The following is a 140851-nucleotide window of genomic DNA, read 5'->3' as shown; positions in this document are numbered from 1 at the left end:
TCTCTGTACACGAGGACACAGCCTCTGTACATGAGGACACAGCCTCTGTACACGAGGACACAGTCTGTACATGAGGACACAGTCTGTACATGAGGACACAGTCTCTGTACATGAGGACACAGCCTCTGTACATAAGGACACAGTCTCTGTACATGAGGACACAGCCTCTGTTCATGAGGACACAGTCTCTGTTCATGAGGACACAGTCTCTGTACACGAGGACACAGTCTCTGTACACGAGGACACAGTCTCTGTACATGAGGACACAGTCTGTATATGAGGACACAGTCTCTGTACATGAGGACACAGTCTCTGTACATGAGGACACAGCCTCTGTACATAAGGACACAGTCTGTACATGAGGACACAGTCTCTGTACATGAGGACACAGCCTCTGTACATGAGGACACAGTCTCTGTACATGAGGACACAGCCTCTGTTCATGAGGACACAGTCTCTGTTCATGAGGACACAGTCTCTGTACACGAGGACACAGTCTCTGTACATGAGGACACAGCCTGTACATGAGGACACAGTCTCTGTACACGAGGACACAGTCTCTGTACACGAGGACACAGTCTGTACATGAGGACACAGTCTGTATATGAGGACACAGTCTCTGTACACGAGGACACAGTCTCTGTCCATGAGGACACAGCCTCTGTTCATGAGGACACAGCCTCTGTACATGAGGACACAGTCTGTCCATGAGGACACAGCCTCTGTACATGAGGACACAGCCTCTGTCCTCCCTGTCTTCCTGTTAATCACAGATGTGTTGTGTTCCAGGCGATGGCTCTGTCCTGTCGGACCAACAAACCCATCATGTCTCACTTCGGGGACGCCTGCACAGGTTTGTTCTCAGAGACAAACACTGAATGTACGATGTCCTCACGATGTCTCGTCTCACCTTCATCTTTCTCTCGCTTCAGCCGATCAGCCGAAGTTCAGAGGCTCCATAGATGAAGGCACAGGACTGGTCCGGCTCTTCATGCCCGGCACTGGGAGCACTGGAGGAGGTGTGGAGGAGTTGCTGGTGTGTCGGGAGCTGTGGGACACGGCTGCTGCTAACGTGGCCTGCAGGGCGGAGGGACACCTGCTGTGAGAGGACACACGTGCACATGTCAGGACACTGTCTGAAACTCTAGACTGTTTCTAAAGGAGTGATAATTATTTGTGTCCAGTGGTGCAGCGTCTGCAGGAGCCACGTCACACGGTCTCCTGAAGAGCGTCGACAACAACCAGCTGCTGCCCAGCAACTGTGTGAGCGTCCGTTGCCAAGGTTACGAGAACTCCCTGGCAGAGTGTGTGATCTACGACAAGAGGAGCGCCGACGACAGGGACGTCGCCACGGCAACCTGCATACAGCCACCAGGTCAGCGACTGAAGTCCACTTTGTTCAGTTTGATCCAACTCTGTCATCGGTACTGACGTGTGTGTGTGTGTGTGTGTGTGTGTGTGTGTGTGTCAGATGAGCGGTGTGAGTTCAGGTGTGTGAACAGGAAGTGTGTGTCTTTCAGTCAGACGTGTGACGGTGTCGACGACTGTGGCGACCGCAGTGATGAGATGTGCTGCAAGAGTAAGACGCAGACACACAGAGTGGATCACACAACATCACCAGACTGCCTTAACAAATGTGGTGATTTTAAGAGTTGTTGAGTGAAAACAAACTTTATAACGTAGTGAAACTCTGTCTCTGACAGATTCTGAATCATTGTCTCCTTCTTGTAAATTCAGCATTAAATGAAAACAGTAAGTTGTGTGTTTCCTTGTAAAAAGTGTCAGTTTGTGGCAGCATGGCTGCACCAGCCTGTCTGCTTCTGTGTCTAAAGTGCTAAAGTCTGACCTGCCAACATTTAGCAGCTGTTTGAACACACTGTTTACACTGATTTCACCATTTACACTCAATTTATGACAGAAGAAACATTTTATTGATCTAAACATGTCACATTTTACAGATACACTGAACAGTCACCAGTATAGGCGACTTCTTTGTCCCCAGACTCCCTTAACAAATGTGTCAGTTTAGTGAGTTGTTGAGTTGGAGACACTTTATAAACTGTGTGAAACTCTGTCTCTGACTGATTCTGACTTATTTGTTCCTTCTTGTAAATTCAGCAAATGTTCTACATTCAGTTAAAAAGTGTGTAAATCTGTCACGTGTTCGTCAGAGTGCAGGAACGGAGCTTTCCGCTGCAGCACAGGTGTGTGTTTGCATAAAGAAGCTGTCGGCGACGGACAGATCGACTGTCTGGATGGAGAGGACGAATCCAAGAAACACAGACGTACTGACCACACACACACACACACACACACACACACACACACACACACACACACACACACACACACACACACACACACATCTGCAAAATATAACCAATCCAGCTATAAAACCTAAAACCTGCTTGTTTACCAGCGACTCCTCACTGATCAGTACCAAATGTTATGGTGATCTGTCCACCAGCTGTTGAACCAAAAGTAAAGACGACTTCTGTCAAAAAGTAGCCTCCTGATAATAAAGTGTGCACTGTTAATATACCGGCTCCATTCAAACAGTAACGACGCCTCTGCACTAGAGGGCAGCGTGGAGCAACAGAGGAAAAACAAACTGAGATTTTAAAGTCCTCAGAAACTACAGAAGAGGATTAGCGACACTTTTTCTCAGAAATCTGACTTTAATCTCAACAGTGTCAGGTTTTTTTCTCATGAATGTATTTTTATCTTCCCGACAGAGCCGGAGACGTCACTTCCTGTTCTCGCCAACACAGGTAACCAACACTTCCTGTTTCTAGGGTCACATGGTTACTGCTGCGGCTTCAATAATGTCCTGTTGTTTCTGTGACGATGACAATAATATATTTGTTCTGTTTCTTTGTTTTTCAGAGTACATCTCTCCTAAAATTGGTATGTAGTTTAAATGAGTTTTAAATATGATGGTATGGTTAGTGGTCATAACTACAGTAAGAAGGAAACTAAATCAAAACATATACAATAGAATAATATGGGTAATAAATTCAAGTTGGGAGTGGTAAAAACAACATTAGCATAATAAGATGATGTTAAAAAAGATATAATCAATTACAAGCAAGATACAAAAAAGTGGGCCTGAGCTTTTTCTTATAACTATAACCAATAAATGGTGTATAACACAGTATAATGTATGTATGTGTTATTGTGGATGGCAATATAGTAAAACAGATAGGATAACAAAAACTTATCCAAAAACACTTCAGCTACAACAAAATGACAAGTCATAAAACATGTTAATATACTTTTTGAGAAAACCACATGATTTAGACCTGAAAAAGCTGAAAAATAGTTTTGTAATATTAGCGATTATAAGCTATTTTTGTATTTAAATGGTGTTTTTGTGTAGAAACGAGGGCCACCAGAGAGCAGCTGGAGTCCAAGCTGAAATGTGGGGTTCCTAAAACAACCGAAGTGATTGATGAGGATGTGGAGGTGCGAGGAAGAGGAGGCCGCGTCAAGAGAGTGGTGGGAGGACTGCGGACAGCACCGGTCAGTCCGTCCATCTCATATTCTTTTGTTATCTTCATTACCTGTAAAATCACATGCTAATAATTAGACCAGCAGGCAGCAGGGTGCAGATGTTATCTACCCACATCTGGCCTGAAAACTGTGTTTACAGTAAAATCCTGTTCTGCGTGCAGACTCAGATCCAGTGGCAGGTTGCTATAGAAGAGGCCGGAAGGTTTCGCTGTGGAGGAACGTATATCGGAGGCTGCTGGGTCATCACTGCTGCTCACTGCATGAGGTAGGAGGCATTAATGGTTATTAATACCGTTATAGAGTAGACAGTTTGTCTTTATAATCAGTTAATGGTTCCAGTGTGATGATTTGCATCAGAACCGCAAGCAATGTACCAGAGCGCTGCTGAGCACAATCAGGGTTGACTCAAAGTGTTGACGAGACAACTGTGTTGTTGTTTCAAAGACCCTGATTGGTCAGAAGCTGAAGAGACACGAAGTTGAGAAGTCTACAGTTGCCAGTCGGCAGTAAAAGTCATTGACATTAACAGTGTCTTGCCTCTCTGACTCAGTGGTAGTCACATGTCTCTCGTCTTCTCTTCCAGGGCAGACGGAGTTTCTGGCCAAAGGTGATTATTTCTCTATTTTACTAATGAGCTGTTTAATTTGCGAGTCTTTTTGTTGAAGCCTGTTTTCTCTCTCACACACTGATTGTCATAGTCTCTTGCCCATCTCTCTCCTGCAGGCTGAACCTTGCTGCGTTGAGAGTGAAGTTTTCTCTCTGGAGAAGGAACAAAGCTCAGGCCTCAACAGATATTGCTGCTGTTCAGGATGTCCACATCCACCCTCGGTATGCACACCAGAGGTTTCTGACTGCAATCATCTGAACCTGTAACCAATCAAATAACAAACCATCCATCTCTAATGTCTCAATCACCCACTCACTCAAATAAAGGTTCGACAACACCAACGGAGAGAATGACATCGCCCTGGTGCAGCTGATGAAATTTCCATACTCAGAGGAGTGTTTGCCGGACAATCCTGCGATCAGCCCAATCTGCGTTCCCTGGACCTCCAGACTCTTCCGTCCCAACCACACCTGCAGCATCTCTGGATGGGGACGCACCGGAGGTACAGTTACTAATTTAGTAGTAAGTAGAATGAATGTATTAGTTAGTAGAAGGTAAAGTTTGTTAATTTATCGTCAAGATTATACAAGGAGCTCATTCTGTGGCACATTCAAGAACATGAAGTCTTTCAGGATGCTTGACTTCAAGCAAGATATTTACTAGGTACTATCATTTCAGCAGAGCCTCGATGGGATTGACCAATAGCAAAGCCTGTACGAGGGCTATTCTTGTACTCATAGAACTGGAGTTACATCTAATAACTACTGTTAGCTACAAGATTTTACTCACCAGACAGAAAATCTATCATCGTTTGTGGCTGGCAGTGTACTATGGAGCCACTTTGTGCATGATGTATCTGGCAATATGGGCACTTGTGGTCTACTTCAGGATTAGTTGTGTGTGTCGCTGGACTCCTTCAGCCGTATCTCTCTTTGCCAGAGTCGGTCCATTACTATCCACACTGTTCTCGGTCCAGGGCCGTACCTCAAGAGAAAGGAACGCTTGTCAGAAGTCAAAACACGACAAAAAGGTTTATAATACTCTGAGATTTAATTTTACACAACATATCAACTTATTTTCTTTCTTGTGTCTCAAAGACAGAAGTGGCCTCGAGGCAGAACCACAGCCACACGGGATTCTTGTAGTTTTTCAGGGTGACAGAGGAGGTTGAGTTACATGTTTGGAGACACAAGAAGGCGAAACTGGTTGGGCAGCATGTCTGTTGATGCACCATCATTTACATATTTAGTTTCTTGGTTGTTTTCAAGCTTGTAACTCACTCAAACAGCTCAGTGAACAGATGCATGGAGTAGTATGGGCACATTTAGCATGATAGTGTGGCATGCTACATTTAGAAATTAAGCTACTTTTGCATTCATGGCTCAAGACTAATGGCGTCCTGTGTTCTGGGAGATGATAGAAAATATCTGGAGGGTGAACGGAGATCTTATTCTAGAAAGAACCGAGTCCAACTGATGCTGATGTGTGTTCAGTCATTAGCTTTAAAAGTATCCCGTCATGAATTTATTAAAAATTGTAGTGACAGAAAACTAATAGTGGCCCGGTCTTTTATTTGAAACATGTCTAGACTTATGTTTTATTTAATCAGAATCATCCGTGTTTTCTGCTTGTGCTTTTTAATGTTTTATTGTTGTGAGACCTTGCTGTACACATTATTTACTGTTCTGATATCCTGATACTGATGACCAACCTCTCTGCAGATGGTAGACTACCTCAGTACCTTCAGTCGGTCAACGTTTCCCTCATCGAAGACTGTCAGAGATTTTACAAAGACAACTTTAAACCCGGCATGATGTGTGCAGGTAGGCATGCTCATATCTTAATGTCATGAGGTTTACTGTGTTTATAAAAACAATATGTTTGAGGTTTGTTTATTATGTGTGCAGGTGATCTAACAGGCGAAGTGGACTCCTGTCAGGGGGACAGTGGAGGTCCTCTGGTTTGTGAGGATGAACTCGGTGTTTCTTACCTGTGGGGCATCGTCAGCTGGGGAAGAAGGTGTGGTCAGCCAGGATCTCCTGGAGTTTATACGCAGGTAAAACATTTACCATCAAATTACTTGTTTATTCTGAGGCTAATATGATTATATAGTTCTGACTTCTGGTATCTACTGAAGAGAACTAGATCTACTAAAGTGGAAATCTAGTAATCTAACGCGAAGATTACTACGATATTTACTTCCCAGATGGTGAACCCTTTTACTCGGGGCTCCTCTTGCTTCATCCTCAGACAAAATGTCAGTTTAGCACCAAAATGACTCATAAGCAAACCTAATGACAAACATTAGCATGGATAGCTTTGAGATTTGCTATCATGTAGGCTGATTTATCAGCACGGGATGGCAATTTTGGTCGGTCCATTGACATTTGTGTTCCCAGAAGATGATGCGATTGACATATTAGATGGATTACCATGAAATGTGGTTCACAAATTCATGTCCCCCCCAGGATGAATTGTGATTACTTTATATTTTAGGGTGTAGTAAATCACATCTTATTTTGTAAAGAATGAAAGTAAACCTATCGATAACAATACTCTTTTTATGTCTCCCTCTTTCAGGTTGCTCATTTCTTTGAGTGGATCAGACGTCACACAGGTTGGCCTGCTGTGACTAAGTTTAACTCCTGATAAGACTCTCAAACAACCCACCACATCAGGATTAAACATATTTACCCTTGTCTGTAGCTGAAACTGTAATTGTAAATTTCTTTATTTTCAATGAGTTATAAAAATGTATTAGAAAGTAAAAAGTAAAAAAAAAAACTGTTGATTTATTGTTGCGTAATAAAATACTGTTGGAATCTGTCTTATCACTTAGTTGATACTTGTTGTTACTGTTACTTGTTATTCATGTTGATTAAAGAGCACTTTTCCATCAAACTGAACAAACTAACAATGTCATCAGACAATGTGGACAAACACTTTGACACAAACACAGTCAGCAGCTCAAATTGATTCATCTTACTGATCATGTGGGTTGCGGGTAGATTTGTTTGTGGTTGTGTGTAATGTACTAAAGCTCCAGCCGAGAATACTGCCTGACTCACAGATAAATACACAGTGATTTTGTAACACTCTTTTATTGATACAATGTTGAACCTTAGCTTATTTGTTCTTCCATCCATCCATTTATTCTGTCCAGGGTCGCCTGTCCCAGCAGAAGTGTTGACTTGTTATATTATAATAATATATTATATTATTTAATGATGGCTCCACTCAGTGTGTCTGTTAACCATGAAAGTGTGATATCATTATATTGTGATATTGTATGAGCGTCTTTTCCTGGTTTTAAAAGCTGCATTACAGTAAAGTGATGTCATTTTCTGAACTTACCAGACTGTTCATTTGTTCTAATACTTGTCTTTACACACTGATTCATCATCATGTCCACATTACTGATGTTTATTGATCCGAAATGATTAATGTTTAAGAAATGTAATCCTGAGGCAGCTGAATAGATTTCTGCCATGACTGATTTTATATTCACACCTGTTTTTCCTACTGTGACATGTCAAAATCTGAAAAACTGTTGCTCACAGAAGGCAACGAACTCCCCCGAGTCGGGTTCAAACCACGACCTTCAGCACTGCACCATCGTGCTGCACAGATGTTTGTGTTTGTGTGATTACTGGAATCTGGGTTTTCCCACATGTATCTATACACCCCTCCCCCGACTCTTTGGTTACCACAGTACATGATGCTGTGTGTGCACAATGATCTGCAGTGTGTGTGTGTTTGTGTTTGTGTGTGTGTGTGTGTGTGTGTGTGTGTGTGTGTGTGTGTGTGTGTGTGTGTGTGTGTCCACATTGACAGGACAAGCTAATGATTTATCGATGGCATCATCAGTGGACAGTCAGTCCCCGTCAGTCAGAGTAACTGTCTCTCTGGCTGCAGCTGATTTATTATCGAGTCAGAGTCATTTTGTTGCTCCTTGAAAAGAGGAAAACTTTTTTTGAAGAAGCTGAGCTGTCGAGGAAACCAACCTGTTTGCGTTCGTCAAGATGAGATCAGCAGGAGTTTCTCTTTTCTTGCTGTTTCTTCTCATTGTTGACTCTGAAACGGTGAGTTAAGTCATTTTGTCTTATTTTTCAGAGTTAAAACATTCTCTCACTTTCCTGTTCTGTGTGGGACCTTTCTGTGTTTTATCGCTTGTATTGAGTCGGATATCCCACCATGTATTTCTGTTCTGCAGGACAAAGGTCATATGTTGATAGTACTGCATTGTTATAGTTCAGCTTTGCTGTTGAACTTGTTAAGCGTTTTGTGTTCAAGAATGTAGTATTTTATTGTAAAGCGGAGCATGAAGAGATACTATTGTTCTAACTGTGATGGAGTATAGTTTGTGTGACGACACGACTTTTGTGTGAGTCTCTCTATTTTTGACCCGCTGTGCTTCAAGCATGGATACATTTCTTTCCAGAGCATTGGGTCACAGGACAAGAAAGACTTGATTATGGATATTGCCTGTAGTTTTAGGGAATTGGATCTAACCACTGACTTGATTTGCTTATCAAAACTGAGATTAGAACAAAGACTGTATACTTTGGCCGAGGATTTAACGTAGGCCTGCTCAGCCAACTTGCCAAGACGTTTATGGAGGAGTCATGGCAGCCATGACGGGTTTGAACTTTGCTTCATTTAGCTGGAGAAAGTTTAGAACCATCCAATCATTGATATCATTAAGAAAGTCCTGAAATGACCATAAATCAGCCTGGTTATTTGGTTATGGTTTGTTGACACTACACAAGAAATGAATGTATTGAGTTTCTAATTGAAACTTAAACAACACAATAATTTAGTAAATGTTTCAACTGAAATGTCATTTATGAAAAACAAGTGCTGAATTTAGGAAGCAAGAAGTACAACAATGGATATAAAGATGTGTATCATCTGCATAAAACATCAGGTGGAGACAACCAGAGCTGCTTACTTAAACATGCTCTGTTTCATCCTCTTTTATTGATTTTTAACTCTTTGGTATGGTAACTAATTCAAACTTATGTGACACAATCAACAAATAAAATCAATGTGTTAACACTTACTTTTTTATATTAACTGTATTGCATTTTAATGGCTCTAGGAGCGGTCAAGTAATCAGGGTGGATCACACCAGGTGGAACAAAAGCATGTGTCTGACGACCAACTGCAACAGGTAACTAATTGAAACTTTCATGACACAATTGATAAATAACATCAAATGTGTCAAGTTATACTTTCATTTTGTTATTCTCTCGTAGTAATTGAAAAAATTTGAAAAAACAACTGCTGAATTTAACAAGCAACGATTACTAAAGGAGATATAAAGATGTGTATCATGTGCATAGAACTATACATGATGAGCTTTACCATGTTCTGGTATATTTATATCCTGTTCTTTAGATTTGTAACCTCATTACATGTTAATTGCTCCTTCAGTGGCCAGGTAATAGTGATACAACATTAACAGACAAGCAGGGAACAGAGCCAACAATCAAACCTTCCACCCCTCAGGTAACTGATTCAAACCAACATGATGCAATCAAATTTATATGATACAATCAATAAATAAGACAAGATATAAAGTTATGTATCATCTGTGTAAAACTTAAACAGGACATAGCTGTGCATGATGTGCATGTGCTGTTCATCCTGTTCTATTGATTTGTAACTGTAATGATGGTAACAAATTCAAACTTGTGTGACACAATCAATCAATAAAATTTAATGTGTCAATCCTGTAAATCATGAAAAACAACTGCTTAACCATGTTGTGTTTGATCCTGTTCTTTCTTTTCTACATTTTGATTACTCCACAGGAACAAGAGTCAACAGCCAGACCCTCCAGCCTTCAGGTAACTAATTTAAACTTACATGAAACAATCACTGAAGAAAATTAATGTGTCAATTACATTTTATTTTTCTGTCATGAAGTAATTTATCAAAAGAACTAAAGTACTAAGAGATATGAAGTTGTTAATCATCTGTGTAGCACTTTAACAGGAGACCACCAGAGTTACGGATGATGATTAACTATATTCTTTTCTATCCTCTTCTATTCATTTTGTAAATTACATTTCAAATGCTCCAGCCGTCGTTTGGTAATGAGGATGGATTATTTCCGGATGATAAGGAAACCCAGCCAACATCCCAGCCCACCACCCCTACGGTCAGCAGCTCTGCTCCCACAACCCCTGGAACACTTACAGATGAGTATTTGGGTCCACAGGAGTGTTTGGACAAGAAGTAAGTGTATTACACTTGGCTGGGCTTTTGACTTTTTCTATGGTCTGTTATGTTTGTATTTCCCTTTTTGTATTCTTCCATTCTTTTTAACTTACTATTGCCACTGGTCTGTCGGTAACCAACAATTAGACTACCTTCTTTGAAATAAACAATGAAATAGGTTTCTGTTCACTATAATCTGACGACTAAGATAGTGAAGATGCTACTGTTCATTCCCTGAGCAACAGACTGAATTCCTAACCAACCAGTAGTATCCATTATGGCTTTTTTTCCAGTTGACACAGAAACTCGGGTTGTGTTTGCGTGGAGCAGTTAACTTTTGACATGACAATCAAAGGAAGTTTATTTAAGAGTTGTTTTTAGGGGGTTATGACGACCTACTGACTTTCAACCACTAGGTGGTGGGAAAAACTATGGCAACCCCTGTGTTTACTTTGTCAATTAAGGAACTCACAAATTGAAATAAGCATAAAAGAACTTGTCAAGGAGAAAATGCTGTAAAAAGGTTAAATGCTGAGAAGTTCCCAACTAATCAATTGACCCAAAGAAGACGTCTAAGTCTTACAGTCTCTAAAGTTCATGTATTTTCTTTGCTCATCGTAATGATCTGTGTTAGTTATTTGTGTGCTCTGTCTTTTAACATTTATCAGGTTTACTCGTGCATCGTGTGATCTGGTGTTTTGTCCTCCATGGGAGCGTTGCATTGGAGGACTTTGCTCCTGTAAAACACCCTACCTGTGTCCTGCTGTTGAGAATGGGGCTGCAGTTTGTGGACGGGACAATAGAGAGTACCGCTCCTACTGCCAGGTAACACATGTATGAGGTTGGGTATCGAGAGCGGGTCTTGAATTGGAACCAGTTACAGAAATAGGAATCGGGAATATGTTGTAGATTTATAGTTTTCTAAGCTGTTGCAGAAAAATGAAGGGCTTTCTGATTTTTAATCTATATCTCCCATCAATAATCACAACCATTGAAAAAATAAATGAATAAAAGACTGAATTTGAATCAGAATTTGAAAAACCTTAGTGAGACTTCTAGACCTGGCTGATTTCAATAGTAAAACCCTATCACGAGAGTACAATAGTGAATGTAAATGGTTTGGGATATTAAAATTGCATCAAGAAGGCATCACATTTTTGAAATCTATTTTCTAGGTGATGGCTGTTTCATGTCGGACCAGGAAACCTGTCATGTCCCACTTTGGGAATTGCGGAGGTTCGCTCTCTCAGACACATTCAGTGCCTTGTATTGTCACTGAGTTATTCCCTCATGTAGTTACCTTCATCTCTCTCTCATTACAGTCAGTCAACCAAAGTTCAGTAGTTCAATAGACCTAGAAACAAGAGTGGTGAAGGTCTTCGTTCCTGATGCTCGTGGTGGGGAGGAGTTCCTGGTGTGTCAGAAGACTTGGAACATGGCAGCTGCTAACGTGGCCTGCAAGGAGGACGGGAATCCACTGTGAGAGATGATATATTTACCTAATGCATGTTTAAAACATGGTGTACTGGCATGTACAATAAACATGTTTTGTGTGTGTGTGTGTGTGTGTGTGTGTGTGTGTGTGTGTGTGTGTGTGTGTGTGTGTGTGTGTGTGTGTGTGTGTGCCTACAGTGGTGCAATGGCTACTCATTCCATTCAATTCAAAGACCTGCCAAACGATCAATATGCGTCGTTCCCACGCAGCTGTGTTAACGTCCGTTGCCAAGGCTATGAGACTTCTCTTGCTGAGTGTGTAATCTACGACAACGTCTTGATTGGCACTAAGAAGATCGCTACAGCAACCTGTTATGAGGCACCGAATGGTTAGTATGAAGTGATTCTCCTCTATTCTCAATCTGGCCCAAGAGTTTGTCAGTGAAGCAGATTTTTAGCCCAAAGTGGCCCAAGCCACGGCCACAATATCTAGCTACATCTGGCAACATATCTGTGATTGGCCAACCTGAGTTGGCTACCTGAGCGCACTAACCCCTCTACTATGAATGGGTAGATCTTGAGAACTTTTGTGTTTTGCTCTACTTCACTCCAGTATTGTGGCATTTTTGTCTGTTTTTCAGAAACAGCGTGTCGCTTCAAATGTGTAAATGGCAAGTGTGTGTCTCTGGAGCAGACTTGTGATGGAGTTGACGACTGTGGCGACCGCAGTGACGAGATGTGCTGCAAAGGTAAACCAAACACACATAAACAGATTTGATACCCTTGTATGTCCCATGTTTCACAATGTAAATATTGTGTGTTCATCAGCATGCAGGAAAAGAGCTTTCCGCTGCAAGACCGGTGTGTGTGTGCCTCAAGATGCACTCGGTGACAAACAGATTGACTGTCTGGATGGCGAGGATGAAGCACGGAAACACACTTTGGGCACTAGACTGAACTACAGTGAGCGAGACACCAGTTTACCCCAACATAATTTACTTCCATTCAATTTTGTAATTCCCTGACACTAACTTTTATGAGGATTTCTGTGCTCTGTACAATTTCAGTTTCTTGCCCCTAAAAATACCCCAGATGCAAACTCTGCCATCTTAAGTTTGTGAAGCCCAAACCTATGCAATAGTGTTTGGGAGCTGGAGTCAACTAAGTTAATCCAGACAAGGAAAAAATCTCCAAAGGCAGACTTGATAGTAAAAGTGACTAAATGACTTCAGTTTGTCATATTTCCATTTTCCACAGGGCGAGAGCCGGTGCCCCGACATCTCAGAAATTCAGGTATGTGAGTGAGTGGGTTCAACCTCTAAACGTAAATTCCCAGATGCTGAGCCCGATCCAGCCCACCAGAATAGACATGAACTGTGGCCCAAGTTTAGGCCAGTCCTGGTTTATTGCATGTGGTATGTGGGCGGGCCATATCTGGGCCACACCAATTTTTTGGCGGTGTTATTGTTGTTTTTGCCAATAATGACATGTTTTTTCTTTATTTCAGATTACATCTCCCCGAAAGAGGGTATGTGGCCTCACTTAAAGCATAGTAGATTCAGAAGTGGTACGGCAAGAAGCATGTGGACACCCTGGACCACATACTACTTTTTCTTTAGTTCCAGTGATGGACAAAACTGTTCTTCCAAATTGGCAGAATGGTTTGTGTTCGTCTATTTCCTGTTTCCATATAACAAATCTGCCCTCCTCCGTACACAAAACCACCTCCATAAAGAAATGTTCTTCCAAGTGCAAGACCTCTTGAAGCAGTATCTCCTCCTCCCATGATGATGGAAAGTCAAGTAAAGTCTCGTAGTCCACAGAACATTTCTGGAGCTTCACAGTAAAACAGAGTTGCAGCGTTCTGCTAAACAACTGAAGCAGCTGGAGACTTGAAGAAATGGCTCAATTGTCATTTTTGGGTGAACTGTTCATTTGACGCCAATGATTTTGGAATTACATATTCACTTGTCACATGGGTGAAATGGTTGGGTGTCCACAAACTTTTGGCCATTTAGTGTACAAGTATTTGCAGTGTTGCAGTCAAGTTACTTGAAATTACTGCAAGTAACTTTACATTTTTCTTGTTTCTGGCACCTCCCTGAGGTGACTACAGGGCAGCTTCTTTCCTCAATACATCTTTAACACTCCACCTTAAAAAAGTTTTAGTTTTATGACTTATCTAACCCAGATAAGTTAGAGTCTGACCTATAACTAAACAGAAATATCCAATCTTCTCTCTAACGGTCGTGTTAACAACAGGTCATATAGAGGCATCTGTATTAAATTCAAACTGTGTCATAACCAGTTTAAAGTTCCTTGTCAGGTCATGTCGTCCGGTCACCTCACTAAATCTCATCAACAACTCTGTGCATGTGTGCGTAGAAACGACCAAAACCAGAGAGTATTTGGAGTCCAAGTTTGAGTGTGGGATTGCTAATATGAGCATCGTTGATGATGAGGATGTGGAAGAGCGAGGACGGGGCGGCCGATTCAAGAGAGTGGTGGGGGGAATCCCAGCAAAACCGGTTAGTTCTCATATCAATATATCTAGAAAATATTGGGAAAGCAGTGGTTTCTGTGATTTGCCTTAACACCATTCCTGTTTGTGTGTCTCCAGACTCAGATCCAGTGGCAAATCGCTCTAGAGGACAACAGGAAGATCGACTGTGGAGGAGCTTATATCGGAGGATGTTGGGTACTCACTGCTGCTCACTGCGTCAGGTGGGCTGAGTGTCGTGAGGCAAAAATAATCGGCCTAAATTTAATTTTACTTTTAACAATATCAATAAAAATGAACACTTAACACTTGTTTTTCTAATTAAACAAATTTCTATTTCTACAGGCCCAACCCATCTGCATTCATGGTGAAGTTTTCTTTGTGGAAGAAGTCCTCCGCTCAGGACACGACTGACATTGTTCCTGTTAAAAACATCCAGATCCACCCCAAGTATCTATCTATCCATTTATTTGTCTGAGTGAAAACCCTCATGGCTCTATCATTTCACATGAACGTCCGACAGAACTGAATGGCAACAGACTGTCACCTGTCCTGCAGGTACAACGCCAGCAGTTATGAGAACGACATCGCTCTGGTGCAGCTGGAGAAGCTTCCCTTCAGGGAGAAATGTTTGGAGGACAACCCGGCCGTCAGACCCGTCTGTGTTCCCTGGTCCACTGAGCTCTTTAAACCCAACCACACCTGCAGCATCTCTGGATGGGGAAGAACCGCAGGTATGTGAAGCTTTGTATGTTCATTTTTTGTCATTCTGAGCTGAATAAAACCAAAATTATACGTATATTTACACATATGTAATATATGGGTCGACCAATTATTGGACTAAGTGATCAAAACTTGTTTTGGTTAATCTGATTAAAGTAGCTAGTAACTTAAGTTAACAAATAAATGTAGTGAACTGAACAAAGTATATATATTTGACGTTAAAATGTTGTGTAGTGGAAATATAAAGTGGCAAAAAAAAATATTTTTAAAGTATTTCAAAATCGTACTGAAGTAATTATACATTACATTCATCACTGATCATGTCAATGAGCTTGAAGGTAAGAAAAAGGATGAATGGATGTCAGTGTAAACATATTGACGACTCTGTTCACAGAGGGCAAAGCCTCTCCGGTGTTGCTCTGGGCCAATGTTTCCCTCATCAGCAACTGTGTGAACTTCTACAGAGAGCGCTTCAAGGAGGACGGCATGCTTTGTGCAGGTGGGTGTGTACTGTATGTGGTTCATGAGCTATATAAACAGTATATGCTAATGTGTGTGTGTGTGTGTGTGTGTGTGTGTGTGTGTGTGTGTGCAGGTGATCTGGAAGGCAAAGTGGACTCCTGTCAGGGGGACAGTGGAGGTCCTCTGGTCTGTGAGGATGAACTCGGTGTTTCTTACCTGTGGGGCATCGTCAGCTGGGGAGAGAAGTGTGGTCAGCCAGGATTCCCCGGGGTTTATACACAGGTAACATATACACTATTATCTATTAGATACATACATACACAGAGAAAATGCATATATATACAAGAAAAATACAGTAGGGTTAGGGTTATACATTAGTATATATATACAATATATAAAAAATACACATATACATATGTACATGGATAAATACATATATAACATATTTTATGTGTCCTAACATTCATTTCCTCTGTGCATATATATGTGTGCTATATGTATGTATATATATATATATATATATATATATATATGTATATATATATATATATATATATATATATATATATATATGTATATATATATATATATATATATATATATATATATATTTGCACACACACAAAATGCATGTATACAACCATAAACAGGAAAATACACAGCTATGCATATGAAAATGAGGAAAATGCATATTCAATCAGGCAAAGTACACACACGTACAGAGAAAAAGAGAAAATATGTAGGAAAGAAATACAGCATAACACAGGAAAATACATCGTAATGAGTAAAATACTTCTTTTTGAAAATGTATCGATGTATTTATTTATTTATTTCACACTTTTTGCCTAAAATATGAACATATTTCATCCAGAAGTGATTTATTTTTCTCCCTGAACATGAACGGAGACAGAAGACACAGCTTTCTTTCAAATGATCAGATTTGATTGAACCACTTGAATGTTTCTCTGACATCAGTCTCGCATCATAAACAGTTTCATGTTTGATACATAATGTCACCATGAAACAATATTATTGTTTGACTCTGATCTCTTCTCTCTCACAGGTTGCTCATTACTTTGAGTGGATCAGACTTCATACAGGTTGGCCTGCAGTCACCAAGTTCAACTCCTGATGAGGCGAACACACGTCAGAGAGCTGAACGTTTTCATTGAAAAAGATGACAAACTTTAAATAGCCTGTTATTTGTTTACTGATCTGTATTAAAATATCACTTTGTGTCCAATACAAATTCAATAAAACATATTTTCTTTGACACCTGAAGCAGTCCCATTATCTGGTATCTTTTTATCTGAGGGTCACAATCGACATTATTTATATTTGACTGATAAGATATCAAAAGATAATTCAGTACATTGTGTGTAGACACATGAAAATCCTGTCTGTTAGACATGAGCACATTCTCACACCGTAACCTATTAATCACGTTTTATCTTAACATCGAATGAATATGCTTAAAAATACATTTTGGTTTTTAAATATACTTGACAAACAGAAAATACAGAGAGATGATGCAGAGACGCAGGATGACAACTTGGAAAGGTTTTTTTATTTTATTGAAAAGACAAAAAAATGTGCAAAAATTACATTTAGTGTCGCAAAAAGAAACAAACTTAGATCTCAGGTGGGTCTTTGGACCACCGGCAGCTGAATGGCGCTCCTCAACCTCCTGAGCTCGTCGTCAACCTGTGCAAACACAACAGCACCTGGGTTAATGAAGGCGACGTGATGCTGAATATAAACTCAACGCTCACTGAAGTGTTTCTGTTCCTCACCTGTGACAGCTCGTCTTTGAGCTTGTTGTATTTCTGAACGTTGAATTTCTGTTGAGATGCCTTCTTGTGGAAGAAATGAAGAAACTGACGATCCCTCGCGTCCGGAAGGATTAAATCCTACACACACATAAATCCTTGTTTTAATCACTGTTAGGACTTTACAGAGGCTTTAATCTCCTGCAGTCTTCACCCTAAAATTTAACCGTTTACTGTTGGACACCACATCACGAGTGGGCTTCTGGTTTTGAGACCCCACAAATGTAGAAAAACAAGACACATATATTCAAATATTTATCTAAAACAAACCAAACTCTAACCTTCAGTCTACACACCATGAGGACCACACAGGACTCTCTACAAACCTAAAATATAAACCATTCCTCACAAAGACCGACGACACACCCACCTGTTTGGTGAGCATGTAGTAGCCGAAGAAGATCATGCTGCTGGTGCAGGAGATGAAGAAGGTGACCGGCTCCATGACGTCCCAGGCAAACACATACCTGCCAACACATCAACACACACATCAACACACACATGACCACAGGATACCTGAGTGCAGTGACCTGTGTGTGTCAGGTTTGTGTGTGTTAATTACCAGGTGAGGTAACCCAGGAAGCCTCCCTGCAGAGACAGGTAGGCAAGCCCCGCCCACCCCAGGGCCGACGCCCTTTTCTCCGCATCCATCACCATCTTGATTCTCACCTGCACAAAAACACACAAAAACACACAAACATTCATATTTAATGCTGTTGGACACATTGTATGTCAAGTGTCCACTTGATATCTGTATGAATCTGTATGAACCAACCAGAGACAAGCAACCAACCAGAAACAAGCAACCAACCAGAGACAAGCAACCAACCAGAGACAAGCAACCAACCAGAGACAAGAAGCCAACCAGAGACAAGCAACCAACCAGAAACAAGCAACCAACCAGAGACAAGCAACCAACCAGAGACAAGCAACCAACCAGAGACAAGCAACCAACCAGAGACAAGAAGCCAACCAGAGACAAGCAACCAACCAGAAACAAGCAACCAACCAGAGACAAGCAACCAACCAGAGACAAGCAACCAACCAGAGACAAGCAACCAACCAGAGACAAGAAGCCAACCAGAGACAAGCAACCAACCAGAGACAAGCAACCAACCAGAGACAAGCAGCCAACCAGAGACAAGCAGCCAACCAGACACAAGCAACCAACCAGAGACAAGCAGCCAACCAGAGACAAACAACCAACCAGAGACAAACAACCAGAGACAAGCAACCAACCAGAGACAAGCAACCAACCAGAGACAAGCAACCAACCAGAGACAAGCAACCAACCAGAGACAAGAAGCCAACCAGAGACAAGCAACCAACCAGAGACAAACAACCAACCAGAGACAAACAACCAGAGACAAGCAACCAACCAGAGACAAACAACCAACCAGAGACAAACAACCAACCAGAGACAAACAACCAGAGACAAACAACCAACCAGAGACAAGCAACCAACCAGAGACAAGCAACCAACCGGAGACAAACAACCAACCGGAGACAAACAACCAACCGGAGACAAACAACCAACCAGAGACAAGCAACCAACCGGAGACAAGCAGCCAACCAGAGACAACCAACCAGAGACAAGCAACCAACCAGAGACAAACAACCAACCAGAGACAAACAACCAACCGGAGACAAACAACCAACCAGAGACAAACAACCAACCGTCTCCAGTGGTTCCAGCTGCTGTCTGAGCTGCTCCTGTCGGATCATCAGCTCGGTGTGTTTGAGGTGCTGCTGCTGAGGAAGAGTCAGAGCCGAGTGAAGAAGGTGGACCACGTACTTCATGTCATCCAGACCTAACACATGTTCGTGAGACGAGCCTGACGGACACAGAATGACATGTCGGTGACGGAATGTTCCTTTAAATTGTTTAACGTTAAACACGTGATTGTGTTGTTACCTCTAAAGTTTAATAAAAGACATAAAGTTACATTCAGAATGACCCGGCTAGTTGTTGTACCTTGTCCAAGAGAAACGACGTTGTGTGTGACGTCATTGATGACCAGTTGAAAGTCTTTATTTAAGACAGTTTCCATGAAGGTGCATGAAGAGATTCTCTGTCCGTCTGAGAAAGAAAGAAAGTTCAGTTTAATGGAAAGGTTTTAGGGTTCGGGTCAGAATATGGTTCCAGTTCTGGTGTGGGCTGAAGAATGTGGTCCTCACAAGTGAAGCAGTTCATGTATGTGTGTTTGTGTGTTACCTTCATTGAGCAGGGTGGCGGTTTGCACCCCGGGGTCTTTGGCTGTGATGTCACTCAGGAGGTCGCCCACCGTGGTCAACATGGGCGTCAGAGTGAAACGACTCTGCTGACCTGAAGGGAGGCGCACAGAGAGGACCGGGCGACCGAAACTGTAGTGAATAGACACATCTGAGAGAGAGAGAGAGGAATAACACATAAGTTATCATGCTCTCTGTATAATGACACTCACTTTAGACGGGCTGGTGCAGCCATGCTGCCACAAACTGACACTTTTTACAAGGAAACAAACAACTTACTGTTTTCATTTAATGCTGAATTTACAAGAAGGAGACAATGATTCAGAGTTTCACTACGTTATAAAGTTTGTTTTAACTCAACAATCTTAAAATCACTACATTTGTTAATGGAGTCTGGTGATGTTGAGGTGACTGGTTCAACGTTTGGTTCAGTTGATCAAACATATTAAAAATAGACGTTTGAAACAGTTTACCTTTAGATGGAGGTCGACTGCTGAAACTGGACACGACACAGGTTGACCAGACTGAACTCGACTGAGAGAGAAGAATAAATGATTATCGTGTGTTTCCTGTCACCATCTTTGATTTTGTACCAAAACATTCAACAACAAGAACAAACCGCTCAGCTGGCTTTTGTTCGTGAATGCACAATTGTGTATTGTGTAATTATCTGTGTTGAAAAGGTGTGGTTGGTGAGAGAGAGGATGTGTGTTGTGCAGCTACATGTCATAACAGATCACACACACACACACACACACACACACACACACACACACACACACACACACACACACACACACACACTTGGCTCATACTCACAGTAGTACCGCTCGTAACAGAACCAGAACTAGCAGTAAAACTATGGAGGACCAAAACTGCCCAAAAAACATTTTTATTCTTGAGACAAAACTGGTGAAGAATCAGTTTTTTTGTCTGCTGTGATGTCACAAGTTCACAACATAGATTTTAATTAAATAAACAAAATGAACGTGGATGTAAACTGTGAAAGAGGCAGCTCCCATGTTTTCACTCAGAGCTCCACACTTCAGGTCCAGATGTCTGAAAGCTGTTTCACACATGCTAACAAACTTTCACATGTTAAACTCACCGTGTAGATTCGGAGTCTCGCGGGTCGAGAGCAGCAGAAACTGATCCTGCAGAGAAATCTGGAGGCGAACATGGTGAGACGGTCGACTGACGGAGAGACGAGCTGAAGCTGCTTTTAGGGAGGAATGTGTGAAATGTGTGAGGCGAGCAGAAACAGGTTTGAAGGCAGGAAGAGGGGCAGAGACATTAACCCTCTCCTGACTGACTGAGCTCACATTTCAGCTGAAAACAGTTTGTTCTCGAGCAGGAAGTCCTTCACCACACAGGAAGTGATGATTCACACGAGCCTTGAAGTGTTTCAGAACAAGTTGCAGGATATTAAAGACAAAATGCTAATAAAATAAAAATAGGTTTTATCTGTTCATTTCCACGGCACAAATGTAAGTTTGAGCATTTTTCCTGTTTTTGTTTTGGGTTTTAACTAAATCCTGAAACATTTCATTCAAAGATGTATAAAAAAAAGTTGCATTTCCTGTTTGTTTCCTGCTGGTGTCATTCTTCTCTCTGAACTCTTGTAAATAAAGAAGTAAAACCGTAACGTTCAGGGTCTGTTCTGGGAATAAGAAACCTGATTTAGAATACGTCAACATTTTTAACAATAACTAAAAATGCAGCTTTTCTCAACGGTTGTGTTCTGGTCACCTCTGTATGTTTCGTTAAGGATGATGAATTTACAAAAAACAATCTAACAATGACATTTTTATATTTAATATTTCTATTTTTTAAAGCTTTAATAAGCCACACCCACTTTAATCAATCATTACCAAATTCATGCATCGACTGAGTCATGGGTGCCTGTTCCCAAATACGGCCTGAGGAGACCTACCAAGGTTTATGATGATTGGACATCCTTAATAAACATTCCTGCTAAGCCCCGCCCATTCACAGGTGATTGGTGCTTGTTTGCTGCTCGCTCCTGTTGGCTAGTTAGCTCAGTTAGCAGTGCATCTAGTGGTCCAGACCAGGAGCTCAGAGTCCCAGAGGAGATGTTGTTCACACCGTAAGCACAGAAGCCTTGGACCAGGACGGACATTTCTGCATCACAATACACAGACTGCATTCAGACAAAACTGTTATTTCTTCACAATCTGTTAAAATCTTCGTTAATTTTTGAATGTTTTCAACTGAAATTGAGAGCTAAAATACAAAAGATGTCACTTTACTGTTTTTTAAATTTAAGCCATTAGCAAAAGTTCCATCAAGCAGACTTTCATGGTCCAGAGCACATTGAGCTGGATTTGTTTCCAATTTCACATCAATCGAACGTATGATTTCAGGGGCGTGGCCGTTCAAAAATTGGATTTTTGAGCCTTGATTACAGCGCCACCATCTGGCCAATTACACTCATATTTTTTCAGAAGCATTTGCACATAATTTCCAGTTACTCTGCTGAGCTTAATATTTTCTAGCTCATTCAGCAATTTGAGCTGCGGCATAAAGAAAAAAAAGAATTAAAAGATTAAATAAAAATAGGAATAATAAAAAACAAAGACAAAAATTAAGGGTTCTGCCCTCAAAGTTTCTGTTGTCAAACTTTGTAAAAATCGTGACATTTCAGTTTCTAATATCCACGGCTGTAGTGGAGCCGATATGTCTTGGATTTTAATTTTTTTCTCTTGAGATTTTAAGACTCTCTGATGCTGTACTTGCACACAGCAGTGCTTTGCAAATGTCGACCTCATGGTGGCGCTAGAGGAAAACTCACAGTAGCAGTCATTAAAGTCTGAGGGATCCATCCTGAGGGGACCATGAATGTCTGAACCAGGTTTCATGACAATCCATTGATTGGTTGTTGAGATATTTCAGTCTGAAGTTCGACAGATGTATCATCACTACTATCACCTCATATTCAACATTTTTTAAGTGTTCAAGGACAGAGCATGTTCCAGTTTGTTTCTTTATGGTCTAAAAACACACAGATACATTCATTATGAAAGATATTACTATAAACATAAGCCATATCATGCACAAAGTACAATGGAAGTCTAATGCTTGCTTAAATCAAAGTATGTTGACCTTTCTCATAAGTCCAGAGTCCAAACCAGTCATATTGCTTGATTTTATTCACAATCCACATGTTAAGATGAACCAGGCGGACTGAAGGCTCCAAAATGTGTCCTTCTTTTGCCCGAAGATTCAGGAAGTATCTGATGTGTCCTTTACAGTCTTTACTTCTCCACATACAAACTGCTTTTCAATCATCTGTTCAATGTCTTTATTTTTAAAACTTTTTCAGAAGCTGACACAGAAATGGGACTCTCAGAGGATTGTCAGGGTCTCCAGTCTCCAGTGTGGACTCTTACGATCAGCAGACAGCAGCTTCACTCCTGATTTCTGCAGCTTCAGAAAATACAGAAAGTCATTAGCGTGGACAGCACAAAGCTGTAATTTGCAATAATATGGATAGATCGAGAGCGTGTTAGAATAGTTGACAGATTTGAATATGATAGCATCTCAAATTTAGGATCAAATTGTCACAATGTGACTTCTGCTTCAACCCACATCTACAAAGCAAAAAATGTGACCTGAAATGACGCGCACACTGGCCTGTGCCATCTTTGATCATTGTTTGTGGAACGTGCAGTTCCCATGATGCTTTGGTGGATGGATGAGTTATGCTGTTGTGTTTTTTCTTAACTCAATATTTGTTTATGTTTTGCCAAATTGTCCCCAGCAGCACTTCCTGTTTACAATGTACCGAGGGGTCTACAGACAACTATCACTGGATTACTTCGATACTGAAGAGAACTTAAAAATATTATAATTCTGAAGTAAGTTCTTAAGTGTCTTTTTGAAGACTCTCTAAGTTGATTTATGGACGAGTTGACAGGGTAAAGGACTGAGAGCTCGATACTCACATCTTGAAAAGCTGTTAACTGCATTTATTTCACCCTGTAAAGATCAGCACAACAAGAAATTATCACGAGAAACATCTACACAATCTGTCGGTCACCTTTGACCACAGTGATAAAAACTTGAACATGGATATTGACCACTGACCTGAGGTTCTCCAGTCTAAAGTATGGACTCTCCAGTCCAGCAAATAGCAGTTTCACTCCTGAGTCATCCAGATTGTTGCTCCTCAGGTCCAGCTCTCTCAGATGGGAGGGGTTGGCCTTCAGCGCTGAGGCCAAAAAACCACAGCTGCCCTCTGACAAACTGCAGAAACTCAGTCTGAACAAAGAACAAAACATGTGGTTAGAGGAGACAGACTTTTATAAAATATCTCACAATTGACAATTCAGTAATATAAAAACACAATTTAACAATATTAACCTTTTTATAACGAATAATGTTGACATTTTTAATTATAAGAACACATTCGGAACATGATGGGTGGCTTAAGTGGATTAGGTAGCAACTAGTAAAGTCACTGCCTCCTTTGATCTCAGAATTAAACATTCCTTCATCGTAACTAATATGAAATTATCACAAACTACAAGTAAAAGAGCAGGTATATGTCTCGTGTCTGACCTCAGTGTCTCCAATCTACAGTGTGGACCCCTCAAGCCAGCAGACAGCAGCTTCACTCCTGAGTTCTGCAGCTTGTTATAACTCAGGTCCAGCTCTCTCAGATAGGACGGGTTGGACTTCAGAACCGGGGCCAGAGAAGAACAGCTGATCTTTGACAAACTGCAGTACCTCAAACTAAGTGCAAAAAACAAACAAACAGTTTTTGGTCACTAAAATAAGAAATTAAGAAGATGTTTTAACCTTAGTGAAGGTGTCCTCTGTCTTATATGTTCTCTAAGTACAACATGCAGCATAATCTTCTTGATATTTGTTCACAAAATTAGAATTTCTGACCTGAGAGTCTCCAGTCTACAGTTTGGACTCTTCATACCAACAGACAGCAGCTCCACTCCTGAGTCCTGCAGTTTGTTGTTACTCAGGTCGAGCTCTCTCAAATTGGAGGTCTTGGATTTCAGAGCTGAGCCCAGAGAAGAACAGCAGCTCTCTGACAGCCAGCAGTCACTTAACCTGAAAGATGGACAAAAGAAAATGATGTAGCTAACAAGTCTGGAAAAGCTTTATTCAACAAGAATGCAGAGAGACTCTACCAAGAACAGGAGAGTTTGACACTGAACTGTCTCTACAATCTCATTTCTGAGCGTCCGTGAGGCATAAATATTTTCAGGTTTTACTGCAATCCCATCCGTCCTTAAACTGGTGTTAGAATGCAAAATGTTGCACAGTTTGGACTGAGTGGTCCGAATCAGACACTAAATGGCAGTCACCACAACTGAAGCAAATGTGGAAGCATTTCAAGCTGAGCCCCCCGTAAAGGGCACTATGAAATTAATGAAATCCAGAAGCACTAAGTCGAAAGCAATTGGACCAGGTCTAGATTCTTGATTACAAGAATTGCCGCACAGATGTATTTATATAAACTTCATAAATACATTAAGATAAGCATTACACATAACACAGAACTAATGAAATGATGCTGTCTGACCTGAGAGTCTCCAGTCTACAATGTGGACTCTCCAGTCCAGCAGCCAGCAGCCTCACTCCTGAGTCCTGCAGCTTGTTGTTACTCAGGTCCAGGTCTCTCAGATGGGAGGGGTTGGATTTCAGAGTCAAGGCCAAGACTTGACAGTGAGTCTCAAGAAGTCGACCACAGGAAAGCCTGCAGATTTAATGGAAAATTTGGGATTGAGTGTTAGTGTACCAATTTATTTTGTTAAGAACTAAAATAATTGGTATAATTCCTATAGTAGCAGAGCACTCTTTTATTAGAAGTATAACTAAGTTGTTGTGGAGTAATGCACCTGCCAGCGGTGACTTTCAGATTTGGTAGATGGACACCAAAGAACAACTTTACATGCTGCGTTTTTAAAATATCAAACGAGTGATTAACCTTATTTATTTGAGACTCAACTACCTGGAAAAAAATGTTGATCAATAACAAGCGGTTAAAAATGTTAAAATACTAAGTGCACAGTATAAGTGCAGATGTACTCCAGCAGGGGGCATTAATAATATACAGTCTGACCTGCTGCTGTCGGTAAATTAGACTATTACTGTCCTTTTTGCAAAGACAAAGTGAAGAAAACTAATCAGTGGATAATTATGACAGATAACCATCTGACAAATAATACAAGGAAATGTTTTGGATCTGAGAGTGCAGATGGAAAACATGGTTGATAATGGATTACTTGTCTTTTCAGTGACATAGTAGAGACAGCAAATTAACAAAGCAACCACAAATCTATAGCACAGTTTAGGATACGACTGGCTGCATGAGAATTAATTTTAATGAATTAAATGTTGGCTCGAATTTGTTCAAACTTAAATCCCACTCAAAAAGTCTTCAGTACTTCCACAGACTGGAAGGTAGAGAAAGGCTAGAACTCCTGATCTGTTATTGGAACTGATGAAACCTCTTGGATCAGTAGCAAATCATCTTCAAGACTATGGAAGTAAATCCAGTTGCCTTTGACTCGGTACTACTAAATGTCATCATTAATTGTGCTTTTTTAAGAGGGGTTCCAAACCTTTGTTGCACCAAGGACTGACTATTTTGTAGTGGGCCTGTTCAAAAAATCCAGTTAGCACTGTATTTTATTGTGGTTACTTCCTAAATTTAAAAACATTGACTAGATCTCTCAGTATTGCTCAGAGTGTGCCCAAACATGTCATGGACTGCTGAATGCTGAAAGTCCTTGTTTAATTTTTCAGCACTACTCTCGGGATTAGATGTTTGTTGAATACTGTCCCTGGACTTACCAAGCCTTTCTGCAGCTCCTGACAGCTGGGATCAGTCTCAGTCGTCCCTCCTCTGATGTCTGGTACGCCTTCATGTCCAGCTCATCATGGACCTCCTCTGACATCTGTAGCATGTAGGCCAGAGCTGAGCAGTGGATCTCAGAGAGTTTCTTCTCTGATCTGTTCTCTGACTTCAGGAACTCTTGGATCTCCTGATGGACTGAGTGGTCGTTCATCTCCGTCAGACAGTGGAAGATGTTGATGCTTCTGTCAGGGGAGATGTTGTAGGTGCTCATCTGCTTTAGATTGTGGATTGCTTTCTCGTTGCTTTCTGGACTGTTTTCTGTATGACCTAAAAGCCCTCTTAAGATTCTCTGATTAGACTCAAGTGAAAGGCCATGAAGGAAGCGGACAAACAAGTCCAGATGGCCATTGTCGCTCTTCAGGGATTCATTCATGGCTTTACTCAGTAACATATTCAAAGATGGGTCACAGATACGATACCTTCCCCAAGCATTCCCCAGAAAAGTCTCCAGTGTCTTAAAGTCTCTGTTTGCATGACAGTGAAAAATATAAACCGCAGCCAGAAACTCCTGAACGCTCAGATGAACAAAGCAGTAGACTGTTTTCTGGAAGATCACACTCTCTCTTCTGAAGATCTCTGTACAAACTCCTGAGTACACCGAGGCCTCTGTGACATTAAGACCACACCGCTCCAGGTCTTCTTGGTAGAGCATGATGTTTCCTGTCTCCAGATGTTCAAACGCCAGCCTCCCCAGCTTCAGAAGAACTTCCCTGTCAGCCTCCGTCAGCTCCTGTGGACTCGTCTCATGTCCCTCATCGTACTTCTGCTTCTTCCTCTTTGTCTGAACCAGCAGGAAGTGTGAGTACATGTCAGTCAGGGTCTTGGGCAGCTCTCCTCTCTGGTCTGTAGTCAACATGTGGTCCAGAACTGTAGCAGTGATCCAGCAGAAGACTGGGATCAGACACATGATGTGGAGGCTCCTGGAGGTCTTGATGTGTGAGATGACTCTGCTGGACAGATCTTCATCACTGAACCTCCTCCTGAAGTACTCGTCCTTCTGGGCGTCAGTGAAGCCTCGTACTTCTGTTACCCTGTCAACACATGAAGGAGGGATCCGATTGGCTGCTGCAGGTCGGGAAGTTATCCAGACGAGAGCCGAGGGAAGCAGCTTCCCCTCGATGAGGTTTGTCAGCAGCACGCTGACTGATGACTCCTGTGTGACATCAGACACGACCTCATGGTTCTTGAAATCCAGTGACAGTCTGCTTTCATCCAGGCCGTCAAAGATGAACAGAAGTTTACAGACAGCGAGCTTCTCTGCTGTCACCTTCTGTAATGTTGGATGGAAAACATGGAGCAGCCTGAGAAGACTGTACTGCTCATCTCTGATCAGGTTCAGCTCCCTGAACGAGAGCAGAACCAGCAGACGGACATCTTGGTTTTCGGAGCCCTCTGCCCAGTCCAGAGTGAACTTCAGCACTGAGAAGGTTTTTCCAACGCCAGCGACGCCGTTGGTCAGAACCACTCTGATGGGTCTCTGTTGGTCAGGTGAGGCTTTAAAGATGTCGCTGTGCTTGATTAAAGTTTCACTGAAGGTTTTCTTCTTGGAAACTGTCTCCAGCTGCCTCACCTCATGTTGGGTATTAACCTCTTCACTCTGTCCCTCTGTGATGTAGAGCTCAGTGAAGATCCTGTTGAAGAGGGTTCCACTTCCTGTTTCATCACTTCCTGTTTCACTTCCTTCAGTCACACGTTCACATCTCCTCCTCTGACTGATCTTATGTTTATGAAAATCTTCACATGAAACTGCATTCCACAAAGAACCAAAACAATTAAGGATTAATAAACATACATTTGCACATTAACTTAAGCTGACTGCAATTCATTCATTCAGTACATCACCACAGTGACCCGCAACTGCTGTTCGTCGCTAGCTATCTTTGATAATAGCTAGCTACCATTAGCTAATAAGCTCATGGCTTAGTTAGCCATGGAGCACAAGGCCCAAGAGTTTGCCTGGGCTTTGGACCAAACCAGAGGTGATTGCGGGAAGAATGTTTTAAACTAATATTGGCCATATCTTGCAAATTAAATAAAAAAACTTTGTTGTTTTGCTGAAGCAATAGGGTACAAATGGGCGGGGTCTCTCAATCAAAACAGAACAAGAGATGTAAATAGTGTGGGATCATGGGAGTTTAAAGCCTCAAAGTTTGTTCACCAACTTCCCTTTCCTGGAAGTAGGGACTTGGCAACCAAATGAAACACTGTTACCTTGAATGAAATTAGGATTTCTCGGGTTTGTTGGAAAATGTAAGTACACAATTTAACAAAATACACAACAAAGTACTGCAGACATGTTACAAAGTATATCTTAAAATAGGACATCCAGTGCTTTTAAGAATAACTTTAAAAAGTCATGCTGTCTGATAAAATGTGATGACAACAGCAGTTTATATCCAGTCTTACTTTCTACAGTGCTGGTTTGACTGGATGTCTGCAGCTCCTCCTCAGCACGTCCAAACCTCGTCCTCCCTCTGTGGAAATGACGACAACTCTTTCTCACTAACCACTTCAATCATTTTAACAAAATATCAAGATTTTACACATATAATATGATAGGATAGATGAAGATGTAGCGTTAGCGACAGAAAGACGTTCCTTAAAACTCAACATTGCATAGTTACATAGTTATTTTTCTCATAGATATCTTTCCTTGACATCTACACTAAAGGTCTCAGTATGCTTCAAACACAGCGCTCGTCGATTGTCTAACAGAATCTGAAACAACCTTTCCAACTGCAAAACTGAAGAGAAATGTTGATCAGACATTCAGGTTCCCCTCTGGATGAACCAATGACTTTGACGATCCACCTAGCGCCACCATCAGGTCAAAATGTAATGTGTCCAAATCCCTTAAAAAACTAATTACGTTCTCATCAGCCTCCACGCTACTTTGTTTACTGCTAATTAGCTAATGTTAGCAACACTTGTTCATGGTTTTCATCTTTTTCTGATTTGAGACAGTTTCACATTTACTTCCAGTAAAACGTAAGAGGAGAGGACATGGTTCATGGTTCATCTGAAGCATACTGAGACATTAAAGTTCTGTATAATTAAACACTATCTTACTTTGTAGTTGAGGGTTCAGCTTCACTTCTGAAGCCTGGACGTGAAACATCGCAGCCGTCACCTGTCGCTTTGGTAGAAATCTCTGAAGAAAAAAATTTAATTTAGGAAACAAACAAAACATCTGTAGACTCATATTTCAGTGTAACAAAGTGTGAGCAGTCGTCTTACTGTCTGTGTGCCAGAGGTTCAGTGGTGAACAGGAGAGGATGTCCCATGGAGCGGTCGCTCTTCAAAGACAGACAGCTGAATCCTGGAGACTCGGCTCGGTCCGCCTCTTTTTCTCTCATCTCCATGGCTGCTGATAGTCTGAGAAGGAAACTAGACACACAAACACAATAATCAGAGTTAATAACTTCATAATGCCTCATATTCACTGACACAGCACCAGGATTTAAAACAACATGTTTGTAGCTGTGAGAAGATGGTGGCATCGTCTGGCAACAACCACTTTTCAACATTTCCATCCCACTAAGTTAGACAAACACATAAAAACTACACAGATCAATTAGTAAATAATCAAATCAGAAAAATAAACTCTTCATGGTGGAGTGTTGAAGAGTTCAGCAGTCTCACAGCCGGAGGAAGAAGCTGCTCTGTAGCCTGGTGGTCTGGATCTCTTTCTTCCTGTTCACCTGTGTTTCATGTGCTGATGAGTCCCTGATTATTTAAGCCTTTAAGTCTTTGTTGGTCTGTCTGTTGTTGTCATGCGTCTCCTGGTTTCCTGTTGTTTTTCCCCACATCAGTCCCGTGTCTCCTGTGATCCAGGAGCGTCTTTGGTTTTTAATTTACTTTGTCTTTTCATACTTCTTTAGTTGTCTGATTTCTCGACCTGCGTTTTGTGTTTTGTTGCCGTTGTCATCTTTAAGAGAAAGAGAGATTCTGGTTTTAACTGAGTTTTGATCAGATGTAAGATAATTACTGTGTTTTAGCGTCGAGGGAAGTGTTGGACATTTACAAATCCATCGTTAGAGCCAAAACTTTTACAGCAATATTTCACAATGACTTCAACTAATGTGATCATTCGAAGTCTGACTTGTACTTATTCATTGTCAAACGGTGCCAGAGCTGCTCAACCTGGACTGAACATTTACTAAACCACCGCTGTCACTGAACTATTCCCCTCATGGTGACGAAGAGCAGCGCCGGATCATCTGACTGCTCGTTTCCTGACTCATTGTTGTAACATCCTTCACGTTACGTTGATGCTTTTAGTAACAGTGTGTGTAATTTTAAGTTCTCAATGCTTTTACCTAAAGTTCTTTCAGAAGACATTTACTGCAGCTTCACTCCTGTTTACAGTAAATTAAACTCAAAGACCCACCTCTCATGTTAAACTCCAGACCACCGTGTCGTTTCAACACCACAGCTGCTTCTCTTCTCTTCTCCCTCGTCACACTCGGTTGCTCAGTCTGAAACTGAAACTTTATGTGGTTTCCTTTTCAGAAGAGACTCAGCCCCGTCCTGTTTCGACCCCCACATCTTCCGGTGGAGACGAGGGTCGAAGTGGTTTCAACACAACGACATCCTGAGTGGTTAGAGACAGTTTAATATACAGTCGTTTACTGTTTCTACTCCAGACTTCAGCTTCACAATATGTCAGAGAGAAATACTGTACTCTTCACTTTACTGCATCTGTTAAAGAGTAACTAGTTACTTTTTGATCCAAGGCATCGTGAACAAAACATATGATCCAGTTTTACAGATGAATCTACCAAAAGTAAAGTAGATACATTTAAACTCCAACAACACATTAATGTACCGCTTACACATTAAAACAGATACATTACATACATGTACATTTACTCAAGTACTGTACTTAAGTACAATTTTGAGGTATTTGTACTTCATAATTTCCTTTTCTCAGTGTTGTTAAAAGCACCTGGAAGTTATACAAGTAAAAGATGTCGACTTATTATCAGAATCTGCGTTTGTTTGATTCAAGATTATTGATTCAATAAATTAATTTCAAAATACTCTCTTTTGGCTCTGATACAACATGTAATCTGAAAAGTAACTAGTAACTTAAGTGGAGTGGAAGTATAAAGTAACAGAAAATGGAAATATTCAAGTGCAAACAGCTTAAAGATGTACTTCAGTACAGTACTTGAGTAAATGTACTTAGTTACATTCCACCATTGACAAGCAGTAGTAGCATTATTATTAAAAAATAAACACAAAGATGTGGTGTTAAAATATTACTTCAGCAATACTCAAGTAAAGTACAGGTACCACATTGTAGAAAAATACAGTATTTGAGTTAAAGTACTTAGTTACTTGTCAATACCAGTGATTCAGTCATGTATTAATACAACAGTGAGACATCCTGTATCATGAGAACTACTTTAAGAACATGTAGTCTGTGATACTTCTGTACGTTTACGTTACTTTTACTTGTAATTGAGTATTTTTACAGGCTACTGTGGTGTTTCCACTCCTCCTCCAGTAATCTGAATACTTCAGACGACACATTGATCAGTCAGTGAAGCTTCATGTTTTACCTGTGTCGTTACTCCGAGCCTCGTTACTCCGAGCCTCGTTACCAGGCGGCCGCCTCATTAACACAATAAAAGCACGGTATCTGTCCCTGGTACAGATGTGGCCCTCAGCCCGCAGCTGCTTCCTGTTTCTCAGATCTCCGCTCTGTTTCCAGGAAACCACCGCTCTGTGACGTCACTGGAGGGGGGGGGGGGGGGGCATTTACCGCTCCACCACAGTACTTAAAGTAGTATAAATACTTACTGTGAGTCGTTACTCTGTACTCCTCCTCCACTGCATCTCAGAGGGAGTATTATACTCGTTACTGCTCTACAGTTACCTGGTAACTTTAGTTACTTTACAGATGAAGATTGAAACACACAGATGCACCTACACAACACACACACACACAGCTGGAATGATTGAGTACATGTACTTAGTTACATTACATCACTGATGAGTAGCAGTAACAGGAGTATCAGTGTTGTAAAAAATAAACATAAAGATATGATATTAAAATATTACTTTAGTCCCTTAATCCCTGATTGTTTTCACCTGGTCCCCAATTACCCTCTTGTGCTTAAAGTCTGCGTCTGCATGTTGTCCTGTGCCAGAGTATCATGTTCGTTCGTGTGTCTCCAGCTCCCATGGTCCATGTCTACGTCAAGTGTTCTTCTACAGAGTCTAAGTTGGTATTCTTGTTTTTCTTTCCTCCTCTTAAGAAGAGTGATTTTGAGTTGTAGTTTTTTTTCTAAGCAGTATTAAGATAGCCTTGATTTATAGCCTTTTTCTTTTCCCTCTGTTGAGTGGTTTTTTGTTCATAGTATTTATTTTTTGTTTCCTAGATTTAGAGTAGAATAAAGTTTTGTAAATTCCTGAACCTCCCTTGTGTGGAGCGCTTTATGTTGTTTGAGATTTCATAGTTAAGAATCCTCGATAGAGTAGATTAGTTTATTCAGGTTTTTGTTTCCTCTTCGGAGTGATTTTCTGTTATTTATTGTTTTGTTCTCCCTGTTAATTACCTAGAGAAGTTGAAGTTGATAGCCGGTTTTGTTTATCACTCGTTTCTTAAGAGCCGTGAAGCAATTCAAAGAAATAAAACCTGCTTGATCTGCATAACCCTCTGCATCTGAGTCCTTCTTTAAGTCCAGGCCTGACAAAGTGAAAGTCTCCCATATGAAGAGTACTCGAGTAAAAGTCTGAAAGTATCTGATTTAAAAGTAATAAAGTATCAAAAGTAAAAGTAGATGTTACATGTATTTACATTTGGTTTTATTGTTTTGTTTTTGAAATTATTGTTGATAATAAAATAAATTAATTTGAAAGATGTTTAACTTTGGCTCTGATGCAGCGTGTAATCTGTAAAGTAACTAGTAACTAAAGTAATCAAATACACGTAGTAGAGTAAAAAGTACAATATTTGCCTCCAAAATGTAGTGAAGTGGAAGTAATTGTACTTGTAATGGAGTATTTTTATACTGTAGTATTTATAGGACGCCTCACAAACACGTCATCAGCTGTTCAGTCTGAAGCAGGAAGTTAAAGGACACAAACTCCCAGCATGCATCTGTTCCTTCCTCTGTGACTGTCAGCAGGAACATAAAGAACAGCTGCAGCTCCACCTGAGGCCTCAGGGTGGAGCTGTAGGTCTGCCAGTCACACACACACTCAGACACAGACACACACACACTCAGACACACACACACACACTCACACACACACTCACACACACACACACACACTCACACACACACACACACACTCAGACACACACACACACACAGACACACACACACACACACACACACAGAGTAATGAATGAAACAGCCAGCAGATACTCTGTGTGTGTGTTGTAGTTTCACTTTTACTGATATTTTTGATACTTTTAATATCAGATACTTTAAGACTTTTACTCGAGTACTCTTCATATTGGAGACTTTAGTAATATTTTGACACCATATTTCTACTTTTACTCGAGTACGACTGTTGGACTGTTTACAACACTGGGAAAAGTAAATAATCGAGTACAAGTACCTCAAAATTGTACTTAAGTACAGTACTTGAGTAAATGTACGGTGTGTACTTAAATGCAGTGTTAAAGTTCTGTTGGTTACTTGAGTATTTTCATTTTCGGAGACTTTCTGGTGACTTTACTCATAAAATACCAACGTTCGTCCTTTTTATCTTTTCTTTTCCGTCTTTTTGTTCATTGTTACATGTTTTCTTTTGTCTCTTCATGTGTTTGACGCTCGCTGTCCTCGTCCACCTGATGCTGTTTGAAATAAAGAGCTTTATTTCCTTTTCTTCAATTAAACAGACAATGAGGGAATATCTGGTGACATCACTCACACAGCTGTGTGTGTGTGTGTGTGTGTGTGTGTGTGTGTGTGTGTGTGTGTTATCTGTCAGCTCTGATTGTATCAGCACAATTAAAACACACAAACACACACGCAGGTGTCGTCGTGTCGTGAGTGTGTAAAAGGTTAAAGTTGCTGACTGAAAGGTCGTCAGTTTAATTGTCATCAAGATAGAAGAATATGTAAAGAGTGTGTGTGTGTGTGTGTGTGTGTGTGTGTGTGTGTGTGTGTGTGTGTGTGTGTGTGTGTGTGTGTGTGTGCGTGTGTGTGTGTGTGTGTGTGTGTGTTGTGCAGGATGGAAATGATGTGAGCAGACTGCTGAACAGACTCATTAACTCTTCTTCACTGACTTTAGGATCAACATCATTTAACCCTTTGAGGCCCAAAGTGCTGAGTTGACAAATCCAGACAGCCTCCATCTTGTGTCGTCCTGTTGTTGTTGTGTTGTTGTGTTGTTGTGTTGTTGTGTGTCATTCACAGGAAGTCGGATCATCTCCGTCTGTGAGCGTGGCGACCAAAACAGGTATTTTAAGCCAGAACCATGATGATTTCTGACCCTGACCGGAGCAAAGAGCTGCTGGTCTGGATCTTCTGCCACGTGGCCGCAGGGCGAACAGACTCTGCTGCTGACGCTTCATTCTGCACTGTTCTGTGGTGAACAGGCCACTTTAAACACAGACGCTTCAAAATAAAGTGCGTTGGAGGACGAGATCTCTCACTTTACACGCTCACACATCACCTGCGAGTAGATCCAAGATGGATTTAATGGTCACTTTGCAAAGTGAGATTGTTTTATGAGATTTCTGTTTGTAATTCTTTAAACTACATGAAGCTCGGCTGAAGTGCTGCAGCAGAACAGAAGTGACCAGTGACGACACTTTGAAATGCAAAGAACAAGTCCTCACCGTCAGAAACATGCACGGAGACGAATAACCATGAAACCAGGGCGACGCTGGTGAGTCGTGATGTCTGATACCAACCAGCCGACGTCCTGAGTCCAGACCCAAAGGAACCAGGTCTCAGGGTCTGGAGGGTGGTGGAGGAGGTCCAGCAGTCAGGAGAGTAAAGGAAGCTGGAGGTGAAGAAGGAGATTCATCACAACCACTGTGACTGTAACTGAGTACAAATACTCGAGTACTGCACTGTGTGGTACTTTATACTTCTACTTTACTGCATTTCAGAGAGAAATTGTACCTTTTTATGTTTATTTCACAGCTGGAAAAACATTTCACACAAAAAAAATGTTTGGCTCATAAAATATTTCACATGTTTACAGATGAAATCTTATAAAGTAGAAAACACGAGCAACATCCTGAACAACATCAGACTGTTAATAAATCAGGATACTTCAGGTACATTTTGCTGCTTATACTGAAATATTTGTACTTTTATTTGACATGTTTAAGTGAAAGATCTGAATATTTCTTCCATAAGTGATGATTTCAGATGAAACATGTTTATATGCAGAACTTCATTTAAAAAAGCAGCGTTTCCCGGCTCGGCCCTCAGGCCTGCTCCAGATGCTGACTGAAATGTTTTGAGGAGCCAGCGAAGTGTTTGTGCTTCCTCAGTGTTTGAAACATGTGTTCCTGTTTGGACCGAACCAGAACATCCACTGCAGGACCGTTCCAGCCAAACAACAACTGAAAACAATAGAAATAAAGTTGCCTGTTTTTTAATGGGAGTTTTGTATTGAGATCATTTGAAGACATTTTCAGTTAAACAGCAGCAGACATCTGCCCCCCCCCCTCCCCCCTCTGTATCGATGGGGCGCGCGGGTATCGATGTGTGCGCGGGAGAGGTGGGGGGCGCGTGTCCGGGTCTGTGGGCGGGCCGCGGTTCGCGCGTGGGACTGGGAGCAGCCTATAAAGTGGATCAGGCTCCGGGCTCAGCTCACCTGTGTGAACTCCTGCAGCTGAAGCATCAGCTCACCTGAGCGGAGGCTGTGGACCGGGACCAGGACCAGGACCAGGACCAGGACCAGGACCAGGACCAGGACCAGGACCAGGACCGAGCACAACGAACCGGATTAATCTGAGAGCGTGGGGAATATTTAAGCTGTGACACAGGACAGGTGCTCCACTCTGAGGAACCAGGTGAGACACGTTTACATGAGCTGTGTTTGACTGAGAGCTGAAACATGTCGGACATGTGAGAGTTCACAGCGTCTGTGGTGATGAAGAACTTGTTCTGGTCCGGTTCCGCTGCAGCTTCAGCTTCAGCTTCAGCTTCAGCCCAACACACAGACTGAAGCTGCTTCAGTGAACAGCAGCCGGTTCATGTGACCTGAAGTCTGAAAGTTACAAAAGTTTCATGTGTTTGTTTTTATAAAAATGTGTTAAAAGTAAAACTGTACAGTGAAGCGTGTTTTTAAAGTAATAGAGTACTTATAGAGTACTTACAGAGTATTTACAGAGTATTTACAGAGTATTTACTGAGTACTTACAGAGTATTTACAGAGTATTTATAAAGTATTTACAGAGTATTTATAAAGTATTTACAGAGTATTTATAAAGTATTTACAGAGTATTTATAAAGTATTTACTGAGTACTTTGTCCCTCAGGGTTTTGTCATCATGACGCGTCAGTTGGTGCTGATGGTGAGTCTCGCGCTCGTGCTGCTGCTGGCGCGTTCCCGCGGCGGGGAGGCGCGTGTCCGACTGAACTCCATCAGGACGGTGATCCTGAGGGACGGGCACGCGCTGCCACTGAACAGGAGCACGTGGGAGCCGAGCGTGGACCTGACGGTGAGTGCGTGCGTGTGAGTGTGCATGTGAGTGTGTGCGTGTGTGACGTTGTCGTTACATTGTGTCAGAGTCGCGTTCTAACCCTGCGCATGCGCCGTGTGTCCCGCAGCTCTACCAGTGCATGAGCGACCTGGAGTGCAGCGAGGGGAGCTACTGCCACGCCCCCACCAAAGGCCCCGCCCACTCCCGGTGTCAGACCTGCCGCAGGAGGAAGAGGCGTTGCCATAGGGACGGCATGTGTTGCCCGGGCAACCGCTGCAGCCACAGTAAGATGAGCCTTTAACATTTTTATTAACTGAACTACGACTGTGTCGAAACTTAGTTCCTCATCAGTTCAATTAATAAAGTTTTTAGAAAGTTTTGACTTGACTTTCATCACTGATACAGCACTTTATAACAACAATACAAATATGAAACACTTATTAATACATTGTAAAGTTTAATAACCCATTAATGAATGATGTTAATTATAAAGTTCATTGCTTGGCGTCCATCTCGTGATCATGCAGCAGTTTTCCTGAAGGTCTCCAGAGAAACGCTCAGAACGATGGTTGTTAACGCTCTCTGCTTCGTCTCTTTGTCCCTCAGACGTCTGCGTTCCTGACGAGGACAGTTTCGTGTCTCAGAGGATCCCGGACTCAGACGGAGGGATGAGTCTGTCCAAGAAGAAAGGATGGAGGAAGAGAGGCAGGATGGAGGTCAAGGCGGCCTCAGGTAAAGGTGAGCGTTACTGTCGTGTTCTCCTGGTTTTAAAGGCTCGTTACAGCAAAATGATGTCATCAAATCCACATTAATGATGATTATTGATCAGATGTCTCATGTGTCAGAGTCATGTCTTGTTGAACTATTGATATTCGAGCTTTAGAGACGACTTCAAAACATGGACATACATTGTGTCGTCATGTAGTTTAACATTAGGTTGATTCCTCATTCTCGACCTGTGGCGTCCCTCAGGGCTCCTCTCCAAATATTTGCCTATAATCTGGAGAGGTGAATGTAAATGCATCGTCTTCGTCTGCTTCCCACTGATCAGCTCTCGTCTCTGTTTCCAGGTCAGGTGGGAGATCCCTGCCTTCGCTCCTCAGACTGTTCGGACACTTTGTGCTGCGCTCGTCACTTCTGGACTCGCATCTGCAAGCCGGTGTTGCGGGAGGGACAGGTTTGCACGCGACACCGCCGGAAGGGGAACCACGGCCTGGAGCTGTTCCAGCGCTGCCCCTGCGGTGACGGACTCAGCTGCCGAACGCTGCGAGAGCCCGGCGCCCATCAGCCGCCATCGCCGTCTTCTTCGTCATCACTGCTGGCGGCGGCGGCAAAGTCCAAGTTCGCAGCGTCCTCTTCCTCGTCTCGCCACTCCTCCCCTCACACCTCACCGCTGTCTTCGTCCTCAAAGTCGCCGCCGTCGTCTGCGGTGGCAAAGACGAGACTTCACGTGTGCCAGAAAAACTAAAAAGGGACAAACGGACAAACGGACGGACTGAAAGGAAATAACTTCCCGTCTCTGCCAGTGATCGACCCCGGAGGGACGAGAGGCGGAGGAAGAGGAGATCGAGACGAACGGAGGGAGCGGTGAATCACCAACCTGTTCACACCTGTGAATGTCTCCTGCAAACTGTCCCAGTGTCTCCATGCTAATTAGCTTCCTGTCAGGCTGCATTCACACACTAACTGGATGTGAAACTCTTTGTGCTTCAGATCTGGTTTCCTCTCGGCCGTCTAGACGAGCAGAAACCACTTTGAAATCCGGTTTGACCCCAATTTACACCGGCGTTGATATTGAACACCTGATACATGTTGTTGTCTTTGAGGACTCACACGTATCCGATGATGGGCTTTTACTTTGAAAACCAAAACAAATCTAAAATATATCGTTCTTCTAAAACAAGGACACGTTTTGCCAACTGAGAGATAAAAGGACGATACTGTCGCTGGTGCCTGACACATTTTAATATCACAACTTTATTTGATTTTAACAGTTTCAAACCAAAAGTCCTGTAAATGCTGAACACACACTCAGAGGCTGCTTTAATTACCAAACTTTCTCTTATCGTGAGGAAGCCACAAAATTAGCAATAAACAGCTGACTTAACTTAATGAACTTAACCTTGAATTCTCTGTACAGAGACAAAGAAGTGTTGAAAAGCTCTGACATGTTGGAACTGGATTTAGTTTGAGTTGATATTTGGTACCGGAGAGGAAGAGGACCGCTAGAAACTCTGTTTGGGTTCTGACTTCTGTTTGTTTGACTTTAATTGTGAGATTTGAGTCAGAATTTGGAGAAAAAATGTGAATTATTCTGAAAAGAAGTCAGAATTTAAAGAGGCCCTGATCCTCTTCTGTTATTTAGCTATTAGCCTACAAAGATTAGCCAACGGAGGCTTTTCAACACCAGACCAACTCGTTTACATGAAATAAAGGACTTTGTAGACAGAAGTTCTGCAGAAACTCCCAAAACTGCCCCAGAAACACACCTTTCTGTTCTTCAAGAGAAGCCAACACACATTTGTGAACGTTTCCTCGTTACACCAGAAACCTGAACTCTAACGCCCGAGGTTTGTCCAGACGTCCTGTTCGATTGCACTGTTGTTGTTGTGATAGAGTTATTTTTCTATAAGTTGCTCCTGTATATTTCGGATGAGTGTCGTATAATTATTTGACTGTCTGTTGTGTTTATTTTGGGGTTTTATTTCCAAAACTTTAAGAAGGAATCTTGTGTTTCTGTGCTGTACCACAGTCTGTTAATGAATCACTAATCTGTGTTTTTATGATTAAAAGGTCATTTCAAACGTGCCTCTGTGATGTGATGTCATTTCTTACAAACTGTATAAGCAGCCAGACATGATGAAGTCTGGTGGAGAGGCTGAACCAGCAGGATGGAGGCATCACATGAGCCTCTGAGCTTGTTTTTCTGTTCAGCTGCTGCAGTCGTTCTCACTCCGGCTCCTCTTCTCCTCAGTAGTTGAATGGAGGTTGAGTATCTGCTGCTGGTCGGACCACATGTGTGCGACGAGCAGGCGGTGGATGTTTTTCCCAGTGCTGGTGGGCGGTGGTGAGATTAACGAAGAGGAAAAGACGAGCCCACGGGCCCGTAAAGACACGAGGAAACGATTCCATCTGTGAAGATAAAAGTTATTTGTGACATCACGGTTGAAGCTCAGTCCAGATCTTTAAAGTTTAAATGTCCGTCAGAAGGAAAACAGGTGATTCTGACTTTATTCTGTAACTAAAAACAGACTAGTTAAATGAAACAGAGGACAGTGAACGTTAAAAAGTCAATTTTACAGAAACTATGCTGTAAAAATCATCCGATCGTCTCACAGCAGAGTTTATTACATCTCAGTTTCAACATTAAATCTTATCTGATTCAATTTCTGCTTTCATCTGAATCAACATCAGAGATTTTAAAGCTCTTAAAACCTTAAAACACAGATCGTCCTCCTCGCTGAAGCCTCACACACTGTGCATGGTCATCATCTAGTTTTCATTTGGCATCTGCAGAAACAAAGTCTCCAGACTAAATAACAAAAGCTTCTTTTGTCATCGACTTTAAATTCCCCGGGAGCATTTTCTGACTTAAAATGTTAGCATGTGGGCTAACTAGCATAGTACAGTCAGTGCTAATGTAAAGCCAAGAAAAATATAATTAGCTAAAAGCTATATTATTTTGTGTTAGAAGAGCTGTGTTGGAGTTTAGGCTAATGTTAGCATCTGTTTCCTGTTCTGTTTTGGATTGAGGGAAGTTTAAACACCAGCAAATATTTTACCTGAGAGACATTTTGTCAAAATTCCTCAAACATAGTTCATTTAAAACCATCGAACAGTCTTAACACTTCCTCTTTCAGACTGTACTTTAATATTTAAGTTAGCTGCGCTGCAACTCTAGACAATCTCTGGAGATACACTGGTGAGGATGCTAACATTAAGCAGGGACCTAGCTTTAGCGTTATGTTAGCGTGATATCATGTACGTAGCCATCGAGGGACACGCTTCATGTTTTAGTCAAGTCAACTCTATAGCCTACAGAGTTATGAACCAACGGATGAAGCTAACGCTAATCATAGCTGACAAAATAAGCTAGCTGAGGCAACGTTATACTGTCACTGTCAGGGATGTGATATGTGCTCACTGATGCTTATATAAAATGGTGGCATGCTATTTAAAATCACACTGTGCAGCCTTTGTTGTTGTTTTTCAGTGTAAATAAAGAAAGGTGGCGCTAAGACGGGACTTCTGTGTGAAAGGGAAAAACATTACTATTAATTCTGATGGTAAATCTGCCACTTTAACTGTTGTTAACATCATATGTAGCATCTTTCTAGCCACCAGGCTAAACACATGTCATTTCATGTGTCTGAGTCCTTGTGAGGACGTTTTTTTCAGACAGTAGGAGGACAAACGTCGACTATTCGCTGATGATCTGTGACCATATACGGCATTTTGTTGTTCCCCAAAACTTTCCCAGAATTGATCTGGATCTTGTGTTGAGCATGTTCCCTCTTCTGTGGTTGGTAGCTGTTGGGCATCACTGTCCTTAGTTTGGCTATGGTTGTTATAAAGATAACACACACACACACACGCACACACACGCACGCACGCACACACACACACAGTCTTTTACATGTCATCCTTCCATCCGTGTTCCCCAGCTTCCCTGTCGCTGTGTTCAGTATAGGTCAGTCACACAACGATCTGCATTAACGTCACTGTTTCCTCGTTTCCTTGATGTCACAGTTTTCACACACACAGTTTCCCTGATGTTCTGCTGATACCGTGATTATAATGTTAAAGTGAAACAGCTTTCTGCTCCGGGCCTCGGCTCTGCTTTCAGCCGGTTGTGGATCAGAACAAAATCAATTAATGCTGCTGCCTTCTGCTTGAATCTGTGTCTTCAGAAGTGAAGTATAGAGGAGGTCATCACACACTGACATGACAGAGAGGACGTCCACATGCTGCTGATGACAATCTGTGTGTGTGTGTGTGTGTGTGTGTGTGTGCAGTCTGTTAATAATAATAACTGCTTGGTTTTATCTGATCTCTGTGGTTTCAGAGCGTCAGGATAAACTGTGAGCAGATGATGATGTTGCCCTGCTGCAGCCTGAGGCGCCCACAGTTTGGACCCAAACTTTATTTTACACAGAGAGCGCTGACGGAGGGTCGACCGCCGGGTCGGACGGTCCCGGGGTCACTGTCAGCATCCAGGTAAATGATGAACCACACACAGTTATGGACGTTTCCAACAGTTGACAGGAAAGAAAGAAATCTTTATCATTACTGACGTTTTCTTCTCAGAATTATGATAATGACATAATAACTTTATATTAAGTTGTATAACATAATTATTATCATTAAAAATATGAGTTAAAATAATTTCTTGATTCGGGTTCGGTCACGTTTATTGGCATAATGCTTTCTAGTTCTTTTAGTGGAAATAGTGAAAAAAGATTTTGTATGGATCATCTTCTTATGTAACACTAAATCATATCTCTTATTACTGAGGATTACGTCTTAATTATCAGATCATTAGCTTGTTTATTCAATTATTTTCATAATTAATGTTTGAAGACAACAACTCCCATGATCCCACACTTCACATATCTTTTGTTTTGATTGAGAGACCCCTAGTGGCAGAAATTACATACTGCACTTTAAACTGTTATGAGATACTTTCTCATAATTACAAAAAATATTCTGACTTCATAATAACGTGATCAAATAGCTTGGTGATATTAAACACACACACACACACACACACACACACACACACACACACACAGGTTACACATCACACTTCCCTTTAAATTCAGTTGCCAGGACGTTTATCAGTTTTACAACCTAATAAAACTGGAGAGCGAGGGACAGATGGTACAGCTGGTTATTCTTTAACCACAAACACAACCTCCCGTATCGATGAGTCCAGGAAATGTGTCTATGAAAAGCTGAGGCAGGTAGGACTCGCTCTTCTTCTGCTGATCGTTGTGTTCTGGTGTAAAAAGTTAATACTTGACTTCTTGTAAACTTTTCACTTGCTTGCTTTTGTTTGTTTGTCTGTAAAGAACTTTGTCTTTTGTCTGAATGGTGCGATATGAATAAACATGTCTTACCTTTTGATTTTAAAGATGGAAAAACAAAACATTTTCATTTTAACATTTATAATTTTAGCATTTTTTGCCTTTGCTATCAGTGGATCACATTATCAACAAAAGTGTCAATGCCTGAATACGTCATTAATATTTTCAATTAAAAGAAAACATACACTTAAAGTTATATAATGTTTTCTGAAGAATTTTGATCATTTTCCCAATGAGCCGGAGTGACACAGTCTCTTAATGTTTGAAGTATTTATTACAACCTTAAAATTGCATTGATCAGTAGAATAGAAATATTAAATTGCTTTTCTGTTCTTTATAAAGAAGCAGCAGGAGAATATAATGTAGAAATTCATTGTTTATGTTTTTTCAGGATAAATAGGAATTATTTTACCATATGTTTTCATAAATAAAATGATTAAACAACAAAGACATTCATAAAGTCATAACTCGTTAACCACTGAGTGCTGTAAACCTTTGTGTTGTTTATTCTCAGACTTCTCCATCGTGTCCTGTCATGGCTGACAACAGCCGGAGACGTCGACTCAGCGACGGCGAGCGAAATGTGCTGGCCCTGAATGTGCTGTTGCTAGGCGACAGGCAGAGTGGGAGGAGCTCCGTGGGGAACGCTCTGATTGGTCAGTGGCTCTACAGATTCAAACCTTTGGACAGTTTTACTTTTACATTGTACTTTAGTTACATTGGTTTTGTGTGAGAAACAAGGTAAATATGAGTGATCGGAGCTGTAGTTTCCCCGGTAAACACACCAACCTACTGACACTCGGCCTGTCTGCTCTGCCCAACGAGCCCAGAGACACTGCAGCAGCAGGTCGGCGTGTTTAACGGGGCAACTGCTGCTCATAATGTGCTGTATCAGCTCCACTGCACAACCCACTCACACCAGATAACCACTGAACGTACAGTGAAGAAATAGCTCGCCAGTGTTTATATCCTGTGTGGTGGAAATGGGCTTAATTAACATTCAGATTGTAATTAACACCATTTATTTATAAATCGAATGTTCGACAGGTGGAGAAGAATTCCCAACAGGCGGCTGCACCTCTGGACTCTCCGTGACGACAGACTGTCGGGTGCTCGGACGAAATTTCCCGGGATATTTCAGGAGACAGGGGGCGGAGTCTGACCTCATGCTGAGGGTGGTCGACACGCCCCCTGTGATGCCCCGCCCACAAACGGTGCATGAGCTCTGCCCCGATGGCGTGCACGTGCTTGTGCTCGTTGTGAGGGCTGACCTGACACACGGCAACACACACCTGGAGGACGATGTGGAGGTACACACACACACACACACACACACACACACACACACACACACATCAACACACACTGTAATGTGATATCTAGTTGATTTTGTGTATTTTGTGTATTTTGTGTGTTTTCAGAAGCTCTTCGGTCCAGAGTGGCGTCGTCACACTTTACTCGTGTTCACCCACACTGACCATCTGAAGGAGGCGGGGCTCAGCCAGTCAGTCTACCTGACGCAGACCACTGATTGGCTGAGAGCTCTAGCTGAACAGGTGGGAGGAGGAGTCTTGTTCTTGGACAACAGCTGTGATTGGCCGTCGATCAGAGGACGACCGCTGAGAGAGCGACTGCTCCGCCTCTCAGCCGGGAACCATCACAGAGCTCTGACCGTCAGGACAGAGGTCTCACTCTGAACTTTAAAGAGGAACTACAAACTTTTAGTGGAGTAAAAGTCTTAAAGTATCTGATGTTAAATGTACTTAAGTATCAAAACTACATGTAACAGTAAATTATGCATATATTTACTTTATTTTTCATCACTCGTTTTAAATTACAATTGATGATAAAAAATAATTTGGATGTTTTACTTCTGATGCAGCATGTAATCTGTAAAGTAACTAGTAACTGAAGTTATCAAATAAATGTAGTGGAGTGGAAGTATAAAGTAGCAGAACATGGAAATACTCAAGTGAACTACCTCAAAACTGTACCAGAAGGTGAGTAAATGTACTTAGTTACATCAGATTACTCCTCTCCTCAGGTCATTTATAATCAAGAACACTGGAGCAAACAGACGATTGTTGTTAAATGAGTTTTTAATCAATAAACAAGAATGATGCCACTGAAATTAAATCAATTTCGATTCATTTTGTCTTCTTTTGTAAGCTAACAGCACTAGCCGCTAATGAGCTAGGTCTTTGTTAGCTGGTACACCATCGTCCTGTACGTGGCCCCTCGCTGTCTATCTGATGACGCAGTTGGTGAGGGACGGCGCCCTGCACAGTCCCTTCCCCTTCACCTCAAATCTGCAGCCCTTGTAGTTGGCCATGCCGCGGCAGTCGACCTGCAGGTCGGGCTGAATGAGCTCCCAGATCCTCTGCTTGGACTGCAGCTCTCTGTCCGGGTCACCTGGACACACACAGAGAGAAGGTGTCAAGATTATCTGGAAAGTGAGTGCAGATATTAGCAGGCCAGCTAGCGTTAGCTGTCGTGATGGTTAGCACTGTGTCAAGCTAGACAGCATGTGACCACTGTAGCTTACAACATAGCAAAATGACTCTTAAATTAATACAGTATGTCACTTTGTCGTCTGACTCAGCACTGATTATCATGTCGGCCATGTTGAATTCGTAAACACAAGTTAAATCTGACTCAGCACTAATAATCACGCTACTTATTTTTATGGTTACCGGGGTAGTTGTTGAAGGTAACTCTGTCTCCAGGGGCGGAGCCTGTGGGCGGGACCAGCATCTCGCTGACATCATCCGAGGTGGAGCAACAGAGGAGGCGGGCCTTAGAGACCACGCCCCTCACTTTACAGGCCTTGACGTTGCATAGCAACACCGCTAGAGCGCCCTGGAGCTGCAGAGAGAGAGAGAGGGGATTATAATAAAGTGGTAACATGTTTATAATAAAGTTGTAACATGTTTATAATAAAGTTGTAACATGTTTATAATAAAGTTGTAACATGTTAATAATAAAGTGTTGTCACCTCCTCCAGGTGTGTTTTTGCTCCCAGCTTGCTGACGACCATGCGGGGGGCGTTCTCTCCCAGGTCCACCTCCTGGACGGTCAGCGCCTCGGCCAGCGGGTGGCGCCGGACGCTGATGATCCGTCCAACCCGCAGGTCCAGTCGTGACACGTCAACCCTAGGCTCCGCCCCCAAGGAGAGAGTGTCAGAGGTGGGACGAGCTAAGAGAGAGAGAGAGAGAGAGAGGTCAGTCACTTCCTCCCCTGCTTCCTTTTCCTTTCCTCACAGTTTCCTCTCACCTTTCCTCTCCCCTCGCCTCCTCCTGCTGTGTCTCTCTCTCTGGTCGTGTGAGGAGGGGGGAGGAGGGTTTGTTGGAACAGCAGCTGCTGCTCCTGCAGGGGAGGGGGGTTGATTGACAGGTGTTGTAGGGGCGGGGCTTATGGTCGAAAGAGGCGGGGAGAACAAAGCCTTGACTGAAAGAGAAAAACTGTTTTTAACTTTTATCTTCAAATCAAAGCAGGAATTTAATTAAATGTATCTGGAAGTTAGTTTTTATCTCTCGGACAAATCTCCCAAAGGTTTTGACTTAATAAAGTTCTTACTTAGTGAAAATAATTCAGTCTGGTTCTGTTATTTAAATCCGACCACAGTCGACACTGAACCAGCTCGGAGGGAAATCAGCTCCAGTTGTTCGAGCGTTTCTGTTTCTATCTCTGTGAGGACTGGCTCCAGTTTTACACCACGAGAGGCAGGACAGTGTTGGAAACTGACGAGATTATGGATGAAATACGAACAACTTATATGCAAAGTGAGGACTTTTTGAAAAGTGGGGACACACTTAAAAACGTCTTCACGTGAATTTAAGTTCTCACTTTCCAAAAAAATATCGGTACCCCCAAGTCTCATATGTCCCAAAAATGTCTTACTGTTCACAAGCGTTAACCTCGTTTTCGTGACTTGAAAAAACTGTTTAAGGGTTAAGACTAGAGTAAGGGTGTGTGTGTGTGTGTGTGTGTGTGTGTGTGTGTACCGGTGCGTCTCCTCTGTTTGTCTTGCAGCTGAACTCTCAGCTGCTCGATGTCTTTCTTCAGTTTGCCGTTTTCCACCAGCAGCTTCTTCTGATCTCTGACCGACGCCTGCAGCACTAAAACACACACACACACACACACACACACACACACACACACACACACACACACACACACACACACAGATGTAAAATCATCCACAAGGGGGCGTATTACCTGCTTGAACATTCATTTTTTGTCTCAGTCACACATGACACTTGAATTTAAGCATGAAATAAAGAAAGTATTAATATCAAATATTATAATATTAATTGATTAATTAATATTTGAACAGTTCTTTTTGTTGTTGTATTCTCAGTGTTTCCTGCAGTTTTGTGGTTGATTAGGATTAAAACAGTTAATCAAAGGTCTCAGGTCTGAACCAGTCCTCCGTTAACAGCAGAGGAGTTTTCATGTTGGGATCATCACGATTATTGGATCTGTTTATTGATCATTTATTGAATTGGTGTGTAACATGTGCATGTACTGGCTCTTACGTGCTTTCTCTCTCGACAGCAGGGCGTGAGTTTTGAAATACTCCACGATTTGCTCGCCGTCCTCTGGATCGAGCTTCTTGAGAGCAGCTTCCAGGCTGAGAGACGGAAAGACGAGAGGGTCACATGCTGACACAGCTGCTAATAACAGTGTTCGATTTCACATTCTCACCACACGATTATCAGGGACTAAAGTATTCACGGTAAAGATATTATCATAATAGCTAAAGACCTTTTTTATGCCATTGACACCAATATAACATTTAACACACAACACGCCTCTGCTGTTTGTAAAAACAGTGGCCTGCTATCCAAAATCACACATCAGGACAGCATCATGCTGCTGTTGTTTTTTGTTCAGTGCCCAGAAATAAAGAATTATGGACATTTTGTAGAATTATGGAGAAAAAAGCAGCAACGAGATAGTGATATTATAAATTCAACATGAGGTAAAGACTGTGTGAGCACCAAGCATCAGTGACGTAAACACTGAGTCCACCGCTGCTCGTCTGGTAAACAGAGGTGGTGTGAAGACGGGTCCTCAGAGTTTACAGGACTTTGATGACATGGAGGAGGAATGAACCGGAGATTTAATCAGCTGAGAGAAGATGTCACAAATGTTTCTGTAGCTTCTGTATCAACATGTCTCATGCAAATGTGACGAGTTTAAATGTAAATTAAAGAGTGAGAATGACTTCACGGTCCGACTGACAGTCAGTGATGTCATCAACACGCCGATCAAACGTTTATATAGATGATATCTCAGAGGAAGGATGTCGACGTTAGTGCCATTAAATGTCAGAATTAATTGAGGAGGGGAAGTTTGTTTGTGGTTTGATTTATGTATCCGAACAGAGATGAAATGAATCCTGTTGTTTCAAGGCGCTTCAAAGCACTTCCTGTTTGACTGCAGATAGACAGGTGGATTACAACACACACCTGTCGGCCTGGGACCAAATACTGGACCTCAAGGTGACTGTGTGCAGCTTTTAAGGACCAAAAAGGTACATACATGTACCGTGTTCTCTAAATGTACACTTTTTACAAGGTCAACTTTTGTCCTCTTAAGTTAAGGGTCCAATTTAAGGTCCAAACAACATGGATACAAATACAGTAAGTACCAAATGTCAAGGGTACAAGAGCTGTACTTTAGAGGGTACTGCCCCAGGGACAAGCCGATGTAAAGCTACAAATATAAACCTTCTTTCACTTCCTGACAGTGTTTCTCTGGTTCTGTCGCCACAAACACATCTACAAATGTCTCACAGTTGATTTAAATTAAAAATAGGGTTTTATCTAATAATGACTGTGATGCAAAATAACTTACGACTGTAAAGTAGATAAAAGTGGCTCCATCTCGACTTGTAACGGAGTATTTTATATTGTTGTTTCGTTGAAGTAAAAGATCTGAATTCTTCTTTCCATAATAAATTCGAGAGTTTAGTGTTTGAACCGAGACATGAAAGCATAGAAAGAGCCGACACTGAAGTTTTGATGGATGTTATCTGTGATGAAGGAACATAAAGATTATTACCATCAAAGTGCTGCACACACACACACACACACACACACACACACACACTGAAACCAGCCTATTTGCATAATGATAAACAGAAATCTGCTGCCTTACCGTCAGCTGGTTAACATTTACATACACAAACACACTGAGCTGACACTGACACTCTTATCTGCACAAGCTCAATATTAAAGGGAAAATCCCCCTAAAACACTCAGATAAAATGGTTCGATTGTTAAAAAATTGATGCTGCTGGTGAACTTTAATGCATGTGATGCTAACGTGTCCAAACTAAGGCAGCACACAGGCTGGAAAAAACATGGTGAAAACTTATATACAAATACAAATATGTGAGTATAGATTAACAAAAACCTTAAATTATAATGTTTGGCCTTGTGGGGACCTTTTGTCCCCAGATCGTATTTGAGTCCTCACAGTATGAGTGTGTGAACGGACGTCCTCACAATGTAATTAATACACACACACTCACACACACGTGCAGCAGCTGTTAAACTACTGAAATGCAGAGAGAGACACAACAGCTGCAGTCGGCCTGCTGCTATAAATAACATCAGCTGCAACAAGACAAACCAACGACTCCAGTAGTAAAATCAAGTAAACAAAGTGATATCACAATGAAACAATACTGTGGTACAAGTACACGTAGTGTTAGCAGACAATGGACTTAAAGTATTAAAAGTATATGTACTTTTTATGCAAAATATCTCCATTCAAAGTTATTTATTAGATATTTATTATTGGAATGTTATTCAGAATTGTGCGTCTGAATGTAGTTTTATATATAACTGCATATTTCTGAAAAAACGTATATATTTAACGTTTAAAATCTTGATCTGGAAAGTATGTACAGCCTTAGAGAACAATACGAGTACTAACATTACAGAACTTGAGTAGATCGCTGGTCTTTACACAAAATGAAATAATCGAGCAAAGAAAAACAAAACAACAACAAAAAAACATAATTTTAGGAGAGACGAGCGTCTTCAATGTGCCAGATCTGATTAGAGGAGCTCTTGAAAACAATAAATGAATCGTTCTCCTTCCAAGAAAGACTAAAGATTAAATGACTTCATTAAGTAGAAATAAAATAGGATCGAAATAGTAAAGAAAATACAAAAAACCTTTGGCTGAACAAACAGACTCCAGCTCTGATTTAACCTCTGAGCGTCCTCGTTAATGAGTTCAGCTCGTCGTGGTCTTTATTTAACACTAACACACTGTACGCAGACGACGCCTTCATAAAACTAAGTCAAACACACAAACACGCTCAGGCGAAGGTTTCTGTCGTACCTGGGGTTAAACAGGTTGTCCATGTCGTCGGCCGGCCGGTCGGAGACAGAAAGCTCTGAGTGTGTCTTCAGCGGAGACACACACTCTGTCAGCTGTCTGCGTCCATCTCCAGCTGGCTGAGGTCAAAGGTCAAACACCTCCCCTTTAAAATCCAACACCACCACTCTGATGACACGATCTGACTCTGACACAAGACTTGATCACCTCTGAGGTCTTTAATCTGTTTCTGCTGCTGTTGTCACATGTTTTATGTTTATTTTATTCTGTTTCTCTTTGTTATATCTGCACTAACATCTTTATCTTCTCACATCTTCACTGTCAAACAGCATCGTGATTATTCTGGTCTCACAAAATGGCGTCTGAATAACGGCAGTGACTAAAAGATATAATATTTAAGAGTTCGGCATCAAAATGTATAAAAACGACTCGACCGTTGACTTCGAGGAGAGAGTCAGAGAGTGAGGAAGGACGACCACCAGGTCTCTGCTGGTCTCTGCTGGTCTCTGCTGGTCTCTGCTGGTCTCTGTTGGTCTCTGCTGGTCTCTGCTGGTCTCTGCTGGTCTCTGTTGGTCTCTGTTGGTCTCTGCTGGTCTCTGCTGGTCTCTGTTGGTCTCTGCTGGTCTCTGTTGGTCTCTGTTGGTCTCTGCTGGTCTCTGATGGTCTCTGCTGGTCTCTGCTGGTCTCTGTTGGTCTCTGCTGGTCTCTGTTGTGTTTTGCTGTTGAGGAATCAATGAATCAATGAGTTTGATAGATTGTAACACTAACTCAGGTTGACATCAGTTATAATTCACTGCTTTTAACTTCTTGAGGAGTTATGTACTTTATTATAGACGTGTTTTAAATACTTTTATTTAGTGCTGGAACAATTATTAGATTAATTCCCACCATCTATCCATCCATCTATCTGTCTGTCTGTCTGGTATCTAGTATCTCCTCAGTGTCATATCAGTGCTCAGTATGTAAAGAATGTATGTGTGTGTATAAATAGAGGATGTTGTGTCACTGCAGCAGTCAGGTTGTGTTTGAGTGCACAGTCAGCGCCCTCTGGTGGACTGACACACAACTACAACACTGACACAACCTTTACTTTCCTGTGTCTCCAGTGTGTTGTCATGTGTTGTCATACTGGTGCGTCTCTGCCGTTACTTCTCTGTAATGTCTCTTAACATGTTGTAAATAACTTCAGATCTGCGTCAGGATGGTTTTCACTCTGCTGGAAACAAGATGTTGAGATGTTTTGTTTTTAAAAGTGAGTGTGGTTAAAGTCAGCGGAGGTTAAAGAGATGATGATTTTTTTATTTTTTGTCATATGGGCCTCGATTAATAAACCTTTTATCTAATGTTTTTCCCTCATATTTTATGTACATAATTCAATTTTCTGCTGAATGATGTTTTAAATCAATCTCCACCAGGCCAAGATTTCATTCTGGTGACTATTTTGATTTATTTCTTTGGGATAAAAGAGTCAAATTTTTAATTAAAAAAAAGAATCAGCCAAAAATGTAAATTCAGTCTTTATCTCCTCGTCGTCCACAAAACATTTCTGGAGCTTCACAGTAAAACAGAGTTGCAGCGTTCTGCTGAACACCTGAAGCAGCTGGAGATGATTTAAACATCAGATGTCTCTGAGTCTGCAGGATCCCCGAGATCACAAACACTTTCATCTTGGCAGCTCCAGTGTTCATACTGTGAATTTACATTTTTTGGGTGAACTGCTCCTTTAAAAACACTCACTTGTTACATTACGGTCGGTTGTTGGGTGAAAACTCCTCCGCTCGTTAAAATCGTCAGTGATTTCTGCACTGATCAAATATACAGTGACACAGTCAGTTCTGCGAGCTGCCAGACAGGAAGTGAGCCCACGTGTGTGACATCACAGTGACATCACAGTGACTCACTGCCTCTGCAGACTGTCCACAGGAAGTGCTTCACATCCTGCAGAGAAGACCAACACGAGTGAACCTTGTCATCAGTCCCCGTGTCTGATCCACCTGGTTCACACTGTGCTGGAAACTAACTGAGCCTGTTTCTACTTCTTACTCGTGCTGAAGTAAAAGCTACAGTCAGACCACTTCCTGTGACCTCATGGACCTTCCTGTGACCTCATGGACCTTCCTGTGACCTCATGGACCTTCCTGTGACCTCATGGACCTTCAGACGAACATCACGATAAATCTGCTCATACTGACAAAATACTGTCATCAGACTAATGAAGCATCAGACTGTGACGTCATTATAGAGACGACGCAGCAGAGTCGTCAGTGACGTTGTCTCTGCTGCTCCTGTACATCAGCAGCTCTCAGAACTGAACCAGAACCAGCTCCTCTCACATTTACTGTGACGTTCTCCTTGTTTACGAGCTGTTCTGAGCCCAGCTGGCTCCATGTTGGTGCTGGTTCTGGTGCTGATGAGACGATGTAGTTCACTGAGCGCTTTGACACTTTAATACAACAAACTGACAAACATCATGTGATGATGACCCAGTTCAACCGGATCAGTACATCACCTGTCTGCATCACTACCAGACAAAGGTTTGATTAAATAAAGGTAAAGATCATAAATACAAAAAAAATTGATTGATTGATAAAATCGACTTTATTTTAGTGTTTTCAACTCTTTCTCTCTTTTATTGTTAAAAACAAACATCCGCCATCTTGTTCACGGAAAACCCCGAACTCAGGTGAGCCACCGTCGTCAGCGTGGCCGGAAGCTGCCGAACCATATTTGGATTCTAGACATCGGACGGGAGGGGGAGGAGGGGGGCGGGGAGGAGCCGGGCGCGCGCTCACAGTTGATGAGGAGGGTGCGGGTCGAGGAGAGGAGGAAGAAGTTTGGACGTGAAGCTTTGGGACGAGAAGACGCGGAGACCTTCAGCCCGGCGAGCGACAGGAACATGGCGGCTCGAGCTGCGGTGCACAGGTAGAGGCTGAGGAGGAGCCCGACACCGACCGACAGGTGAGTTCACTTCCTGTTTGTGTCGAGGCAACATGAAGGACGTGGAGGGTTTTCTGCTTCAGCAGCTCCTGGTCGCTTCCTCTGTGTCGACTGTTGCTTCACCGACCTGTTTAAACCTGTAATGATTCACTGCTTTTACCTTCAGCAGGAGTCATGTACTTCATTATTATACACACACGTGTTTTAATACTTTTACTCAGAGCTGGAACAATTATCAGATTAATTCACGTCATTTTCTGTGTTTATATGTTTTAAAACTGAATATCTTTTAGTTTTGGATCCAACAATATGAAACATTTACAGTTCTCATAGTTACAACATTAATGAGGTAATAATACAAACTATTATTGTTCATCAGTGAATAAACCAGCTGCTCTCAGAGGAAAATAAGGTCCCAGAACACTGTGTGAAGCTAGAGAGGTGGCAGGGTCCGCCACATATAAACAAAGTAAAACAGTATAAACTGTGTTGTCCTTTAAGGTCAGTTTGTTTATTTAGTTTGTTTAAAATCAGCCAATGAACATCTTTCTTTCTTTTCCTCACCAAAACTACAGACTGCTCCTTTAAATTATCAAAAAAACAATCAACAAATAAATGAGAAATAGTCTGTATTTGTAGCTCGGAGCCCGGTTCTGGTCTCCTCCCGGTCCTGGTCTCCTCCCGGTCCTGGTTCTGGTCTCCTCCCGGTCCTGGTCCTGGTCTCGTCCCGGTCCTGGTCTCCCGGTCCTGGTTCTGGTCTCCTCCCGGTCCGTCTGTCTTGTGTTCATGAGTTGGTTCTAATTAGGAGGGAATTGAATTCTCGTGCTCTTAACTTCGTTAGCGTCGCTGTCATCCTGCAGGCCTGTCAACAGGAAGTGTGACTGCTGCCTGTTGGAGAGCGGAGGCTAAACAACATAAATAAATATAAATCAGGGTTTTATAAACGTGTTTCCGACGGTTTATCAAACTTTAATACTGTTTTATTACCGACCAAAGCCCAGAGAAGAAACTGGTGAAATAACAAAACTCCTCCAGTTGTTGGTTTAGTTTACGTTTTCTTTTGAGACTATTATCTGGATCTGTCCAAAGGAAATGTTCGGCTCCTCATCAGATATTTAAAGATATTAAAAACATAAAAGTACATAAATTGATTCAGTAACTAATTAATAATGGCTGTGAGTCACAGGCTCCTGATATCTAATGTTTTATGGGCTAAAAATACACATTTCCTAACATTTAAAAAAGCAAATCCAACACATTAAATCTGATTAAATATCTAAATGAATGTGACATCATTAATCACAGACTGATGCATATTCAGCCTGATGGAAATGGAGGAGTTTAAGCTAATAATTGACAAAATGAGGAATTTGAAGGCGTCACCTTCTTACAACCACAGGACAGTTCAGTCGGGTCGCAGCAGGTGTGCAGTTCAGAACTGCATAAGGATTTCATTCGATTTAGTGATTTTCATTTGAAGCTTCTATTGAGACTTTGAATTGATGCATCGCAATAATCCAGCCGGACGGGTTCACAGCTGCAGGTTGTGTGTTTGTGAACGTATGTAACTTGTGTGTTCGAGCAGCGAGCTTTAACACGAGACACAAACAGTCCAACACGCACGTGTGTGTGTATGTTAGCACACATTCACTAGTGTGTGAAGTGTTGCAGAGGCAGCAGGGCGAGGAGGCATTTAGCAGGAGAGGGAGACTCGACTGCAGAAACATCACGTTGTCATAGTTTCACCTGCAACAGAAATCCAGTGTTTCTCCACTGTGACCAACGCTGCCTGGATTTAACTACACAGATGTGTGAAACCTTCCATCGGATAATTACTGCAGTGATTATTGATTATTAGCTAACTGATGCATTGAGGAGCTTCTCACTTCTGAACCAACCTGTCAGAAGACATCTCTGTTTCAGAAGAGTCAAATTATTGACCTGCATCAAGCAAAGAAAACAACTAAAGGAGGCGCTGAAACTACTGAAACTGGGTTCAGAACTGTCCAACGCATTAAACTGAATCACCAGGTTTTTCCCACAATGGATTTTTTCTTCCCTGATGGACATTTTCCAAGATGACAATGTCACGATTCATCAGGCTCAGACTGTGAAAGAGAGACAGTATCATTATCAGAACCACAGAGTCCAGACCTGAACCCCAGTGAGGATCGATGTTTATTGTCTCACGAGTCAGATATCGTCAGTCTGAAGGTGATATCAGCTGACAGTGACGGAGGATTCGGGTCAGGTCTGACGATAAGGACGTCGATGCTGTCTGACTCACTATCTCCCAGAAATCTTTGTGTGGGTGTGTCTGTTTCACAGGGAGCGGCGCCCTCAGGTTACTCAATGTCAAACAGTCGAGGTGTGTGTGTGTGTGTGTGTGTGTGTGTGTGTGTGTGTGTGTGTGTGTGTGTGTGTGTGTGTGTGTGACAAAGGAATGAACTGCACACATAAGAAAATTCCTCCTTCCAACCGCAGAGCAGTTCAGTGGTCAGGTCACAGCAGGTGCACAGTTCAGAACTGCATAAGGAATTTATGCGATTTAGTGTTTTTCATTTGAATCTTGAGACTCTGAATGTTTGGACCTCAGGCAGTTTGATGAAAAGTAAAAATATGTTTGTCTTGTTTTGTTTCCAGGTTTGTGCTGAATCATCCTGATTCGAGCTGATCGACCAATCACCTGCCCCCTCTGGGACCTCACCAGTTCAGACCAATCAATGACCCTGGACTTGTGACCAGACAAAGAACTTTGCTGACTGGATTATTGATCACGCTTGAACCGGAGAAGCTGTATATAAAGGAAACCTCCAGAGACAACTGAAGCTTTTTCATTCGGCTGTTTTTCATTGGACAGAACGAGAGAAACTCTTCCTTATTGGTCGAACAGTCAACAACAGGCCAATCAATGGCGGCGTCAGAGCTGATCCAGGACACCGACGATGTGCGCCCTCATGTGGAAGTTAACGTCACCACGATGAATCCCCCTTCACCTCCTCGCCCTCCGAGGGTCGCCAACGGTAAACCGACCCAGCTCACCTCCACGCCGTCACCCACCACGGACGCACATGATGGCAGGACGGGCAGCAAACTGAGCAGCCTGCTGAAACAGAACCAGCTGATCCACTCTCTGAGCAGCGGGCTGAGGAAACACTGCGAGTACGTCAAGATCCCCATGAAGGAGGAACGGGCCAACCGCCTCCCCAAGGAGTGGTGGAAGACGGGCGTGGCCTTCCTCTACGCCCTGTTCAACCTCGTCTTCACCACCGTCGTCATCACCATCGTCCACGAGAGGGTGCCGGACAAGTCGGTGAGCCCGCCGCTGCCCGACAAGTTCTTCGACTACGTGGACCGAGTGCCGTGGGCCTTCACCGTCACCGAGGTCAACGGGCTGATCCTGTGTGGACTCTGGCTCGTCCAGTGGCTCCTCCTCAAGCACAAGTACGTCAGCACTGCAAGTTTTGTAGCTTCTCACTCTGTTATTTAGTTTATTGAACCAGCATCAGGTGTCGGACATCTTGTGATTGAAGTTTCAGTCATGTAGATGAAGGAAATGGATCAGAACAGAGAAACATATGATCCATTAAACATGAACAACAGAAGTAGCTCGGCTACAACCAGAGGAAGAAACTACCTGGGTTTCCTTGATGAATCAATGCACAAACATGAGTTTTAAAGCAAATGGAGGATTAGAGGTTCAAAAGTCAGTAACATAGATGAGAGCAGCCTATCCGGGTACTCTGACCTTGTGTCATGCCCCGCCCCCTTTTGGGTGAAACCAAATTTAACTGGCGGTAAAAGTAAAACATGGTCCTGTGTCAGTTTAATAGTATAAAATAAGAATACCATTTTTTTTAGCTATTAGGAGCCTGAATCTGATGTCCAGACAGACAAACAATCACGTTGTTCAGCCTCATTTTATATAAAAGATAAAGAAACAGTGGACGATGAGTCCGTGGGTGTTTATAAACCCTGGTATCTCTTTCTGTCTTTGTCTTCAGAGCTATAGTTGGTCGTCGCTGTTTCTTCCTGATCGGGACTCTCTACATGTATCGCAGCGTCACCATGTACATCACCACGCTGCCTGTGCCTGGAAAACACATGGTGTGCGCCCCAAAGGTACAAATAAACACTAATCTGTATACTTCAGTGTGCTGCAGGTGTACATGTTCCTTCATCAGTACATGTTTTCTTGTTTCTGTGCAGCTGTACAACGACTCCACGGGGAAAATCTGGAGGATCTTGCGGCTGATCTCAGGAGGAGGTAACGTCTGACGCTGCGTCCGGTTTCTCCTTCAGAGACTCGTGGTCATCGGACTCACAGCTCTGTTTGTTGGTTTGTTTGTTTGTTGTGTTCAGGTTTGTCTCTGACCGGCTCTCACCTGATGTGTGGTGACTTCCTGTACAGCGGACACACCGTCATGTTGACGCTGTCCTACCTCTTCATCAAAGAGTGTGAGTTCACTTCGTTTATCGTCAGTTATTTCCCTTCAAACTCACTGCTGCTGTTTTAGTTTTGATAACTGGGATCATCAGTGACGCTGCAGTTCTGATGTTTGAGACAATAAATTGGATCGTTTTTATGCGAAAAATGAGAATAACTAAACCGTATAAACGTCAAATCCTCCTTGTGTTTTGTGTGGTTCAGACTCTCCTCGGTGGATGTGGTGGTATCACTGGGCCTGCTGGTTGCTCAGCGCCTCGGGAGTCCTCTGCATCCTGATCGGACACGAGCACTACAGCATCGACGTGGTGATTGGATACTTTGCCACCACCAGGACCTTCTGGTGGTACCACACCATGGCCAACACGCACGTAAGAGCACACACACATAGCAGCAAATTAAAACCAACTGTGGGAATGTTATTGATTAATCTGCTGATTCTCTTCTTGGAATTTATTGATTGACTCAATATAAATCAGAAAAAAATGGGAAAATGTTCATCAGATTTATCAGACCAAGAGTCCGAAACTGAAGACTGTTTTGTTTATTACCACATGTGATCACAACATCATCAAATAGTCACATTTTAGAAGTGGAACTGTGAAAGTTTGGCGCCTTTGCAGGAAAAATGATTAGTCAGTTACAGCTGCTGGTGAGTCTGCTGGTCTGGATCTCCTGCCATGTGGCAGCAGGGTGAACTGAGGGGCTGGTGTCGTCTTTTCATTTCATCTCCGGTAATTTCCTGTTATTCATTTCTGTGTGTTTCTGCTCAGGCGCTGCGTCAAGCTCCCAACAACTACCTGTCGAGGACGTGGTGGAACCCGGTCTTCAATTTCCTGGAGAGGAACATTCAAACGCCGGTTCCCCTCGTGTTCTCGTGGCCCATCACGCTGCCGTCGTCCTGCAGGCAGCGGTACAGGATAGTGGAGGGGGGGAGGGACGAGTGAGGACAGGGAAGAAGAAAACTGTTGTAGGAACCAAAAGTCTTTTTATTTAGTAGAATCAACATTTTCAACCTTCTCCTGCGTACTGAGGGAGAGGTTATTATGTTTACATTATTATGGTCACTTGGTATTTATTAATCAGCAACTATAGTCGCCAAAACAGTAATAATGCAGCTCATCTTCCTTTTGAATCTGAAGCGACGAGTTTCCTGTGAAAAGGAGCTCAGCTTCCATGAGAGGTTTTGACTCGGGTCAAAGCCACAATCATGATCAAGACAGATGTTTGTCAAAATCTAATTTTCTAATATTTGAGGTTTAAATTGGATCAAGTTTCTGATGTCGTAAAGTTTCTGAAAGTGCCAGTAAATCCAATTTCTGGTCTTGTAAACTATGAACATTTGGGATTCTGTCACGACCTTGTTCAGCCTCTGAGGTGGAAGGTTTTATGGTCTCCAGCTAACAGGATGAAACTAAACACATCCTGCTGCTCCACATTCATACCAACCAATTATCACCAACAATCGTCACTAACTGCTAAGACTCGTGATGTGCTTGCTTTAAACAGAGCCTATGTGGAAACAAGCATCACCAGTGTTATTGTTTGCATACTTGTCCGTGTGACTCATGTGAGTCTGGAGTATTGAAAGGTTTATCTGCCGGCCAACAACAGAATATAATCAAGACGAACAGAAACTGAACTAAAAGTGCTGACGTTACTCTGGTTTACAGTTTTTGCAGCACGTCCTGCAGAACACTACAGAATCTAAAAAACGTGCTGACAGGAAGAAGATTTGAGGATGTTTACAGGATGGATGTTTGAAAGACAAACAGCAGGAAACTAGTAGAAATACTGTCACACTGATGCCAAAACAACACCTGAATTTAAGAGCAAAATAATGTGACTCTGACATTCAGCAGCTTTGAGTTATAAAAGCTTTTGTTACTCGGTGTTATGAACGTAGTTGTGACGGTACCAGAATCATTCCCGGAGGAGCCACGAGGGTGTTTTCAAATGACAGAATCTTTGGAGAAACAATCTTTTGGTAAAAACATCAGTGTAGCCTTAGCGACAGCTGCGGAGCCAAGATGGCTGCCGCTAAAAACAAACCATCAGCCAACAGAAACGTTATTATAATTTCAACAACAAAAAAGTATTTGTTCAGTGCAGTTAGCTACTTCAGTGGTGACACCAACGAGGTTTAAAGAAAACAAACAGCATGCGTTAAAGATAAATGTAACACCTCCCAACAAAGTAAAAATATGTGTTTCAATATAGAGATTATTTCTTTTTGTTCAGTGCGTAAGCTAGCTGTGTACAACCAAAGCTGCATTGCTAGCAAAGTAGCATTCTCAGTGCTGGCCTTGGATCTAACAATTAAAATGAAGCCAAAAAAGCTCAACTTCCCGGGTCAAACAACACCCGAATCTTCCGGAGAGACTTCCGCCGACCGAGCCGGCTAACTTCCTGTTTAGCGCCCGGCTAACTTGAATGGAATAAAATAACTTCATCTTGTAGCTCTTCTAGACTTTCCAGATGTTATCGGACTGAGTGGATCAGATTATGATAGTGAAAGGAGTTACTTCATGCAGGTTGTTAACGGCCGCTTCTTTCCCAGTGGAAGCTTACGGGAAAAGTCTTTTTGGGCCGCAGTCCATCGTGTGATGGTGTAATTACACGGTTTGGCCACTATGAACGTTGTCTTCAAAGCCTTCCTCAGGGGGCTAGGTGCTACCTACAGTTGAGTCTTCAATAGTATGAGAGTGATTGCTTATGGAACTGAATTGGTTTCAGTTAGCCACATGCTAGCTAATCGTAAACAATTGTTTTGTGTAGCATCCATGAAAGGTACATGTGCCACCTGTCAACGAAGAAAAATCACACTATTTAAATGTGGAGATTTTTCATTCTGACTCTGTGGTTAGTAAGCTAACAACTACTACTACCACTAGCTAAAAAGTGGTATCAGTATCTGTATCTGCCCTAAAAAAAAAGCCCTATCAGTCGACCTCTAGTCTGGATCTCTTGCCACGTGGCAGCAGGGTGAACAGACTGACTGGTGGTTTGGATCTGTTGCCATGTGTCAGCAGATCCAGACCAGGTGTCGACCGATTTGTCTGTTTTAGGGCAGCTGGCTACGTGACTTACATTCCAAGTGCTAACTTCAGTTTTCATCAGTGAGAGTTGATGAGTGAATTTAATGTGTTGTTGTTTAAGTCTTTCTGTATTTGATTGTTTAAGTTATATTTTCAAGTCAGATTGTGCAAAGTATTGAGACACTGAGCTCACAGGTTTGATTTACTGATGTCTTAATTTATGCCGTTCTTTAGCATAATGTAAAATGAATGAGTGAAACAATCAGATTCCACCTGAACCTGCTGCTGACGTGAAGTCGGAGTAACGACGACTGTTGTTCCACAAAGCTCCAGTTACTTGTATACAAATGTTATGTGATGTTCTGAGTTCATTATATGTGGTTAAACAGATGAGATGTTTGCTTTGACAATAAAAGCTTTATTTTTCAGTCAAGTGCTGGTGATGATTGATGTGTTGTAAGCTAAGCTAAGCTAAGCTAATGGTGAAAACGCACTACCACTCAACAACTATTTAATGGTTTGCCATCATATTGTGCACAGAAATGTTCCACTTTTTTGTTGTGCCATCATCAGGTCAATCATATGCTGCTAATTAACAAATGTTAGCATGCTATCACGCTAAACTCACAAGGTGAACATGGACATTTTGTGCACGCTAGCATGCAACCTAAAACTAACTCAGCAAGCAGCGACACAGCAGCATCACATAGAAATATACATTTTTCTTTATTGAGCAACAAATATGTTTTACACAACGTCTCCCAACGAGTCGGACGCACTTTGTGTTTTAAAGAAAAATAATAATTTAACACAAAACTGATTCATTTCACAAACCAACACAGGAAACATGAAAGATTTAAACCAGAGTTTCATCAGCAGCAACTACGTTTACTGGGGTGACAAGAGTGTGTGTGTGTGTGTGTGTGTGTGTGTGTGTGTGTGTGTGTGTGTGTGTGTGTGTGTGTGTGTGTGTGTGTGTGTGTGTGTGTGTGTGTGTGTGTGTGTGTGGCGTTGTCTCTTCAGGGCTCTCATGCAGCACTCAGAGTCCAGCTGCAGGAAAGAAACAACAGATCATGTCAGAGACACGTCGAGTCAAAGGTCAGCTGCTGCTAAATAACAGAGTGGTGCATGATGGGAAAGTGTCGCAACACATCAGCACAGTGGAACAAGAGGAACCTAAAAAATATACTCGAGTACAAATACATATATTGTGCTAAAATATTACTGCGGTAAAAGTGAAAGTCACCCATATGAAGAGTACTCGAGTAAAAGTCTTGAAGTTTCAAAAGTACAAGTAAAAGTAAATTATACAAATATTTAAATTTGTTTTTTATTAACTTATTACTGATGATGAAATAAATTAAGTTAAAAATGTTGTACTTTGGCTCTGATGCATGTAATGTAAAGTAACTAGTAACTAAATGTCGTGGAGTGGAAGTATAGAAAAATAGATAAGATAAATGTATATAGATAAATGTTATTCATCTTGTTTATATTTTACTACTATGTTTATCTATTTTTTATACTTGTTTATATTTTATATTTGTCAAACTAAGAGCTGATATCCATGCTTCTTTGTTTTTGAAACGATGACAATAAAGATCATTCTATACAAAAATACAGAAAATGGAAATAATCAAGTAAAGGAAAGTGTAGTAGAAATAGTAGTCATAGTACTACAGTAGTACTGCAGTAGTTGTAGTAGTAGGTGTAGTAGTAGTAGTAGTAGTTGTAATAGAATATTCCTGATGAGGTCTTAAAGATGAATAAAAAAGCTTTTATTTTGTTCTCTGATCACCTGACCTGGGGCTACTTCCTGTGTGCTGCTGGCTCCTCTTCCTCTTCCTCTTACCCTGCAAGGAAAGGAAGGAGAAAGTGAGGCCGTCTGAAACACACAGTACAGAATACACACAGTACACAGTACACATGTACAGTACACATGTACATACGTAGTTATCCCTGGCGGACCATCCAGGGTAGAGCTGCATGTGAAGCAGCCTCTCCTTCTGGGCCAGCTCGTAGTACTTGGACTGCTCAGAGTGAGACAGAGCGTGCCACTGCAACAGAGACAGGTCACAGATGAAGAGTCCGGATGTGTCAGCAGAACATCTGATCCATCTCATCGAGTCATTGAGTCCAAAACACAGAATTCATCAATAAGACTGAGCCTCAATGTCCGACCTACAGCCTACAACAGCCAGCGAGTGATCGTGTCGACCTCTGACCCACCCTCTCTTCTGCCTCCTCTCTCCTGAGCCACTCACACGCCAGCCTCCAGCTGATTGATGCATCATGTAGCCAATGAGGTTTCAGATCCAGTTTAAATGTGAACTTGGGCCATGTCAGACTGTAGGATGTGGACACGTGTTGGCTGTTGTAGGCTCTAGGACGGGCACAGACGCTCATGTCTGCTCAAATGAGCTGTCAATCAAACGGCGGCCATTTCAGGATCTCCGGTGTGGAGGGAGAACGGGTCAAACAGGAGTCTTCTTACAGATAAAAGCACGAAAAGGCATTTTTATACAGATTGAACACAAATCTGTAGCTGTCATGCCACGTGACATCACTGTGACATCACTGTGACATCACTGTGACATCACTGTGACACAGCTCGCTCCCTCACCCTTCGTCCCAGGATGCGGTTAATGGCAGCGCTCTCCCTCTCCCGTCCCTCCTGCAGCACTTTGTGTCTCGTCTCCTTCATGTAGAGCATGAAGGCGTTCAGAGGCTTCTTCACCGGCTGCCTGCCGCCGCCGCCGCCGCTGCCGCCGCTGCTGCTGCCGCTGAGGGCGAGAGACATACAGGGACACAGAGAGAGAGAGAGACTGCTGCACGAGTACTGCACCAGCAGGAGGCAGAGTACTTCAACAGCAGAAGTGTCCCTGCAGCAGGAGCTACTACTACTACTACTGCTGCTGTTACTACTACTACTGCCACTACTACTACTACTACTACTGCTACTACTGCTACTACTGCTACTGCTACTGCTACTACTACTACTACTACTACTGCTACTACTACTACTACTACTACTGCTACTACTGCTGCTGCTACTACTACTACTACTGCTACTGCTACTACTACTACTACTACTACTACTACTGCTACTACTGCCACTACTACTACTGCCACTACTACTACTGCTACTACTGCCACTACTACTACTGCTACTACTACTACTAAGATTTACCTGAGACGGTCACAAACTCACCTAGTGTCAACGTTGCCATGGTAACATGGGTGTGTCTCAGAGTGGGCGTGGCCCTGTCCCGCAGCGGGCGCCCTGATTGGCTGGCTGTAGGGCGGGGACAGAGGGAAGTGTGTGTCGCTGTAGAGTAGCAGAGGGACCAGAGGGTGGACGGACGACTGCAGAGAGAGCAGAGACGCATGACTTTAAGGTTTAAACAGGAACACGATGATTTGACTTTACATTGAAAATGTAAAGAAGCTGAGGATTTCAGATATTTACTGTTAGTTTTTACAGTAGTAGGATTGTAGTTCACATTTCATCCACTAGGAGGCAGCAGAGGTCACAGTTCAGGACCAATGAATGAAGCATGTGAGGATGTTTCTGCTCTGTTGACTTCCTCCATCAGCTTCATATCTTCACCTCTATTATTGATGATCAGTAATACATTGCTTGTACTTTTATACCTGAGTACATGTAATATCAGATACTTTAAGACTTATACTCGAGTACTCTTCACATGTTTGACTAAGTATGACTTAAGGGTACTTTTTACAACACTGTCAGTTGTAGTGGTAGTTATTGTAATAAAAGTAGTATCAGCACATAAAAAGTATCAGATTGTAACAGGAAGAGACAACAGCATCTGTTTCCTCGCAGGGTCGGCTGAAAACACACACACACACACACACACACACACACACACACACACACACAGCTGGGGGTATGGACCCCACACACTCTGGGTCCAGTTAACACTGATTGTGTCAGAAAGGGAACATACTGGCTGCAGGGGAGAGTCCAGAGACACACACACACTCACAGCAGCAGCCTGAGTGTGTGACGCGCCGTGTCGCCCCCTGCTGGTCAGAGTCAGGTGCTGCTGTGGAGGCGGACACCAGTCGAACACCTGAGGTTTACCTGAAACATGACGTAAACAAAGACTGATCGTCTGAAGCGCAGGATGTTTACATGTTGTCATGTCTCACTGAGTTTCTCACCACAGGTGGAAGCTTCAGGGCGCTGACTCATCACCTCCTGAAACAAGATCAATCACTCATCAGTCCACAAGGAACTGCATCGTCAATCAGTGACTGGAAAAATAGAGTTAGAAGTCATATTGTAACATTAATACAAAATAAGTCTTTTACACTAAATTCAGCTTAAAGTGCTTTTAAATTAAAAAACAGCAGAGTAAAAGTCAAATGAATTATTATAACATAAAGTACAATATTGATGTATTAATAATAACGTGTATAAGATTAAACGCAGCTGTTGTTGGAACAACAGTTTAAATATAAAGTCAAATCAAGATTCTAAATCCATCAAAGCTGGATTATTTATTAATTAATATGAAAAGTGCATTCTGTTGAAAATAAAGAATATATATATAAAACACTTCTCTTGATTTATTAAGATGAAATTAATAAGATAAAATCAGTGATGATGATCAAACATTCATACACACAAAGTAATAATAATAATAATAATAATAATAGATCTTTACCTCTCTGCTGTTCATCGGCTCCATCTGTTCACTCGAGTCAATAAAAACTGGATTTAGTGATTTTATACTCAAAATGTTATTGTTATATTAAATGATATCATGAAGTTAAAGAAGAGACGAGTGAAGACGCAGCTGACTGTCAGATCAGACTCAGACTGTGATGTTTATAACACCCCCACCACACACACACACACACACACGCACACACACACACACACACACACGTTTTACTGAACACTACAAACATACGTAACGTCCTGCATTCAGAGTCCTACTGAAGTAAAAGTACTGTAGTATTGTCGGCTTCATGCAGTAAAATGTCTCAGATCTTACAGGAGCACGATGTTGCTGAGTTTTAAACACTTTGAATCTGATTTTACTGAATTTTAACAGAAACAGTTTTTCTGAGAACAGTGATGAAAAGTAACTAAGTACAAATACTTGATTGCAATGTTGTTGCTCTTTAGTTAAGTCACTTAAAGCAAACATTAGTTGCTTTGCACATTCAGGTTAATAGAACAAAAAATCATCAACAAATGAAGTCATTTATTTTTATTCATTTAAAGGAGCAGTGTGTAGTTTTATAGAAGAAATTCAACCTCAGAATTCAAATATTTACAATATTAATGAGGTAATAATACAAACGTTTGTCCATCAGTGAATGAACAAGCTGCTCTCAGAGGAAGATAAAGTCCCAGATTAAACACAAAGTTACATGAAGGATAAACTAAATAACACAGAATTGATTTCAGTTAAATTGCTCCGATCTGTCACGAAGTCACCACACATGGAAGCCACAAAATGCCTAATTACTCATATTACTAATATTTTATCTCAAACCAGTATTTTGTATTTATTTTGATATATTTGATAAGCAACTATTTTTATGCAACGATCTAAAAGTTCAAAAAGCCAAAAATCCAAATTCAGATATTTTACTTTTAAATTGCAAAACGTGGAGAATAAACCAAAAGTCACGGCTTAATATTCTCCCCGCTGTGATTCAAATATTTCTGACAGCTGTGCTCGCACATCCACAGGGACATGAACCCTCTGACATGAAACCTGAGGGGGGGAAAGGGAAATAAAGGGACGAGCAGACGAGGTCAAAGGTCAGAGTGCTTAAAGGACAGGAAGACCGGGGAAACAGAAGTGGAAGTCGTATCCAGTGTCAGAGACTGTTGCTGTTAAATGTTTCATCAGTGATCGTTAATATTAACTTAAACAACAGAATTCACAATCATGTATTAACAATAAATATGAGACGCTGTGATGTGGAAAGAAAAAATATGTAAATAAAATGAAACAAACTTTCATTGAAGTTCTGATTTTCCCACAAACCCATTGTATTATTTATAGACACTGACTGGTGGTAAATGTAACTTTCATGATCGACTTTAACATGTGAGAGGCTGAAACGTGTCCGTGCACAGTGACGTCCCTGCAGCCGTATGACGGCTCTGATGGAGCTCAGGCTTCCGGACTCTGAACACGGATCATTAACTCTCATTAGATCTGGATCGTTGGGAGATTTAAATAATCAACGTGATGCCTTCAAATCTTTTCTGGTGTTTATGTTTATATTCCTCTTCCTGTTTATTCTTTTCTTCTGTTTCTGTGGCTGTGATTTATTATTTCTTGATGTGAAATAAGATGAGATTCTATTTTATTGATATTATTTTTGTAATGATGTGATTTATTAATCACCCTGCGGGACGTGTGAATGGGTCAACAGAACCCGTGTGGACCCGCTGATGTTGGTGGAAAAGCGGAACCTTCAGTTTGGACGCTTTCCAGTCGGACATCATTAGAGCGCGGACTCGGGATCCGCAGGGAGAAGCATGAAGTTTCTGGCTCGAGACTTTCTCTCTGGAGAAAATGGCGACAGTTGACGTGATGTTCGTGTCCTCGGTGGACTGCGCGGACTTCAAACTGTCCAAAGCCGAGATCCTGAGAGGGGTCGTGGCGGAGAAACTCACCACGGCCGCGCAGGAGATCTTCGCGGTGGTGCAGAGAACCGTGGCCGGGTACGAGGAGGAGGCGTCGGGTCTGAGGCAGGAGATCGACCGGCAGAGGAGGCAGCTGGAGGAGCTGCAGCCGCGGGTCGCTCTCTGCAGGATCGGTGCGCACCAGACTCCAGTCAAAAATCTGGCGATTTAACGTCGTGAGCATCTAAAGCAGCTGGCTGCTCTTTGCTGAGTTTTAAACACTTTTACTCTGATTTTATCACTTTTAAACTTCACTGTAACGGGGACAGTAATTCTGAGCCTCGGGTCAGTGGTGAAAAGTAACTAAGTACAATAGTTGAGTTCAGTTGTGTGGTACTTTACTTGAGTTACTTTGAGCTAACTTTAGTTGCTTTGCACAGTCAGGTTAATATCATCAACACATGAAGTGATGTTCATTTGTATTCATTTAACTTTCATCAAAGTAAATGTTCAGTTTTTAGCGTTAAACATGATTCTGGTGTGATTGTCTCGTTTTAATTGAACCTCTCGTCTTGTTTCTGTTTCTTGGTTCTGATCCAGATGATAAGTTTCTTGTCTGTGAGCCGGCAGCTGGAGGAGGAACTGAAGAGGAGGAGCAGCACAAATCTGAGCCCAGTACGACTTCATTTTCTGCTACTTGATGCTTCTACATTTGTTTCTCCAAACTTGTTTAAAACTTTATTAAACATCTTCCAATAACAACATGATTACACAAAAACTGCTGACTGTGAACGATTCAAACCTTCATCTCTGATCCAGAGGAACCTGTGTGTGAGGAAGAGGAGGCTGGAGGACAGGAACTCCCCAAGGACGAAGAGCAACCAACACGTATGACCAATAATTTTACTCAAGAACTTCTGATGGTGATTTTTGCTGTGAAGTCGTTGTTGTTGTTGCAAAATCGAGATTTCATCTTTTTGTTTTTGTTTCGTTCAGATGTGGAGGACTCAGAAAGACAGGACGTCTCAGGCCACGCTGAGGAAGAGGAGGGTGGAGATGAAGAGGAGGAGTCTGCTGAGGAACCAGCACAGAGCACCAGTCTCCATCAGGACGACCCGAAGAACCTGGATTATCAGACACCAAAAACAAGGTTCAAAATGATACGATATCACCACTTAATGAGTTTTGGGTCACACAGAACGACACTGATGTTTCTCCTCGGTTGGATTTCTTTCTTGCAGAGGTCGGTCTGTGAAGATGAAGTGCAGTGGCAGTGATCCTCTAAACCTCCGAGTCGGTCTGCTGAAAGACTCCCACTCCAAAGTGTTTAAAAGAAGCGGTAAGAGTCCAACAGAACCCTGAAACCTCCTGAATTTGTGCTGTTTCCTTTAGTGTTTCGATGAACTTGTGTTTGTGTGTTAGTGCTGATGTGTCCGGTGAAGGACCTGACGTGTCCTCAACACCTGCAGGAGTCCGACTTCCTGGATCTGCTGAGGTCCACCTTCCCTCAGCTGACCGGAGGGTTTGACTTTTTCACAGTCGACTCTAACAGGAAACTGATGCCGCTGAGACTACAGACACTGACACCAGAGGAGATCCAACAGTCCATCAAATCCAAAGGGAAAGGAAGATCAGCGCTGTATATCCAAGTTAAGGTACGTCTAATTATTTTAATATTATCCTCGACCGCATACCTCCGCCGAGGCCCAACAGGCCCCTTTAATCCAATCAAGCCTGATCCAGTATCAAACCCTGACAGTCCTGTATCACTCTAAATCTGAAACCTCACATAACTGCTTAACCATAATTTGAACTCACCAGTTGTCACTCAAAGATACCAGCCACCTGAATATCTGAGGTTTTCTTTTCATCAGCGTGCATTAGTCCCTGAGAAATCAACAAATCTTGCAACGTTGAAGTGGGAAAAAGTTCTGCCCCTTTTTCAAGATCCACACCGAAGGTTAATCTAGTCTGTTCTGGGCCGAGTTCCATCCTCCATCCAAGTATGGTGGAAGTCTGTTCTGTAGTTTTTGTGTAATTCTACTGACAAACCACCAACAAAACAACCAACCAACAAACAAAACAACCAACCAACCAACAAAACAACCAACCAACAAACAAAACAACCAACCAACAAAACAAACAACCAACCAACAAAACAACCAACCAACAAACAAAACAACCAACCAACCAACAAAACAACCAACAAAACAACCAACCAACCAACCAACAAAACAACCAACCAACAAACAAAACAACCAACAAAACAACCAACAAAACAACCAACCAACAAACAAAACAACCAACCAACCAACAAAACAACCAACCAACAAAACAACCAACCAACAAACAAAACAAACAACCAACCAACCAACCAACAAAACAACCAACCAACAAACAAAACAACCAACAAAACAACCAACCAACCAACCAACAAAACAACCAACCAACAAACAAAACAACCAACCAACCAACAAAACAACCAACCAACAAATAAAGCAACCAACCAACAAAACAAACAACCAACCAACCAACAAAACAAACAACCAACCAACCAACAAAACAAACAACCAACCAACCAACAAAACAAACAACCAACCAACCAACAAAACAAACAACCAACAAAACAACTAACAGACAAACTAAGCAACTGACCAACAGACTCCCTCTGTGCTGTTGTTACTCGCTATGTTATGGCTCATGTACAGTAAAGTATTCTTGCTGGTTGAATAAAGTGAATAAACCAGCTGTCAAACTGTGAATAATGCTTGACTTTTTCTTGCAAACACAGCTAGGTTGTTAGTTCTGTTAAAGTTCTGGTTGGAGTGGACTTTTTTGAGCTATGAACAGACAAAGGTGGAGGAGTAGCAATTTAACTGTTGTCATTTCTTCCAGAGAGCGAAGACGTCCCCGACCAGCACAGAACAACTTCCTCCTCCAGAGACAACAGATGAAAACACCAACGACACAAGAAGAGATGATAACGGGCCTCATGCAAGGTGAGACAAGACCAGACAAAGAGGACGGTATCTTCAGGAGTTGGATGTTAGTAAGCTCCCTTAGCTCAGTGTTTGAGTTACAAGTATCTTCAGTAAACATGAAGGTACATTTAAATAATGAAACTGCCTGTTTTCTACCTTCAGTTCCGACGACGGTCCTGTTGAAAAAGTGGAGAGCAGCAAAACGAATCATCTGTCCAGCATCTCAAGATGGCAACAACAAGTGGAAGCAGAGGAAGACGGGCAACAACGTGGACTATCACGTGACTCTAGTGCCCCGTCTTCTGCCCACACTGCAGCTGAGAGCAAAGGAGAAATTGGAGATGATGATGAGGAGGTGGAGGAAGATGACGGAGATGATGAGTGGAAGCCAGACAAGAATGACAAGGAGCTGAGTAAGAACCAATCTGAACCGAAATCCTCCAAGACAACGAGGAAGCGGCGAGTCAAACATCCAGGAGTCCAAACAAAGAGACGGAAACAGAAGGAGGCGTCTTCGGAGGCGTCGGCTGAAAACAGTGACGCTGCTCTGTCCTGTAAAATCTGCCAGGCTCTGCACGGGTCAAAGAACATGTTGATCAAACACGCCTGGAGTCACGTGGACGATCCGGAGAGGCTTTGTGGAGCGTGTGGAGATCGTTCAGAGTCTGCAGACGAGCTGAGAAGTCATCTTCAAACTCACCGGAAAACACACAGCTGTAACATCTGTGGAAAGTCTTTCCTCACTGCTGCTAGTCGGCGTAGCCATGCTACGCTACACACAGGAGAACGGCCGCACAAATGTGAAATATGCTATAAAACATACACATGCGTGTCTGGTTTGAGAAATCACCTGTGGCAACATGTGGACGACAAACCGCACAAATGTGACGTCTGTGATCAGTCTTTTGCTTTCAAGCAGCAGCTGAGGATCCACAGCAGCACCCACACCGGAGAGAAGCTCTACTGCTGCGACGTTTGCGGCAAATCCGTCGCTGACTTCCGAGCTCTGTCCCGACATAAGTTGATGCACGTGGGGTTAAAATATTACTGCTGTCAGGTTTGTGGGAAGCGTTTTATAACTTCTGCAAAACTGAAAGCGCACGAGAAGATTCACTCAGAACGAGACAAAGAGTTCCTCTGTGACGTTTGCTGCAAAACGTTCTACACAAGAGGTGAGTTGAGGGTTCACCTGAGAACGCACACCAAGGAGAAGATCACCTGCACCGAGTGCGGCAAGGGGTTGTCATCTAAAGGAGCTCTGAACAGACACTTGATCGTCCACGCAGGAGCGAGGCCGTACCAGTGCTCAGAGTGCGGACTGCGCTTCAACGGGATGAGCACTCTCACAGAGCACATGAAAATCCACACGGGCGTCAAATCGTACATCTGCGGAGTTTGTGGGAAAACCTGCGCTCGCAAGACGTACCTGACGGTGCACATGAGGACGCACAACGGGGAGAGACCGTACCAGTGCACCGTCTGCCAGAGAGCCTTCACTCAGAGCCACTGTCTGAAAACACACATGAAGAGCCACCAGGAGGAGGAGGCGGCAGCGGACGGACTCAAGTCCAGTTAAAGTGTCAGACTTTTCTTATTCTTCTTTTAGATTTTGATGCTCTGGAAGTTTTGGAGACAAATGTTCTGAGATCACTGTTTTAGAGGCAGAATGTGTTCACGATGCTGCTGACTGTGGTCACAAACACTGTGAGGGGGGATCAGCAGCGTTGGCTCGAGGCGGTGTCGGTCCGTCCAGCGCTGAATGAGCTGGGCCGCATTCCTCCACATTCTGCTCCCTGCTCATTGGAAACAACTGAACCAGAAAACGTTCTGTGGACTCAGGCCTGAGACTTGAACTACGGTACCGCACAGACTGCAGTGGAATGTTTGAGGCCTCATAGTTGTGAAACTGTCGGAATTTTATTCATATATCTGGACAACCGTTGATCTGTTCTACTTCACACTTTACCGGTTTGTTGCTGAGGACCTAAAGAAGTGCAGTGTTGAGTTTGGTCCAGTTTGGACTCTGGATCCAGTGTCCAGGATGTGAGGCTCTTTGCTCTTGCAGCTGCGACTTCACTGGGCAAAGTTCACCAATGTTGAACTCACAAAGCTAAAGCGCACATTTTTTATTTCGCTTCACATAGAGGAGTCAAACATTCACACCTGTTGATCTTGTGTCTGTGTGACCACATCTGTAAGCTCACACGTGATCCCGCTAATGTGATGTCACGGGTAAGCAGACATAAACAATATGGAGATTAGCATGGTGCAACGACTTGCTGTGGCAACACGTTGCAGTGAGAAAGAAAAGAAAAGCAGAAGTTGAAACGAGTCTGGATTCTCCAGTGAGAACCGGAGGAGAGATTTTAAGTTTCTGTCAACAGTAGCATGCTAGCTAACGTTAGCCTCAATGGGTTACAGTGTGTACTGTTGCTTGGCAGCACCGTCAGCTGCTCCCAGACGCCTCGGAAAGTAACTATGTGAGCAGTTCAGGAGGCTTCAGACTGGATCTGTAAAGCCTCCACATCACCAGATCACCTGAGCCGGACTCCATGTTTCAACGAGATCATTCCAGATGATTGTTTTGTGAGCAAGAAACGTGATTATGACCCGATCAGGACCCGACACTGACCGGCACAAAGGTCCTGTTGTAATCATGGAGTTTCTCTCAGATGAAGCAGGTTTCTGAGCAGCTGAACGTCCGACAGCTCATGAAACTTTGCTCACGTGTCACACGTGGTGGAAATGATGTGTTTTATGGGTTTTGAACCTCAGCGAGGCAACTTTCACCTACATGTGTGAACTTTGGAAGTGGAGATCTACAAAATGTGTCATGGTGCCAACAGCAAGAAATAAGTGCTCATCTTTGTGCTTTACAGATGTTGTACTGTAAAAACTAACTGTGTATCTTTCACTTCGTTGACTGTTTATTAAATTCTGAGCTTTTCTGAGCAAAGTTCTGCCTTAAATAACTGGACTTGAGCCTGGAAATCTGTTCTGGTGGTTTTCGACTGTGTGGTGGTTTTGTTTTACGTTTGCAGTCCACGACACGATGTGGTCAATGGTTAATAACTGATAAATGAATAAAGCTGCAACAGAAACAAAACACTGAAACCTCTTTGAAGCAAATATTAGATTATTTCAACTTTTTCTGTTATTCTGTGATATTTTATCAGTTTGAGGCTCTAACAGGTCGTCGAATGTAAACATTTAGCACTTTATATTAAAGTACATAATGTTACTGTGTAGTTTCTGGTTATTTTGACTTCTGAGATTCCTGTCAGACAATCAGTTAATCACTGATGTTCTCGTAAACAACCACCAGAGGGCGACATGACTCCAGCAGGATTATTACCTCTGCCAGCGTTTAGTTTTCAGTTCTGCACTACAGTACAGTTTGTTTTATTAAAAACAACTCTTACATACAAATAATCTGAAAAGTGCTGAATATACTGATATATCACATTTATAGAAGGTACATGTAAATATATGCATCATTAGTTTTATCTGTACTGTTGATACTTTTGTTTGTTTCATATCAGGTACTTCAACCTTTTAATGAAGCACTATTCATACAGGTGACTTTAACTTTTACCAGAGTAATATTTCACCTCCATATCTTTACTTTTACTGCAGTAAGACTTGTGTGTACTTCTACCAACACTGACTGTGGAGATAAAAAGTGTCGACTCAACACAAACTGGACCAACAGCTCTGAAAACTATGAGGAAACTGAAGCTGCTCCTGTTTCCTCAGAAGTGATCTGTGGCGGTCTGGACTTCATTCCAGAGCTGCTTTAACAAACTCTGAAGCTCAACTCTGAACTGACAACGGCCGACGGGTCAACAACAGTCTGTCGCCCCGAGAGTCACCAGACTCCCTTAACAAATGTCTCAATTTAGTGAGTTGTTGAGTTGTGAGACTCTTCAGATATGAACACATGGTGCAGTAAACTACACACACACACACACACACAAACAGAAACACACACACACGCACACACAGACATGTTGGACCTGTTTGTTCACATTCAGCAGCCGCTTCACTGGAAACAGCTCAAAGTGAAAGTGCAGTTCAGTGCTGGTGTCAGTGGACGGTCAGCAGGAGGACAGTGATGACTGGCTGTGAACTGATGTCCTCCATGTGTTTCTGAAGTGGAGCTCATTAAAGAGGACTTTGTGCTTGTTGTAGTTGTGACAGGAAGATGAAGATGTTTGTGGTGTTTGTGATCCTCGTGCACGGTAAGATAACCTTCCTTAGTTTTCAGCACTGTACTACAGTACAGTTTTGAGGTATTTGTACTTTACTTGAGTATTTCCATGTTCTGCAGATATCTACTTTTTACTCCACTACATTTATTGAAAACACTGTTTTAGTTACTAGTTACTTTACAGATTACATGCTGCATCAGAGCTGAATCAGCACTATTTTACATTTATTTGATCAACAATCAGATTAAAAACAACTCTGATATACAAATAATCTGAAAAGTGCTGAATATACTTTACTTTATTTACTTGAGACTTGAAGGTCACGCTTCACTTCAGGTCTGTAAATGTTAATTAAGTGTGTTTTAGTGACAAAACAATGTTTAGTCATTTCTCACTGTATGTGTTGATATTTCATTATCAACACATACAGGTGTTGTATCTTAATTGTGCCTTTGTTTCTTTTAAAAATTAAAACCCAATAAAGTTTGAGTCATGAAAAGTGAAGCTGCTACTGTGCATGTAACCAGCAGTGGGCAACGTATGCACCGTTATTAATAATAATGATTTTAATTCAGCTGGTGCAACCTTCAAATGTTAGCAGCCCCTAAACTTCATCCTAAATAATAAAATATGATCAAACTAGACTACGCCTGAACTTAACAGACGTAATAATGATGCTTTGCTGACAGCAGCGTCACATGTGGATGTAGATGTTGGCCTTCATTCACACAGAGTCTGAGTTGAGCTTTAGCAGCACAGTTTACAGGCTGCACACACTGCAGAGGACCACATTCACTCATGACATGAAATAAGGCTGCTGTCATTGACCCTCTCTGTCTGTGACCTCACAGTTTCCCAGCATGCCTCAGCTGTGGAGCTGTATGAGGGGGACCCGTTTGTCCTGCTGCCCTGTAAGTCTCAGACTTTTGAACTGAACGAGCCCTCAGTGGTGTGGAGCCGCTACGATCTGGATCCTTCAACCGTCCACCAGCGTCAGCAGGAAGGTGACCAACTTAAAGACCAAAACCAGCTTTACAGCGGCCGAACATCCATGAAGACTGACGCTCTGGAAACTGGAGACCTCAGCCTCAATCTGACACAACTCCACCTCTCTGACAGCGGCTCCTACACCTGCACCGTCAGAGGGTTCAGCTGGGGGATAAAGAGAGAACTGAGAGTGACGGATGTACAGCTGCAGGTCAAAGGTCAGCAACTAACCCTAAAACCTACTGTAGATACAGGTCAGAGGTCAGAGGTCATGTTCTTTATGTTTCTGGTTCCCACAGAACGATTCCCATCCTGGGCCACAGCTCTCCTGGTTCTCCTGGTTGTTGGACTTCTTGTTGGAGCTCTTTTACTGCATTTTAGGCACTGTTTCATGTCAGGTATGTCACTACTACTACACTACCCATCATGCACATGGGCAGCATCTTTACTCTGGTGGCTCCCTGACTGTTGAGACAGACTGTCAACAGTGAGGTCTGGGATTATAAGAGAAGGATGAGACAGTGAGGTCTGGGATTATAAGAGAAGGATGAGACAGTGAGGTCTGGGATTATAAGAGAAGGATGAGACAGTGAGGTCTGGGATTATAAACGAAAGATGAGACAGTGAGGTCTGTGATTATAAAAGAAGGATGAGACAGTGAGGTCTGGGATTATAAGAGAAGGATGAGACAGTGAGGTCTGGGATTATAAGAGAAGAATGAGACAGTGAGGTCTGGGATTATAAGAGAAGGATGAGACAGTGAGGTCTGTGATTATAAGAGAAGGATGAGACAGTGAGGTCTGGGATTATAAGAGAAGAATGAGACAGTGAGGTCCTGTTACCATCACAGTTCCTGCTGCTGTCTGTACAGCTGATGTTGTGGTTTGTTGTCCTCTCAGGCTACCAGGTGAAGGTGGATTCAGGGGCGGAGTCTGTCCAGCTGCCCTGCAAAACCACAGTTCACCTGCCTGAAGACGCTAAAGTGGAGTGGAGGGACGGAGACGACTTGAAGGTCCATGTGTATCAGAACGGCTCTGACCAGCCTGAACAACAGGAAGGATATTACAGAGGTCGAACAGAGATGAAGAGAAACCTGCTGAAACCTGGAGACCTCAGTCTGACCCTGAAATACCCCACAGACACAGACAGAAACACCTTCACCTGCACCGTCTACAACAGGGAGGAACACATCCTGATGAAGAAACAAGTGGAGCTGCAGGTCAAAGGTCAGTACTGTAATATCCTAAGAGAAGGATGAGACAGTGAGGTCCTGTTACCATCACAGTTCCTGCTGCTGTCTGTACAGCTGATGTTGTGGTTTGTTGTCCTCTCAGTCTACCAGGTGGAGGTGGATTCAGGGGCGGAGTCTGTCCAGCTGCCCTGCAAAACCACAGTTCACCTGCCTGAAGATGCTAAAGTGGAGTGGAGGGACGGAGACGACTGGAAGGTCCATGTGTATCAGAACGGCTCTGACCAGCCTGAACAACGGGACAATGTTTACAGAGGTCGAACAGAGATGAAGAGAAACCTGCTGAAAACTGGAGACCTCAGTCTGACCCTGAAATACCCCACAGACGAAGACAGAAACATCTACACCTGCACCGTCTACAACAGGGAGGAGCACATCCTGATGAAGAAACAAGTGAAGCTGCAGGTCAAAGGTCAGTACTGTAGATACAGGTCAGTACTGTAGATACAGGTCAGAGGTCAGTACTGTAGATACAGGTCAGAGGTCAGTACTGTAGATACAGGTCAGTACTGTAGATACAGATCATAGGTCAGTACTGTAGATACAGGTCAGTACTGTAGATACAGGTCAGAGGTCAGTACTGTAGATACAGGTCAGTACTGTAGATACAGGTCAGTACTGTAGATACAGGTCAGTACTATAGATACAGGTCAGTACTGTAGATACAGGTCAGTACTATAGATACAGGTCAGTACTGTACATACAGGGCAGTAATATAGATAAAGGCCAGAGGTCGATACTGTAGATACAGGTCAGTACTGCAGATACAGGTCAGAGGTCAGTACTGTAGATACAAGTCAGTACTGTAGATACAGGTCAGAGGTCAGTACTGTAGATACAGGTCAGAGGTCATTACTGTAGATACAGGTCAGAGGTCAGTACTGTAGATACAGATCAGTGGTCAGTACTGTAGATACATGTCAGAGGTCAGTACTGTAGATTCAAGTCAGTACTGTAGATACACGTCAGAGGTCAGTACTGTAGATACAGGTCAGAGGTCAGTACTGTAGATTCAAGTCAGTACTGTAGATACACGTCAGAGGTCAGTACTGTAGATACAGGTCAGTACTGTAGATACAGGTCAGTAATGTAGATACAGGTCAGAAGTCAGTACTGTAGATACAGGTCAGAGGTCAATACTGTAGATACAGGTCAGTACTGTAGATACAGGTCAGAAGTCAGTACTGTAGATACAGGTCAGAGGTTAATACTGTAGATACAGGTCAGTACTGCAGATACAGGTTAGAGGTCAATACTGTAGATACAGGTCAGTACTGTAGATACAGGTCAGTAATGTAGATACAGGTCAGAAGTCAGTACTGTAGATACAGGTCAGAAGTCAGTACTGTAGATACAGGTTAGAGGTCAGTACTGTAGATACAGGTCAGTAATGTAGATACAGGTCAGAAGTCAGTACTGTAGATACAGGTCAGAGGTCAGTACTGTAGATACAGTCAGAGGTCATTACTGTAGATACAGGTCAGTACTGTAGATACAAGTCAGTACTGTAGATGCAGATCAGAGGTCAGTACTGTAGATACAGGTCAGTAGTGTAGATACAGGTCAGTACTGTAGATACAGGTCAGAGGTCAGACTGACATCAATCAGCTGATTGATTTCCAATCAGAGTTGACAGTATTGATCTGAATGTGATGTTTTTATTTGATCCAGGAGAAAGTTGAAGGAACGAGTTGAAAGAAACAACAAATCTTTTCATCACTTAGAACAAAGATATGCAGCTTTAATAGTTTGTATCAGTTATTGATTGATGATCAGTTCTCAGCAGATTCAACAAATCTTCACTTCCTGTTGAAGAACTTGATCAAAGAAAATGTTAAATTTGACGTCCAGAAATGTGAAAGTGACAAAGAGAAGCAACAAACAGCAGTTCAACACTGAGAGGAGACATTACTGTGAAGACCACAGGGACAAAACATCACAGCACCATCAGGACTCTGATCATGTCCAACACCTTGAACACCTGGTTTTACTTGCTGTATTTCTGTCCCCTGTTACCTGCTGGTCTCACCTGGTTCTGTCCTTCAGCTTTCTCTACTACTTTGTAATCAGTCAATAAAGTTATTCAAAACTGCTGCTGCTGTCTTTGTGCTTTGTTGTCCTCTCAGTCTGTCAGGTGAAGGTGGAGGAGGGGGAGGAGTCTGTCCAGCTGCCCTTCAAAACAACACCTGACCTGCCTGAGGACGCTAGACTGGAGTGGATCTCTTTTGAACCCTCATACAGGACAGTCCTCCTGTATCAGAACAAATCTGACCAACCTGAAGAACAGGATCAGGTTTACAAAGACCGAACAGAGATGAAGAGAGATCTGCTGAAGACTGGAGACCTCAGTCTGACCCTGAAATACCCGAAAGAGACAGACACAGGAACATACTGGTGTGTAGTCATCGACAAGGACGGATACATCCTGAGAGAGAAAATAGTTAAGCTCAAAGTCAAAGGTCAGTATGAAGATACAGAACAGAGGTCTGTGTGTCTGTCTCTGGTTGGTTGCTTGTCTCTGGTTGGCTACTTGTCTCTGGTTGGCTGCTTGTCTCTGGTTGGCTGCTTGTCTCTGGTTGGCTGCTTGTCTCTGGTTGGTTGCTTGTCTCTGGTTGGCTACTTGTCTCTGGTTGGCTGCTTGTCTCTGGTTGGTTGCTTATCTCTGGTTGGCTGCTTGTCTCTGGTTGGCTGTTTGTCTCTGGTTGGTTGCTTGTCTCTGGTTGGTTGCTTGTCTCTGGTTGGCTGCTTGTCTCTGGTTGGCTGCTTGTCTCTGGTTGGCTGCTTGTCTCTGGTTGGCTGCTTGTCTCTGGTTGGTTGCTTGTCTCTGGTTGGCTGCTTGTCTCTGGTTGGCTGCTTGTCTCTGGTTGGTTGCTTGTCTCTGGTTGGCTGCTTGTCTCTGGTTGGCTGCTTGTCTGTGGTTGGTTGGTTGTCTGTGGTTGGCTGCTTGTCTCTGGTTGGCTGCTTGTCTCTGGTTGGTTGCTTGTCTCTGGTTGGCTGCTTGTCTCTGGTTGGTTGCTTGTCTCTGGTTGGCTGCTTGTCTCTGGTTGGCTGCTTGTCTCTGGTTGGTTGGCTGCTTGTCTCTGGTTGGTTGCTTGTCTCTGGTTGGCTGCTTGTCTCTGGTTGGCTGCTTGTCTCTGGTTGGCTGCTTGTCTCTGGTTGGTTGGCTGCTTGTCTCTGGTTGGCTGCTTGTCTCTGGTTGGTTGCTTGTCTCTGGTTGGCTGCTTGTCTCTGGTTGGCTGCTTGTCTCTGGTTGGTTGGCTGCTTGTCTCTGGTTGGCTGCTTGTCTCTGGTTGGCTGCTTGTCTCTGGTTGGTTGCTTGTCTCTGGTTGGTTGCTTGTCTCTGGTTGGTTGCTGGTCTCTGGTTGGTTGCTTGTCTCTGGTTGGTTGCTTGTCTCTGGTTGGCTGCTTGTCTCTGGTTGGCTGCTTGTCTCTGGTTGGCTGCTTGTCTCTGGTTGGTTGCTTGTCTCTGGTTGGCTGCTTGTCTCTGTCTAACTGTCCTCTGTCTCCTCTGCAGGGAGAATTCAGATCAAAGATGAAACAGTGGACATCAGGAACAGAAGCAGCTCCACTGATCCGACTCCTCTGATGGCTGATCAATCTGTCTGATCGGTCTGTTGGTCAATCTTTGATTATTGATCTGATGTGACTTTGGAACAGAGACTAAATGGAGGTGAAGGAGCTGATGGACGATGGATGAAGACAGGAGGTCACTTCGTCAACTTCTTCTTCACTCTGACTCCTCCTACAGACTCTCACACAGTCTACACACTCACTATTGATGACTATTGATCAGTGATGTCAGAGTGATGTCACATGTTGGTTGGACTGAAACATGTGGTTTAGATCCTTTGAACTCTGACAGTAAAGTGTAAATACACCCTCAGATGTACAGACAGCTTGTCTCTGTAGTAACTAAATGTCTCATGACCTTCACAGAGTGTCTACAGATATAAACAAGTCCAGTTCAGACTTGAAGGACCTGTGGCCCCCCGGCTTTAACCTCACATATAATCTTTACCTTTCTGTTCAAAGCATCGCATCTTAAACCGAAACCTCAGTTTGTGTCGTCATCATAGTTTTCTATAAACTGTGACTTTCTCTGCAGCTCTTTGTCAGACTCACCCAGACGCCCTGGTGTGCAGAGCGCCGACCTTTCAGCTGAAACAGATCCACTCTGTTATTCTCTGGTTTTATATTTACACTTTATTAAATAACACAAGAGACGACTTCTGTTCATTCATCTGGGATTTGTTCACTTCTCTACAAGGGACTCACACACCTTCATGACTCCAGCAGGATTATTACCTCTGCCAGCGTTTAGTTTTCAGTACTGCACTACAGTACAGTTTAGAGGTATTTGTACTTTACTTGAGTATTTCCATGTTCTGCAGATATCTACTTTTTACTCCACTACATTTATTGAAAACACTGTTTTAGTTACTAGTTACTTTACAGATTACAGCTGCGTCAGAGCTGAATCAGCACTTTTTAACATTTATTTGATCAATAATCAGATTAAAAACAACTCTTATATACTAATAAATACTCTCTGTCTGCGTGACTTTAACATTTACCAAAGTAATATAATAATAATATATTTACTTGAGACTTGAGGGTCACGCTTCACTTCAGGTCTGTAAATGTTAATTAAGTAAGTTTAAGTGACAAAACAATGTTCATTCATTTCTCTGAATTTGACCCCAGTTATCACAAAATGTGTTAGACACATGATTTAATAAAGATTTTCTCGTGATGAACTCCAACTGGATCCTAATGAACTTCTGCAGTTCAGTAAAGTCAAATATCAAAGACATTTAATAAATACATGACTTCATAATTACTCCCCTGCTGACCATTAAAGTTCTGGACCTGTAAAATACACTACTCAACATGAGTTAGGTGTGTGTGTGTGTGTGTGTGTGTTCGTGTGTGTGTGTGTGTGTGTGTGTGTGTGTGTGTAATAAAAGTCAAATGAAATGTGTCAAATTATTTTTGGGGAGCAAAAATATTCACAATATTCAGAAATGTCTCAAACTAAAGAGAAACACTAAAATATCCCTGATTAATTCTGAGTCGTGTATCAACAGGTCCAGAACTTTAATGGTAAGTAGGCCAGTAATTATGATGTCATGTATTTATCAAGTTTCTATGAAATTACGTCCAAATTACCACAATAATGACCTCAAAATGTATAAAAAGCAGTGTAAAGTGCTGCTGAAATAAGAAAACAGAATAAATCTGTAACCAAATAAGAGTGAAGATTCAAAGTGTGTGTTGTCATACGCACAGTGAGGAAACATGTTTCTGTACAATGAAATTCTTCCTCTGCTGTCCACAGAGTGCAACAATGTAAAAAAAGAAATGTATACAACAAAAATATACAACATAAAGCATTTTTTAAAGGCACATGTGATAAATAAAGAAAAAGCAACAACAACAATAATAAAACAGTGCAGCTGTAGAAGATGCTGAGGATCTCAGGCGACATGCCAAACGTCCTCAGCCTCCTCAGGACAGACAGCCACTGTTGGGACTTCTTTACCAGCTGTGTGGTGTTGAGTGACCAGGTGGGAGATTGAGCATCTGGTGACCTGGTGCAGCCAGAACAACCTGGAGCTTAACGCTCTAAAGACAGTGGAGATAATCGTGGACTTCAGGAAGAACCCAGCCCTACCCGCCCCTGTCATCCTGTGTGGCTCCCCAGTCGACTCTGTGGAGTCTTGCCGCTTCCTGGGCACCATCATCTCCCAGGACCTAAAATGGGAGCTGAACATCAGATCGCTCACCAAAAAAGCTCAACAGAGGATGTTCTTCCTGCGGCAGCTGAAGAAGTTCAACCTGCCAAACACGATGATGGTGCACTTCTACACTGCCATCATCGAGTCCATTCTCACCTCCTCCATCACCGTCTGGTACGCTGCTGCCACTGCTAAGGACAAAAGCAGACTGCAGCGCATCATACGCTCTGCTGAGAAGGTGATTGGCTGCAACCTTCCATCCCTTCAGGACCTGCACAGCTCCAGGGTCTGAGGCCTGCAGGTAGGACTGTGGCCGACCCCTCCCATCCCGGTCACAGTCTTTTTGACACTCTCCCCTCTGGCAGGAGGCTGCGGTCCATCAGGACCAAAACCTCCCGCCACATGAACAGTTTCTTCCCCTTTGCAGTTGGGATCCTTAACAAGTCCCGGGACCCCCACCCCCACTGACACTGACACTGAAACTGACACTGACTCTTGCACTCTGGCACTCAATCTCATCACCGCCCTTGATATCTTTGCATTACATTAATGCAGAATTTGTACATCTTCTATTTTTAATATTTTTAAAAAATATTTTTTCTTTTTAATATTTATTATAGACAGTTTGTTTAATGTTTATTGTCTTCAATGTATGCACCTTATTCACCTAGACAAATTCCTTGTTGGTGTAAAATCCTTCTTGGCAATAAATCTGTTTCTGATTCTGATAAGAGCGTTAATAAGAGTGTTACCACTGGAATGAGTCGGTTCATGAACGAGCTGAATGAAGTCAGAAATATCAAGAAGTCCCAGAGATGCTTTACTTAGAGGGTCAGAAGGTTTATTTAAGTGGAGATTGAAATAATTAGGATCTTATCTGATCGAGTCAAAAGATCTGCGATAAACTCAGTGAACTCTCCTATGAACTGGGAGTAGGAGGTCTGCAGATGACCACCAGGTGGAAGCCTGTTCCCTGGACGAGGCCGTGACCACTTGATGAGGATGGTTTTAAAACCAGAGCCTCATATGAAGTCAATTTAATATCCTGGTTGGAGGTTAAACTGAAAATAGATTTGTAGATGTGTAGATTAGATCAACACCTCCCACCTGCTTAGAGGCCCGAGCAACATGGGCGTAGTTATAGTCAGGAGGGAGGCTTCATTTAGTGGTTTCAGCCATGTTTCATGAGACAGTCATGTCCAGCTTCTGCTCAGTAATCAAATCATTACTCAGTCAGGCTTTGGTGGACTGATCTAATATTAATGAAGTCAAACTTGAGGGTTTTAAGCTCATTGGAGCTGCAGTTTCCAGTGACAGGCCGCTCAGTGGAGCTCATGGTAGATGATGTGTTCACTTTCAGTAGTGTTGTGTGTTGGCTGCCTGCAGGTCGGGATGACAGGATGCAGCAGTGATTAGCTTTGGTATTTATGATATAAGACTGTGAGGAGCCTGCTGAGACTTTAATAAATTAAATTACTGTGATTGACACATTTAGAGGATGATTCAATGAGAGAGTGGCGACGGAAGGTGACAGTCTCACTGTTATAAACTAAGCTATCGTGTCCCTGACTGACCATGTTAACTAGGCTAGTAGACTCAAACCAGCACTAACTATCACTAGCAGGCTCTCCGGTCACCTGCGACCTGCTGAGTGCTGCATCGTGTCCACTGCTTCAAACACCTGTCTGTTGTTAGAGAGAACAGCAGCGCCGACGGGCCGGAGCTAATGCTAATGCTAATGCTAAGGCTAGCAGGCCTGCTATCAGGCCCGGGGCTGACACTGTGCGCAGTGCCCGTGTTTCTAACGGAGAGAAGCTGCTGTGGCTCACGGACACGTCTCTCCAATAGAGACACCCGAGACAACTGCAGAACAGTCAGCACAAACCATCCTAACGTGTTTATCCAGGCTGTTCACTGCGGTGAAAGGCACAAACAGTGAGCTAGGCTGAGCAAAGCTAACCGGGCTGCAACACACTGCCCAGTAACAGAGAGACAAAACACGTAGTTATAGAAGGCTAAAGTTAACTACGGGGCAAAACCAGCGGGACTGTGCACGACTCATCATCGAAGAATAAATAACTAACACAGATAAACAAGGAGAGAGACAGTAAACAACAGCTGTCGAGCTCAGGGAAGTCCAGGTGGGCGTCACAGGAAGCAACGTCACAGGAAGCAACGTCAACAGGTGATTTACTGGAAACAGCTCAAAGTGAAAGTGCAGTTCAGTCCTGGTGTCAGTGGACGGTCAGCAGGAGGACAGTGACGACTGGCTGTGAACTGATGTCCTCAGGGGTGGACTGGCCATCTAGTATACCGGGCATCGTCCCGGTGGGCCGTTGACCCAATGTGGGCCGGTTCGGTCCACTATGTTTTTTTGTTTTTTCTTCTTCTCTAAATTCCCTCCCATGGTTCCGGCCAATTGGCTACAGAGGGCTGTCAGTGTGTTCCCAGCAGCGACACATATAATTGGTCTGTTGTTTGTCACTGTCAATCAATCATGGGCTGACAGTGCTGTCAATCACGACACGAACCGGGGTGGGGCGGGACCTCGATGGGCGGGACCTCGATGAGCGGGCCGGGCTGCTGCTGAGCCAGTAGTACCGTTAGTGTGTGGTGGTAGTGAGCGTCTTCCAAACTGTGTCCACTACTTGGAAATGGATAAGAGGAAGAAACAGCTGAGAAACAGCGATTAAAACAGTCTCTGGAGGTGGAGGCTTTTTGGTGCCGGGACCAGTGACACCGACCCGCCAGCAGCCACAGGTGCTGCTGCGCCGGGAGAAGAGGGAGGAGGACCTGACGATGATGAGCGAGTGGAGGCAGACAGGGTCAGTAACGTTAGCTAATGCTAACGTAGCTGCCGCTAATGCTAACGCAGCTGCCGCTAATGCTAACGTAGCTGCCGCTAATGCTAACGCAGCTGCCGCTAATGCTAACGCGGCTGCCGCTAATGCTAACGCAGCTGCCGCTAATGCTAACGTAGCTCCTCAGGGACTGAAGCCGTTGTTTTCTAACTTTGACAGTCTAACATGTGGCAGCACATCAGCCCAGAGTTAAAGGGCTGTGACTGTTGGTAGCTGCGGTTGATTTTGTTCAAATATGCCGAATTGTGATATTATGGGTTATTATTGTTCAGATGATTTAGCTACGCCAGCTAACAGATGCTAACGTCAGCGGTCTCTTGTTGCCATAGCAACAGTAAACATTCACGTGGCCTGATGAGCTGTAAACAGAGATACAAAACACAAGTAAACCTGTAGGAAATAATACGTTTGATTTACAATATTTACCATTGAACTTATTGTAATCTTTTAATTCATTTATTGTTTACTGAGGTGATAACTATCTAATAGGTATAATTTGTGTGTAACTTTAATTTGTGTGTAAATGTGTTACTTTTACTGTAGTTTTCAAATGGCTGTGTATAGTGTTGTCTTGAGCATTTTCAGGTCACAAAGATGTGGCTGTTTTGCATTGGGAAACACTTGTAAAGTGTCCTAATGAAAACACGACAAAGCCATTTGACTATCTTGTTCATAAATGATGGTGTCAGGACTTTTTTTTTATGACACACACACTTTCATTGATAGGAATACTTGGTTTTGAGGAATGACCTATATTTTGAGCATGTGACATGCTTTTGCAGGTCATCAACAAGGTTTTGCAGTTTGTACTAAAGGTGTCATCACGTCACAAAAAGGCGACTTGGCTTCATATACTTGTCAGTACACAGATGCTGAGTACACGTCCTGTTTGCTGTTTCTTGCAGGTCATGAATTTGATGGGGAGTGGAGCTGGCTGGCTGCAGACGAGGAAGTAGGGCAATGCATACTTGTGCACATACACGTATATGAGAATGCATTTCTGTTCAGACCTGTAATTCTTAGACTTTTTCACACAGCTATAGATTTTTTTTTTTTTCACTTCTCTATTTATGGTTTCATAATGACTGAGTCACCGTTAATACAAATGAGTTCCAGCTCTAATGCTGCTACTGTCTGTAATATGTTTCTATTTAGATTATTTGTCAGGATATTTTGTTGTTATTGTCCCTGTTTGTCCTGATCTCCCTGTCTCTGTCTCTTTGTCTCTCTCGCTCTTTCTCCCCCCTCCACCCAACTGGTAGAGGTGGCGCCCACCCCGAGTCTGGTTTTGGGTTCTTCCCGTTAGTCTCGTCCAACCCCTTGTCATGACATCACTTCTGTTGTGATTTGACACTATAATGAACAAAGATTGATTGGTTGATTGCTGTAGCTGTCAGTTTTAGTCCTTGAGTTCATAGCTACGTGCTTTATTTGTTAACTGCTATCAAGGAATATGACTCTCCTTTGTAGTATGTGTGAGAGAAGACGCCGCGAGATTTGTGGACTTCTACGTGGTGTCGCTGATAATGTAGTGGGCTGGTCTGGACAGAAAATGCCAGGGCTGAATTTTTGTCCCAGTCCACCCCTGCCCTCAAGTCTCAAGTAAATATACTAAAGTATATTCAGCACTTTTCAGATTATTTGTATATAAGAGTTGTTTTTAATCTGACTGTTGATCAAATAAATGAATGTTAAAAAGTGCTGATTCAGCTCTGACGCAGAATGTAATCTGTAAAGTAACTAGTAACTAAAACAGTGTTTTCAATAAATGTAGTGGAGTAAAAAGTAGATATCTGCAGAACATGGAAATACTCAAGTAAAGTACAAATACCTCTAAACTGTACTTTAAGTTTACTTTAAATTGTAGGCAGTCGGCACCGGGGTCGATCTGCCGACACGAGATAAACCCAGAGACGGTGCCACAGAGCCGGTTAGTGTGGGCGACTGTCCGCTCTCTCTCTCATGATCCACATACTGACAAACCGCCCCTGGCACAAACCATCCTAACACTTGTTTATTGAGGCTGTTCACTGCGGTGAAAGGCAGAAACAGTGAGCTGGGCTGAGAAAGTGAACCGGGCAGGTACAAGTTATTAAAGTCTCACGTTAGCGACGGTACAAAACCAGACGGACTGTGAAAGACTCAGAAATCGAAGGAGAGAGACGGTAAACAACAGCTGACGATCTGACGGAAGTCCCAGGGGGCGTCACAGGAAGTGTCACAGGAAGCGTCACAGGAAGCAGCGTCCAGCAGCTGATTTACTGGAAACAGCTCAAAGTGAAAGTGCAGTTCAGTCCTGGTGTCAGTGGACGGTCAGCAGGAGGAAAGTGACGACTGGCTGTGAACTGATGTCCTCCATGTGTTTCTGAAGTGGAGCTCATTAAAGAGGACTTTGTGCTTGTTGTAGTTGTGACAGGAAGATGAAGATGTTTGTGGTGTTTGTGATCCTCGTGCACGGTAAGATAACCTTCCTTAGTTTTCAGTACTGTACTACAGTACAGTTTTGAGGTATTTGTACTTTACTTGAGTATTTCCATGTTCTGCAGATATCTACTTTTTACTCCACTACATTTATTGAGAACACTGTTTTAGTTACTAGTTACTTTACAGATTACATGCTGCGTCAGAGCTGAATCAGCACTATTTTACATTTATTTGATCAACAATCAGATTAAAAACAACTCTTATATACAAATAATCCGAGAAGTGCTGAATATACTTTTGTATATTTACTTGAGACTTGAGGGTCACGCTTCACTTCAGGTCTGTAAATGTTAAGTAAGGTTTAGTGAGAAGCAGAAAAGAGGATGTGACGCGACTGTAGCCGCCATGATATGACGACGTCGCCCCCGCTGAGGAGGAACTATGAAGAACTCAGCTGTGATGAAAAGCACCTAAACTGAGTCGAGTAGAGCCGAACTGTAATGTGTAGTGGAGAAGGGGCAACACACGATATGCGCAATTGCGCACACACGCGCGATCGTCCTCTCAGATGCGGCTGCGTCTCTCCAGGTCACTGTGTGCGAGAAAGACCAGCTCTGACTTGCTTGGTGTCACCCGCTGATTTGCATAATTTAAATATCTGGCCCGCCGAACCTTCCAGTCCGGCCCGCGACTGAGTTCTACTAGTTTAGTACTGTATTTCTGTGTCACTGTGTGCGCCTGCACTGCACTGGGACACGGAAACACGCTCAAAGTGTTAAATAAATGCTTTTGTTCTCTTTTGCGTCGTAACGTCGTACTACGTACTGAACAGGAAAACCAAGGCAATAATTTCCTCATGTGATTGACATATAACAGCTGTAGTTCAAGTCCTGGTGTGGACTTTGTCGAACTAAATAAACGTCGACATCCAAAATCAAGATCACTGTTTTCTGGCTTCAATTACTTCTATTAAATCTACTTCACTCGAAATGTACTGTAATGGACAGATGAAGGCTGGCCATCAAATGATTTATTGTACTTCAGATACTACTCTATAACCTCTGTGATTATGAACAAGATTCTTCTCTTCTAGCCAAAGATATGGGGGGGACATATTATTTCAGACTGTCAACCTGTCTGCCAGAATTTGTATCCCCCCATATCTTTGGCTAGAAGAGAAGAAACCCGTTTAGTACGTAGTACGACGTTACGACGTACAAGAGAACAAAAGCATTTATTTTGATGGGTGGGCCATGTTGCAAAACCTCGTAGATAATTACAACACCAGAACACTGAATTAAACAATGCAATTGTTGTTAGTTTTAATTTACTTGGGTGAAAGCAGCGCAGCGCTGTTTCCGCCTTCGCTGAATGAATGCGCGCTCCCGCGGCCAGGGGAGACAGTTTCTGTCGGGGACACCTACATTGGCACGACACCTGTCCCCAAATCACCATGCGCGAATGTTCTGGGAGCCGGCTGGACTGCAGGGTTTCCCTGCCTGTCTGCAGTCTGTGTGTGCATCATGCATGGGGCCGTTCAGATGAAGCGTCTTTTGCGCGCGCTCAAACCCATTCAATGTAGACGTTTTCACCTTCAAAAAACATACGCTCAGTGCGTACAGGATTCCGGCTGGCGGCGCCAATGGTGACAAGGGCCGAGGGTGCAGTCTGGGCATCCCCCGACAGTAAGGGAAGCCGCACGGCCCACTCTGCCCACTCGGCCCACTGAGAGCGAGGGAGAATGGGGAGATGGTGACCCTGCCCGCGACCGAGACAACAGCGACTGCAGCAGCTGGTGCGCGCCTCTGTCTGTGCGCGTTGCGCCTCTAGCTGCTGCCTGTTCCCGGTGCATCGCAGCATCTTCCCAGAGCCGTCACCGGCTGAAGCTGTTGCAGGTCCGTCCTCCCGTGCGTTGGCCTCCTGAGTCACGCTGGGTGTCAATGTAGCCTTTGCAGTGCTACCGTGGGTCATTTCAGCAGGAAATACGCACTCAGTTCACACCCGGCTTTAATTGCTCACAGGCAATCACCATAAATCATATCACAAAAAGGGTCCGATCACGTCTTTAGTCGCCTGCCTGCAGCTTCTTCCCGCTGCTCTCCTGTCCATCTCCCATCTGAGGTCCAGCACGCGACTGCATTTAAAGGGAGATTGTGATTAGCAAATCATTGCCAGCTTTGCCACTCACTGACCTGGCGCTGCTCTCCTGAGCATCTCCACCTCTCTCTCTCCCGCAGCCGCACCTCGACCCGCCCAGGGTTAATGTAGATTTGTCTCATCTTCACTTCATCAGTGTGTTTCAGCTCCAGGACCATATTTTCTTCAGAGAAACACATGAAGAACAGATTGAAGGCAGCAGATGTTCACTGTGTCTTTAGACCCTGATGAATGTAGAAGACTGTACAGTCACACTGTCCTCACTTCTGTTCTTCAGGATTAGATCCCTGCAGCTCGCTCACATTCTGATGGCTCCTGTTAACAGACGTAATAATGCTGCTTTGCTGACAGCAGCGTCACATGTGGATGTAGATGTTGGCCTTCATTCACACAGAGTCTGAGTTGAGCTTTAGCAGCACAGTTTACAGGCTGCACACACTGCAGAGGACCACATTCACTCATGACATGAAATAAGGCTGCTGTCATTGACCCTCTCTGTCTGTGTGACCTCACAGTTTCCCAGCATGCCTCAGCTGTGGAGCTGTATGAGGGGGACCCGTTTGTCCTGCTGCCCTGTGACTTTCCTGCTGATGAACTGGACGAGCCCTCAGTGGTGTGGAGCCGCTACGATCTGGATCCTTCAACCGTCCACCAGCGTCAGCAGGAAGGTGACCACCTTGAAGACCAAAACCAGCTTTACAGCGGCCGAACATCCATGAAGACTGACGCTCTGGAAACTGGAGACCTCAGCCTCAACCTGACACAACTCCACCTCTCTGACAGCGGCTCCTACACCTGCACCGTCAGAGGGTTCAGATGGGGGATAGAGAGAAAAAGGAGAGTGACGGACGTACAGCTGCAGGTCAAAGGTCAGCAACTAACCCTAAAACCTACTGTAGATACAGGTCAGAGGTCAGAGGTCATGTTCTTTATGTTTCTGGTTCCCACAGAACGATTCCCATCCTGGGCCACAGCTCTCCTGGTTCTCCTGGTTGTTGGACTTCTTGTTTCTGGAGCTCTTTTACTACATTTTAGGCACTATTTCATGTCAGGTATGTCACTACTACTACACTACCCATCATGCACATGGGCAGCATCTTTACTCTGGTGGCTCCCTGACTGTTGAGACAGACTGTCAACAGTGAGGTCTGGGATTATAAGAGAAGGATGAGACGGTGAGGTCTGGGATTATAAGAGAAGGATGAGACAGCGAGGTCTGGGATTATAAAAGAAGGATGAGACAGTGAGGTCTGGGATTATAAGAGAAGGATGAGACACTGAGGTCTGGGATTATAAAAGAAGGATGAGACAGTGAGGTCTGGGATTATAAGAGAAGGATGAGACAGTGAGGTCTGGGATTATAAAAGAAGGATGAGACAGTGAGGTCTGGGATTACAAGAGAAGGATGAGACAGCGAGGTCTGGGATTATAAGAGAAGGATGAGACGGTGAGGTCTGGGATTATAAGAGAAGGATGAGACACTGAGGTCTGGGATTATAAAAGAAGGATGAGACAGTGAGGTCTGGGATTATAAGAGAAGGATGAGACACTGAGGTCTGGGATTATAAAAGAAGGATGAGACAGTGAGGTCTGGGATTATAAGAGAAGGATGAGACAGTGAGGTCTGGGATTATAAAAGAAGGATGAGACAGTGAGGTCTGGGATTACAAGAGAAGGATGAGACAGTGAGGTCTGGGATTATAAGAGAAGGATGAGACAGTGAGGTCTGGGATTATAAGAGAAGGATGAGACAGTGAGGTCTGTGATTATAAAAGAAGGATGAGACAGTGAGGTCTGGGATTATAAAAGAAGGATGAGACAGTGAGGTCTGGGATTATAAGAGAAGGATGAGACAGTGAGGTCTGGGATTATAAGAGAAGGATGAGACAGTGAGGTCCTGTTACCATCACAGTTCCTGCTGCTGTCTGTACAGCTGATGTTGTGGTTTGTTGTCCTCTCAGTCTACCAGGTGGAGGTGGATTCAGGGGCGGAGTCTGTCCAGCTGCCCTGCAAAACCACAGTTCACCTGCCTGAAGACGCTAAAGTGGTGTGGAGGGACAGAGACAACTGGAAGGTCCATGTGTATCAGAACGGCTCTGACCAGCCTGAACAACAGTTCAGTGTTTACAGAGGTCGAACAGAGATGAAGAGAAACCTGCTGAAAACTGGAGACCTCAGTCTGACCCTGAAATACCCCACAGACAGAGACACCTTCACCTGCACCGTCTACAACAGGGAGGAACACATCCTGATGAAGAAACAAGTGCTGCTGCAGGTCAAAGGTCAGTACTGTAGATACAGGTCAGTACTGTAGATACAGGTCAGAGGTCAGTACTGTAGATACAGGTCAGTACTGTAATATCCTAAGAGAAGGATGAGACAGTGAGGTCTGGGATTATAAGAGAAGGATGAGACAGTGAGGTCTGGGATTATAAGAGAAGGATGAGACAGTGAGGTCTGGGATTATAAGAGAAGGATGAGACAGTGAGGTCCTGTTACCATCACAGTTCCTGCTGCTGTCTGTACAGCTGATGTTGTGGCTTGTTGTCCTCTCAGTCGACCAGGTGAAGGTGAATTCAGGGGCGGAGTCTGTCCAGCTGCCCTGCAAAACCACAGTTCACCTGCCTGAAGACGCTAAAGTGGAGTGGAGGGACGGATACAACAGGAAGGTCCATGTGTATCAGAACGACTCTGACCAGCCTGAACAACAGGACAGATATTACAGAGGTCGAACAGAGATGAAGAGAAACCTGCTGAAACCTGGAGACCTCAGTCTGACCCTGAAATACCCCACAGACACAGACACAGACAGAGACAGAAACACCTTCACCTGCACCGTCTACAACAGGGAGGAACACATCCTGATGGAGAAACAAGTGCTGCTGCAGGTCAAAGGTCAGTACTGTAGATACAGGTCAGTACTGTAGATACAGGTCAGAGGTCAGAACTGTAGATACAGGTCAGAGGTCAGAACTGTAGATACAGGTCAGTACTGTAGATACAGGTCACAGGTCAGACTGACATCAATCAGCTGATTGATTTCCAATCAGAGTTGACAGTATTGATCTGAATGTGATGTTTTTATTTGATCCAGAAGAAAGTTGAAGGAACGAGCTGAAAGAAACAACAAATCTTTTCATCACTTAGAACAAAGAAATGCAGCTTTAATAGTTTGTATCAGTTATTGATTGATGATCAGTTCTCAGCAGATTCAACAAATCTTCACTTCCTGTTGAAGAACTTGATCAAAGAAAATGTTAAATTTGACGTCCAGAAATGTGAAAGTGACAAAGAGAAGCAACAAACAGCAGTTCAACACTGAGAGGAGACATTACTGTGAAGACCACAGGGACAAAACATCACAGCACCATCAGGACTCTGATCATGTCCAACACCTTGAACACCTGGTTTTACTTCCTGTATTTCTGTCCCCTGTTACCTGCTGGTCTCACCTGGTTCTGTCCTTCAGCTTTCTCTACTACTTTGTAATCAGTCAATAAAGTTATTCAAAACTGCTGCTGCTGTCTGTACAGCTGATGTTGTGCTTTGTTGTCCTCTCAGACTGTCAGGTGGAGGTGGAGGAGGGGGAGGAGTCTGTCCAGCTGCCCTTCAAAACAACACCTGACCTGCCTGAGGACGCTACAGTGGAGTGGAGCTGCTATAAACCCTCATACAGGACAGTCCACCTGTATCAGAACAGATCTGACCAGCCTGAGAAACAGGACCAGGATTACAAAGACCGAACAGAGATGAAGGAAGACCTGCTGAAGACTGGAGACGTCAGTCTGACCCTGAAATACCCCAAAGAGACAGACACAAGAAGATACTGGTGTAGAGTCATCAACAAGGACGGAGACATCCTGAGAGGGAAAACAGTGAAGCTCAAAGTCAAAGGTCAGTATGAAGATACAGAACAGAGGTCTGTGTGTCTGTCTCTGGTTGGCTGCTTGTCTCTGGTTGGTTGCTTGTCTCTGGTTGGCTGCTTGTCTCTGGTTGGCTGCTTGTCTCTGGTTGGCTGCTTGTCTCTGGTTGGCTGCTTGTCTCTGGTTGGTTGGCTGCTTGTCTCTGGTTGGTTGGCTGCTTGTCTCTGGTTGGTTGCTTGTCTCTGGTTGGCTGCTTGTCTCTGGTTGGCTGCTTGTCTCTGGTTGGCTGCTTGTCTCTGGTTGGTTGGTTGTCTCTGGTTGGCTGCTTGTCTCTGGTTGGTTGCTTGTCTCTGGTTGGTTGCTTGTCTCTGGTTGGCTGCTTGTCTCTGGTTGGTTGCTTGTCTCTGGTTGGCTGCTTGTCTCTGGTTGGTTGCTTGTCTCTGGTTGGCTGCTTGTCTCTGGTTGGTTGCTTGTCTGTGGTTGGCTGCTTGTCTCTGGTTGGCTGCTTGTCTCTGGTTGGTTGCTTGTCTCTGGTTGGCTGCTTGTCTCTGTCTAACTGTCCTCTGTCTCCTCTGCAGGGAGAATTCAGATCACAGATGAAACAGTGGACATCAGGAACAGAAGCAGCTCCACTGATCCGACTCCTCTGATGGCTGATCAATCTGTCTGATCGGTCTCCTGGTCAATCTTTGATTATTGATCTGATGTGACTTTGGATCAGAGACTAAATGGAGGTGAAGGAGCTGTTGGACGACGGATGAAGACAGGAGGACGCTTCGTCAGCTTCTTCTTCACTCTGACTCCTCCTACTGACTCTCACACAGTCTACACACTCACTATTGATGACTATTGATCAGTGATGTCAGAGTGATGTCAGAGTGATGTCACATGTTGGTTGGACTGAAACATGTGGTTTAGATCCTTTGAACTCTGACAGTAAAGTGTAAATACAACCTCAGATGTACAGACATCATGTCTCTGTAGTAACTAAATGTCTCATGACCTTCACAGAGTGTCTACAGATATAAACAAGTCCAGTTCAGACTTGAAGGACCTGTGGCCCCCCGGCTTTAACCTCACATATAATCTTTACCTTTCTGTTCAAAGCATCGCATCTTAAACCTAAACCTCAGTTTGTGTCGTCATCATAGTTTTCTATAAACTGTGACTTTCTCTGCAGCTCTTTGTCAGACTCACCCAGACGCCCTGGTGTGCAGAGCGCCGACCTTTCAGCTGAAACAGATCCACTCTGTTATTCTCTGGTTTTATATTTACACTTTATTAAATAACACAAGAGACGACTTCTGTTCATTCATCTGGGATTTGTTCACTTCTCTACAAGGGACTCACACACCTTCATGCACACAGACTCACACACCTTCATGCTCACAGACTCACACACCTTCATGTACACAGACTCACACACCTTCATGCACACAGACTCACACACAGACTCACACACCTTCATGCACACAGACTCACACACAGACTCACACACAGACTCACACACCTTCATGCACACAGACTCACACACCTTCATGCACACAGACTCACACACAGACTCACACACCTTCATGCACACAGACTCACACACCTTCATGTACACAGACTCACACACTTTCACGCACACAGACTCACACACCTTCATGTTCACAGACTCACACACCTTCATGTACACAGACTCACACACCTTCATGCACACAGACTCACACACCTTCATGCACACAGACTCACACACCTTCACGCACACAGACTCACACACCTTCATGCACACAGACTCACACACCTTCATGCACACAGACTCACACACAGACTCACACACCTTCATGTTCACAGACTCACACACCTCCATGCACACAGACTCACACACCTTCATGTTCACAGACTCACACACCTTCATGTACACAGACTCACACACAGACTCACACACCTTCATGCACACAGACTCACACACCTTCATGCACACAGACTCACACACCTTCATGTTCACAGACTCACACACAGACTCACACACCTTCATGCACACAGACTCACACACCTTCATGCACACAGACTCACACACCTTCATGCACACAGACTCACACACCTTCATGTACAGACTCACACACCTTCATGCACACAGACTCACACACCTTCACGCACACAGACTCACACACCTTCACGCACACAGACTCACACACCTTCACGCACACAGACTCACACACCTTCACGCACACAGACTCACACACCTTCACGCACACAGACTCACACACCTTCACGCACACAGACTCACACACCTTCATGCACACAGACTCACACACCTTCATGCTCACAGACCTGCAGATCCCCTCTGATAATGATCAGCTGATATTATACAGTTTATCTGGAGGACGTTCATGTCGATGCTCCATAATTAAGACTTTTTATCTCATAGTAACTTAATCTCATCATGTCGACTTCATTTTTTAACAATCCTGGTGTTTTATCTCATAATCATCACATTTAATCTCATAATTTAACTTCATGTCTCTTAGTTATAACTTTTGATTCTCAGTATTTTGATTTGCCATTAAAACGTTTGTTTAATCGAGCTCAGATATCAGATGAAGATTCCTGTCAGACAATCAGAGTTAATCACTGATGTTCTCGTAAACAACCACCAGAGGGCGACATGACTCCAGCAGGATTATTACCTCTGCCAGCGTTTAGTTTTCAGTACTGCACTACAGTACAGTTTAGAGGTATTTGTACTTTACTTGAGTATTTCCATGTTCTGCAGATATTTACTTTTTACTCCACTACATTTATTGAAAACACTGTTTTAGTTACTAGTTACTTTACAGATTACATTCTGCGTCAGAGCTGAATCAGCACTTTTTAACATTCATTTATTTGATCAATAATCAGATTAAAAACAACTCTTATATACTAATAAATACTCTCTGTCTGCGTGACTTTAACATTCACCACAGTAATATTTTAACACCATATTATAGAGAATAATAAACAAGATGTCTGCCCAGCAGGCTGCAGCACTTTATTAAAAAAGATAATAAACCATAAAAAGTGAGAAAATAAAAGTCATTACTGATTAAAAAGTCACATCTGGATCCATCTCATGATGGTAAACACCTGCAGCAGAACGATCACATGTTCCTCTTTATGATAAATCACATTTTATAAGTAACCAACATGTTTAAACCTCCTGATGGAAACAGAGTGTTAAATATAAATACATATAAACATGTGAGCCAGACTCCACCTGTGTTAAAGGTGACACACCTGTTTTAATAAATAAATAAATAAACAGTCTCGACTCTCTTGTTGCTAGGAGTGGCAGCCTCCCGCATCGCGCTCTCTGATTGGCCCGCAGTCCATCACCGCGGGCCAATCAGACGCCAGCGCGTCCGCCATGAGAATCCATGATGTTCTGTTTTTTTCATCATCATCAATACTACGATTCATCATCAGCGCTGATCAGATCCCCGCGCGCTCACATCGATCCTGACCTCATCGATACGTTCATCCTGATATCACAAGTGTTTCGTCACCACACGTCATCATCAGTCGGAGCAGATCAAAGTGATTAAAACAGCTGATCAGCCGTGTTGAGTTAACGGCCGCTGTGATGGCGGGCTTTCAGAGGCACGAGCACACACGGAACTTCCGGTTTCAGAGAGGCTCGCGTTCTTCTTTACAAAATAAAAGTCTGCGACGCATTTATGAGTCTGTACTGAGCAACACACTGATCTATATTCTTCTCCATGGACCCAACAACTAATCAATCAATAAGAAAATAATCAACATAAATCACATACATCAAATACTATGTTTAAATTATAAACACAAGTATTTACAGTATATATGTGTATATGTTGCATAGTACGATCCAAAAACATACTGTACATTAGAAATATGTACAACTATATGTACTAAGATTTAAGATTAAAGTCTTTAGTTTCTGTTGTGTCAAATCCCAATTCATTGAGCACATTCACAAGATGCACTCAGATGCACTCCGAACCTGCAGAGGGCGACCACACGCAAAGGAGCTGGTGGAACCCAAACTTTCAGCACGTGTTATTGGAGGGACCATATTCACCTGCGCACCCATTGAAAAAACAACTCTGAGTGTGGATGATGAGTTGAGATTAAGCCTCTCCACATCTTTTTTGGTTGAGTTAGTGAGTAACATGCAATTTAAGTTGGATAATTTTGCTTATGCTAATTTAAGCTTATGTACTTTATTGAAACTTTAATGTGAACTTAATAATTAAGTATGATGTTACTTTAAGTATGTATATTGTTACTTTAATCATTATATAAACTGAACTGTAGGATTGTTACTTTAATCACTGTTTTGAGAAGTTAATTTGAATGACTTTGTTTGCTTTGAGATTCAAGTAAACGTTAACATTTGTTCTTCAGAAATACTTTAAGGGAAAGTGTTTATTGGTGTTTATTGGAATTTATTTGAGACTAATTCATGTCTTTTCTGTTTATCTTCAAGGTTATCAACCTATTCCATTATTCTGTTTATGTCCATTGAAACCATCAAACCCAAAACCATCTTCAAGAAAATAAAATCAAAGAATAAGAAGAATTGAGTTGTCCTTTGCATCCTTCAACAGTTGATCAAGCAGTTTTTCAAGTTTGGGCAGAGTTGTGGTCACAAAAATCACAGAACTTGACAGTTTCATTGTATAAAACAGAGCAGTGAAGCTTCTCTGAGCTAAATACATAATATAAGATAACAGTTGTAATGAGGTTAGCGCTTCACTTCAGGTCTGTAAATGTTAGTTAACTATGTTTTAGTGACAAAACAATGTTTAGTCATTTCTCTGAATTTTACCCCAGTTATCACAAAATGTGTTAAACACATGATTCAATAAAGATTTTCTCATGATAAACTCCAACTGGATCCTAATGAACTTCTGCAGTTCAGTAAAGTCAAATTTATTTGGTCTCATTAGCAGAATATTATTACTAAATCATGTTGGGGTCATTATTTAATTTCAAAGACATTTAATAAATACATGACTTCATAATTACTCCCCTGCTGACCATTAAAGTTCACCTGTAAAATACACTACAAAGGTAGAGTTTTTAATGTGGTTGTGAACTCCTATCTGCTGTTCAGGAGTCTGATGGGAAAGAGAGTTGTTTAGTCTGGTGGTCTTGGATTTAACACGTCTGTACCTCCGGCCTGAGGGTAGCAGTGTGAACAGTCTGCTGGGGGTGGGTGGGGTCTTTGAGGATGGAGGCATTTCTCCTGTGGACTCTGTGGTGGTAGATGCTCTGCAGAGAGGGCAGTGGAGTCCTGGTGATCTTCTCAGCAGTCTTTACCGCTCTCTGCAGGCGTTTGCGGTCCATAGCAGAACCATACCACACGGTGATACAGCCGGTAAAGGTGCTCTCAACAATGCAGCTGTAGAAGTTGCTGAGGATCTCAGGCGACATGCCAAACGTCCTCAGCCTCCTCAGGACATACAGCCACTGTTGGGCCCTCTTTACCAGCTGTGTGGTGTTGAGTGACCAGGTGATAAGACTGTAAATAAGAGTGTTACCACTGGAATGAGTTGGTTCATGAACAAGCCAAATGCAGCTCCAATGAGCTTGAGCCAATTTGGCTTCATTAATATTAGATCACTGTCCACCAAAGCCTGACTGATTAATGATTTGATTACTGAGCATAAGCTGTACATGAAACCGCTCTGAAGAGCCGCTGGTTCTGAATTTGGAGCAGCCTGCAGTCTCATAACCAGACTCATGTAACATACAATACTTTTATAGTAAATATTCCCGGTAATGAACTGAAGGTATCACAATATATCCTTCCAGATTTCAAAGTAAAGGACGACGTCAGATAAAAAAATTTAAAAAACATTGTTTCCATAAGTAGTTCAAGATTCATATACTGCTGAACTAAGTACTTCTTTGTCAAAATCCTTACCAGAGAACAAGAATGAGTCTTTTCGTCCAACAGGTGATTTACTGGCTTGGCCGCAGCCACTAAATCACCTAAATCACTACCCCAGCAGGTAGTAGCGCAGAGCGCCAACCGCCCACCAGATAGCCAAGCACTCCTTTTCAATAGTGCTGTACCGAGACTCCCTCTCGGACAGCTTCCGGCTGATGTAAAGCACCGGGCGATCGACCCCCTGCACCTGCTGAGACAAAACGGCCTAGCCCCCTGTTGGAGGCATCAGTCTGTAGGAGAAAAGGGAGAGAGAAGTTAGGTGTGTGGAGAAGAGGCTCCCCACAGAGGGCTTGTTTGACCTTCTCAAACACCAGTCGGCATGGCTCCGTCCACTGGACCGGATCTGAGGCAGCCTTCCGGGTGAGGTCAGTGTTACATCAGTCATACGTCAGTCATGAGGCTCGTCAGGTCTGCAAAACAGGGAATGAACCGCCGGTAGTAGCCTGCCAGCCCCAAGAACCGCCTCACCTCTTTTTTCGTCATGGGTCTTATCTACCTGAGGTCGCACCGGCCCGCCACCCAAGTGGTACCCCAGATACCGTACCTCCCCCCGTCCAACCGCACACTTGCTTGGGTTGGCCGTGAGCCCTGCCTGCCTCAGTGACTCAGGCACCGCGGCCACCTGCTGCATATGCTTGGCCCAGCTGCCACTGTGGATGATGACATCATCCAAGTAGGCAGCCGCATACGCAGAATGCGGACGCAACACTCGGTCCATGAGGCGCTGGAAGGTGGTCGGGGCAGCGAACAACCCAAACGGAAGTGTAACGAATTGGTACAAACCATATGGGGTGGAGAAGACCGTCTTTTCCTTCGACCCTGGAGACAAGGGAAGCTGCCAGTAGCCCTTGGTCAAATCCAGTGTCGTAAAAAAGCGTGCCGTGCCCAACCGATCCAGGAGCTCGTCGACCCGAGGCATCGGGTAGGCATCAAATTGTGAAACATCATTAACCTTGCGATAGTCCACACAGTTCAAACGGAACCTCCATGAGTGGTTGTGCTCCACCAGTTCCTCCTCCCCGTCTGCAGCGACAGACAGCCTCGCGTCACCACTGAGCACAGCACACATATCCCATGTCCCTAATGGTCGTGAATGCACCCCCACATATTGCCCCACTAATTTATAAAACCCCGGCCAATCCATGCCCACAATCGGGGGTTTTGGGCACGGAACCTGATGTATACCCCCTTGAATCCTTACCGGAACACTGTATGTCCCTCGTGAACCGGGGGAGGGTGTAGGAGGGTCAGCAACCCGGATCACCTGGCCGACCTCCATGAGCGGGCACTCACGGTGGAAGTGTCCTGCCCCGACGCTTGAGGAGCCCCCTGGGGGTCAAGAGCAGCACCTGTAGTTCCCGGCTGGAAGCTGAGATGGAGGGAAAGCAAAGGGAGGATTAGAGCGGGGCAAAGGGGAGGGCCGAGTAGGCGTGTGATGTGGGGCAGGGGCCGTGGCCAGTGGTATGATCCTCCTGCGGGCCATCGTAGTCGGGCGTCCTGGAGCTGGAGGCTGACTCTCTGGCAGCTGGCCCTTGTAGTGGACTGCAAGATGATCCTCCGCGAGGACGATGGTGGCCGCCAGGTCCGGCGGTCGGTGACACCGCACCCATTTTGAAGTTCCGGTCGGGAGTCCCTCCACAAACTGCTCCAGCACGACCTGCTCGAGCATCCGCCCCTCACCAGCGGACTCCCCCGGCTGCAGCCAGCTGGTCGCACCGTCCTTCAGCTGCTGCGCGAATGGGACGCCCGGCGGACCCCAGCAGCACGGTCAGGAATCGACAACGGTGGTCCTCAGAGGAGTAGCCCATCCGGTCAAGGACAGCTTTCTTGACGGCTGGGAAGCTCCCCAAGCAGAGGCCGGCAGGCCTAGGGCTGCAGTCTGGGCATCCCCCGACAGCAAGGGAAACAGCCACATGGCCCACTCTGCCGCTGGCTCTGGGGGTCATCCTCCGCCGCCAGTTTAAGCAGGGCGATCCCTGAGAGCGAGGGAGAATGGGGAGATGGTGACCCTGCCCCCGACCGAGACAACAGCGACTGCAGCAGCTGAGTGTATGCCTCTGTTTGTGCGCTGAGCGCCTCTAGCTGCTGCCTGTTCCCGGTGCATCGCAGCGATCTCCCCCAGCATCTCCCCAGAGGAGCTGTTGCAGATCCGTCATCCCGTGCCTTAGCCTCCTGAGTCACGTTGGGTGTCAATGTAGCCTTTGCAGTGCTACCGTGGGTAATCTCAGCAGGAAATACGCACACAGTTCTTGGTTTTACACCCGGCTTTAATTGCTCACAGGCAATCACCATAAATCATATCACAAAAAGGGTCCGATCACGTCTTTAGTCGCCTGCCTGCAGCTTCATCCCGCTGCTCTCCTGTCCATCTCCCATCTGAGGTCCAGCACGCTACTACATTTAAAGGGAGATTGTGATTAGCAAATCATTACCAACGTTGCCACTCTCTTACCTGGCACTGCTCTCCTGAGCCCTCTCCACCTCTCTCTCTCCCGCAGCTGCACCTTGACCACACCCACCAAGTGTTACGATGGCTTGTGCTGACTGTTCTGCAGTATTTCCTGGAAACAGCTCAAAGTGAAGGTGCAGTTCAGTCCTGGTGTCAGTGGACGGTCAGCAGGAGGACAGTGACGACTGGCTGTGAACTGATGTCCTCCATGTGTTTCTGAAGTGAAGCTCATTAAAGAGGACTTTGTGCTTGTTGTAGTTGTGACAGGAAGATGAAGATGTTTGTGGTGTTTGTGATCCTCATGCACGGTAAGATAACCTTCCTCCCTCTGATCTGATCATCACCTCAGTCCAACGTCGTGTCTTTAATGTGGATTTGTGTCATCTTCACTTCAGTGTGTTTCCGCTCCAGGACCATGTTTTGTTCAGAGAAACACATGAAGAACAGATTGAAGGCAGCAGATGTTCACTGTGTCTTTAAACCCTGATGAATGTAGAAGACTGGACAGTCACACTGTCCTCACTTCTGTTCTTCAGGATTAGATCCCTGCAGCTCGCTCACATTCTGATGGCTCCTGTTAACAGACGTAATAATGCTGCTTGTCTTTAAACCCTGATCAATGTTCACTCAGTACAAATATAAATGCAGGATTGTTGCACAGGTGTTGTTTGGACTGCTCACAGTCAAAGGTCGCTCTAAGATGTGCAGTTTCATCACACAACACAATGAAAGTGGCGTGTTGGCTGCAGGAATGTCCACCAGAGCTGTTCCCGTGAGCTGAAGGGGATCAGACTGCACATGTCAGAGTGGCCTTTATTGTGACCAGTCCAAAGACCACCTGTGTAATAACCCTGCTGTTTGATCAGCACCTTGATATGCCACACCTGTCAGTGGGTGGATTATCTTGGCAGAGAAGACAAGCTCACTAACACACATTTTAACAAACTGCTGCTGAGGGAAATAATTCTTGTGTGCATAAAAAGTCTTAAATCTTTGAGTTCAACTGGTGAAAAATGGAGCAAAAACCAAAGTGTTGTGTTCATATTTGTGTTGAGTGTAGAAGACTGTGCAGTCACACTGTCCTCAGTTATATGGCCTGTTGCAGCAGCTGTACGGGGCAAAGTCCACACAAATGATCCATAGAAACTCATTTATTAGTTTGGTACTGAAGGTGTGTCATGTTGGATCGCACTACAGAGACGTCAGGTTCTTCTACTCCGGTCCAACCTAAACAAAATATTAAAAACTGTGAGGGCAGGAGCGCTTCATGACACATTCGTCTGTTGATTGTTAATTAAATCACTTCCTGTCTGTGAAGCTTCCTGTCTGTCAGCTTCTCGTAGGGAAGATGGGACCAATCAGTGCCAAAGTATTATAATGTGGCTGGTTTACTGTCATGGAAGTGCCAAGTTCAGATCGCTGAAACACGTCAGAGCTTTTGTTTTGAAGGTCTAACACAACCCTGCTGTGGCCATAAAGTCATTTGTTAGAGTTTCACAGAGTCCAGACACTTGAACCAAAATACTGTTGTGTCAAATATCAGTGAAAGCGCTTTTCTTCAGGCAGTGTTAATCACTGTGTTCTCTCTACACATTAGCAAAGAGGCTAACGGCTAAAACTAGCCAACGTTAGCTACCAAACACCAACACGAGGGAACATAAGGTGGACAAAGTGTTCTGCGACAACCTCAGTACAAAGGCTGAGGTTGTTATTCTAAGTGTCTGACAACATTACAGAAAATGTTTCTAAACAATAAGATCCTTTTTGTTTTCTTCAAGAAAAAAATCTCGATCTGAAGTCTGGAGACGTGAGTTGTGTCCTCATCGAGAAATCAAATCTGTCAAAATCAGTTAAATATTCAGCCATGACTTACAAAGACGTTCCTCGAGGTAAACTTCAAACTCCTCTCTCTCTCTAATTCATGTTTCCACCGTCGTCTTCATCATCTTTATTTGATCACATATCATACAATGTACAACATAGTGAAGCTGCAACTGTGCATGTAACCAGCAGTGAGCAACGTAGTACCGTTATTAATAATAATGATTTTATTTCAGCTGGTGCAACCTTCAAATGTTAGCAGCCCCTAAACTTAATCCTAAATAATAAAATATGAACAAACTAGACTACGCCTGAACTTAACAGACGTAATAATGATGCTTTGCTGACAGCAGCGTCACATGTGGATGTAGATGTTGGCCTTCATTCACACAGTCTGAGTTGAGCTTTAGCAGCACAGTTTACAGGCTGCACACACTGCAGAGGACCACATTCACTCATGACATGAAATAAGGCTGCTGTCATTGACCCTCTCTGTCTGTGTGACCTCACAGTTTCCCAGCATGCCTCAGCTGTGGCGCTGTATGAGGGGGACCCGTTTGTCCTGCTGCCCTGTGAGTCTCAGACTTTTGAACTGAACGAGCCCTCAGTGGTGTGGAGCCGCTACGATCTGGATCCTTCAACCGTCCACCAGCGTCAGCAGGAAGGTGACCAACTTAAAGACCAAAACCAGCTTTACAGCGGCCGAACATCCATGAAGACTGATGCTCTGGAAACTGGAGACCTCAGCCTCAACCTGACACAACTCCACCTCTCTGACAGTGGCTCCTACACCTGCACCGTCAGAGGGTTCAGAAGGGGGATAAAGAGAGAACTGAGAGTGACGGATGTACAGCTGCAGGTCAAAGGTCAGCAACTAACCCTAAAACCTACTGTAGATACAGGTCAGAGGTCAGAGGTCATGTTCTTTATGTTTCTGGTTCCCACAGAACGATTCCCATCCTGGGCCACAGCTCTCCTGGTTCTCCTGGTTCTCCTGGCTGTTGGACTTCTTGTTTCTGGAGCTCTTTTACTGCATTTTAGGCACTATTTCATGTCAGGTATGTCACTACTACTACACTACCCATCATGCACATGGGCAGCATCTTTACTCTGGTGGCTCCCTGACTGTTGAGACAGACTGTCAACAGTGAGTTCTGGGATTATAAGAGAAGGATGAGACAGTGAGGTCTGGGATTATAAAATAAGGATGAGACAGTGAGGTCTGGGATTATAAGAGAAGGATGAGACAGTGAGGTCTGGGATTATAAGAGAAGGATGAGACAGTGAGGTCTGGGATTATAAGAGAAGGATGAGACAGTGAGGTCTGGGATTATAAGAGAAGGATGAGACAGTGAGGTCTGGGATAATAAGAGAAGGATGAGACAGTGAGGTCCTGTTACCATCACAGTTCCTGCTGCTGTCTGTACAGCTGATGTTGTGGTTTGTTGTCCTCTCAGTCTACCAGGTGGAGGTGGATTCAGGGGCGGAGTCTGTCCAGCTGCCCTGCAAAACCACAGTTCACCTGCCTGAAGACGCCAAAGTGGAGTGGAGGGACAGATACGATAATAAGGTCCATGTGTATCAGAACGGCTCTGACCAGCCTGAACAACAGCGCAGATATTACAGAGGTCGAACAGAGATGAAGAGAAACCTGCTGAAAACTGGAGACCTCAGTCTGACCCTGAAATACCCCACAGACAGAGACAGAGACACCTACACCTGCACCGTCTACAACAGGGAGGAACACATCCTGATGAAGAAACAAGTGAAGCTGCAGGTCAAAGGTCAGTACTGTAGATACAGGTCAGTACTGTAGATACAGGTCAGTACTGTAGATACAGGTCAGAGGTCAGTACTGTAGATACAGGTCAGAGGTCAGTACTGTAGATACAGGTCAGTACTGTAGATACAGGTCAGAGGTCAGTACTGTAGATACAGGTCAGAGGTCAGTACTGTAGATACAGGTCAGTACTGTAGATACAGGTCAGTACTGTAGATACAGGTCAAAGGTCAGACTGACATCAATCAGCTGATTGATTTCCAATCAGAGTTGACAGTATTGATCTGAATGTGATGTTTTTATTTGATCCAGAAGAAAGTTGAAGGAACGAGCTGAAAGAAACAACAAATCTTTTCATCACTGAGAACAAAGAAATGCAGCTTTAATAGTTTGTATCAGTTATTGATTGATGATCAGTTCTCAGCAGATTCAACAAATCTTCACTTCCTGTTGAAGAACTTGATCAAAGAAAATGTTAAATTTGACGTCCAGAAATGTGAAAGTGACAAAGAGAAGCAACAAACAGCAGTTCAACACTGAGAGGAGACATTACTGTGAAGACCACAGGGACAAAACATCACAACACCATCAGGACTCTGATCATGTCCAACACCTTGAACACCTGGTTTTACTTCCTGTATTTCTGTCTGTTTTCCTGTTACCTGCTGGTCTCACCTGGTTCTGTCCTTCAGCTTTCTCTACTACTTTGTAATCAGTCAATAAAGTTATTCAAAACTGCTGCTGCTGTCTGTACAGCTGATGTTGTGTTTGTTGTCCTCTCAGACTGTCAGGTGGAGGTGGAGGAGGGGGAGGAGTCTGTCCAGCTGCCCTTCAGAACAACACCTGACCTGCCTGAGGACGCTACAGTGGTGTGGAGCTGCTATGAACCCTCAGACAGGACAGTCCACCTGTATCAGAACAGACCTGACCAGCCTGAAGAACAGGACCAGGATTACAAAGACCGAACAGAGATGAAGAAAGACCTGCTGAAGACTGGAGACCTCAGTCTGACCCTGAAATACCCCAAAGAGACAGACACAGGAACATACTGGTGTGAAGTCATCAAGGGCAGAAAAATCCTGAGAGAGAAAACAGTGGAGCTCAAAGTCAAAGGTCAGTATGAAGATACAGAGCAGAGGTCTGTGTGTCTGTCTCTGATTGGCTGCTTGTCTCTGGTTGGCTGCTTGTCTCTGGTTGGCTGCTTGTCTCTGGTTGGCTGTTTGTCTCTGGTTGGCTGCTTGTCTCTGGTTGGCTGCTTGTCTCTGGTTGGCTGCTTGTCTCTGGATGGTTGGTTGCTTGTCTCTGGTTGGTTGCTTGTCTCTGGTCGGTTGCTTGTCTCTGGTCGGTTGCTTGTCTCTGGTCGGTTGCTTGTCTCTGGTCGGTTGCTTGTCTCTGGTCGGTTGCTTGTCTGTGGTTGGTTGCTTGTCTCTGGTTGGCTGCTTGTCTCTGGTTGGTTGCTTGTCTCTGGTTGGCTGCTTGTCTCTGGTTGGCTGCTTGTCTCTGGTTGGCTGCTTGTCTCTGTCTAACTGTCCTCTGTCTCCTCTGCAGGGAGAATTCAGATCAAAGATGAAACAGTGGACATCAGGAACAGAAGCAGCTCCACTGATCCGACTCCTCTGATGGCTGATCAATCTGTCTGATCGGTCTGTTGGTCAATCTTTGATTATTGATCTGATGTGACTTTGGATCAGAGACTAAATGGAGGTGAAGGAGCTGATGGACGACGGATGAAGACAGGAGGAAGCTTCATCAGCTTCTTCTTCACTCTGACTCCTCCTACTGACTCTCACACAGTCTACACACTCATGTAGGAGATACACTAATGATAAATGTAATTTAAACACTCGTTAATGGGGCACCACCTCCGTTTTTCGTCTATTTGAATAATCCGGAGGTAATTAATCAAATTCGACTGGACAAGTTTAACTTGTATCAATTCTAATCAATTTCAGATTCAATCTCATACATGAAGTAGGTGAATTCTACACATATCCATCGGTTCTCCACATTAAAAACAAACCTGCACAGACAACGACATACGGTTAAATATGTTTATTGACTAAATAATTCAGGTTAAATAAATGAAATGGCAATTTTAAATGAATAACAACAGGTAACAGAAAATATGGAATAACTAAGTAATGGGTTATTAGTGGAATATGGGCTGATGGTGAGATTATGAGTTAGGTTGAAGCATTTAAAGATTACGAGAGTAATTTTTAATACTAACGAGACCCTAACCGAATTTCTTTTAAGCTAAAAGATATGAATCAGAGCCATATACACCATCTCATGTATCATGTGTGGATCCAGCTGTTGTGAGTGATGGAGAGCCTACTTTCCCAGCAGAGTTGCAGAGTCCGCGGCGGCGGATTCCCTCGGGTGATTAGCAGTCAGTCAGTCCCGGTTCAATGGCCGGGGGTCAGCTCGTCCGGTATCAGTCGGTTGGGCACCTCGGTCCGTTGTCTTAGGAAGAGGGCAGCTGGTCCCGTACCGATCCGGTGCAGATCTTGGCTCAATGCCCAGCGGGATGGTACCGCTAGCGAGCGCTGGGGGCTTGTCAAAAGAGTCTGTCTTTCGTTGGAAACCGCTTGCACGGTCTCGGACACAGCAAGTTTGCTGTAGTGTTTTGATGATGATTGTGATAAAGATGTTCTTCTTCGTTTCTTCGAGTGGTTCTCAGGCTCTGACTTTGTAAACTAGATTTAACTTCTTGAATAAAATAACTGAGGACGATACGTTGATCAGGCGGATCTTCCGTTGTTAGTTAATGCAAGGTAATCTAAATTAAGTTCACTTCTTCAAAAGCAGGTTACGATACTTAACGGTATAAAACAAATTAAAACAGAACTTTGTTCTGGTACAAACTTAATAAAAGAAGCTAATCAATACTGCGAAAAATATAAAGTGAGAAAAATCAACGCGTGAGCACTTCTGTTGAGATCGCTGTCTTGGAGCGTGTTTCAAAGTAAAGTAAAGAGCTTCAAAATAAGTTACAAAAGAAAAACTAAAAACAACTAAAAACTGAAAAACAACTGAAAAACTAAAACTGATAACTAACTCGAGAGACGTGATCTCTCCGTTTTATTATTTGCAAATCGAGGCGTGTCTAGGCGGGGCTTACGGCTTTTATCTCCAAGATTTAAACGTTACAAAACAGTACTTCACCTTCTCACAGATTCTCACCATGGCTTAATAGATGTACGTTGTCTATCATGAAAATGATTATGACGTGATTAAACATTAATTATACATATTCAGCTTAATACTTGTTAAAACAAAGACATATCAGAGTCATTTACTGGTTATAACCATGAACATATTAAACAGAATATTTCTCGTCCAACTGTACCAGGACTCACCACTGGAGGGCACTGTGGTTCCACCAAACACAAGACACATTTAAACATTAAACTTGATTTCAGTCAATCTTAATCGTAGAGAAACGGGAAAAAGATAAGTTTTATGAGCTTCTCTTACTGTTTCTTAATGTGTTAGAATTAAGATTGTGAGATACTGACTTAATGGTTAATTAGAAATGGTCTGAAATCTGGAAGAATACAGAGACCATTTGAATGGAATGCGACCAGATAAGAATACCAGGCATAGGTCGTAAATTACAGACGGGAGTATCACATAGAACAACTCAGCAGAAGGTGTCCGATGTCCACTCTGTGGGTGTTTGTGGATCAGAAGTCATAGAGACAGAGAGAGAAATAGGTAGAAAGTGATCAGGCGTGTTACTTAATCTGCAAATGTAAAGACATTGTATGAACACATTCTGATGCCATTCGTTCGTTCCGGTCCCTCCTGATGTGGAGAGAGTAGGTAACTTCATGCTCACTCAGACTGACCTGTGAGGGAAGGATTTATCTGTTTTCAGGGGAAAGAGAGTTCAGAAATGGGAGTTTAGTTGTAAATTAATTAAAACTGTCCTCATTTGAAGTCTTTATGGTCCAGAGAGGCACTGTCCTCTCTGCCAGGAGATAAGATGTGCCTGAAAGGCGCCTCCTTCATGTAAATCTTCTTCATCCAGATGAAAAGGGTTAACAAGAAAAACAGGCCTCAATGTAATGCAGAGGCGATGGACAGATATGTTCCTACACTCACTATTGATGACTATTGATCAGTGATGTCAGAGTGATGTCAGAGTGATGTCAGAGTGATGTCACATGTTGGTTTGGACTGAAACATGTGGTTTAGATCCTTTGAACTCTGACAGTAAAGTGTAAATACACCCTCAGATGTACAGACATCATGTCTCTGTAGTAACTAAATGTCTCATGACCTTCACAGAGTCTCTACAGATATAAAGAAGTCCAGTTCAGACTTGAAGGACCTGTGGCCCCCCGGCTTTAACCTCACATATAATCTTTACCTTTCTGTTCAAAGCATCGCATCTTAAACCTAAACCTCAGTTTGTGTCGTCATCATAGTTTTCTATAAACTGTGACTTTCTCTGCAGCTCTTTGTCAGACTCACCCAGACGCCCTGGTGTGCAGAGCGCCGACCTTTCAGCTGAAACAGATCCACTCTGTTATTCTCTGGTTTTATATTTACACTTTATTAAATAACACAAGAGACGACTTCTGTTCATTCATCTGGGATTTGTTCACTTCTCTACAAGGGACTCACACACCTTCATGCACACAGACTCACACACCTTCATGCACACAGACTCACACACAGACTCACACACCTTCATGCACACAGACTCACACACCTTCATGCACACAGACTCACACACCTTCATGCACACAGACTCACACACCATCACTCACACAGACTCACACACCTTCATGTACACAGACTCACACACCTTCATGCACACAGACTCACACACCTTCATGCACACAGACTCACACACCTTCATGTACACAGACTCACACACCTTCATGTACACAGACTCACACACCTTCATGTACACAGACTCACACACAGACTCACACACCTTCATGTACACAGACTCACACACAGACTCACACACCTTCATGCACACAGACTCACACACAGACTCACACACCTTCATGTACACAGACTCACACACAGACTCACACACCTTCATGTACACAGACTCACACACAGACTCACACACCTTCATGCACACAGACTCACACACCTTCATGCACACAGACTCACACACCTTCATGCACACAGACTCACACACCTTCACGTACACAGACTCACACACCTTCACGCACACAGACTCACACACCTTCATGCACACAGACTCACACAGCTTCATGCACACAGACTCACACACCTTCATGCACACAGACCTGCAGATCCCCTCTGATAATGATCAGCTGATATTATACAGTATATCTGGAGGACGTTCATGTAGATGCTCCATAATTAAGACTTTTTATCTCATAGTAACTTAATCTCATCATGTCGACTTCATTTTTTAACAATCCTGATGTTTTATCTCATAATCATCACATTTACTCTCATAATTTAACTTCATGTCTCTTAGTTATAACTTTTGATTCTCAGTATTTTGATTTGCCATTAAAACATTTGTTTAATCGAGCTCAGATATCAGATGAAGATTCCTGTCAGACAATCAGAGTGAATCACTGATGTTCTCGTAAACAACCACCAGAGGGCGACATGACTCCAGCAGGATTATTACCTCTGCCAGCGTTTAGTTTTCAGTACTGCACTACAGTACAGTTTAGAGGTATTTGTACTTTACTTGAGTATTTCCATGTTCTGCAGATATCTACTTTTTACTCCACTACATTTATTGAAAACACTGTTTTAGTTACTTGTTACTTTACAGATTACATGCTGCGTCAAAGCTGAATCAGCACTTTTTATAATTCATTTATTTGATCCACAGTCAGATTAAAAACAACTCTTGGGTTGGAAATGCCACATGCTAAGTTTTTTTATGTGAATACACAAACATTTGAATTATCCTGACAGTGTTTATACACTTTACATCACGTTGATACACAAACCAGTCAGTAGGTGGCGCTGTGCTGCTGCTGTGGATCCACTAGGGAGACTTCAGCTTCATGCTCTGCACATGCGCAGCTGAGAAACAAACGAGCACTGTCCTGAGCAGGACGGTAACTTTTGTCCTCTCTATATCATCCCACAGAAAATGTCTCTCTGCTACACAGGGCTTCCTGGCCTGTGTCCTTTGCTACTGGTCCAGATGTCTTCAAGGTCTGGTGCCGGTAACACGTGCAGTGGTGAACATGTTGAGTCCAGGCAGTTCTGACAGCAGCTGCACAGCCATTCATTGATGACTCAAGCGTTGCTCAGGAAGACTTTGTGGTAGCTCATCCTTTGGACAATATTTAAATGACATATCCATTTGGAGATCACAAGCTGTAATTTCCAGTTGAACCGCTTGGCATTTGACTGCACTGCTGCTGCCAGTAGACTGTAAAATGTATATATATATAAACAGTATGTGTTCATAAAATATTGTTTTGTTGGCAGTTTATATTTTTATTTTATTTATATTTATACATATTAACTGTAGCATTACTGGGTCTATCAGCAGCACCACATACGTATAACATGTATGGACATTGTATATATGAAATACCAATCATGAGCCATTTCATTCCACCTGTACAATGTAATATAGTCCAACTCAACATTTAACTGTGAGGAAGCTCATCATGTTTCACTTTGTGTTAACACTGTCCAACAGGACACAATCACACTGTGTATTATTGAGCTCACAGTGGGTGCTGGTGTTTGTTGGGACCCACAGATGAAGTCGTTCACTGTGGATTTCAAAATGGGCTCTGAACTGAACTCAGTTTCCCAGAATTCCCCAGTCTTCACACCGAGGTGCAAATTCAGCTTTGAGGTGCTATTGGTCAGAGAGAAAGACCCCCCACTGACCAGATAGTCAAAACTCCAGCTCCTTCCTGTGTTCTCTCTCTTCTCCACCTCTCTCTCCACGGGGCTGCATCCCCTCAAGATCTCTTCTCCTGGACTCTTCTGGGCCCAACAGCTGCTGAGAGCTGCAAGCTACATTTGCATTAGGCCCAAAGAACTTCTCCTCACTGCAGCAACACGAGGTCCTGCCAGTATTCCTGATCAGTTAGCACCAGCAGTTGTGATGCAAAGCTTGCCGGCTAACACCACAATCCAAGGAACACCAAGCAAGTTAGCACCGAGCTGCTATCCCTGCAAAGGAAAGGGGCGACCAGGTTCCTCCATCTGCTGTCTTTCATCAGACCTTGCAGAGCAAGAACAGCATTGTTCAACATTGGAATCCCAACCTTCTCCTGCTTGGCTCATCAGCCAAGGAACCACCAGCACCTTCTCTTCAAAGACTGGTAACGTTGAACTGGGCCTAGATAGCACATAGCATAGCACGGCTAAGCACAGGACTTTTAACTCTGGTTGATGTAATGCACATCTGTTCAATTTATGTGTTTGTTTTGGTGTTATTGTGATCTCAGGTCAGGTTATTGGTAGTTTGCTTTGCTATACAGCTAATTTGACGTTAGTCGAATGATGCTTCACACAGACTCAGAGTCTTTACATGCTACTAACCATCTTCTATAACCTGGCATCACGTCACACACACACACACACACACACGCACACACACACCTGTATATAGTACATGTTAGTTAGTGTGTTTTCATCTTTGTGTAAATAAAAGACTTTTGAACCTTCAAGCTGCCTATTTAATATTGTACAAGAGTGAATGTTGCCGACCTCGACTCTGTCAAGAACTCCAAAATCCTTCAGCCATTACAGCTGTTATGGTGATATTGGTTGTAGTTATTAAGTTAATTATTAATCAGAGTTACAAACAGTTTAGTACCTTTTCTGAGACTGATTTGGTGACTTGGCTCTTTTCCCTTCTTCAAGGGTGGTGCCCCGAGTTGATCTAATGTAAATTGGATCTTATTATTAATCATAATTAATAATTATCCCTGATAATCATTAATTATTATTGATAGCCAAATTTAACCTAAAACTCCCTGTTACTGTTGCATGAACACTACACATGGTGCCCTGTGTGATGTGAGCACAACATGTTGTACTGGACTGCATTATATTGAAAGGTGTTCCTAATATTCTGTCCCTCTCGTCTTCAAATGGGGTGGACAAAATATTAGAAACACCTCTCAATATAATGCAGTCCTGTCCAGCAACACTGCAAAGTACAACCTCAATAATTAACATGTAGTTTAATGAATAACTCTCCGACAGTGTCAATCAAAAATGGACATAATTATCTAAAGGACATAACATTATTAAATTGCTCCTCTAGTTCTTGGGAACTGACACTGACACTGATATTTACAGATTTACAATCACAGCAGTCAGGATAAGTGGCTTTAGTATAATCAACACACCAAAACAGTCCATCATATGAAATCCTGCTATTCTTAGCTGAAATAGTTTTTACCCCTTGAATCCAAGAAATGCATTGAAGCACCGCTCATAATGGAGAAGGGATCACTGGAGAAGAGGCTTGTGTGTGTTTTCAGACGTTGTCACACCAACATCCTGTGGGTCACTCTCAAAATATGGGAAGCAGAGATAAGCAGGTCACATGCACTGCATAACTTATCAAGTAATAGTGCCAGAAAGTCAAAACATTGTAGAGACCGTAGACGTCCAGTGGCAGTGATAAAATGGACGGTTTGTCCCAGAAAATTAAGTAATACTTAGAACAGTTTTTTAATATTTAAAAATGAGACATTATATAATATGTTGCAAGGATTCACTTAAATTGTAAAGCGTCACATTGTTTAATAAAACATTGATAGTTTTAAAATGAAGGATCCTCACAGAAAGATACACCTCAAATATTGGAGGCTTAGTACCTTTTGATGTACATCACCAGTCTTTGAGGCCAGTATGCTGCACACTATTTGCTACATGTAATAAAGTGGACATAATACACTAAATAGAAATCTAAAGAGACAATGATTATGAAGACTGATAACCAGAAATGATCCTCTGTTGTACATCTACTCCATTATTTCAGATGCAAAGATGAATTAGATTTTATAATCACTTGTTTCATTGTACAGATTCAGTGTGATCGCTGTGATAGATGGTTCCACGTGCAGCTCCTGGGGATGAGTAAGGACCAACTCAAAGACACCAGGGCAAGAAACAGGAAGTGCTTTGTCTGCACGTAGGACTCAAGATGTTCAGAACATGTGACGTTATTTTCTCTGTTGTGTTTTTAGAGACCAGTTTTAGTCAGACAGTCTTTGAATGGCAGTGTGTCTCATGTCTGAATAAATGCTGTGATTTAAAATGTCAATAACTAGATCGATGTTTATAATTAAAGGTGTTCATCCTGTTTTATTTTCAAAGACACGTTTTAAGTATAGTTTTATATTTTGTTTATTTATTTTAAAAATGTGAAACAATGTAAATAGTATTTTGTATTTGAAATAGATCGTTCTCATTAAGAGATGCTTGTATGTGTGTGTTCATTGCAACATCAGAACAACCTCAGGTAGGTTGAACATCAACAGGTAGAAACAGCAGAGCTTCATCCCACAATGTGTGAAGTGTTTGGTCGTCTCCAGCCACCAGCTCGCTCTCAACTAGTCTCACTAGTCTCACTAGTCTCACTAGTCGCCCTCTTCCTGCTCTGCCAGCTACACCAGCCATCGCTTTCCTGCCACTAATCCAGCCCAACATGAAGGTGATGAACTGCGACTTCAGCAGTATTATGCATCTGAACTACTTATAAAAGAAATGATTTCAATTCCACATCAAAGTTGGACGAAAAGACTCATTCTAGTTCTTGACAAAGGATTACTCAAAAAGTACACAGTAAAAGTACTTCATAGTACTTATACAAGTAGACTAAAAAGTACTTAGTTCAGCAGTATATGAATGTTGAACTACTTATGAAAACAATGTTTTTTGTTTTCATCTCACGTCGTCCTTTACTTTGAAATCTGGAAGGATACCTTTGTGACACCTTCAGTTCATTACCGGGAATAATTAGTGTAAAAGCACCGTGTGTTTCATGGGTCTGGTTGTGAGACTGCAGGCTGATCCGGATTCAGAACCAGCGGCTCTTCAGAGCGGGTTCATTATGATTACCGTAAACATTAGATCATTTGCGCACTGGGAAAAAACGGGGCGGCTGATTTGACCGCAGCCGGTAAATCACCTGTTGGACGCGGCTCCCTGTGACGCGCACCTGGACTTCCGTGAGATCGACAGCTGAGTCTTTCACAGTCCGTCTGGTTTTGTACCGTAGCTGACGTGAGACTTCATTAAAGAGGACTTGTGCTTGTTGTAGTTGTGACAGGAAGATGAAGATGTTTGTGGTGTTTGTGATCCTCGTGCACGGTAAGATAACCTTCCTCCCTCTGATCTGATCATCACCTCAGTCCAACGTCGTGTCTTTAATGTGGGTTTGTGTCATCTTCACTTCATCAGTGTGTTTGAGCTCCAGGACCATGTTTTGTTCAGAGAAACACATGAAGAACAGATTGAAGGCAGCAGATGTTCACTGTGTCTTTAGACCCTGATGAATGTAGAAGACTGTACAGTCACACTGTCCTCACTTCTGTTCTTCAGGATTAGATCCCTGCAGCTCGCTCACATTCTGATGGCTCCTGTTAACAGACGTAATAATGCTGCTTGTCTTTAAACCCTGATGAATGTTCACTCAGTACAAATATAAATGCAGGATTGTTGCACAGGTGTTGTTTGGACTGCTCACAGTCAAAGGTCGCTCTAAGATGTGCAGTTTCATCACACAACACAATGAAAGTGGCGTGTTGGCTGCAGGAATGTCCACCAGAGCTGTTCCCGTGAGCTGAAGGGGATCAGACTGCACATGTCAGAGTGGCCTTTATTGTGACCAGTCCAAAGACCACCTGTGTAATAACCCTGCTGTTTGATCAGCAGCTTGATATGCCACACCTGTCAGGTGGGTGGATTATCTTGGCAGAGAAGACAAGCTCACTAACACATTTTAACAAACTGCTGCTGAGGGAAATAATTCTTGTGTGCATAAAAAGTCTTAAATCTTTGAGTTCAACTGGTGAAAAATGGAGCAAAAACCAAAGTGTTGTGTTTATATTTGTGTTGAGTGTAGAAGACTGTGCAGTCACACTGTCCTCAGTTATATGGCCTGTTGCAGCAGCTGTACGGGGCAAAGTCCACACAAATGATCCATCGAAACTCATTTATTAGTTTGGTACTGAAGGTGTGTCATGTTGGATCGCACTACAGAGACGTCAGGTTCTTCTACTCCGGTCCAACCTGAACAAAAGATTAAAAACTGTGAGGGCAGGAGTGCTTCATGACACATGTAGACATAAAAATCACAAGAAAACTCTGTTAAACTATTAAAAAACTTTATTGTCACAGCTTGGACATGTTAGACCTTGAAGAATAAAAACTCTGAAGTGTTTGTCATCAAGTCTTCATCAGGGAGTCAAACAGGTCATAAAAAAGTCTTAAATCTTTGAGTTCAACTGGTGAAAAATGGAGCAAAAACCAAAGTGTTGTGTTTATATTTGTGTTGAGTGTAGAAGACTGTGCAGTCACACTGTCCTCAGTTATATGGCCTGTTGAAGCAGCTGTACGGGGCAAAGTCCACACAAATGATCCATTTTATAGTTGTGACCCATCAACAGGAATCTTCCACCTGATGCTGGAGTTGTGATCTACAGAGGGTGTAGTTTACAACAGCTCCAGCAGATGGCAGCGACAACATCGACAACAGTTACACAAAAGATTCACACAGAGCAACTCAATGTTGACAAAAAGCAGCAAAATCAAGTTCCTCATTCAGTTCTGGCTGTTTATTCATCTGTAGTTTGTTAATCAAATCACTTCCTGTTGGTGAAGCTTCCTGTCTGTCAGCTTCTCGTAGGGAAGATGGGACCAATCAGTGCCAAAGTATTATAATGTGGCTGGTTTACTGTCATGGAAGGGCCAAGTTCAGATCGCTGAAACACGTCAGAGCTTTTGTTTTGAAGGTCTAACACAACCCTGCTGTGGCCATAAAGTCATTTGTTAGAGTTTAACAGAGTCCCAACACTTGAACCAAAATACTGTTGTGTCAAATATCAGTGAAAGCACTTTTCTTCAGGCAGTGTTAATCACTGTGTTGTCTCTACACATTAGCAAAGAGGCTAACGGCTAAAACTAGCCAACGTTAGCTACCAAACAACGACACAAGGGAACATAAGGTGGACAAAGTGTTCTGCGACAACCTCAGCGCAAAGGCTGAGGTTGTTATTCTAAGTGTCTGACAACATTACAGAAAATGTTTCTAAACAATAACATCCTTTTTGTCTACTTCAAGAAAAAAATCTCGATCTGAAGTCTGGAGGAGTTGTGTCCTCATTGAGAAATCAAATCTGTCAAAATCAGTTAAATATTCAGCTATGACTTACAAAGAAGTTCATGGAGGTGAACTTCAAACTCCTCTCTCTCTAATTCATGTTTCCACCGTCGTCTTCATCATCTTTATTTGATCACATATCATATGATGTACAACATAGTGAAGCTGCAACTGTGCATGTAACCAGCAGTGAGCAACGTAGTACCGTTATTAATAATAATGATTTTATTTCAGCTGGTGCAACCTTCAAATGTTAGCAGCCCCTAAACTTCATCCTAAATAATAAAATATGATCAAACTAGACTACGCCTGAACTTAACAGACGTAATAATGATGCTCTGCTGACAGCAGCGTCACATGTGGATGTAGATGTTGGCCTTCATTCACACAGAGTCTGAGTTGAGCTTTAGCAGCACAGTTTACAGGCTGCACACACTGCAGAGGACCACATTCACTCATGACATGAAATAAGGCTGCTGTCATTGACCCTCTCTGTCTGTGTGACCTCACAGTTTCCCAGCATGCCTCAGCTGTGGAGCTGTATGAGGGGGACCCGTTTGTCCTGCTGCCCTGTGAGTCTCAGACTTTTGAACTGGACGAGCCCTCAGTGGTGTGGAGCCGCTACGATCTGGATCCTTCAACCGTCCACCAGCGTCAGCAGGAAGGTGACCAACTTAAAGACCAAAACCAGCTTTACAGCGGCCGAACATCCATGAAGACTGACGCTCTGGAAACTGGAGACCTCAGCCTCAATCTGACACAACTCCACCTCTCTGACAGTGGCTCCTACACCTGCAACGTCAGATGGTTCAGAAGGGGGATAAAGAGAGAACTGAGAGTGACGGATGTACAGCTGCAGGTCAAAGGTCAGCAACTAACCCTAAAACCTACTGTAGATACAGGTCAGAGGTCAGAGGTCATGTTCTTTATGTTTCTGGTTCCCACAGAACGATTCCCATCCTGGGCCACAGCTCTCCTGGTTCTCCTGGTTCTCCTGGTTGTTGGACTTCTTGTTTCTGGAGCTCTTTTACTACATTTTAGGCACTATTTCATGTCAGGTATGTCACTACTACTACACTACCCATCATGCACATGGGCAGCATCTTTACTCTGGTGGCTCCCTGACTGTTGAGACAGACTGTCAACAGTGAGGTCTGAGATTATAACAGAAGGATGAGACAGTGAGGTCTGGGATAATAAAAGAAGGATGAGACAGTGAGGTCTGGGATTACAAGAGAAGGATGAGACAGTGAGGTCTGGGATAATAAAAAGAGGATGAGACAGTGAGGTCTGGGATTACAAGAGAAGGATGAGACAGTGAGGTCTGGGATTATAAGAGAAGGATGAGACAGTGAGGTCTGGGATTATAAGAGAAGGATGAGACAGTGAGGTCTGGGATTACAAGAGAAGGATGAGACAGTGAGGTCTGGGATTATAAAAAGAGGATGAGACAGTGAGGTCTGGGATAATAAAAGAAGGATGAGACAGTGAGGTCTGGGATTATAAGAGCAGGATGAGACAGTGAGGTCTGGGATTATAAGAGAAGGATGAGACAGTGAGGTCTGGGATTATAAGAGCAGGATGAGACAGTGAGGTCTGGGATTATAAGAGAAGGATGAGACAGTGAGGTCTGGGATTATAAGAGAAGGATGAGACAGTGAGGTCTGGGATTATAAGAGAAGGATGAGACAGTGAGGTCTGGGATTATAAGAGAAGGATGAGACAGTGAGGTCTGGGATTATAAGAGAAGGATGAGACAGTGAGGTCTGGGATTATAAGAGAAGGATGAGACAGTGAGGTCTGGGATTATAAGAGAAGGATGAGACAGTGAGGTCCTGTTACCATCACAGTTCCTGCTGCTGTCTGTACAGCTGATGTTGTGGTTTGTTGTCCTCTCAGTCTACCAGGTGAAGGTGAATTCAGGGGCGGAGTCTGTCCAGCTGCCCTGCAAAACTACAGTTCACCTGCCTGAAGACGCTAAAGTGGAGTGGAGGGATGGAGACGACTTGAAGGTCCATGTGTATCAGGACGGCTCTGACCAGCCTGAACAACAGCACAGAGTTTACAGAGGTCGAACAGAGATGAAGAGAAACCTGCTGAAAACTGGAGACCTCAGTCTGACCCTGAAATACCCCACAGACAGAGACAGAGACACCTTCACCTGCACCGTCTACAACAGGGAGAAACACATCCTGATGAAGAAACAAGTGGAGCTGCAGGTCAAAGGTCAGTACTGTAGATACAGGTCAGTACTGTAGATACAGGTCAGAGGTCAGTACTGTAGATACAGGTCAGTACTGTAGATACAGGTCAGAGGTCAGTACTGTGGATACAGGTCAGAGGTCAGTGCTGTAGATACAGGTCAGAGGTCAGTGCTGTAGATACAGGTCAGAGGTCAGTACTGTGGATACAGGTCAGTACTGCAGATACAGGTCAGTACTGTAGATACAGGTCAGTACTGCAGATACAGGTCAGTACTGTAGATACAGGTCAGAGGTCAGTACTGCAGATACAGGTCAGAGGTCAGTGCTGTAGATACAGGTCAGTACTGCAGATACAGGTCAGAGGTCAGTACTGTGGATACAGGTCAGTACTGTAGATACAGGTCAGTACTGCAGATACAGGTCAGTACTGTAGATACAGGTCAGAGGTCAGTACTGCAGATACAGGTCAGAGGTCAGTACTGTAGATACAGGTCAGAGGTCAGTACTGTAGATACAGGTCAGTACTGTAGATACAGGTCAGAGGTCAGACTGACATCAATCAGCTGATTGATTTCCAATCAGAGTTGACAGTGTTGATCTGAATGTGATGTTTTTATTTGATCTAGAAGAAAGTTGAAGGAACGAGCTGAAAGAAACAACAAATCTTTTCATCACTGAGAACAAAGAAATGCAGCTTAAATAGTTTGTATCAGTTATTGATTGATGATCAGTTCTCAGCAGATTCAACAAATCTTCACTTCCTGTTGAAGAACCTGATCAAAGAAAATGTTAAATTTGGCGTCCAGAAATGTGAAAGTGACAAAGAGAAGCAACAAACAGCAGTTCAACACTGAGAGGAGACATTACTGTGAAGACCACAGGGACAAAACATCACAACACCATCAGGACTCTGATCATGTCCAACACCTTGAACACCTGGTTTTACTTCCTGTATTTCTGTCCCCTGTTACCTGCTGGTCTCACCTGGTTCTGTCCTTCAGCTTTCTCTACTACTTTGTAATCAGTCAATCAAGTTATTCAAAACTGCTGCTGCTGTCTGTACAGCTGATGTTGTGCTTTGTTGTCCTCTCAGACTGTCAGGTGGAGGTGGAGGAGGGGGAGGAGTCTGTCCAGCTGCCCTTCAGAACAACACCTGACCTGCCTGAGGACACTACAGTGAAGTGGATCTGCTATGAACCCTCATACAGGACAGTCCACCTGTATCAGAACAGATCTGACCAGCCTGAAGAACAGGACCAGGATTACAAAGACCGAACAGAGGTGAAGGAAGACCTGCTGAAGACTGGAGACCTCAGTCTGACCCTGAAATACCCCAAAAAGACAGACACAGGAACATACAGGTGTGCAGTCATCAACAAGGACGGAGACCTCCTGAGAGGGAAAACAGTGAAGCTCAAAGTCAAAGGTCAGTATGAAGATACAGAACAGAGGTCTGTGTGTCTGTCTCTGGTTGGCTGCTTGTCTCTGGTTGGCTGCTTGTCTCTGGTTGGCTGCGTGTCTCTGGTTGGCTGCTGGTCTCTGGTTGGCTGCTTGTCTCTGGTTGGCTGCTGGTCTCTGGCTGGTTGCTTGTCTCTGGTTGGCTGCTTGTCTCTGGTTGGCTGCTTGTCTCTGGTTGGTTGCTTGTCTCTGGTTGGCTGCTTGTCTCTGGTTGGCTGCTTGTCTCTGGTTGGCTGCTTGTCTCTGTCTAACTGTCCTCTGTCTCCTCTGCAGGGAGAATTCAGATCAAAGATGAAACAGTGGACATCAGGAACAGAAGCAGCTCCACTGATCCGACTCCTCTGATGGCTGATCAATCTGTCTGATCGGTCTGTTGGTCAATCTTTGATTATTGATCTGATGTGACTTTGGATCAGAGACTAAATGGAGGTGAAGGAGCTGATGGACGACGGATGAAGACAGGAGGACGCTTCGTCTGCTTCTTCTTCACTCTGACTCCTCCTACTGACTCTCACACAGTCTACACACTCACTATTGATGACTATTGATCAGTGATGTCAGAGTGATGTCAGAGTGATGTCAGAGTGATGTCAGAGTGATGTCACATGTTGGTTTGGACTGAAACATGTGGTTTAGATCCTTTGAACTCTGACAGTAAAGTGTAAATACACCCTCAGATGCACAGACAGCTTGTCTCTGTAGTAACTAAATGTCTCATGACCTTCACAGAGTGTCTACAGATATAAACAAGTCCAGTTCAGACTTGAAGGACCTGTGGCCCCCCGGCTTTAACCTCACATATAATCTTTACCTTTCTGTTCAAAGCATCGCATCTTAAACCGAAACCTCAGTTTGTGTCGTCATCATAGTTTTCTATAAACTGTGACTTTCTCTGCAGCTCTTTGTCAGACTAATTGTCATGCACACAGACTCACACACCTTCATGTACAGACTCACACACCTTCATGCACACAGACTCACACACCTTCATGCACACAGACTCACACACCTTCATGCACACAGACTCACACACAGTCTCACACACCTTCATTCACACAGACTCACACACCTTCATGTACAGACTCACACACCTTCATGCACACAGACTCACACACCTTCATGCACACAGACTCACACACCTTCATGCACACAGACTCACACACCTTCATGTACAGACTCACACACCTTCATGCACACAGACTCACACACCTTCATGCACACAGACTCACACACCTTCATGTACACAGACTCACACACCTTCATGTACACAGACTCACACACCTTCATGCACACAGACTCACACACCTTCATGCACACAGACTCACACACCTTCATGCACACAGACTCACACACAGACTCACACACCTCCATGCACACAGACTCACACACCTTCATGCACACAGACTCACACACCTTCATGCACACAGACTCACACACCTTCATGCACACAGACTCACACACCTTCATGTACACAGACTCACACACCTTCATGCACACAGACTCACACACCTTCATGCACACAGACTCACACACCTTCATGCACACAGACTCACACACCTTCATGCACACAGACTCACACACCTTCATGCACACAGACTCACACACAGTCTCACACACCTTCATTCACACAGACTCACACACCTTCATGTACAGACTCACACACCTTCATGCACACAGACTCACACACCTTCATGCACACAGACTCACACACCTTCATGCACACAGACTCACACACAGACTCACACACCTTCATGCACACAGACTCACACACCTTCATGCACACAGACTCACACACAGACTCACACACCTCCATGCACACAGACTCACACACCTTCATGCACACAGACTCACACACCTTCATGCACACAGACTCACACACCTTCATGCACACAGACTCACACACAGACTCACACACCTTCATGCACACAGACTCACACACCTTCATGCACACAGACTCACACACAGACTCACACACCTCCATGCACACAGACTCACACACCTTCATGCACACAGACTCACACACCTTCATGCACACAGACTCACACACCTTCATGTACACAGACTCACACACAGACTCACACACCTTCATGCACACAGACTCACACACCTTCATGCACACAGACTCACACACAGACTCACACACCTCCATGCACACAGACTCACACACCTTCATGCACACAGACTCACACACCTTCATGCACACAGACTCACACACCTTCATGCACACAGACTCACACACCTTCATGTACACAGACTCACACACCTTCATGCACACAGACTCACACACCTTCATGCACACAGACTCACACACCTTCATGCACACAGACTCACACACCTTCATGCACACAGACTCACACACCTTCATGCACACAGACCTGCAGATCCCCTCTGATAATGATCAGCTGATATTATACAGTTTATCTGGAGGACGTTCATGTCGATGCTCCATAATTAAGACTTTTTATCTCATAGTAACTTAATCTCATCATGTCGACTTCATTTTTTAACAATCCTGATGTTTCATCTCATAATCATCACATTTAATCTCATAATTTAACCTCATGTCTCTTAGTTATAACTTTTGATTCTCAGTATTTTGATTTGCCATTAAAACATTTGTTTAATCGAGCTCAGATATCAGATGAAGATTCCTGTCAGACAATCAGAGTGAATCACTGATGTTCTTGTAAACAACCACCAGAGGGCGACATGACTCCAGCAGGATTATTACCTCTGCCAGCGTTTAGTTTTCAGTACTGCACTACAATACAGTTTAGAGGTATTTGTACTTTACTTGAGTATTTCCATGTTCTGCAGATATCTACTTTTTACTCCACTACATTTATTGAAAACACTGTTTTAGTTACTTGTTACTTTACAGATTACATGCTGCGTCAAAGCTGAATCAGCACTTTTTATAATTCATTTATTTGATCCACAGTCAGATTAAAAACAACTCTTGGGTTGGAAATGCCACATGCTAAGTTTTTTTATGTGAATACACAAACATTTGAATTATTCTGACAGTGTTTATACACTTTACATCACGTTGATACACAAACCAGTCAGTAGGTGGCGCTGTGCTGCTGCTGTGGATCCACTAGGGAGACTTCAGCTTCATGCTCTGCACATGCGCAGCTGAGAAACAAACGAGCACTGTCCTGAGCAGGACGGTAACTTTTGTCCTCTCTATATCATCCCACAGAAAATGTCTCTCTGCTACACAGGGCTTCCTGGCCTGTGTCCTTTGCTACTGGTCCAGATGTCCTCGAGGTCTGGTGCCGGTAACACGTGCAGTGGTGAACATGTTGAGTCCAGACGCTTCTGACAGCAGCTGCACAGCCAGTCATTGATGACTCAAGCGTTGCTCAGGAAGACTTTGTGGTAGCTCATCCTTTGGACAATATTTAAATGACATATCCATTTGGAGATCACAAGCTGTAATTTACAGTTGAACCGCATGGCATTTGACTGCACTGCTGCTGCCAGTAGACTGTAAAATGTATATATATAAACAGTATGTGTTCATAAAATATTGTTTTGTTGGCGGTTTGACCTGGAGAACAACTGTGCAATGTGCTCTGCCTCAAAGCCCCCAGGATCTGGGCCTCCCACTGCTGACTGGGTGAGTGTTTCTCATAATGTGTAGTTATAATGTGGTTTTATCATAATATTATAATGTAAGTAAATGTATGGTATGACATAGATTGTATTAACTGTAGCATTACTGGGTCTATCAGCAGCACCACATACGTATAACATGTGTGGACATTGTATATATGAAATACCAATCATGAGCCATTTCATTACACCTGTACAATGTAATATAGTCCAACTCAACATTTAACTGTGAGGAAGCTCATCATGTTTCACTTTGTGTTAACACTGTCCAACAGGACACAATCACACTGTGTATTATTGAGCTCACAGTGGGTGCTGGTGTTTGTTGGGACCCACAGATGAAGTCGTTCACTGTGGATTTCAAAATGGGCTCTGAACTGAACTCATTTCCCAGAATTCCCCAGTCTTCACACCGAGGTGCAAATTCAGCTTTGAGGTGCTATTGGTCAGAGAGACAGACCCCCCACTGACCAGATAGTCAAAACTCCAGCTCCTTCCTGTGTTCTCTCTCTTCTCCACCTCTCTCTCCACGGGGCTGCATCCCCTCAAGATCTCTTCTCCTGGACTCTTCTGGGCCCAACAGCTGCTGAGAGCTGCAAGCTACATTTGCATTAGGCCCAAAGAACTTCTCCTCACTGCAGCAACACGAGGTCCTGCCAGTATTCCTGATCAGTTAGCACCAGCAGCTGTGATGCAAAGTTTGCCAGCTAACACCACAATCCAAGGAACACCAAGCAAGTTAGCACCGAGCTGCTATCCCTGCAAAGGAAAGGGGCGACCAGGTTCCTCCATCTGCTGTCTTTCATCAGATCTTGCAGAGCAAGAACAGCATTGTTCAACACTGGGATTACAACCTTCTCCTGCTTGGCTCATCAGCCAAGGAACCACCAGCACCTTCTCTTCAAAGACTGGTAACGTTGAACTGGGCCTAGATAGCACATAGCATAGCATAGCATGGCTAAGCACAGGACTGTTTAACTCTGGTTGATGTAATGCACATCTGTTCAATCTATGTGTTTGTTTTGGTGTTATTGTGATCTCAGGTCAGGTTATTGGTAGTTTGCTTTGCTACACAGCTAATTTGACGTTAGTTGAATTATGCTTCACACAGACTCAGAGTCTTTACATGCTACTAACCATCTTCTCTAACCTGGCATCACGTCTCACACACACACACACACACACACACACACGCACACACACACCTGTATATAGTACATGTTAGTTAGTGTGTTTTCATCTTTGTGTAAATAAAAGACTTTTGAACCTTCAAGCTGCCTATTTAATATTGTACATGAGTGAATGTTGCCAACCTCGACTCTGTCAAGAGCTCCAAAATCCTTCAACCATTACAGCTGTTATGGTAATATTGGTTGTAGTTATTGAGTTAATTATTAATCAGAGTTACAAACAGTTTAGTACCTTTTCTGAGACTGATTTGGTGAATTGGCTCTTTTCCCTTCTTCAAGGGTGATGGAGTTGATCTAATGTAAATTGGATCTTATTATTAATCATAATTAATAATTATCCCTGATAATCATTAATTATTATTGATAGCCAAATTTAACCTAAAACTCCCTGTTACTGTTGCATGAACACTACACATGGTGCCCTGTGTGATGTGAGCACAACATGTTGTACTGGACTGCATTATATTGAAAGGTGTTCCTAATATTCTGTCCCTCTCGTCTTCAAATGGGGTGGACAAAATATTAGAAACACCTCTCAATATAATGCAGTCCTGTCCAGCAACACTGCAAAGTACAACCTCAATAATTAACATGTAGTTTAATGAATAACTCTCCGACAGTGTCAATCAAAAATGGACATAATTATCTAAAGGACATAACATTATTAAATTGCTCCTCTAGTTCTTGGGAACTGACACTGACACTGATATTTACAGATTTACAATCACAGCAGTCAGGATAAGTGGCTTTAGTATAATCAACACACCAAAACAGTCCATCATATGAAATCCTGCTATTCTTAGCTGAAATAGTTTTTACCCCTTGAATCCAAGAAATGCATTGAAGCACCGCTCATAATGGAGAAGGGATCACTGGAGAAGAGGCTTGTGTGTGTTTTCAGACGTTGTCACACCAACATCCTGTGGGTCACTCTCAAAATATGGGAAGCAGAGATAAGCAGGTCACATGCACTGCATAACTTATCAAGTAATAGTGCCAGAAAGTCAAAACATTGTAGAGACCGTAGACGTCCAGTGGCAGTGATAAAATGGACGGTTTGTCCCAGAAAATTAAGTAATACTTAGAACAGTTTTTTAATATTTAAAAATGAGACATTATATAATATGTTGCAAGGATTCACTTAAATTGTAAAGCGTCACATTGTTTAATAAAACATTGATAGTTTTAAAATGAAGGATCCTCACAGAAAGATACACCTCAAATATTGGAGGCTTAGTACCTTTTGATGTACATCACCAGTCTTTGAGGCCAGTATGCTGCACACTATTTGCTACATGTAATAAAGTGGACATAATACACTAAATAGAAATCTAAAGAGACAATGATTATGAAGACTGATAACCAGAAATGATCCTCTGTTGTACATCTACTCCATTATTTCAGATGCAAAGATGAATTAGGTTTTATAATTGCTTGTTTCATTGTACAGATTCAGTGTGATCGCTGTGATAGATGGTTCCACGTGCAGCTCCTGGGGATGAGTAAGGACCAACTCAAAGACACCAGGGCAAGAAACAGGAAGTGCTTTGTCTGCACGTAGGACTCAAGATGTTCAGAACATGTGACGTTATTTTCTCTGTTGTGTTTTTAGAGACCAGTTTTAGTCAGACAGTCTTTGAATGGCAGTGTGTCTCATGTCTGAATAAATGCTGTGATTTAAAATGTCAATAACTAGATCGATGTTTATAATTAAAGGTGTTCATCCTGTTTTATTTTCAAAGACAAGTTTTAAGTATAGTTTTATATTTTGTTTATTTATTTTAAAAATGTGAAACAATGTAAATAGTATTTTGTATTTGAAATAGATCGTTCTCATTAAGAGATGCTTGTATGTGTGTGTTCATTGCAACATCAGAACAACCTCAGGTAGGTTGAACATCAACAGGTAGAAACAGCAGAGCTTCATCCCACAATGTGTGAAGTGTTTGGTCGTCTCCAGCCACCAGCTCGCTCTCAACTAGTCTCACTAGTCTCACTAGTCGCCCTCTTCCTGCTCTGCCAGCTGCACCAGCCATCGCTTTCCTGCCACTAATCCAGCCCAACATGAAGGTGATGAACTGCGACTTCAGCAGTATTATGCATCTGAACTACTTATAAAAGAAATGATTTCAATTCCACATCAAAGTTGGACGAAAAGACTCATTCTAGTTCTTGACAAAGGATTACTCAAAAAGTACACAGTAAAAGTACTTCATAGTACTTATACAAGTAGACTAAAAAGTACTTAGTTCAGCAGTATATGAATGTTGAACTACTTATGAAAACAATGTTTTTTGTTTTCATCTCACGTCGTCCTTTACTTTGAAATCTGGAAGGATACCTTTGTGACACCTTCAGTTCATTACCGGGAATAATTAGTGTAAAAGCACCGTGTGTTTCATGGGTCTGGTTGTGAGACTGCAGGCTGATCCGGATTCAGAACCAGCGGCTCTTCAGAGCGGGTTCATTATGATTACCGTAAACATTAGATCATTTGCGCACTGGGAAAAAACGGGGCGGCTGATTTGACCGCAGCCGGTAAATCACCTGTTGGACGCTGCTCCCTGTGACGCGCACCTGGACTTCCGTGAGATCGACAGCTGAGTCTTTCACAGTCCGTCTGGTTTTGTACCGTAGCTGACGTGAGACTTCATTAAAGAGGACTTTGTGCTTGTTGTAGTTGTGACAGGAAGATGAAGATGTTTGTGGTGTTTGTGATCCTCGTGCACGGTAAGATAACCTTCCTCCCTCTGATCTGATCATCACCTCAGTCCAACGTCGTGTCTTTAATGTGGATTTGTCTCATCTTCACTTCATCAGTGTGTTTGAGCTCCAGGACCATGTTTTGTTCAGAGAAACACATGAAGAACAGATTGAAGGCAGCAGATGTTCACTGTGTCTTTAAACCCTGATGAATGTAGAAGACTGTACAGTCACACTGTCCTCACTTCTGTTCTTCAGGATTAGATCCCTGCAGCTCGCTCACATTCTGATGGCTCCTGTTAACAGACGTAATAATGCTGCTTGTCTTTAAACCCTGATGAATGTTCACTCAGTACAAATATAAATGCAGGATTGTTGCACAGGTGTTGTTTGGACTGCTCACAATCAAAGGTCGCTCTAAGATGTGCAGTTTCATCACACAACACAATGAAAGTGGCGTGTTGGCTGCAGGAATGTCCACCAGAGCTGTTCCCGTGAGCTGAAGGGGATCAGACTGCACATGTCAGAGTGGCCTTTATTGTGACCAGTCCAAAGACCACCTGTGTAATAACCCTGCTGTTTGATCAGCAGCTTGATATGCCACACCTGTCAGGTGGGTGGATTATCTTGGCAGAGAAGACAAGCTCACTAACACATTTTAACAAACTGCTGCTGAGGGAAATAATTCTTGTGTGCATAAAAAGTCTTAAATCTTTGAGTTCAACTGGTGAAAAATGGAGCAAAAACCAAAGTGTTGTGTTCATATTTGTGTTGAGTGTAGAAGACTGTGCAGTCACACTGTCCTCAGTTATATGGCCTGTTGCAGCAGCTGTACGGGGCAAAGTCCACACAAATGATCCATCGAAACTCATTTATTAGTTTGGTACTGAAGGTGTGTCATGTTGGATCGCACTACAGAGACGTCAGGTTCTTCTACTCCGGTCCAACCTGAACAAAAGATTAAAAACTGTGAGGGCAGGAGTGCTTCATGACACATGTAGACATAAAAATCACAAGAAAACTCTGTTAAACTATTAAAAAACTTTATTGTCACAGCTTGGACATGTTAGACCTTGAAGAATAAAAACTCTGAAGTGTTTGTCATCAAGTCTTCATCAGGGAGTCAAACAGGTCATAAAAAAGTCTTAAATCTTTGAGTTCAACTGGTGAAAAATGGAGCAAAAACCAAAGTGTTGTGTTTATATTTGTGTTGAGTGTAGAAGACTGTGCAGTCACACTGTCCTCAGTTATATGGCCTGTTGAAGCAGCTGTACGGGGCAAAGTCCACACAAATGATCCATTTTATAGTTGTGACCCATCAACAGGAATCTTCCACCTGATGCTGGAGTTGTGATCTACAGAGGGTGTAGTTTACAACAGCTCCAGCAGATGGCAGCGACAACATCGACAACAGTTACACAAAAGATTCACACAGAGCAACTCAATGTTGACAAAAAGCAGCAAAATCAAGTTCCTCATTCAGTTCTGGCTGTTTATTCATCTGTAGTTTGTTAATCAAATCACTTCCTGTTGGTGAAGCTTCCTGTCTGTCAGCTTCTCGTAGGGAAGATGGGACCAATCAGTGCCAAAGTATTATAATGTGGCTGGTTTACTGTCATGGAAGGGCCAAGTTCAGATTGCTGAAACACATCAGAGCTTTTGTTTTGAAGGTCTAACACAACCCTGCTGTGGCCATAAAGTCATTTGTTAGAGTTTAACAGAGTCCCGACACTTGAACCAAAATACTGTTGTGTCAAATATCAGTGAAAGCACTTTCCTTCAGGCAGTGTTAATCACTGTGTTGTCTCTACACATTAGCAAAGAGGCTAACGGCTAAAACTAGCCAACGTTAGCTACCAAACAACATCACAAGGGAACATAAGGGGGACAAAGTGTTCTGATCAGGTGATAACCACCAGTACATAACTTAAATCTGCAGCTAGTGTGAAACATCAACAGTGACATCAGGTGGTCAGAGTGTCCTCTACAACATGTGGTGATGTAATGCTACTTTATTATCTGGCAGATGTAACGTTATAATGTTACGTTATACCATTATATCATAATGATGGCGTCTCTGACGGACTGTTCTTAATGAGAAAGTTCTCTGAGCTGATGGATTTGTTGCTAACACTGTAACGTTAGCGTCTGAAGTGTCCAGTTGTCCCACACAGAGTTTAAAACCCTGCAGCTCCTCCAGTTAGTTAGAAGTGAAGAAGCCTCTTGGGTGAGACGTGAGACGTCTTCAACAAACTGAAACTGATGGACTTGGTTTTGTCAGAGTTGCTTTACTGACAGTTACGGACTGGTAAAGGTTTATAGTGCGCAGTGTTCAGGGTTTGCGCAGTTTATACATGGTTATGTACCTCAATTTAATCTGTAATTATTACTATTATTATTTTTGTTCGCTTTTTGCTTTTCACGTTTGTACGTTCATGACAGTCTCACTTGCGAAAACAAGACATGGAACCTCCTCACTACCACAGTTATACATTTCCATGCAAAGTTACAATGTCTGTTCATGATAATAAAAACTTGCGCCTAGCCACCTGGAATGTCAATGGTTTAGGAAGCCCAGCTAAGAGGAATAAGGTTCTTTTCAGTTTGAAATCAGTCAGATATGATGTTGTTGTTTTGCAAGAATGCCATATGTCTCTGAAGGACTCCAAAAAGTTGCGTCAAGGATGGGTGGGATATGTTTTTTGTAGTCCCGGAACGAGCCAAAGCAGCGGTGTTATCACTTTAGTGAATAAACATTTGCGGTTTAAATGTCTAAAAGAGGTGAAGGATGCTGAATGGAGGTGTCTCATCATTTTAGCTGAAGTCCAAGGGAAAAAAATAATATTGGCTAATTCATGTGCCCCAAATGTTGATGAACCCATGTTTTTTTCTAACCTTGAATGTACATTGATTGATATTGGAAGTTATCCAATTATCTGGGCTGGGGAGATGAACATTGTTATGGATGCTATTCTAGACAGAAGTGTCCCGAGTAACCCCAACCCCCAAAATCACTTCTCACGATTAAGAAACAGTACTGTGCCCTGGGTCTTGTGGACGTGTGGCGTTTGCTTAATCCTGCTGGGAGGGATTATACTTTTTTTTCAGCAGTGCATGGTGTATTCACGAGAATCGATTATTTTTTTATTTCCAAAGAAATACTTCCATCTACAATGTCATGTGCAATTGGCAACATACTAATATCGGACCACGCAAGAGTGACGCTTGACCTGGTGCCTATTGATGATGTGACGAAATCCCCAAGATGGAGATTCAACTCCTCCCTCTTGCAAGATGATGCCTTTAAGGCAATGCTGAAAACACAAATAGAGTTATTCACTGAAACAAATATTGCCTCTGTCTCATCAGTAGGCACAGTCTGGGAGGCCTTGAAAGCTTTTATAAGGGGACATGATATTCAATTCTCATCACACAAGAAAAAACAAAACGCAAGGAAGCTTGCAGACTTGGAGAGGAAAGTGGGAGAGGCAGAAGACAAATCAAAGCAGAACTATTCCCCACACAACTTGAAGACAGTCACGCAGCTTAAATATGAATATGATCGGATAATATCACAGAAGGTCGAGTTTGGACTTTTTAGAGCAAGACAAAGGTATTTCGAGTCTGGGGATAAAGCCGGGAAACGTCAGACATAAATGAGGCATTTAGAAATGTTTCTAAACTGTACACCTCCACATCGTCTTGCCAAAAGGAGGACATTCTTTCATTTTTGGTAGGGTTAGACCTCCCGGCTTTGAATATAGATCATCGTGAGATGCTTGACGCTGCAATCATGGCTGAAGAAATAAAGGAAGTCATTCGAACGATGCGGTCTGGTAAATCACCAGGACCCGACGGGCTGACGGCAGAATTTTATAAGTGCTTTTCGGATGAGCTCACTCCACTCTTGTTACAAATGTATAATGAAGCTTTTGAAGGAGGAGTGTTACCCCCCACTTTGTCTCAGGCTCTAATATCTCTTAAAGAAAGGCAAAGAGCCCACAGACCGTAAAAGCTATCGCCCAATTTCTTTGATATCAATAGACACTAAAAAACTTTCCAAAATCCTTGCAAATCATCTCAGTAGTGTTAAACTATGCTAATACATGCAGATCAGGTCGGTTTTATACGTAACAGATTTGCCTCAGATAACATTCGACGTCTGATTAATGTTATGTGGGTGGTTAGGAACAACAATACACCTACCGCAGCCATCGCACTCGATGCTGAAAAAGCATTTGATTGCGTAGAGTGGCAATACCTTTTTCAAGTGCTGGAGATTTATGGTTTTGGGCAGACGTTTCTAAAGTGGGTGAAACTGTTATATAATGAGCCTCAAGCAGCTGTACAAACTAATGGCATCATTTCTTCTCTAGGTCGTGGGACCCGACAAGGCTCACCTCTCTCCCCATTACTGTTTTGTTTAGCATTGGCACCTTTAGCCGCAGCAATTCGTAAAGACCCTGATATCCCTGGAGTCCCTATTGCGGGACCACACACAAACTTATGCTATATGCTGATGATATTTTAATGTTCATTACGGACCCAGGCAAATCTATTCCCGCATTGCTCAAAATATAAAATCTTTCTCTAGCTTCTCAGGTTATAGAGTGAATTGGACGAAGTCTGAGGCTCTCCCCTTGAAGACGTATTACCCAAAAACATTACTTCAAGCTGGATCATTCCAGTGGCCCCCTAAGGGAATTAAGTATCTGGGAATATTATGCCCTAGGCAATTAGACAAAATAGTGCAATGTAATTTTGAACCACTCCACTAGAAAAAATTAGCACAGATTTGGAAAGATGGTCTCCACTTTATCTTTCATTATGGGGAAAAGTTAATACTGAATATCCCTGTAAAATACTTCAAACAGTTTGATGCACTTTGTAACAAGATTTTTTGGAATGGTAAAAGACCAAGAATACATCTGCTTTAATTGCAGAAGCCGGTAGCGAAAGGTGGCCTGGGACTCCCAAATCTATTGTTTTATTATTATGCATTCAACCTGAGGCAACTGGTACACTGGGCATTACCTCCAGAAAGAGCGCCACCTTGGTACACAATAGAGCAGTCAATGTGCATTTCCTTACCTCCGTTGCTATTCTTATCTGCAAGAATGCCTCCGAATGCTCGATCCCATCCTGTTGTCTCTCATTTTCAGGGACTATGGAAAATAGTGTCTTGTATATTTAAAATCAACCCCTTTCTAAGCTTTTCCTCTGGTCTGTGGGACAACCCCAAACTCCTTATTAGTAAATCACCACCTATATGGAGGGAGTGGGTGATTAAGGGGGTACATACTCTGGGTGATCTTTATAAAGATGGTGTCCTGAAGTCATTTGACAATCTGGTTGAACAATTCAAGCGAGCCAACAATCAATTTTGGAGATATCTTCAGCTGAGTCACCTCCTTATTACTACTTTTGGCTCTACACACACACCACCTCAGGGCATGGACCTCATTAAAGAGATTTTGCGGATCGCAGGGATTGGACATGGGGTTTCCCATGATTACTCTATGCTTATGAACCACACTGGTTACCCGTCCAACACAGCTCTGAAAACCTTATGGGAGAGGGACCTGAACATAACAATTGCAGAAAACGATTGGGATACAATTATTGGAGTCACTAAACAAGTCTCCAGGATATCAAAATAAAATTGATTCAATTTAAAATCCTTCATCGATTCTATTGGTACCCAAGTAGGCTATTCATGCTAGGTATAAAGGAAACGCCAGACTGTTGGAGGTGTGAAGGGGAGCTGGGTACCCTAACACATGCCCTATGCTCATGTCCAAAGATTCAGACATTTTGGAAAAGGGTTCATGAGAATATCACAGAGGTCATAAGAGTGGATTTTGAGTTTTGCCCCAGTCTTTACATATTAGGCAACACTAAGCCCATGGCCCATATTGTAAAACCCCCAACCAATTGGATTCAGACAAGTATAATGATTGGCAAACAGATGATAATGAGAAAGTGGAAAGATGCAGAAGGCTGTTTCGAGACTGGCTTACAGAGCTAGGCAAAGTAGTGGCTTTTGATAGAATATCCTGTAGTATAATAAACAACATTGATAAATATAATGAGAAATGGGGAATGTTCTTAAGATTATATTCTTTACATGGTAGCTAAAAGGTATGTGTGCACACTCTGATCACTGTGGTCTGTTCTTGGGGGGCTGTCACAGAAATGAGGATGGAGGTGGTCTGGGTGCAATGCAGGGATCTGTTTACTGGAAGACTACCTCAACCTCACATTGGACAATGAATGGACACGCAGCAGTGTTTTGGTAGTCTACGGGAAAGACTGCTTAACATGTCATGCATGGACTAATTTTCCTTGTCGTGGACACTATTTTTTATGTTGTGTATATATATTTTTTTCTTTTAAATATACTTTTATATTATTATTATTATTTTCCTCATTATTTTATTTTATTGTCCACACTGATATTTCATTATCAACACACACAGTTGTGTATCTTAATTTTGCCTTTGTTTGTTTGTTGTAAAAATTAAAGCTCATTAAAATTTGAGTCATGAAAAGTGAAACGACTACTGTGCATGTAACCAGCAGTGGGCAACGTATGCACCGTTATTAATAATAATGATTTTAATTCAGCTGGTGCAACCTTCAAATGTTAGCAGCCCCTAAGCTTCATCCTAAATAATAAAATATGATCAAACTAGAATACGCCTGAACTTAACAGACGTAATAATGATGCTTTGCTGACAGCAGCGTCACATGTGGATGTAGATGTTGGCCTTCATTCACACAGAGTCTGAGTTGAGCTTTAGCAGCACAGTTTACAGGCTGCACACACTGCAGAGGACCACATTCACTCATGACATGAAATAAGGCTGCTGTCATTGACCCTCTCTGTCTGTGACCTCACAGTTTCCCAGCATGCCTCAGCTGTGGAGCTGTATGAGGGGGACCCGTTTGTCCTGCTGCCCTGTAAGTCTCAGACTTTTGAACTGAACGAGCCCTCAGTGGTGTGGAGCCGCTACGATCTGGATCCTTCAACCGTCCACCAGCGTCAGCAGGAAGGTGACCAACTTAAAGACCAAAACCAGCTTTACAGCGGCCGAACATCCATGAAGACTGACGCTCTGAGAACTGGAGACCTCAGCCTCAACCTGACACAACTCCACCTCTCTGACAGCGGCTCCTACACCTGCACCGTCAGATGGATCAGCTGGGGAAGAAAGAGAGAACTGAGAATGACGGACGTACAGCTGCAGGTCAAAGGTCAGCAACTAACCCTAAAACCTACTGTAGATACAGGTCAGAGGTCAGAGGTCATGTTCTTTATGTTTCTGGTTCCCACAGCACGATTCCCATCCTGGGCCACAGCTCTCCTGGTTCTCCTGGTTCTCCTGGTTGTTGGACTTCTTGTTGGAGCGCTTTTACTACATTTTAGGCTCTATTTCATGTCAGGTATGTCACTACTACTACACTACCCATCATGCACATGGGCAGCATCTTTACTCTGGTGGCTCCCTGACTGTTGAGACAGACTGTCAACAGTGAGGTCTGGGATTATAAGAGAAGGATGAGACAGTGAGGTCTGGGATTATAAGAGAAGGATGAGACAGTGAGGTCTGGGATTATAAGAGAAGGATGAGACAGTGAGGTCCTGTTACCATCACAGTTCCTGCTGCTGTCTGTACAGCTGATGTTGTGGTTTGTTGTCCTCTCAGTCTACCAGGTGGAGGTGGATTCAGGGGCGGAGTCTGTCCAGCTGCCCTGCAAAACCACAGTTCACCTGCCTGAACACGCGAAAGTGGAGTGGACGGACAGAGACGACAGGAAGGTCCATGTGTATCAGAACGGCTCTGACCAGCCTGAACAACAGGACGATGATTACAGAGGTCGAACAGAGATGAAGAGAAACCTGCTGAAACCTGGAGACCTCAGTCTGAACCTGAAATACCCCACATACAGAGACACAGACACCTACACCTGCACCATCTACAACAGGGAGGAACACATCCTGATGAAGAAAAAAGTGCTGCTGGAGGTCAAAGGTCAGTACTGTAGATACAGGTCAGTACTGTAATATCCTAAAAGAAGGATGAGACAGTGAGGTCTGGGATTATAAGAGAAGGGTGAGACAGTGAGGTCTGGGATTATAAGTGAAGGATGAGACAGTGAGGTCTGGGATTATAAGAGAAGGATGAGACAGTGAGGTCTGGGATTATAAGAGAAGGATGAGACAGTGAGGTCCTGTTACCATCACAGTTCCTGCTGCTGTCTGTACAGCTGATGTTGTGGTTTGTTGTCCTCTCAGTCTACCAGGTGGAGGTGGATTCAGGGGCGGAGTCTGTCCAGCTGCCCTGCAAAACCACAGTTCACCTGCCTGAAGACGCTAAAGTGGAGTGGACGGACAGAGACAACTGGAAGGTCCATGTGTATCAGAACGGCTCTGACCAGCCTGAACAACAGGACGATGATTACAGAGGTCGAACAGAGATGAAGAGAAACCTGCTGAAACCTGGAGACCTCAGTCTGACCCTGAAATACCTCACAGACGTTGACACAGACACCTACATCTGCACCGTCTACAACAGGGAGGAACACATCCTGATGAAGAAACAGGTGCTGCTGCAGGTCAGAGGTCAGTACTGTAGATGCAGGTCAGTACTGTAGATACAGGTCAGAGGTCAGTACTGTAGATACAGGTCAGTACTGCAGATACAGGTCAGTACTGTAGATACAGGTCAGTACTGTAGATACAGGTCAGAGGTCAGACTGACATCAATCAGCTGATTGATTTCCAATCAGAGTTGACAGTATTGATCTGAATGTGATGTTTTTATTTGATCCAGAAGAAAGTTGAAGGAACGAGCTGAAAGAAGCAACAAATCTTTTCATCACTTAGAACAAACCTGTTGAAGAACTTGATCAAAGAAAATGTTAAATTTGACGTCCAGAAATGTGAAAGTGACAAAGAGAAGCAACAAACAGCAGTTCAACACTGAGAGGAGACATTACTGTGAAGACCACAGGGACAAAACATCACAACACCATCAGGACTCTGATCATGTCCAACACCTTGAACACCTGGTTTTACTTCCTGTATTTCTGTCCCCTGTTACCTGCTGGTCTCACCTGGTTCTGTCCTTCAGCTTTCTCTACTACTTTGTAATCAGTCAATAAAGTTATTCAAAACTGCTGCTGCTGTCTGTACAGCTGATGTTGTGCTTTGTTGTCCTCTCAGACTGTCAGATGGAGGTGGAGGAGGGGGAGGAGTCTGTCCAGCTGCCCTTCAAAACAACACCTGACCTGCCTGAGGACGCTACAGTGGAGTGGAGATGCTATAAACCCTCAGGCAGGACAGTCCACCTGTATCAGAACAGATCTGACCAGCCTGAAGAACAGGACCAGGATTACAAAGACCGAACAGAGATGAAGAAAGACCTGCTGAAGACTGGAGACCTCAGTCTGACCCTGAAATACCCCAAAGAGACAGACACAGGAAGATACATGTGTGGAGTCATCAACAAGGACGGAGACTTCCTGAGAGGGAAAACAGTGAAGCTCAAAGTCAAAGGTCAGTATGAAGATACAGAACAGAGGTCTGTGTGTCTGTCTCTGGTTGGCTGCTTGTCTCTGGTTGGCTGCTTGTCTCTGGTTGGCTGTTTGTCTCTGGTTGGTTGTTTGTCTCTGGTTGGTTGCTTGTCTCTGGTTGGTTGCTTGTCTCTGGTTGGCTGTTTGTCTCTGGTTGGCTGCTTGTCTCTGGTTGGCCGCTTGTTTCTGGTTGGTTGCTTGTCTCTGGTTGGTTGCTTGTCTCTGGTTGGCTGCTTGTCTCTGGTTGGTTGCTTGTCTCTAAGTGGTTGCTTGTCTCTGGCTGGTTGCTGGTATCTGGTTGGTTGCTTGTCTCTTGTTGGTTGCTTGTCACTGGATGGCTGCTTGTCTCTGGTTGGTTGCTTGTCTCTGGTCAGTTGCTTGTCTCTAAGTGGTTGCTTGTCTCTGGTTGGCTGCTTGTCTCTGGATGGTTGCTGGTCTCTGGTTGGTTGCTTGTCTCTGGATGGTTGCTTGTCTCTGGTTGGCTGTTTGTCTATGGTCAGTTGCTTGTCTCTGGTTGGTTGCTTGTCTCTGGTTGGTTACTTGTCTCTGGTTGGTTGTTTGTCTCTGGTTGGCTGCTGGTATCTGGTTGGTTGCTTGTCTCTTGTTGGTTGCTTGTCACTGGATGGCTGCTTGTCTCTGGTTGGCTGCTTGTCTCTGGTTGGTTGCTTGTCTCTGGCTGGTTGCTTGTCTCTGGTTGGTTGCTTGTCTCTGGTTGGCTGCTTGTCTCTGGTTGGCTGCTTGTCTCTGGTTGGTTGCTTGTCTCTGGTTGGTTGCTTGTCTCTGCCTAACCGTCCTCTGTCTCCTCTGCAGGGAGAATTCAGATCAAAGATGAAACAGTGGACATCAGGAACAGAAGCAGCTCCACTGATCCGACTCCTCTGATGGCTGATCAATCTGTCTGATCGGTCTGTTGGTCAATCTTTGATTATTGATCTGATGTGACTTTGGATCAGAGACTAAATGGAGGTGAAGGAGCTGATGGACGACTGATGAAGACAGGAGGAAGCTTCGTCAGCTTCTTCTTCACTCTGACTCCTCCTACTGACTCTCACACAGTCTACACACTCACTATTGATGACAATTGACTATTGATCAGTGATGTCAGAGTGATGTCAGAGTGATGTCAGAGTGATGTCAGAGTGATGTCACATGTTGGTTTGGACTGAAACATGTGGTTTAGATCCTTTGAACTCTGACAGTAAAGTGTAAATACACCCTCAGATGCACAGACAGCTTGTCTCTGTAGTAACTAAATGTCTCATGACCTTCACAGAGTGTCTACAGATATAAACAAGTCCAGTTCAATCCAATCCAATCCAACTTTATTTGTTAAGCACTTTAACACAACCAAAGTTGACCAAAGTGCTGTACAGAAAAATACAATATAAATACAAAAATAAATTAAAAGACAACAAAAACATGAGTAAAAAATAATAAAAGCCACGCAATACAAAGCAATAAAAACAAGGAGATAAAATCGACGTCTTACTGGGTGTCAAAGGCCAAGGAGAAGAGATGGGTTTTAAGAAGAGATTTAAAAACAGACAGGGAAGAGGCCTGTTTAACGTGCTGAGGCAGATCGTTCCATAGTTTAGGAGCTGACACAGCAAAGGCACGGTCCCCTCTGAGCTTCCGCTTGGTGTTAGGCACCCTCAGGAGCAGCTGGTCAGCTGACCTGAGAGAGCGGGCGGGGGTATAAGGGTGTAGAAGCTCAGAGAGGTAGGGCGGGGCAAGACCATTTAA

At 43.2% G+C, this 140851-nt stretch overlaps 12 protein-coding genes and 1 pseudogene across 12 annotated transcripts in view; 10 read left to right on the top strand and 3 right to left on the bottom strand.

The window, feature by feature from the left end:
- LOC141003497 (complement factor I-like) overlaps window positions 1–6951 on the top strand; it is an 8443-nt gene extending 1492 nt beyond the window's left edge. The window contains exons 4-18 of the mRNA XM_073474854.1: window positions 790–853; window positions 933–1101; window positions 1185–1375; window positions 1472–1579; window positions 2172–2285; window positions 2736–2771; window positions 2887–2907; window positions 3380–3522; window positions 3675–3778; window positions 4097–4120; window positions 4237–4341; window positions 4447–4622; window positions 5842–5943; window positions 6028–6176; window positions 6701–6951. Coding sequence (XP_073330955.1) covers window positions 790–853; window positions 933–1101; window positions 1185–1375; window positions 1472–1579; window positions 2172–2285; window positions 2736–2771; window positions 2887–2907; window positions 3380–3522; window positions 3675–3778; window positions 4097–4120; window positions 4237–4341; window positions 4447–4622; window positions 5842–5943; window positions 6028–6176; window positions 6701–6769 — 1575 coding nt within the window. The 3' untranslated portion in view covers window positions 6770–6951. The remainder of the gene's footprint in view (window positions 1–789; window positions 854–932; window positions 1102–1184; window positions 1376–1471; window positions 1580–2171; window positions 2286–2735; window positions 2772–2886; window positions 2908–3379; window positions 3523–3674; window positions 3779–4096; window positions 4121–4236; window positions 4342–4446; window positions 4623–5841; window positions 5944–6027; window positions 6177–6700) is intronic.
- Window positions 6952–7990: 1039 nt separating this feature from the next.
- On the top strand, window positions 7991–16745 carry LOC141003490 (complement factor I-like). Its single transcript, XM_073474843.1, has 20 exons — window positions 7991–8202; window positions 9222–9293; window positions 9557–9631; window positions 9937–9972; window positions 10209–10363; window positions 11014–11170; window positions 11521–11581; window positions 11668–11824; window positions 11978–12168; window positions 12421–12528; window positions 12608–12742; window positions 13037–13072; window positions 13287–13307; window positions 14165–14307; window positions 14400–14503; window positions 14625–14729; window positions 14838–15013; window positions 15397–15501; window positions 15598–15746; window positions 16528–16745. The coding sequence occupies exons 1-20, from the start codon at window positions 8143–8145 to the stop codon at window positions 16594–16596; spliced, it is 2115 nt and encodes a 704-aa protein (XP_073330944.1). The 5' UTR covers window positions 7991–8142; the 3' UTR covers window positions 16597–16745.
- Window positions 16746–17008: 263 nt separating this feature from the next.
- LOC141003512 (calcium uniporter protein, mitochondrial-like) lies at window positions 17009–20894 on the bottom strand. Its single transcript, XM_073474875.1, has 9 exons — window positions 20634–20894; window positions 19999–20059; window positions 19509–19676; window positions 19269–19373; window positions 18971–19128; window positions 17856–17962; window positions 17664–17760; window positions 17258–17374; window positions 17009–17168 (listed from the first exon to the last, which is right to left on the bottom strand). Exons 1-9 carry the CDS (start codon window positions 20703–20705, stop codon window positions 17103–17105), a joined length of 951 nt encoding a protein of 316 aa, XP_073330976.1. The 5' UTR covers window positions 20706–20894; the 3' UTR covers window positions 17009–17102.
- Window positions 20895–23487: 2593 nt separating this feature from the next.
- On the bottom strand, window positions 23488–32051 carry LOC141004006 (protein NLRC3-like; annotated as a pseudogene).
- Window positions 32052–36903: 4852 nt separating this feature from the next.
- On the top strand, window positions 36904–38524 carry LOC141004003 (dickkopf-related protein 2-like). The gene is made up of 4 exons (XM_073475504.1): window positions 36904–37074; window positions 37184–37340; window positions 37663–37794; window positions 38127–38524. The coding sequence occupies exons 1-4, from the start codon at window positions 36904–36906 to the stop codon at window positions 38522–38524; spliced, it is 858 nt and encodes a 285-aa protein (XP_073331605.1).
- A 1513-nt stretch (window positions 38525–40037) lies between these two features.
- On the top strand, window positions 40038–44855 carry LOC141004002 (GTPase IMAP family member GIMD1-like). Its single transcript, XM_073475503.1, has 5 exons — window positions 40038–40113; window positions 42146–42273; window positions 43657–43798; window positions 44190–44452; window positions 44564–44855. Exons 1-5 carry the CDS (start codon window positions 40038–40040, stop codon window positions 44837–44839), a joined length of 885 nt encoding a protein of 294 aa, XP_073331604.1. The 3' UTR covers window positions 44840–44855.
- Window positions 44856–45228: 373 nt separating this feature from the next.
- LOC141003514 (aminoacyl tRNA synthase complex-interacting multifunctional protein 1-like) lies at window positions 45229–50559 on the bottom strand. The gene is made up of 7 exons (XM_073474877.1): window positions 50505–50559; window positions 47681–47775; window positions 47147–47260; window positions 46416–46589; window positions 46138–46337; window positions 45836–46007; window positions 45229–45554 (listed from the first exon to the last, which is right to left on the bottom strand). The coding sequence occupies exons 1-7, from the start codon at window positions 50525–50527 to the stop codon at window positions 45388–45390; spliced, it is 945 nt and encodes a 314-aa protein (XP_073330978.1). The 5' UTR covers window positions 50528–50559; the 3' UTR covers window positions 45229–45387.
- Window positions 50560–53327: 2768 nt separating this feature from the next.
- LOC141003504 (phosphatidylcholine:ceramide cholinephosphotransferase 2-like) lies at window positions 53328–61356 on the top strand. Its single transcript, XM_073474865.1, has 7 exons — window positions 53328–53459; window positions 56082–56882; window positions 57443–57560; window positions 57648–57705; window positions 57801–57896; window positions 58090–58256; window positions 58659–61356. The coding sequence occupies exons 2-7, from the start codon at window positions 56350–56352 to the stop codon at window positions 58830–58832; spliced, it is 1146 nt and encodes a 381-aa protein (XP_073330966.1). The 5' UTR covers window positions 53328–53459; window positions 56082–56349; the 3' UTR covers window positions 58833–61356.
- Window positions 61357–67456: 6100 nt separating this feature from the next.
- On the top strand, window positions 67457–73767 carry LOC141003485 (uncharacterized). Its single transcript, XM_073474836.1, has 8 exons — window positions 67457–67739; window positions 68146–68220; window positions 68365–68433; window positions 68542–68695; window positions 68787–68884; window positions 68968–69200; window positions 70441–70544; window positions 70689–73767. The coding sequence occupies exons 1-8, from the start codon at window positions 67496–67498 to the stop codon at window positions 72100–72102; spliced, it is 2391 nt and encodes a 796-aa protein (XP_073330937.1). The 5' UTR covers window positions 67457–67495; the 3' UTR covers window positions 72103–73767.
- Window positions 73768–76598: 2831 nt separating this feature from the next.
- Window positions 76599–95317, top strand: LOC141004001 (butyrophilin-like protein 2). Its single transcript, XM_073475502.1, has 6 exons — window positions 76599–76950; window positions 77059–77385; window positions 92115–92435; window positions 92710–93048; window positions 93715–94047; window positions 94595–95317. Exons 1-6 carry the CDS (start codon window positions 76599–76601, stop codon window positions 94684–94686), a joined length of 1764 nt encoding a protein of 587 aa, XP_073331603.1. The 3' UTR covers window positions 94687–95317.
- An 8971-nt stretch (window positions 95318–104288) lies between these two features.
- Window positions 104289–138377, top strand: LOC141004000 (butyrophilin-like protein 2). The gene is made up of 7 exons (XM_073475501.1): window positions 104289–104313; window positions 104758–105111; window positions 105193–105303; window positions 105703–106029; window positions 137239–137565; window positions 137829–138155; window positions 138367–138377. The coding sequence occupies exons 1-7, from the start codon at window positions 104289–104291 to the stop codon at window positions 138375–138377; spliced, it is 1482 nt and encodes a 493-aa protein (XP_073331602.1).
- On the top strand, window positions 116486–121898 carry LOC141003967 (uncharacterized; the record flags this gene model as incomplete). Its single annotated transcript, XM_073475464.1, has 5 exons — window positions 116486–116928; window positions 118866–119219; window positions 119301–119411; window positions 120253–120579; window positions 121651–121898. Coding segments are annotated over exons 1-5 (1056 nt in total), but the record flags the coding sequence as incomplete, so codon positions are not given.
- Window positions 138378–138750: 373 nt separating the features above from the next.
- LOC141003528 (myelin-oligodendrocyte glycoprotein-like) lies at window positions 138751–140104 on the top strand. Its single transcript, XM_073474894.1, has 2 exons — window positions 138751–139091; window positions 139919–140104. Exons 1-2 carry the CDS (start codon window positions 138767–138769, stop codon window positions 140008–140010), a joined length of 417 nt encoding a protein of 138 aa, XP_073330995.1. The 5' UTR covers window positions 138751–138766; the 3' UTR covers window positions 140011–140104.
- Window positions 140105–140851: the final 747 nt, after the last annotated feature.

The sequence above is a fragment of the Pagrus major genome, chromosome 10 (genome assembly GCF_040436345.1).
Source record: "Pagrus major chromosome 10, Pma_NU_1.0".
In the NCBI taxonomy this organism is placed as follows: domain Eukaryota; kingdom Metazoa; phylum Chordata; class Actinopteri; order Spariformes; family Sparidae; genus Pagrus; species Pagrus major.
The sequence above is the reverse complement of the archived record's forward strand: the minus strand, read 5'-3'. Positions and strand labels throughout refer to the sequence as shown.

What these genes read in the sequence shown, in the direction of transcription:
- LOC141003490 (XM_073474843.1), top strand. Translation starts at nt 8,143, where the DNA reads ATGAGATCAGCAGGAGTTTCTCTTTTCTTGCTGTTTCTTCTCATTGTT. An exon ending in CCACTTTGGGAATTGCGGAG is followed by an intron (nt 11,582 to 11,667) that starts GTTCGCTCTCTC and finishes CTCTCATTACAG; the next exon opens with TCAGTCAACCAAAGTTCAGT. An exon ending in TGGATGGGGAAGAACCGCAG is followed by an intron (nt 15,014 to 15,396) that starts GTATGTGAAGCT and finishes CTCTGTTCACAG; the next exon opens with AGGGCAAAGCCTCTCCGGTG.
- LOC141003512 (XM_073474875.1), bottom strand. Translation starts at nt 20,705, where the DNA reads ATGTTCGCCTCCAGATTTCTCTGCAGGATCAGTTTCTGCTGCTCTCGA. An exon ending in AGCTGGAACCACTGGAGACG is followed by an intron (nt 17,963 to 18,970) that starts GTTGGTTGTTTG and finishes GTTTTTGTGCAG; the next exon opens with GTGAGAATCAAGATGGTGAT. An exon ending in ACTACATGCTCACCAAACAG is followed by an intron (nt 17,375 to 17,663) that starts GTGGGTGTGTCG and finishes ATGTGTGTGTAG; the next exon opens with GATTTAATCCTTCCGGACGC.
- LOC141004003 (XM_073475504.1), top strand. Translation starts at nt 36,904, where the DNA reads ATGACGCGTCAGTTGGTGCTGATGGTGAGTCTCGCGCTCGTGCTGCTG. An exon ending in AGCCGAGCGTGGACCTGACG is followed by an intron (nt 37,075 to 37,183) that starts GTGAGTGCGTGC and finishes TGTGTCCCGCAG; the next exon opens with CTCTACCAGTGCATGAGCGA. An exon ending in GGGCAACCGCTGCAGCCACA is followed by an intron (nt 37,341 to 37,662) that starts GTAAGATGAGCC and finishes TTTGTCCCTCAG; the next exon opens with ACGTCTGCGTTCCTGACGAG.
- LOC141004002 (XM_073475503.1), top strand. Translation starts at nt 40,038, where the DNA reads ATGGAGGTTGAGTATCTGCTGCTGGTCGGACCACATGTGTGCGACGAG. An exon ending in GGATGTTTTTCCCAGTGCTG is followed by an intron (nt 40,114 to 42,145) that starts GTGGGCGGTGGT and finishes AACTGTGAGCAG; the next exon opens with ATGATGATGTTGCCCTGCTG. An exon ending in GGGTCACTGTCAGCATCCAG is followed by an intron (nt 42,274 to 43,656) that starts GTAAATGATGAA and finishes GTTTATTCTCAG; the next exon opens with ACTTCTCCATCGTGTCCTGT.
- LOC141003514 (XM_073474877.1), bottom strand. Translation starts at nt 50,527, where the DNA reads ATGGACAACCTGTTTAACCCCAG. An exon ending in GACAACCTGTTTAACCCCAG is followed by an intron (nt 47,776 to 50,504) that starts GTACGACAGAAA and finishes TCCGTCTCTCAG; the next exon opens with CCTGGAAGCTGCTCTCAAGA. An exon ending in GCTGTCGAGAGAGAAAGCAC is followed by an intron (nt 47,261 to 47,680) that starts GTAAGAGCCAGT and finishes TGTGTGTTTTAG; the next exon opens with TGCTGCAGGCGTCGGTCAGA.
- LOC141003504 (XM_073474865.1), top strand. Translation starts at nt 56,350, where the DNA reads ATGGCGGCGTCAGAGCTGATCCAGGACACCGACGATGTGCGCCCTCAT. An exon ending in CTACCTCTTCATCAAAGAGT is followed by an intron (nt 57,897 to 58,089) that starts GTGAGTTCACTT and finishes TGTGTGGTTCAG; the next exon opens with ACTCTCCTCGGTGGATGTGG. An exon ending in ACACCATGGCCAACACGCAC is followed by an intron (nt 58,257 to 58,658) that starts GTAAGAGCACAC and finishes GTTTCTGCTCAG; the next exon opens with GCGCTGCGTCAAGCTCCCAA.
- LOC141003485 (XM_073474836.1), top strand. Translation starts at nt 67,496, where the DNA reads ATGGCGACAGTTGACGTGATGTTCGTGTCCTCGGTGGACTGCGCGGAC. An exon ending in TATCAGACACCAAAAACAAG is followed by an intron (nt 68,696 to 68,786) that starts GTTCAAAATGAT and finishes TCTTTCTTGCAG; the next exon opens with AGGTCGGTCTGTGAAGATGA. An exon ending in GATAACGGGCCTCATGCAAG is followed by an intron (nt 70,545 to 70,688) that starts GTGAGACAAGAC and finishes TTCTACCTTCAG; the next exon opens with TTCCGACGACGGTCCTGTTG.
- LOC141004001 (XM_073475502.1), top strand. Translation starts at nt 76,599, where the DNA reads ATGTTGTGGTTTGTTGTCCTCTCAGGCTACCAGGTGAAGGTGGATTCA. An exon ending in AGTGCTGCTGCAGGTCAAAG is followed by an intron (nt 92,436 to 92,709) that starts GTCAGTACTGTA and finishes TTGTCCTCTCAG; the next exon opens with TCGACCAGGTGAAGGTGAAT. An exon ending in AGTGAAGCTCAAAGTCAAAG is followed by an intron (nt 94,048 to 94,594) that starts GTCAGTATGAAG and finishes TCTCCTCTGCAG; the next exon opens with GGAGAATTCAGATCACAGAT.
- LOC141004000 (XM_073475501.1), top strand. Translation starts at nt 104,289, where the DNA reads ATGACTTACAAAGACGTTCCTCGAG. An exon ending in TAGGCACTATTTCATGTCAG is followed by an intron (nt 105,304 to 105,702) that starts GTATGTCACTAC and finishes TTGTCCTCTCAG; the next exon opens with TCTACCAGGTGGAGGTGGAT. An exon ending in AGTGCTGCTGGAGGTCAAAG is followed by an intron (nt 137,566 to 137,828) that starts GTCAGTACTGTA and finishes TTGTCCTCTCAG; the next exon opens with TCTACCAGGTGGAGGTGGAT.
- LOC141003528 (XM_073474894.1), top strand. Translation starts at nt 138,767, where the DNA reads ATGGAGGTGGAGGAGGGGGAGGAGTCTGTCCAGCTGCCCTTCAAAACA. An exon ending in AGTGAAGCTCAAAGTCAAAG is followed by an intron (nt 139,092 to 139,918) that starts GTCAGTATGAAG and finishes TCTCCTCTGCAG; the next exon opens with GGAGAATTCAGATCAAAGAT.